We start from the raw sequence: 127,083 nt of genomic DNA on the forward strand, positions 1-127,083 counted from the left end.
TTTCTAAATTAATAGTAAGAAAACACTGCCAAAGTTTCATTATTTTTACTTACTATTCTTTGTTGAGAGCCATCAAAGTACTACATTTTTTAAGGTATGTACAAAAATAAGTTTGGTAGTTGACAATCAATCTCTCTTCCTGTTCAAACAAAACCCAAAGCAGAACTATTAGTTCATTTACCTTCAAGTGCCTTTTGCTTTTTTCTAATCTAAACTCGCACACATTGAATGTAGCAGTACCTCCACAATTCCCAGAAAGTTTCTAAGCACCTACATGTGGCATCCTGTCCAAGGTCAATTTGACTGTCAGAATATATTATCTCATCAAGCCGTTCAGCAAGTTGTGCACCTCATCACTATGGCTCCACAAATAGTTTTATTTGATCGATACAGTCCTAAATCACCTAAATCTGAGAGTAATAAAAAACAGTTTCAAAGATTCACACAGTAGTTTCATTAAGGTTTCTAGATTAAATATGATGGCCATGAAGGTGGTTTGGGAGAAAAAACAGTTGTCACTTCTGTTTGCCTTTCATTTCTTGCCCATGTTCCTTTTTGAACTGCAGGATAAGCTGTATAGCTGACCTATGGCTTTCTTACCATGAGTCTCAGAGGCTACAGGGAAACTGACCCTATTCTGGCTCTGTAGTGTTAAATTTAAGAGTATGTGTACTTGGACCAGAATCCAGTAGTCTGGAGAGACCAAAGGTGATAAATGAGGACTGTTCATGCCTAGGTTTACTGTACTGTATTGTATTGTCTCTCATAATCATTTTTTTGTGTGGTATTGACAGATTCAATATACAAATGAAAGATGACCAGACCACACATAAAAACAGACCCACAACCTGTAACAACCTGCTCAGGAACTCAACCAGCCCAGAAAGCCAGCCTGCTGTAAGTCAGACCTGTAGAAAGTCAGACTACTATCTCCACTGACAGTCTTGAAAGTCAGACAATGCTTCCCAGAACAGTCAACCCCAAAAGGCCAGGACTTCGATGTAGGAGATCAGCAGGACTTGTCCTCTAAGCACAGTCATGACCCTGCTGATAAAACAAGATGTAGCAAAGAAACGGACCCAAACCAACCAGGACTAGGAACTATAATACGTTTACATAAGACCCGCCAGTGCCTTGACAGTTTACAAATGATGCCATGGTAATGACCCACAAGTTGCCTTATATGGTTCTTGGAACTTGTCGCCCCTTTTCCAGAAAGTTTGTAAATAACATACAATTAAGAGTGGGTATAAATGTAGTTAGCCAGGAATTCACAAGTGCTAGTCTGGTCCACTGTACCTATAGGGTAGCCCTTCTCTGTCTATGGAGCAGCCATTGAGGTGTACACTGTTTCTCTAATAAATTTGCTTTCTTTCCCTGTTGGCTCACTCTTGAATTCCTTCCTGAGAAAAGCCAAGAACCTTCCCAGGCTAAGCCTCAATTTGGGGCTACACCGGCATCAGCCTAGTGACCATGAAGGGATGAAGGAACAAACACAAACAAGACAAATGAGACAAAGGGACTCAGTACAGGTGAGAGCTGTAAGTCTATAGGGCTTTAATGCTATAGAGCTGTGCAGCAGTAGCCAAAGGGTCTTTTCAGAGCCATTATCTTTCTTGGTGACTAACAGGCTGAGGGAACCTGAGGGAAATCTTCACCCATAACCCAAATTAAAACTGATAGGCACCAACTGGCTTCCACGGATGGCTGAGTCGCTCTTTTGTTCCCTGTTGATATCGACCTTTCTGGGTGAATGAGGAAGTGGAAACAGGACCTCTGCCTTGATAATTTGTTGTCCCCTGTCATTTAGGTGGCCCAGAAGGGAGCATGACTAGCATGCTTTTTTTGTGTGTGTGTGTGCTCTTTCTCTCAGATCTTTTTTTTTTTTGCATCTCTAACAGCCAGCCATTTTACTTTTACACCAATTTCAATGTGGTATTTGTGGTCTTTGCTTTGGCTATGGGGGCAATTGTTTGTTTTGAGACGTTCTCCCATTGTACTGATTGTGGAACACCAGTTATGTGACCCCAGTTATGTTAGGTCTTGGGCCTTTGTGGTTCACTGTTGGCCAACCCTTGCATGCCCCAGGGTTTTGGCATTTGGGGAAAGGACCCTCGTTGGCCATTGCTCCTGGTTTTTTGGGAGTAGGCACACTTTTAGCATTGTTCTCCTTTGTCATACTGCCCATTTCAGTCAACACTTTCTTTGCTTTTTGTGGAATTCAGACTATGAGAATTCCATTACCCTCTCCTTCTATATCTTCCTTGTTAAAACACCTCTTTCGTTATATTCCACTTACTGGTAGAAGCAGTCACCACTCCACTGCCCAGTCGTATCTTAAATTCACTTTTGTCATGTCTTGCTAACTGTATTTATGCCCCCTTTGCAAGAATTGGTGGCAATTCCCCTACTGACCTTTCTTGAGGAAAAGGGAGGTGGGAATCTGAAAGGGAAAATAAGTGACCTCTCGCTAGACTTAGAAAAACTTCTGCATCTAGTACAGATCCTTGCTAAACATGGGGACGACGCCAAGCATCCCAAGGGACTCGCTGCTAGGATGCCTTTTAGGCAATTGGAACAAATTCCAATTAGACAGCACAAAGTGAAAGAAACTCTTTCTATTGCAACACCATTTGGGTTCAATACAAATTGGGAGATCAATAAATTTGACCTAAAATGATACTATTTTATAACTGGACTCATTCTGTAAAAAGGAAGGAAAGTAGGGAGAGGTTCTTTATGTACCAGCTTTTATGGCCCCTTACCAGGATCCTGACTTAAGGGACAACTGTAGGATTTGTGTGGCTCATCTCACTTCCAGTCACAAAGAAGCCACACTGGATATCCCAGATAATCTCCTCCCAGTGACTCCTCTCGGAAGGCCCATGCCTCCTCCCCAATGCTGAGCCTCCTCAGTTCCCCAATTCTGAGGTGGCTCCTATCCAATGTTACCAAATACCTCTCTTCCTTATCCAACTAAGCCCAGCCTGTAACCACTGTTGCCCAAGGAAGTAAGTCCAGGCAATACCACCAAGAGTAGGTCCCCATATCAGTCCCTAAAACCAAGCCTGTGTCCATTTCGAGAGGTGGAGATGTGGGGACAACAAGTATATGTGCCTTTCTCTAAGTCTGATTTGGCTTTATGCAAAGAGAAATTTGGTGAGTTTTCAGAGAATCCAGGGAAGTTTGTAGAAGAGTTTATTAAGTTGACCATGTCTTTTGACTTAACTTGACGTGAGTTGCAAATATTATTGTCCACCTGCAGTACTGTAGAGGAGAAACAAAGGGTTCTGCGTACTATCTGTGAATATGTAGATGGAGTGGCTGCTTATAACTAAGGCCATGCCATTTACTGTGTGAGGGGAGATCCAGTTCCAGATCTGGACCCTCAGTGGTATTACCAGAGGGGTTCCCAAGACCTCAAATGCTAAATCACATGGTAACATGTTTAATTGAAGGTATAAAAAAGTATGTGGTTAAGCCAATCAATCATGACAAGGTTAGATAAGTAATCCAGGGGAAGGACAAAAATCCCACTCTGTTTTAGCGCTGTTTGATTGAGGCCCTCAGGAAGTATACAAATGCAGACCCAGACTCCCGAGAAGGGCACAGTCTCCTGGGTATGTATTTTATTATCCAACTTGCTCCTGACATTAGGAGGAAGCTGCAAAAGGCAAAAATGGGACCTCAAACCCCTATGAGCCAACTCTTAAAGATGGTCTTTGGAGTTTACAATAGAGACAGGGCCAAAGAGGCAGAGAAAACCAAAAGAAATAGCCAAAAAGCACAATTGTCCGTGGCTGCCTCAAGCCCCTTGCCACCTGAAGGTTACCTATCCTGAGTAAGTGTAATGAGATCAGCATCTGGAATGCCCAGATGAGAGCCCTCAACTTGCCGGCCCTTGGGCCAGAATCAGCGTGCCTTCTGTAATCAAGAGGAACACTGGAAAAGAGACTACCCCGGGCTCCAAAGGGAGCCTGGGCCACCCAAACCCATAATGGCTGAGATAACGGAGGCCGACAGGGCCCGAGGTTCCCCTCAGCTCCCACAGGATACCTTACCATCTCCACAGAGGAGCCTTGGGTAACCGGTAACCCTTGATGTGGCAGGTAAGAATACTGAGTTCTTATTGGATACCGAAGCAGCCTTCTCAGCTCTAACCCATTTCTCAGTGACACTGTCTTATGCTCATGTACCATAGTGAAAATTGATGGCCAGCCAAAAGTTAAGAGATTCACATACCTCTTTGGTTGCACCATGGGGGACCTTGCATTTCCCCACAGGAAAAAGAGCCTGAGTTCAGAAATAAAAAGACATCCCGGCACTCCAGTCCCCTCAGTTCTTTCTTATGCCTGAGTGCCCTATTTCTTTACTGTGAAGAGATTCACTTTCCCAATTATAGGCCAACTTCAGTTTGGAAAGCCTCATAAAAATGTAACAGGCTGGAAACGGGCACTAGTTCTAGCTCTAAGTGCTTGACTTAATAGAGATAAAGAAAAGACCTCCCTTCCTTTGCAAATTACTTCTCAAGTAGACCCCTCTGTTTGGGACATAGAGCTATTAATATGGTATTAGCTCTGGTAGAACTATTAATATGCCCCCAGTCAAGATTACTTTAAAACCCAATGTTGATTATCCACAAAAAACAATATCCTTTGAGACCCGAAGCACAACAGGGTATACAGTCCTTCATAGCAAAGTTTCTGAAGTATGGACAATTACAACCCTGTAATTCCCCATGTAACACCCCATTCTGCCTGTAAATAAACCAAATGGGGAATACAGATTTGTTTAGGAACTGAGGGCAGTTAATGAGGCTATAGTCCCACTCCATCCACTAGTTCCTAATACTTACACAATATGGGCCCAAATCCCTGAAGGTGCTGATTGATTCACAGTATTAGACTTAAAGGATGCTTTCTTTTGTATGCCTTTACACTCAGACTCCTAGTGTATTTTTGCTTTTGAATGGACTGATCCAGATGCTCATGCTACATCTCGGTTTACCTGGACTATCTTTCTCTAAGATTTTAGAGACAGTCCCCTTCTCTTTGGAAATGCATTGGCAAAAGAATTAAGGAAACTACAGTTATAACGGATCCCTCCTACAATATGTGGATGACCTATTAATTTCCAGCACTACTAGAGAAAACTCTGATTAAAATACCCTTCAAGTCCTTAATTTCTTGGGAAAATAAGAGTATCAGGTAGCCCCCAAACAAAGCCCAAATTTCTTTCCAAAGGGTCAGATACTTAGGGTATGGGTTTCCTCCTAGGACAAGGACCCTAGCTCAGGAATAAAAAGACATCCTGGCACTCCAGCCCCCTCAGTCTAAGAAAGAATTAAAAACCTTCTTGGGAATGGCTGGATTCTGCCAGGTTTATATTCCTGGTTTTGAGCTCGTAGTAAAAAACTGCTCTATGACGCTCTGAAAGAAATGACCATGAGTTTTGAAATTGGGATGGAACCTGCCAACAGGCATTTCTAAACTTAAAAAAACTAAGAATAGCCCCTGCTTTGGGACTCCCAAACTTAGAGAAAAAAACTTTCACTTTCTATATGGCTGAAAAACAAGGGACAGCTTTTGGTGTTCTAACACAAAGCTCAGGAGTGATCCTGGACTAGTGGCTTACTTCCCTAATCAGCTAGACCAGGTGGTGGCTGGGTGGCCAGGATGCTGGTGAGCTGTGGCCACCACCACTCTATTGGTAGAAGAAGCCAGTAAGTTTACATTGGGACAATTAGATGTCATGAACCCCATCAAGTACAGCGGGCCTTAGAGGCAAAAGGACATCAATGGCTAACAGGGGGCCAGTTACTTAAATATCAGGCCCTCTGCTTGACACCCCAGATGTTACCCTTAATGTATGTCAAGTTTTAAACCCTGCTACCCTGTTGCCAGACCTCACGTCTCAAGAAACAGATCCCCAACTCATTCACTCCTGTGTAGGAACTGTAGCACAGACCTACTCTAGCAGGCTTGACCTCACAGATGAACCCCTGCCTAACCCCCACATTGCATGGTTTACAGATGAGAGTAGCTTTATTCACGAAGGAATGAGAAACTCAGGATGTGCTGTAGTCAGCCAACAAGAAGTTGCTGAGGCCAAAGCTTACCCTCCCTAGACTTCTGCTCAAAAAGTGGAATTAATCTAATTTAGGAGTCTCTGGCTGAGAAAAGACTTAAGAGTCAGTATATTTACTGATTCTAAATATGGGTTCCTGGTATTTCATGCTCACACTGTCATATGGAAAGAAAGAGATAACCAACAGCTAAGCAGTCCCCCATTAAACATCATTCTGAGATCTCGGAACTTTTAGGTGCTGTCCAGATCCCAAAACTAATGGCAGTTATTCATTGCAGAAGACACCAAAGGGAGACACCTCTATTGTTAAGGGAAATGTCCTGGCAGACAGAGCAGCCAAGGCCACCGCTAAAGGAAGATTGGTGCTACTGGCCACTGTACTAATACCTGATACTCCACCCATGTCAGTGGTATCATATGATACACCCGAGGGAATTAAATGGGCAGAACAGCTAGGCTTATAAGAGCATTCCTCTGGGTGGTTGCTATAAGGCAACAAAGTCTCCCTGAGGCTGAGCAACAGAAAATAATTAAGCTTTTCCACAACTCCTCACATTTGGGATGGGATTCTCTATTTAAATTGGTTTCCCAAATATTCCTGGGGAAGGGACTATTCCAGGCTGCAAAAAGGATCACCAGGACCTGTGAACTCTGTGCTCATAACAGCCCAAAAAGCCACCCCATGCCCCAACCCCTGCTCAAATCCTATGTTAACACCAGGGAATATAACCTAGGGAAGACTTGCAAACGGATTTCACCCAGATGCCATTTGCTAGCACTTGTAGACATTCACCAGATAGATAGAAACGTTCCCTACAAGGGCAGAAAAAGCACTGGAAGTGTGCAATTCCTTACTTCAGTCATTCCAAGGTTTGGATTACCAAAAAGTTTGCAAAGTGATAACAAACCTACATTCACAGCAAGGGTGACCCAGCCTTAGGCTTCCTCAGCGTTAGGCATTATATTACCTATCATCTTCACTCCTCGTGGAGGCCTCAATCCTCAGATAAAGTAGAAAAAGCCAACCCTGTTTCAAAAAATGACATTAACAAAGCTCCATCAGGAGACTTTGGAGACTTGGGTTTCTCTCCTATCTATAGTTCTCTTGCACATAAGAATGGTTCCAAAGGGCACATTAAAACTTAGCTCATTTGAAATGATGCATGGGAGGCCCTTTTTAACTTCAGACCTCGTATTTGATGAGAAGACACATAGAATACTCACCCATATTATCAACTTAGGTCAGGTTCAAAAGGCCCTTCAAGATTATGGAAATAAACTATTGTTTTTTTCCACAAAGGAAAAGAATAGCAATCCTGTTCCACCAGAAGACTTAGTCTTACTAAAAACTTGGGAAGAAGGATCCCCTGAGGATCAATTACCACTGAAATGGAAGGGCCCCACTGTGGTGAAACTTAAGGCAGTCACTAGCTGGGTACACCTGTCCAGGACTAAACCTGTTTCTTATGAGTCTCTGGAGACACAAGAGGAGGACACCATGACCTATACTTATGAACCCCTAGAAGACTTAAAGCTGTTGTTTTACAAACACGTAGATAAATAGCACGGCAAGGAGGAGTATGTGCAGTAATAAACCACACCTCCTTGGGACTCAGCCCAGGAGGGTTCTCGGTTTCACTGAGGAAAGAATTCCAGAGTGAGCTGATAGTGAAAGAAGGCAAATTTATTAGAGCAACAGTCAGTGTACTCTAGCTGGTTTTGGCCAGTTTCTTTGCTGCATCCTGTTTTAATCAGCAGGGTGATGACCGGTGCTCAGAAAACAAGCTGATCTGCTAATTCCCGCACCGCATCTCCCAGTAATGGTATACCCTCTGTTCGAAGCCAGCAACACCAAAGCGTCAACGCACCAAAAGATTTACCAACAGGCTACCTAGTTACATAATTTTAATAACTTTAATAACCCCACCACTCAAAACATCTGGGACTCTGTCAAAGGATACTTACCAAGTGTGATGTGGATTTTTTTTTTTTAATCATTCCTAGGCCTTTTACTAGCTATCTTATTACTAATCTTTGGCCCTGGTTTATTTAACCTCTTTGTAAAGTTTGTGTCTTCTAGATTACAACAATTCCATGTGAGTGTGATGTTGGCACAAGGCTTCCAACCCATCCCATCTTCTAACTGAAAAAATAAGGAATCCTGCCTCTGGGTCCCTCAATTCAGGCATCTAGAGATTCTTCGGATTTTTTTTTGAAATGGAGTCTCGCTCTATTGCCCAGGCGATACCAGGAGTGCAATGGTACAATGTTACCACTGCAACCTCCGCCTCAGGAGATTGTCCTGCCTCAGCCTCCTGAGTAGCTGGGACGGGCACATGCCACCATGCCTCAGCTAATTTTTTATTTCTGTAGTAGAGACAGGGAGCCTCACCATGTTGGCCTGGCTGGTCTCGAACTCCTGGAATTAAGTGATCTGCCCGCCTTGGCCTCCCAAAGTGCTGGGATTACAGGCATGAGCCACTGCACTCAGCCTCTAAAGATTTTTTCACTTTTCCAATGCTAGGCCGGGCCTACACTCGTAAAATTAGCAGGAAGCAGTCTTAGAAGATGTACTCCACCCTTCAACAACCCCTAAAGATTAAGGAGGAGTATATCATCTCTGAGGGGGAAATGAGGTGGGAGATTAGCAGATCAGCTTGTTTTCTGAGCACCGGTCATCACCCTGCTGATTAAAACAGGATGCAGCAAAGAAACTGGCCAAAACCAGCTGGAGTACACTCACTGTTGCTCTAATAAATTTGTATCCTTTTCCTTCTCTCTCTCTCTCTCTCTTCATCATCAGCTCACTCTGAATTCTTCCTCATGAAACCGTGAACCCTCCTGGGCTGAGTCCCAATTTGGGGGTTCACCTGCATCAACTTGATTAACTGAGTTTCCCTAAATTTTGTCCCCAGCATGCCTACAGCTTTCCCATACCCAGAATTATAATGTGTTTGCATAAGACACTCCCACTAGCACCATGACAGTTTATAAATGAGGTCGTGGCAATGACCCAGAAGTTACCTTATATGGTTCTGGGAACTCCTCACCTCTTTTCCAGACAGTTTGTGAATAACCCATCCCTTTTCAGCATATAATTAAGAGTGAGTATAACTAGCCACTAATCCATGAGCGCTACTCTGAGCCACTTTGCCTATAGGGTAGCCCTGCTCTGTCTATGGAGTAGTCATTTTCCTGTTCACTGTGGCTCTAATACATTTGCTTTATTTCACTGTCAGCTTACTTTTCAAATCCTTGCTGAGTGAAACCAAGAACCCTCCTGGGCTGAGCCCCAATTTTGGGGTTTGCCATCATCAACTTGATAATTAGCTGACAGTTTCGTAATTTTTGTCCCCAGTGTGTCTACAGCTTCCTCATGCCAAAACCCTCCAATCCAAGCATGCTTGAAGTCTTCCGTTTTTTGCAGTCCTATGCCTGCCTTTGAGTTCTCTGCCAAAATGCAACTGATAGTGGCTGACTCCTTTGCTATAGCAAGCTTGTTCTAAATAACTTTTGCTTGTTCTCGTTTGGTCTTCAGTTACTTCCATGGTATAAAGCTAAGTTTAATGGGTGCTCCTGGCTCCTATGAGGTGGTCCCTAGCACATACTCAGACTAGCCTACTTAGAGAACTAATCCAGGGTTGGGTGTAAGTATAGATGTAAAGAGAAAGACCGTTTAGTCCCCAGAACGACTGATTATGGCTTTTACTCAGATTTATCACCTGTAACTATGCACCCTGCAGTGAGGATTTTAGAAGAATAAACTTCCATCTGTCCTGAACGATGTTGTTGATCTTTATAATGTACATCACAACTGTGTTGATTTCCTTTTATATCCTTTAGATAAATAAAACCTGTTTGATCTACCCAAGGTGTATATGTCCACTGTTTCCACCATTTTGAGCTTACAACTGACATTGGTCAATACTATGGTGATACACTTTTCACTTTTCAGTTCAGGTAGGTAGGGATTATATATTTTGGGGATGAATATAGAGATTTTGTCTTCTGTCCATGGGTAGAATTTATAAGTAGATGGCTGCTTATGGTAGTATTTCTTAACCTGGGGCCAGGTATCATTTAGGGGAGAAAGGGCATTCTAGGCAGAGACCGCAGCATTAGAAAAGGCAAGGAGGCAGGAAGGCACAGAGCAAGGTGATGCCTCTCACAGTCCTCTGAAACATGCCATATGGCTCACATCTAATTTCAAACGCAAGCTTTCGTCTTCTACAGGCAGAGGCATTAACGGAAGAAAAGACTCTGAAACAATCAGCTGTGCCTTAAGGGGAGCCTTCTTAAGACCACTTATTTCTAGGTTCTCTTGCACTAAGGAGGGCAAGAGACATCATAGGCTTAGCTTAGCCCCAAGACATCACCTTCTGGATGTTGTTCTCCTTCATTTGCACTGCACAAGGACCACAGTCACATTTGACTCTTAAGTGGGACTTTGACACAGTCAAGATGTTCATTTTCAAAAATATGAGACCTAAATAAAGAAATATTTTCAGAGGGAACATTAGCTAAAACAACTATTTGCTAACTATGAATGTCTACTTCTCTCTCTCTCCGCATTGACAATTTCCTATTTGATATTAATCACAGTTGCTAATATTCATCCCATCATCCATAATAGAGCTCCCAATTCCAATTCCATAAATTTGCATATATCATTCAATAACACAATTTCCTTTTCTTCTCAAGATTTTTTCATCTTATCTTTGTATCATGTAGAAAATAGAAAATAGGGAAGGAAGGAAAGAAGGTAAGAAGGAAGGAAGGTCACAAAGAATACTAACATCACTGTTAATATTTGTATTAATAATCTTTTTATTGTTATGTAATGACAATATATACACCGTTTTGTAACTTTTTTGCTCAACAATATATTTTGCTCAACAATAAGTTAACATTTTCCATGTCATTAAATATTCCGAATATAATACTTCATGACAGGAGAACATTTCATTGTTTGAGTAGTCCAAAAATATCCCCTATTGTTAGATATCTATTATTTCCTATTCTTCATTATTATAACAAATGTTCCATTAACATCCTTCTAACTAAATATTTTCATGCATGCATAATTATCTCTATATGAAAATAGGTAGCAACTGAATTTATGGATCAAAAACTAAGCACATCTTTATGGCTTTTGATCTCTATACCACATAGCCTTCCAGAAAGGCTGAAAGAATTTATACTCTCTCCAGTAGTACCTGAGTATACTAATTTTCCCAAATTCTCTTTGTTGTGAGATATATATATATATATATATATATATTTTTTTTTTTTTTTTTTTTTTTTTTTTTTTTAAATTAAAGACAGGGCCTCACTATGTTGCCTAGGCTGGTCTCGAATTCCTGGGCTCAAGTGATCCTTCCACCTCAGCCTCCCAAAGTGCTGGAATTACAAGCATGAGCCACCCGTGTCCGGCTGTTATGAACATTATATTTAAGAAGGTCTTTTTCCCCCTTCTTTGGCCTTTCTTCCCTTTCTACTTCTTGCCAACTATGAACACAATAATATGCCACAGTTGTACTAAAAGAAATGTTTGTTTGTCTTATAAACATTTCATCAAAAGCTCCCAAGGACTAGTGATACACAGAATCCGGAGGATGTGACTTCTCCAGGATAGATCAGGGGCTTTGTAGGGAAAAGCAGAGTAATAAAAAAGATCTGAATGCGGACAATGAGGAAAAATAAAAATTGGCCCTTGGTTATTCATCTGAGAAAGACTCTCTGTAGAGCAATAGGTGACTCGGTTGGAGAAGTCAGTCGATGTTTGCACCATCTTCTGGATATTATATTCAGTGTAAACTTTATCCCTGAACTCCAGACTTACGTATGTAACTACCTATTTTCAGGTTTTCACTTGTTTAGATATTTATCTCATCACCACATTACCGACATAGAGTGCATTAGAGAAACCTATTCATTCTACCTCTAAAATAATCTGGTCCACTTTTCTCCAAATTACTCTCATCTCCCATCTGGCTATTGACTCTAAATTGTTCTTGCTTCTACAATCATTCTCCTCACAGCAGCCAAAGGGTGATAGTCACCTCGTCATCTCCCAACTTAAAATAATCCAACAGCTTCCTATAACTCTTGCGATAAAACCACAACTCCTTATGAGGCTTATAAGCCATTACACATGAAGGGGATCCTGCCCACTTTTCCAACACCATTTAGCAGTACTCTTTCCCTCTGTCACTCTACACCAACCATACTGGCATCATTTCTGCTCCTATAGCATGTTGAGTTCTTTTTCACATTAGAACTTTTGTTTCTGCTGTTTCACCTCCTTGACCAGTCTTCTCCTCACTCTTTTTGTGGGTAGCTCTTCTCATTTATCATGTCCCATCCCAGAAAATACCTCCCTGACTACCCAATTTAAAGCTGCCCCCACCCACCAACCCATTTACTTTCCATCACACAATGCTATTTTTTTTTCCTTTATTAGAAAACTGAAACTACCTTTTTATTTATTTGCATGCTTGGTTACTGTCTTCGTCTCTAAAATGTAATCTCTGTGAGTCCAGCGACTTACTTTTCACTGACCCATTGTATCTCCAACACCTAGTAGAATGCCTGGCACATTGCTGATGCTCAAAGAATGTTTGATAAATAGGTAAACAGAAGGTATATACCACATTTTCATTCTGGTAATAGGTTTTCTTACATGCACATACAACTGTTATGGGTGTAATCAGGGGGGTACTTAATTTTAAGCAATTTTTTATTTGTTGGTAAAAGGGAGTATGTCATTCTTTGAATATCCAAAAATCTATTTAATCATTGTCCCTTATTATTAGAAATTTATATTTCACCATTTTCACTATTATAAGCAATATTACATATGTAAATTTGAAGCTAATATATAATTATTAAAATTACTAAAGTGGCTTTGTTAGATTAAAATTTTTTTATATATTTCATTAAATTTCCCTCCAGAAATATTAAAATAATTTCTTTTCCATCAGCAGTGAACAAAGTTCTCATATCTGAAACTTCAGATTGCATTCAGCTAAAAGGAACAGAAAACTCTAATAGAAACCAGTTAATAAGGGAAAAAAACATCGCATTTGACAAAGGACCAATGGAACAGTTTTCAGAACTGCTTGATTCCATGGCTTGATGGTGTCATTTTTCTTTTTGTACTTTGCCCTGAAGCTGACTCCCCTCAGATTTACAGGACAGCTGAACAGCTCTGGGCTGTACATCCCAGGAAGGCCATAACCAGACGTAAAAATGGATCGTCTTTTCTGGTGTTTCCTTCCTAGGATGAAGAAATCTTTTCCAGAAGCTTGACAGCAGACTTCCCTCAGGTCTCATTGGCTGGAAATGGGTGACATTCCCTCTCCTAAACCAACCACTGACAAGGGGCCTGGGACTAACAGGAATTCATTCTATCTAGGCCTAAACCAATCTGGATTTTACCGTAGAGCAGAGTCGCATGGGTATTCCACCAGTAAGGAAGAAGTTAGGGTGAGGTGGATCTGCAGTAGACAAAAAAATTGAGTCTTAACATTAAAAAAAAAAAAAGAAGAAGAAGAAAAAGAAAAAAAAAAAAAAAAAGCAAAAAACCTTGACAATTTGGTGAAGAACTACTACTTAAAATTACACTTTTTTTTTTTTTTTTTCACAGAGTTGTCCAGGCTGGAGTGCCATGGTGCGATCTCCGCTCGTTGCAACTTCCACCTCTTGGATTCAAGCCATCCTCCTGCCTCAGCCTCCCAACTAGCTGAGATTACAGGCGTGCGCCACCACGCCTGGCTAGTTTTTCTATTTTTAGTAGAGACAGGGTTTCACCATATTGGCCAGGCTGGTCTCGAATTCCTGACCTCAGGTGATCCGCCCACCTTGCAGTCCCAAAGTGCTGGGATTACAGGCGTGAGCCACCATGCGTGGCCTTAAAATTGCACTTTTTTGGCTAATAGTTTGCATTAACATTCTCTTATACATTCTGCTAACTTTCTATCCTCTTTTGTTTTGTTTTGTTTTGAGACGGAGTCTTGCTCTGTCGCCCAGGCTGGAGTGCAGTGGTGCAATCTCGGCTCAGTGCAATCTCCGCCTCCCGAGTTCAAGCGATTCTCCTGCCTCAGCCTTCCGTGTAGCTGGGATTACAGACATGTACAACCACCCCCAGCTAATTTTTGTACTTTTAGTAGAGATGAGGTTTTACCATGTTGGCCAGGCTGGTCTCAAATTCCTGACCTCAAGCGATCCGCCCACCTCGGCCTCCCAAAGTGCTGGGATTACAGGCGTGTGCCACCTCACCTGGCCACTTTCTGTCCTTTTTTAATTCCTTTGGGAGAGCTCAACTCTTCTTGGTGGCAGTAAAAAAGCAAAGAAAAATAATAGAAAAATAATCCAAGTAGCAGGCTGATATCATTACTAAAAACTCCAGCTAGTTTATAAGAGCCATTATTTTGAGCAAATTCCGTCTACATTTCCAAGTCCACAACTTTCCTCCTAAGCACACTGACCACTAGTAGAACAGGTGCAGCAATATGAATTCAAAAAACATTTATTATTTGTATTAACCATATCTTTATCAGCAGGAGAATCAAGAGGACTGCAGCTCCCAAGAAGCTCCTGAAGTTTCCACAACAACTCAAGAGCATTCTCTTGTGATTTCATATTGTAATCTATGTCCCAGGCCTCTTACAACCTCCTCCCCACGCTTCCCTTAAGGTAGAAAAAGATATGACACATGGCTCTGGCTCCAATTACACTTGTTTGCTTAGGTATTTTCTATTCTAATATCATTAACTTGATAAATCATTGATGTCACTGAGAATGGATATAAATAGATTAATCTAATTGTACCATTAGCTTCATTAATGTGAACTGCACTAACCACTGCAATCTCTCCTTGTCTTTATCTGTTTTCTTCCAATATTTCTATTTCAGTTACTAATTAAACATACTTTAATTATAATAACTAGATAATACATTTCCCTCCTCTAAAGAAGATTTCCTTTTTGAACAATAATACTTGACTATTTATTGCATTCTTTACCATTTGCTTATTGGTATGTGGGCTATTTATATATTAGAATTTTCTATTATATGTTATATGGGTTACTAGATCTTTTTCACATTATTTTTCTGTCTTTCAGACTTGATTAGAAATATCTATCCATCCATCTATGGACAGATGTAATTATTTTTCTATGTATGTATCTTCTATTAATCTACATAGTTTTATTAATCTAAGATTTTTTATTAATTAGAAAATATATACCTTCTACATATTCTCTCTATATCTCTATTAGTAGAAGATACATAGATTAATGGAAGATATATATCTTCTATTAATAGCTGTAGAGATATAGATGATATACCTTCTATTAATCTTTTTTCTTAAGATTTTCTGCCTTGGGGTGACATGTTTAAGGTTTCTCATTCAGAGATTAGGTATGTATATCCACTCATTCTTTTCAAGGATCTTAAGCCTTTTAGTTTTACCATAAATGTCAGCTTTATTTATGTATTTATATATTTAGCTAATGAAAACTTTTCAAATACCAACAAAAAAATTATTGAGGCAATACATTAAAGCTGACATGAGAAATGAGGGCTTTCAGGCAGGCCTTTGTCCTATTGATGGCATTCTTTTCTTTCACATTTATTTACTCTACCTGGATGACATCATCATCACTCATAGCTACTACATTCACACTGATGACCACCAAATCCAAATTTCCAGTCCAACATGTAAAGGAATTCCCCCAGTCATGAGAAGTAGAAGAGAGTCAAAGAGTCAGGGGAAATGAATTGAGACCCTGGGACAAAATAACTGAAGGGAAAAGATGAATGTTCTGAATGTTGGGCTTGCACTGCCATTCAGCTTCATTTCATTAATCTTCTGTTTGCTCTGACCAAGGTCAAAGTGAATCCAGCTTTAAACTCCTGCTGCAAGAAACAAGAATGCTATCTGGAACCACAAAATTAAAACCTGCAGGAAGGACTGAGAAAAGGAAATACTCGTGGCTTCTTCTCGAAATATGCACTGATGGGAAATCAGCAATCAGGATTTTTGTAATGATTAAAGAATATACATCTACTTACCTGTCTTAACTGAAAAAGAGGGAAAATGTGTTCAAGAGTCATTTCCCTCTGAGTATGTCTTATATATCTACTTTTTTCACAAAGAGATTGCTATGTTTGCCACTATTTAAAGAAAAATTATATTCTATTAGAAAATTTAAACCAGTAAATTAAAAAAAGAGAGACAGAAATGAGTTGGGCTCAATTTCCAGAGATAAACCAATGAAATTTTAAAAAGCTTCTCGCACAGTACTCTGAGAGTTTTCTTAGAAGTTGATTTAAAAGTGAGAGAATTCAGGATACAGGTGTTTTGGGTTGTTTTGTTTTTAATAAATTACTGATCAGTTTAGGATCTTCTATGTGTTCCATGTGTCAGGGGAAACTGACAATTTAAAGTGAGGAAAATAGACACCTTAAAAAAGTTAAAAAGGGTCAGAACTGACATTGGAAATCATGTTTTCAATTTATAATTTTGGTATTCCTTCTACTCCTTTTACCATAAATTTCTCATTTTCTCAGATTTTATAATAAGGCCAAATGATAAGCTGGTTACAAACAGTTGCAATGGCTTGGTAATATTAGAGCATTAAGAAGATAAGGTCGAGGCGACAAGAAAATCGTAGCAGGAACAAGTTGTCATCATAACCATCCATCTGTTTAAGCAGGGTGGCTTTGAGCCAGAGAGAGAGAGAAGAGAACTGTAAAAAGCTAATGTGTGACACCCAAAATTCTAGAAACAGCTTTTCTGGATTTAAAAAAAAAAAAAAATTACTTCTAACCACTCTCTTAAAGGAAGGCATGCAGTGGGTTGTGGAGCTCAAGGGAAGAACATGGGCTCTGTTATGGTGCAAGTCCCAGGTCTGCCACTTACTGTGGACTTTGGGCTAAGCCACTTCTCTAAGCCTTGCTTTTCTCATCTAGACAACGGAGAAAAAGAAAGTAGCTACCTCACAGAGTTTCTCAGAATTAAATTCAAAAATATATTCAATAGTATATGTAAAGCATTTAGCAGAGTGCTGGGCACAAGGTAAGCAGAATAATGATCTCTTGCTGTGGTTTTTGTCACAATAAGGAGCACAGATAGCTCTAAGACATTTCTTCATGGTGGCTTTAGTTACAGACACTAATAGCCCACTTCTTTCCAATTCTTTGCTCTTAAATCAAAGAGTAAACCCTGATGTTTTCTCCATGATGATAACAGAATTTGAGGACAGAAGGAAGTCTGATTTAATTTGGTGTGTAATCTTGAGTCAGCAACTTGATCTCTTTGAATTTGATTCCTTATCTGTGAATCGAGGATACTAATAAGATCACATGAAGTTGTTTTGAGGGCTAAATAAAGTAGATGGGTAAGAGATGGTTCTTTTGGCATTAAAGCCTCTGTAGACTCAAAAAGTCCATACAATATGGGTTATAATTACTCGTCACTCCACATGCATGTGTAAAAGTGGCATTACTATTAGCAAAGCCTCATTGTCTTCCCACTATTTTTCAAGGTTTATTTTCCTCATAGCCATTTCTCTTTTCGATTCTGGACTCCTTTATTTGGACCAAAGCAGATAACAGGTGAATAGCCTTTATCTGTTCACTGGACATAATAGCCCAGGATTTTGATATGCCATGATGATTCCTGTTCTATGTGCTAACCAGACAATTTCAGCTACTAAGAAGCAGAACCAGTTCACAATCTGTGAACTCTCCAAGGGTATAATATCAATTTCTCATTTTTCTTTGCAACCCTAGCACAGAGTCTAACACTAAGAATTAACTCTAAAAAAAGTAGGTTAGGTTGGGCTATGAGAGCCTTCTGTGTCATGAGCAAGAATCCAGATATGTCTTCAGGGGGTGATAACGAGTAAGTCAAAGCTTTTAAGCAGACGATTAACACAATCATGTTTGTGTATTAGAAAAATCACTCTGAAAGTTGTGTAGAAGTTAGGAGGAAGTTTGGTCTGCAGGTATGACCTGCATAATGAACATAATCAAGGAAAGGGAAAATAGTCTAAGAACTCTGCCTAATTAGGAAGGCAAGTATTTAAAATATTTTTTAAAATATTTTCATCAATATCTTTAACATTTGATTTAGTTATGTTTAATAATATAATTAATACCTAATAGTTACTGAAAATTAGAAAATACAGAGAGGGGAAAAATTAATTATCCATATCCTACCTCTCAGAGATAAACTATGTTTTGGAATACAACTATCTGCAGATTTTTTCCTGGATGTGTGTTGTATGTATGCGGAGAGAGAAGAGGAGAGAGAGGGAGGATCAGATATGAAAACAAATAAAAACATTTTAAAAATCAGGAAAAGGAGGATCCACAGATAGAGGTAGACATATGAGGAAGAATTCTTACAGGAGGTTAACACATACAATCCACAGTTGGTAAGCTGAGAACGCCCAGAAGAACTAAAAGTAGACACTACGGGCAGTGGGCCTAGGAGTGGGAATAAGAGTGACAGACTTTACTTTAAAAAAAATAGCTTGAGATATAATTCACATGCCATACAATTTACCCTTTTAAAGTGTATAAATGAATGACTTTTAGTATAGTCACAAAGTTGTGCATCCATCACCATAACGAATTTTAAAGTTTTTCATCACCCCCAAAAGAAACCCCACCCAATTTAGCCACCACCCTCCAACTACTCTCATCTCCCACTCAACATTAGGCAACTTCTAATTACTTTCTGTCTAAATAGAGTTATATATTCAGGATATTTCATATAAATAGACAGCATAATATGTGGTCTTTTGCAACTGGCTTGTCCCATTTAGCAAAATGTTTTCAATGTCCATACATGTAGTACTATAAGACTTTACTTTAAATTTAAACCTTTCTGTACTAGTTTACTTGATTTTGTTTACTATTGGCATTTCTTGCTTTTATAATCTAAAAATGGAAAAAATATATTTTATGCATATTGTTAAATACCAATATGATAATTGCTTTCTGCAATCTGTAGTTTTCCCTTCAAACCATGTGACAAATGAGAGCGATTAAGATCTAGTAAGCCAGGTATTGTGCTAAGTACTTCCATGCATCGTTTTAGTTAATACGCACAAAAAAACTTTGAAATATTATACTTATTTTATAGAAAACTGAGGCATTTTATAGATGAGGTCACAGAGTTAGTGAGTTGTAGATCCTAGATTTTGAAACCAATGAGTCCACCTCTAGAGCCTGCATTTTTCAGAACAGTAAATATAGAAGCTTTGACTTTTTTTTTTTTTTTTTTTTTGAGACAGAGTCTTGCTCTGTTTCCCAGGCTAGAGTGCAGTGGCACGATCTCAGCTCACTGCAACCTCTGCCTCCCCGGGTTTGAGCGATTCTCCTGCCTCAGCCTCCCAAGTAGCTGGGACTACAGGTGCCCGCCACCATGCCTGGTTAATTTTTTGTGTTTTTAGTAGAAATGGGGTTTCACTGTGTTAGGCAGGGTGGTCTTGATCTCCTGACCTCGTGATCCGCCCAGCTCGACTTCCCAAAGTGCTGGGATTACAGGCGTGAGCCACCGTGCCCGGTCACCTTGACATTTTTTAAAAGTATTAGAAGTTAGAAATGTAGACCTCAATCACATAAAATAACTGTAGTTATACAGAGCACTTTGTCTTTGAATAAAACATGATGTTTTTCACATAGTATAAATAATTTTAAAGATCAAAGCCAACAAGAGAAAAACATTATCAGTGATTTCTATAGACTGTGAGAGGACTTTACAGGCTGTTTTTAGCTTTCCCATAGTATATTTAAGATATCTTTTGAGCGGGGCAGAGCAAGATGGCCAAATAGGAACAGCTCCAGTCTCCAACTCCCAGCGCGAGCGACACAGAAGACCGGTGATTTCTGCATTTTCAACTGAGGTACCGGGTTCAACTCACTGGGGAGTGCCGGACGATCGGTGCTGGTCAGCTGCTGCAGCCCGACCAGCGAGAGCTGAAGCAGGGCGAGGCATTGCCTCACCTGGGAAGCGCAAGGGGGAAGGGAATCCCTTTTCCTAGCCAGGGGAACTGAGACACACAACACCTGGAAAATCGGGTAACTCCCACCCCAATACTGCGCTTTAAGCAAACAGGCACACCAGGAGATCATATCCCACACCTGGCCGGGAGGGTCCCACACCCCCCCCCTCATTGCTAGCACAGCAGTCTGTGATCTACCCCCAAGGCAGCAGCGAGGCTGGGGGAGGGGCGCCCGCCATTGCTGAGGCTTAAATAGGTAAACAAAGCTGCTGGGAAGCTGGAACTGGGTGGAGCTCACAGCAGCTCAAGGAAACCTGCCTGTCTCTGTAGACTCCACCTCTGGGGTCAAGGCACAGTAAACAATAACAAACCCAGCAGAAACCTCTGCAGACGCAAACGACTCTGTCTGACAGCTTTGAAGAGAGCAGTGGATCTCCCAACACGGAGGTTGAGATCTGAGAAGGGACAGACTCCCTGTTCAAGTGGGTCCCTGACCCCTGAGTAGCCTAACTGGGAGACATCCCCCACTAGGGGCAGTCTGACACCCCATACCTCACAGGGTGGAGTACACCCCTGAGAGGAAGCTTCCAAAGCAAGAATCAGACAGGTACACTCGCTGTTCAGAAATATTCTATCTTCTGCAGCCTCTGCTGCTGATACCCAGGCAAACAGGGTCTGGAGTGGACCTCAAGCAATCTCCAACAGACCTACAGCTGAGGGTCCTGACTGTTAGAAGGAAAACTATCAAACAGGAAGGACACCTTCACCAAAACCCCATCAGTACATCACCATCATCAAAGACCAGAGGCAGATAAAACCACAAAGATGGGGAAAAAGCAGGGCAGAAAAGCTGGAAATTCAAAAAATAAGAGCGCATCTCCCCCGGCAAAGGAGTGCAGCTCATCACCAGCAACGGATCAAAGCTGGACGGAGAATGACTTTGATGAGATGAGAGAAGAAGGCTTCAGTCCATCAAATTTCTCAGAGCTAAAGGAGGAATTACGTACCCAGCGCAAAGAAACTAAAAATCTTGAAAAAAAAGTGGAAGAATTGATGGCTAGAGTAATTAATGCAGAGAAGGTCCTAAACGAAATGAAAGAGATGAAAACCATGACACGAGAAATACGTGACAAATGCACAAGCTTCAGTAACCGACTCGATCAACTGGAAGAAAGAGTATCAGCGATTGAGGATCAAATGAATGAAATGAAGCAAGAAGAGAAACCAAAAGAAAAAAGAAGAAAAAGAAATGAACAAAGCCTGCAAGAAGTATGGGATTATGTAAAAAGACCAAATCTACGTCTGATTGGGGTACCTGAAAGTGAGGGGGAAAATGGAACCAAGTTGGAAAACACTCTTCAGGATATCATCCAGGAGAACTTCCCCAACCTAGTAGGGCAGGCCAACATTCAAATCCAGGAAATACAGAGAACGCCACAAAGATACTCCTCAAGAAGAGCAACTCCAAGACACATAATTGCCAGATTCACCAAAGTTGAAATGAAGGAAAAAATCTTAAGGGCAGCGAGAGAGAAAGGTCGGGTTACCCACAAAGGGAAGCCCATCAGACTCACAGCAGATCTCTCGGCAGAAACTCTCCAAGCCAGAAGAGAGTGGGGGCCAATATTCAACATTCTTAAAGAAAAGAATTTTAAACCCAGAATTTCATATCCAGCCAAACTAAGTTTCATAAGTGAAGGAGAAATAAAATCCTTTACAGATAAGCAAATGCTTAGAGATTTTGTCACCACTAGGCCTGCCTTACAAGAGACCCTGAAGGAAGCACTCAACATGGAAAGGAACAACCGGTACCAGCCATTGCAAAAACATGCCAAAATGTAAAGACCATCGAGGCTAGGAAGAAACTGCATCAACTAATGAGCAAAATAACCAGTTAATATCATAATGGCAGGATCAAGTTCACACATAACAATCTTAACCTTAAATGTAAATGGACTAAATGCTCCAATGAAAAGACACAGACTGGCAAACTGGATAAAGAGTCAAGACCCATCAGTCTGCTGTATTCAGGAGACCCATCTCACATGCAGAGACATACATAGGCTCAAAATAAAGGGGTGGAGGAAGATTTACCAAGCAAATGGAGAACAAAAAAAAGCAGGGGTTGCAATCCTAGTCTCTGATAAAACAGACTTTAAACCATCAAAGATCAAAAGAGACAAAGAAGGCCATTACATAATGGTAAAGGGATCAATTCAACAGGAAGAGCTAACTATCCTAAATATATATGCACCCAATACAAGAGCACCCAGATTCATAAAGCAAGTCCTTAGAGACTTACAAAGAGACTTAGACTCCCATACAATAATAATGGGAGACTTCAACACTCCACTGTCAACATTAGACAGATCAACGAGACAGAAAGTTAACAAGGATATCCAGGAATTGAACTCATCTCTGCAGCAAGCAGACCTAATAGACATCTATAGAACTCTCCACCCCAAATCAATAGAATATACATTCTTCTCAGCACCACATCGTACTTACTCCAAAATTGACCACGTAATTGGAAGTAAAGCACTCCTCAGCAAATGTACAAGAACAGAAATTATAACAAACTGTCTTTCAGACCACAGTGCAATCAAACTAGAACTCACAACTAAGAAACTCAATCAAAACCGCTCAACTACATGGAAACTGAACAACCTGCTCCTGAATGACTACTGGGTACATAACGAAATGAAGGCAGAAATAAAGATGGTCTTTGAAACCAATGAGAACAAAGATACAACATACCAGAATCTCTGGGACACATTTAAAGCAGTGTGTAGAGGGAAATTTATAGCACTAAATGCCCACAAGAGAAAGCAGGAAAGATCTAAAATTGACACTCTAACATCGCAATTAAAAGAACTAGAGGAGCAAGAGCAAACACATTCGAAAGCTAGCAGAAGGCAAGAAATAACTATGATCAGAGCAGAACTGAAGGAGATAGAGACACAAAAAACCCTCCAAAAAATCAATGAATCCAGGAGTTGGTTTTTTGAAAAGATCAACAAAATTGACAGACCACTAGCAAGACTAATAAAGAAGAAAAGAGAGAAGAATCAAATCGACGCAATTAAAAATGATAAAGGGGATATCACCACCGACCCCACAGAAATACAAACTACCATCAGAGAATACTATAAACACCTCTATGCAAATAAACTGGAAAATCTAGAAGAAATGGATAATTTCCTGGACAATTACACTCTTCCAAGACTAAACCAGGAAGAAGTTGAATCCCTGAATAGACCAATAGCAGGCTCTGAAATTGAGGCAATAATTAATAGCCTACCAACCAAAAAAAGTCCAGGACCAGATGGATTCACAGCTGAATTCTACCAGAGGTACAAGGAGGAGTTGGTACCATTCCTTCTGAAACTATTCCAATCAATAGAAAAAGAGGGAATCCTCCCTAACTCATTTTATGAGGCCAACATCATCCTGATACCAAAGCCTGGCAGAGACACAACAAAAAAAGAGAATTTTAGACCAATATCCCTGATGAACATCGATGCAAAGATCCTCAATAAAATACTGGCAAACCGGATTCAGCAACACATCAAAAAGCTTATCCACCATGATCAAGTGGGCTTCATCCCTGGGATGCAAGGCTGGTTCAACATTCGCAAATCAATAAACATAATCCAGCATATAAACAGAACCAAAGACAAGCACCACATGATTATCTCAATAGATGCAGAAAAGGCTTTTGACAAAATTCAACAGCCTTTCATGCTAAAAACGCTCAATAAATTCAGTATTGATGGAATGTACCTCAAAATAATAAGAGCTATTTATGACAAACCCACAGCCAATATCATACTGAATGGGCAAAAACTGGAAAAATTACCTTTGAAAACTGGCACAAGACAGGGATGCCCTCTCTCACCACTCCTATTCAACATAGTGTTGGAAGTTCTGGCTAGGGCAATTAGGCAAGAGAAAGAAATCAGGGGTATTCAGTTAGGAAAAGAAGAAGTCAAATTGTCCCTGTTTGCAGATGACATGATTGTATATTTAGAAAACCCCATTGTCTCAGCCCAAAATCTCCTTAAGCTGATAAGCAACTTCAGCAAAGTCTCAGGATACAAAATTAATGTGCAAAAATCACAAGCATTCTTATACACCAGTAACAGACAAACAGAGAGCCAAATCAGGAATGAACTTCCATTCACAATTGCTTCAAAGAGAATAAAATACCTAGGAATCCAACTTACAAGGGATGTAAAGGACCTCTTCAAGGAGAACTACAAACCACTGCTCACTGAAATAAAAGAGGACACAAACAAATGGAAGAACATACCATGCTCATGGATAGGAAGAATCAATATCGTGAAAATGGCCATACTGACCAAGGTAATTTATAGATTCAATGCCATCCCCATCAAGCTACCAATGAGTTTCTTCACAGAATTGGAAAAAACTACTTTAAAGTTCATATGGAACCAAAAGAGAGCCCGCATCTCCAAGACAATCCTAAGTCAAAAGAACAAAGCTGGAGGCATCACACTACCTGACTTCAAACTATACTACAAGGCTACAGTAACCAAAACAGCATGGTACTGGTACCAAAACAGAGATATAGACCAATGGAACAGAACAGAGTCCTCAGAAATAATACCACACATCTACAGCCATCTGATCTTTGACAAACCTGAGAGAAACAAGAAATGGGGAAAGGATTCCCTATTTAATAAGTGGTGCTGGGAAAATTGGCTAGCCATAAGTAGAAAGCTGAAACTGGATCCTTTCCTTACTCCTTATACGAAAATTAATTCAAGATGGATTAGAGACTTAAATGTTAGACCTAATACCATAAAAACCCTAGAGGAAAACCTAGGTAGTACCATTCAGGACATAGGCATGGGCAAAGACTTCATGTCTAAAACACCAAAAGCAATGGCAACAACAGCCAAAATTGACAAATGGGATCTCATTAAACTAAAGAGCTTCTGCACAGCAAAAGAAACTACCATCAGAGTGAACAGGCAACCTACAGAATGGGAGAAAATTTTTGCAATCTACTCATCTGACAAAGGGCTAATATCCAGAAGCTACAAAGAACTCAAACAAATTTACAAGAAAAAAACAAACAACCCCATCAAAGAGTGGGCAAAGGATATGAACAGACATTTCTCAAAAGAAGACATTCATACAGCCAAGAGACACATGAAAAAATGCTCATCATCACTGGCCATCAGAGAAATGCAAATCAAAACCACAATGAGATACCATCTCACACCAGTTAGAATGGCAATCATTAAAAAGTCAGGAAACAACAGGTGCTGGAGAGGATGTGGAGAAATAGGAACACTTTTACACTGTTGGTGGGATTGTAAACTAGTTCAACCATTATGGAAAACAGTATGGCGATTCCTCAAGGATCTAGAACTAGATGTACCATATGACCCAGCCATCCCATTACTGGGTATATACCCAAAGGATTATAAATTATGCTGCTATAAAGACACATGCACACGTATGTTTATTGCAGCACTATTCACAATAGCAAAGACTTGGAATCAACCCAAATGTCCATCAGTGACAGATTGGATTAAGAAAATGTGGCACATATACACCATGGAATACTATGCAGCCATAAAAAAGGATGAGTTTGTGTCCTTTGTAGGGACATGGATGCAGCTGGAAACCATCATTCTTAGCAAACTATCACAAGAACAGAAAACCAAACACCGCATGTTCTCACTCATAGGTGGGAACTGAACAATGAGATCACTTGGACTCGGGAAGGGGAACATCACACACCGGGGCCTATCATGGGGAGGGGGGAGGGGGGAGGGATTGCATTGGGAGTTATACCTGACGTAAATGACGAGTTGATGGGTGCAGCACACCAACATGGCACAAGTATACATATGTAACAAACCCGCACGTTATGCACATGTACCCTACAACTTAAAGTATAATAATAAATTTTTTAAAAAAAAGATATCTTTTGAATGTAATGGCTGAGTTACATGTAACCAGGCTTTTCAGAGATATTCTATTACATAAAGCAAGATACCCCTGAATATATACAGTTGCTCTTTTGCGAAGTACAACACTAGAAAATTATGCTATCTTTGCCTAGTTACAGAGAGAAAGTTTTTCATCACCCCCAAAAGAAACCCCACCCAATTTAGCCACCACCCTCCAACTACTCTCATCTACATCTACATCTACATCTCATCGATGTACATCTACATCTACATCTACCTCCAACTACATCTCATTGATCCATAACCATCGTATTTCTTATCCTCTTAGAATGAAGGGATATTCATAGATATTAAAAACACTCCCAAGGCAACAATTTTGAAGCAAAAATATAAATCAAAATATTTAGCAATTCTGTGTTTGTGTTTGTTATTAATCCATATTGTTCTGTTAAGGCTTCCCTTTTGGTAGGACTATTATAGACTGAAGAATGAGCTGCTGCTCATGCATGACTCCATATGGCAAAAAGAACCATGTTCAACGAATAAAATTAAGCCATCTGTGGTGGTGTTCATTTTCTTCTTTTAAACTGGTACTTTTAATGGTAAGTCATTAAGATATATAAATATATTTCCCCTTTATTAGATGTCCTCTTCATTTTAAAAAACTGTATTTAACTGGCAAAACTTGCACAGTCATTTGTATTTTTTATTTTTGATGAATTTTCACGACCATACAGCTGCTTCTCCTTCAAAAGCAAAATGCCGTAATAGTAAAACTACCAATTCTATACCTATTTCTTTCCGTAGAAAAGGTGAAAATGTCATTACAGGCTTTTACATGGTTTTTCTTCCAACTTGTTTCTGTTACATTCTAGAAATGAACAACAAAAGATAGAATTATTAATACCTGGTTCATTACCAAAATGATGAAGTTGTCACTGCCGAGCAATGCTCAAGGGACATAATGCATGCAAGGCTATGTTTTTAAATAAAGGTTCTCAGAACTGACACAAAGTAGGTATGCAATAAAAATGCAAGTTGAATGAATAAATAGAGGAGCAAATGAATTAGAATCATGGTTCCTAAATCCAGCTTTCAGTTTTCCCTTATTCTTGAGAAAATATATTTCCTGGACATTGCAAGATGTTGGAATTGTATGTTTATCTGTGGGACAATTATAAAAGGCATAACATACATTGAGAAAGAAACAGAAGGAAAGTTTGATATAATAATGGTTGAGAATTTTCAAAATTGATGTTGGCACAAAACCATAGATCCGGGAAGCTCAAAGAACAACAAGCAGGATGAATTCCAAAAAAGTCTATACTTAGATATTTCTTATTCAAACTGTAGAAAATTAAAGACAGAGATAAAATCTTGAAAGAAGTCAGTGGGGGTGGGGTAACATGTTACCTATAGAGGAGCAAGAATAAGAATTACATCAGATTTCTCTGTTCAGAAATCATGCAAGCAAGAATAGAATGGAATACAATATTTAAATTGTTCACACACACACACAAAAACCCACCAACCTAGATTTTGTATCCAGTGAAATTATCCTCCAAAAGTGGAGGAAAAATAGAGACTTTTTAGACAAATAGAATTTGAAGGAATTTGTCGTGTTAATAGAAACTCTTCAAAGAGCAGTAAAATAATATAAGTCAGAAACTTGGATCTACACAAAGGAGAAGGCTTAGAGAAGGAATAAAATAAAAGTAAAATAAAATCTTTTATTTTTCTTATTCTTAACCTAAAAGCTAAGTTTGTTCAAAATAGTAATAATAGCAACATTGCATTCAGTGATTATCACTTATATATAAGTAAAATAAAAAACAGCAATGTTATAAGGGATGGGGGACAAATTGGGAATATACTGTTATGAGGTACTTGCACCATACTTTTTTATCTTTTTCTTTTTTTTTTTTTTTTTTTTTTTTGAGATGGCATTTCACTCTTGTCACCCAGGCTGAAGTGCAATAGCACAGTCTCAGCTCACTGAAACCTCTGCCTCCCAGGTTGAAGCAATTCTCCTGCCTCAGCCTCCCAAGCAGCTGGGATTACAGGTGCGCACCCCCATGCCCAGCTAATTTTGTATTTTTAGTAGAAATGGGATTTCACTGTGTTAGTCAGGCTGGTCTCAAGCTCCTGACCTCAAATGATTCACCTGCCTCAGCCTCCCAAAGTGCTGGGATTACAGGTGTGAGCTACCACACCTGGCCACTTGAACCATTCTTTAAGCAGTAGACTTTGAATAGCTGTAAATAGATATTTTACACTCTAGGACAACCATTAAAATTTTTTAAAGAAGTATAATTGATATGTGGTATATTCTCAATGGTATCCCCCAAAATTCATAAGTTGAGTTTTGCACCTAACCCTCAGTACCTGAGAATTTGGCTGAATTGGCAGATAGGGCATTTAAAAGGACAATTACGTTAAATTGAGAGCATTAGGGTGACTGCCAATCTCATATGACTGGCGTCCTTAGAAGAAATTTGGGCACACGAACAGATACTGGGATGTGTGCACACTGAGGAGAAACCATGTGGGGATGCAGCAAGATGGCAGCCATCTGCAAACAAGGAGAAAGGCCTCAGAAGAAACCAACCCTGCCAATGCCTTGACTTTGGACTTCTAGCCTCCAGGTGCGTGAGAAAATAGATTTCACTTGTTTTTAAACCACCCAGTCTATGGTATTTTGTTATGATAGCCTTAGCAAACTAATACTAAAGAGGGGAGAGAAAATGGAATCATATAAAATGTTTCATTAAAACCACAGAAAGCAGAAAAAGAGAGAAAGACAAAAAATAATACTAAAAGCAAAGAACAAGGGTAACAAATAGAAAACAGTAACAAATATGGTAGATAAAAATCCACCTACATCAATCACAGTAAACATTAGTGCTCTACTTTTAAGCTTCAGTGGTCTAAATACAGAAATTAAAAGACAGTAGTCTCTGTCTTTTACTCGGTAATCCACTCTGTCAGAGTGGATTAAAAAAAAAAACAAAACACCCAACTATGTGTTTACATAATTATGTTGGATTCTAACATGAGAAAATGTATGCAAATGAACTGAAACAATGGAAAAAGGTGCATAATTACTAATAGAGTAATGAAAAAACCCTTAGGTGGAAGAAAACTTACAAGATTATATATTCCATAAAAACTGTGCTTAGTGCCTAGTATGGTGGCTGGAACACAGTTAGTGCTCAACAAATACTTGTTGAATAAATATATGAATTTAAAAATTCAAAATAGTCAGCAACCTAATATGATTATCCAGCCACCACCACCACCATGAAATCAGTCATCTACTAGAAAAAATCAGTTATTCTTCAAAATAGCTCATTAAGTATTTCTGTGCCCTCGCCTTGTGTGTTCTTCGGAGCTTAGTGTTTGCATAGCCTGCGATGTAAGGAATGTTTAGAAACAAAAAGAAATTTAAAAAATAGGACACAGAACAAACACTTTCAACTGTAATCTCCCTTCCCATCCTTTCTCCATGTTGAGGTGTGAAAGAGGGAAGGTCAATAGCATCAGACAGACTTTTCTCCTATAGGAGTGATCTTAAAATATGTCCATATATACACACACACACACGCAAATGATGCCTCAAAGTACTTCATGGAGCTTGTTAGTTCCCTTATTTTTCTTGTAACACAGTCCATCTAAATGCTGGTAAGAAAGGGAAGAATCTAGGAATTAAAAATAAAACCAGTTTTCCCTATCTAGGCAATTCATAGGTTTCCAATGTTGTATCTACCAGCAAATATCTAGAATAATGTACACTATTTTTAAAACCTTCTCCTCTATTAGTTCTTTAAAGTTTGAAATATCCTAGGCTGGAAAATTACTTATGCTAAAGGTTTAGGTTCTTGTCTGTTTTAAAGACAGTACAGTAGTTTCCCCTTATCCACGGGGAATACATTCCAAGACCCCCAGTGAATGCCGGAAACTACAGAAAGGACCAAACCCTATATGTCAATGTTTATTCCTAGATATACATACCTATGACAAAGTTTAATTTATAAACTAGGCACAGTAAGAGATTAATAATAATAATAAAATAGAACAATTATAACAATATACTGTAATAAAAGTTATGTTCTCTCTCTCTCTCTCAAAATATTGCAATATCTTTGACTACAGTTGACCACAAGTAACTGAAACCTCAGAAAGTGGAAGAGCAGATTAGAGGGGGCTGCTATAGGAATGAATTGAGAGCTTGCTTGTAAAACTCTGTGCTTGCATTTAGAAGGACAAATCTAGATTTTTGAAAAGGCATTTTAGTCCTAAAAGCTACATGTGGCTGCTCATATTAACAACTCTGTTTTTGTTTTGTTGTTTTTTTGAGACGGAGTCTCACTCTGTCAACCAGGCTGGAGTGCAGTGGCACGATCTCGGCTCACCGCAACCTCTGACTTCCAGATTTAAGTGATTCTCCTGCCTCAGCCTCCCGAGTAGCTGGGATTACAGGTGCACGCCACTACGCCTGGCTACTTTTTGTATTTTTAGTAGAAACAGTTTTCACCATGTTGGCCAGATTGGTCTCAAACTCCTGACCTAAGGTGATCCACCCGCTTCATCCTCCCAAAGTGCTGGGATTACAGGCATCAATTAACTACTTTTATAATAAAAACAAAGGAATTGAATTGCATGACATTAAGTACTAGTTCAGGTTTATAATTTAAAATGAAAGAGTCTTAGTTTACATAGTCAAAAAAGTGTCAGAGCAGTTTGTATTTATCCAAATATGATTTCTGAAATAAGTCTGAAATATATTTTGTTTAAACAAGTTATGTCTCCTTTATTAGAATAGTACTAATTTAGAGCTTTTAATCTTTCAATCAGTGGATAAGCAAAAGTTTCCATTTGCTCTATTTCAAAAGAAATTATTGCTATGCAAATTAGATTTACATCTTAATAAAACTGTAGGTGGATAAGGTTAGTCTGCTTTAAAAACAAGTTTTGGGGATCAGGGTCTAGGTTTTGGTCATCTTTGTCACCCCCATGGACTGCCATGCCTACAGCAGATACCCAACAAATATTGTTCAATTGAAATACATCATCAAATAGATTATTTATGTGAAGATAGATGATGTTAACCGTAAATGAACCTCAACTTTTTATTGCATCAAGCTAAAAATGCTTATTTAATAGTTCCAGCTACCAAATATAGAGTACATGAAAGACATAATATCATATTGAAATTACTTCTACAATTTAGGTTTATCGCTAGTCAGACTGACTCTCCTTAATGAAATAATTTTTCTGTAAGTTTTAAAGAAGGGTGTCAAATTAATATTTAAAATAATTTTACTCATTCTTTTTGAAAAAAAGTTTGTGAAATAACACTTTTCTTGTTGAAAAAGAAGAGAGCTGTCAGCTCTGTTAGAGCCAGTAAGAAGGAAAAATCTTTTCTTGGTATTGGTATTGATGTTTCTACTGAGTTGTCACTGCCTTACAGACTTACCCAAGGATTGTAATAATAAAAAAAAGGATTATAAGAAAACTACATTACTTGGTTATATTATTGGTATATGGTCTGGTGGCTCAAATATATGTCAGTCATTAATGACAACCAAAAACCTATGGCTCAAGTATATGTCAGTCATTAATGACAACCAAAAACCTAACTCACTCTGACACAGATACAAATGGATATGGACTTTTGGGGGCTGTGAGTACAATGTGGTTGGAACTACTCTCGGTCAAAATTAAATCTCATTAAAAATGTGAGAAAAATTATTAAACCATTTTAACTGAATTTTAAATATTTCATTTAAACTTTCTTGAAAAGAACATATTCATTAGTAGAAGATTAAATTTGCTCAAGTAACACATAAAGTCATTTTAACTAGAGTTTATGAAATACAGGAATTTTAAAGCAAATAATTATCATGGGACTGTATGATTTTGTAGCATTCATTAAGACTATTTCTTGTGCATGAAAAAGTTCTGTAAGCTAGCTTTCCACCTTACATTAAAAATGTAAGATACATCTGTCTCTTATATTTTTGATTAAGATACATCTGTAGCTTATATGTTTAGTTCAATATACATTTCTTTGCTAAGCAGCAGTAAAAAAAATTGAAGCAAGATTTTTTTGAAGTCATGCTATATTCAATATTCATGATTCCTATTCATTATAACTGAACTGTAGAAACTGAATGTTTTTTCAGAATCTTTTCCCCAAAAGTATTCTATACTCCCATGAGAGGTTTTCTGTCTGCTCTTTTTCTCTTTCATTAGAGAACAATGTTGACACAATTTTCATGATGCCATTTTCACCAGTTCACCATATGACAAGCTAAGCTTCACTACATACATTCTTTGTAGCATGGAGAAACCACACAGGCAGAATGCAATTTATCATGGTGAAAATATAGCCTGTTATAAAATTAAAAAATATAATGCTCAGTGAGTCTTTGTAAGTCTATCATACAGGAAATTTTATATGTATTAGCTTCCAATAAAATAAGAAAAGTTGGATAAATTAATGAGACAAAATGTAATTTAAAAATCTGAGGAACATTGAATGTATTGATGGTAATTTTGTCACTCAGTCTAAAATGGAATAAGGGAATAAGAACTTCAGAATTCTATATTACAGTTTTCTTTATAGTAATTCACTATATCATTAATAAAATATTTCACTGTAGTTTAAGCATATAAGTAAATTAACATTCCTCATTATAATACCTCACCAATAGCTGATAAACAGTTACTTAAGCTAAGAACTCTATAGTTCCTAAATCATTGCTTATATTTATTAAATTATTCAGTAAAGAAACACCTCTAGGCCGGGCGCGGTGGCTCAAGCCTGTAATCCCAGCACTCTGGGAGGCCGAGACGGGCGGATCACGAGGTCAGGAGATCGAGACCATCCTGGCTAACACGGTGAAACCCCGTCTCTACTAAAAAATACAAAAAACTAGCCGGGCGAGGTGGCGGGCGCCTGTAGTCCCAGCTACTCCGGAGGCTGAGGCAGGAGACTGGCGTGAACCCGGGAGGCGGAGCTTGCAGTGAGCTGAGATCCCGCCACTGCACTACAGCCTGGGAGACAGAGCAAGACTCTGTCTCAAAAAAAAAAAAAAGAAACACCTCTATTATTTTATGGCCCAAGATTTTTTCAGAATCTCATATGTTGCTAAGAATGAAACATCTTTTCTGCAAATAAAATACACTGTTATAATGCATACACAAAAATCAACTTGTGTTTAATTAGGAATTAGTGAATGACGTGAAACAAATAAAAAACACCTCAGACAGGTTATTGTATAAATTCTGGATAGAAATCTCTGCTGTCTTAATGTGGTATATGGTAAGGTTTCTTAAATGCCTCACTTTTTTAAGCTAAAAATCCATCAACTAGTGATTTGCGGCTTTGTGACAAATTTCCTTTTCATGTGTACTTCAAATGAACCATTGTACCCAATGACAATATGACTTCACAAACTTGGCAAACATAAGAGAATAAAGACCACAATTTTTAAAAAACCTAAAACTAAAAATCAATCCTGTCTATAAAATATAGGACCCCTTAAAAACATGTAAGATGTTAATATTTTCTTTACATATAACACAAAATTACATTTCCCATCCCTACTTCCAGCACATTGTAGAGTATGAGAGGCTAAAATGGTAAAGGAAAAATATCCCAGAGAACTTAAGGTCCTAACACAAATTTTTTGTTAGAGGTTTATATCCAGTGTTATGGTTTGAATGTCACCTTCCAAAAGTATGTTTTGGAAATTTAATCCCCAAAGAAACAGTATTGAGAGGTAGGGCCTAAGGGAAGGTGTTTAGGTCATGAGGGTCTTACCCTCATGAATGGATTAATGTCAATTATAAAAGGGCTTGAGGTTGCAAGTTCAATCTCTTGATCTCTCTCACCCTCTTTTTGCCCTTCTACCATGAGATGACACAGCCATAAGGCCCTTGTCAGGTGCTGGCCCCTTGGTCTTGGACTTCCCAGCCTTCAGAACCATAAGCCAATAAATTTATTTTCATTTAAAATTACCCAGTTTGTGGTATTCTGTTTTACCAGCATAAACAGACTAAGACATCCAGGGAACCCAAACTGTGAACTTGGTTAACGGTGGTTTCAGACTGGTGGTGCACCAGGTACCTGGAAGAAGCAAAAGCAAATCCTTTCATTAAAAAGGCATTTTCATCCTGGGCTTTCAAGAATCCCCCAAAATATTTATTCAGGGATAATAAGCACAGAAGGCAGAAATACCATGAGCAATAAACAACCAAAACAAGAATTTAGGGAAATACATAAGCAAAGAATTTGGATATTGGAATTATTATATACAGCTTATAAAATAACTATGCTTAGTCTACTTGAACAAATAAAAAGATAACCCTGAAAGTATTTTCAAAAAACAGGGAGTTCTAAAACGAAACCTAGTATATTTGTAGAAAAACAAAAAAGAACTTGTATAATTTAAAAATAATAAAATTTAAAACTCTAAGTACATTAAGCATTGCAAAGGAGAAATTTAGTAAAACGAAAGACAGGACATATAAAATGATTCAAAATGCAGCAAAAAGAAACAAAAATATGGAATATGTGAAAAGAATGCTAAGAGACATGGAAAAAAGGTGAAAAATTCCAACATTCTTTTAATGTGAAGGAAAGGAAAAAGAGGAGGGTACAGAGACAATATTTTAAAATATATAGGCTGAGAGTTTTATAGAACTGATTAAATGCACAAGTTCTTTAGTTTAAAAAGCCTAGTGATTTCCAAGCAGGACAAATAAAAATAAAACCATAACTAGGAATATCATACTGATATTAAGTATTACCAAAGACAAAAGGGAAAATGTTAAAATCAGTCAGAAAAAAAGAAACCAAAAAAACTAGCAGATAACTTTCAAAGGAGTTATATGCTGATAACTGACTTCTCAGCAGAGAAAATATGAGTCAAAAAAACAGTGAGATATTCTTCAATATGCAAGGGGAAAAAGACAGCCAAATGAGAATTCTAAACTCAGTGAAAATACCTTTCAAGAATAAGGATGAAGCTAGGTGACATCAGTAAAAATGGCAGAGTAAAGACCTCCAAAAATTCTTTCTCTACGTAAAAGCAATGAGCAACAGTGCAAAAATTGACAGAAATTTCTGAATTTTTCAGAATTCTAGAAATTAACCAAATGCAAAACTATAGGAAATATTTACTCAAGAAAAACAACTGAAACTTGATAAGAACAGTGAGCTTTGTGTTGTTGTAACTTACCCTATTCTTATCCTTCCTTCTCAGCTATTCAGCACCTTGAAAATGAACGGCTCACAATCATGGTGAAAACCAGCAGCCGGTCAGGCACTGGAGAGGGAAGAATAGGGTTAAGCTTCCTTCAAAGCCCTATTTCCAGAGGGTTGTTGTTTTATCTGTTGGTGGTTCCCTGGAAGACCACATCCACAAATTCGTCTTTATTTAATCTGACTCAGAGCTCATTTAGTGTAAACAGCTGTATCCTTAGGGACTGCATTAGTCTGTCTTGCATTACTACAAATGAATACCTGAGACTGGGTAATTTATAAAGAAAAGAGGTTTTGCAGGCTGTACAAGCAAGGCACCAGCATGTCCTCAGCTTCTGGTGAGGCCTCAGGGATCTTACGATCATGGCGGAAGGCAAAGGGGGAGGCAGTGTGTCACACGGCAAGTGAGGGAAGAAGAGAGGGAGGAGGAGGTGCAAGAATCCTTTAAACAATCAGTTCTCACATGAACTACCAGAGTGAGAACTCATCATTACCATGGGGAGGTCACCAAGCCATTCAGGAGGGATCTATTCTCATGACCCAAACACCTCCCACTGGGCCACACCTCCAAGATCAGAAATTATATTTCATTATGAGATTTGAAGAGGACACACATTCAAACCATATATGTTGTTTGTCAAAAACAATTAAGGGCAATTGCCTAAAATTGTATACAATGGTTGGGGCTACAATAGGCTAGCCAAAAAGGTTAAAAGGAAAGTCTGGGGAATTAGATGTCCATAAGAGATTCTGAAAAGCTCCAACATTTTCTTGCAATCTAGAAGGAAGAGCATATATTTAGGACTGTGTGAATACTCAGGAAAATCCTGAGAAGTTTCAACCCCTCTCACTTCTGGCTAAAAGGGAGGCTCTTTACAAGGAGAACATAAAGTTTAACTTTTTGTTAACTGCCTGGATGACTGTTGAAAGCATGCCACCACAGATATATAAAATCTCTTAGAAAAGACCTGGAGTCTTACTGGTTGCAGGCATTTAAGAAAATCCCTATCCAATCATTACTTGATTACTAACTTAGCTAAGCAGAGATTTCACTTCACTGGCAACACATAACAAAGAACACAGACTTTACCATATCGATTTGGAAAAAATGCTAAATAAACAACTATCTACTACAATTAGCAGCAGCCAACAACAGATCCTGAGGAGGAGGAAGAATTTGATTTCCAGAGTTTTCATAGTACATTATTTTAAATGTCCAAGTTTTGACAAACAAATAATTACAATATATACAAAGAAATAAGAAAGTATGGCCATACACAGGGGAGAAACATAGTAATATACTATCCTTGAAGAAGACCAAATGTTGGACTTGCCAGACAAGTAATTTATTTATTTATTTATTTCAGAGTCACACACTGTCTCCCAGGATGGAGTGCAGTGGTGTACTCTTGGCTCACTACACTCTCTGCATCCCAGGTTCAATTGGTTCTCATACCTCAGCCTCCAGAGTAGCTGGGATTACAGATGTGAGCCACCACGCCTGGCTAATTTTTGTATTTTTAGTACAGATGGGGTTTCATCACATTGGCCAGGCTGGTCTCAAATTCCTGACCTCAGGTGATCCTGAGGTCTGCCTGCCTCTGCCTCCCAAAGTGCTGGAATTATAGGTATGAGCCACTGCACCTGGCCTGACAAATAATTTAAATTAGCTAATTGAGGCCAGACACAATGGCTTGTGCCTGTAATCCCAGTACTTTGGGAGGCTGAAGTAGAAGGATTACTTGAGGCCAGAAGTTTGAGACCAACTTGACTAATATAGTGATAGCCTATCTCCACAAAATCTAAAAAATTAGCCAGGCATAGTGGCACATGCGCCAGTCCCAGCTACTCAGGAGGCTGAAGCAGGAGGATCATTTTTGCCCAGAGCTTCAAGGCTGCAGTGAGCTATGATTGAGCCATCAGACTCCAGCCTGAGCAACAAAGCAAGACCTTGCCAAATAAATAAATAAACAAATAAATAAATAACTTAAGAAAATTATGAAAACAATGTCTCACCAAATAGAATTTTTTTTAATAGAAATTATAGAAAAGGAACAAAAATCTTTGGACTTGAAAAGTACAATAACAGAAATGAAAATTTCACTTGATGGGGTCAAGTAAAGACTTAAGCAGGTAGAAGAAAGCATCATGAACCACGAAGATAGATAAATTGAGATGATCAAATCCAATGGATGAAAAAATGATGAAGAAAATTAAATGAAACCTGAGACCTGTGGGACATCGCCAAACGTAACAACATAAGCAAAATGGCAATCTTTGAAGGAGAGAAGAGAAAGGTGTGGAAAGAATAGTTGAAGAAATAATGACTGGAAATTTCCAAAATTTGATGCAACTATTAATCAGCACATACAATAAGCTTAGTAAAATTCAAGAAGGATAAACTCAAAGAGAGCCACAACTAGAAACATTATAATCTAATTGGTGAAAGTCAATAACAAAGAGTAAATTTGAAGGCAGCAAAAAAGAAGCATCTCATCATGCACAAGGAATCCTTAAAGAAATTTACAGCCAATTTCTCATCACAAACATGCAAGTCAGAAGGCAGTGGGCAGACATATTCAAAATACTGAAAGAAAGACTATCAACCAAGAATCTCATTATCCAGCAAAATTATCCTTCAAAAATGAAGAAAATATTAGGAACTTTCCAGATAAACAAAACTGAGAGAATTTGTCAGAAGCCCACCTGCCATACAAAAAATACTAAAGGGAATCCTGTGGCAGAAAATGAAAGAACACTAGATAGCAGCACAATCCACATGAAAAAATAAAGAGCACCAGTCAAGGTAACTAAATAAATATAAAAGGCTACATGGATGTAGTTTTTGGTTTGTAACTATTTTTTATAAAATCTATCTAATTTTCAAAACAGCTCTATAAAGGAATGATTATAATTAGTGTTGTTGGACAGATAATGTATAAAGATGTAATTTGTATGATGATAACAACACAAAGGAGGGAGGAGGAGATGAGGATCTATAGGAGCAAAGTTTTCTTAATGTGATTGTAATTATGTTGTTACTATTTTAAATAGATTGTTATAAAATTAAATTTCAATTGTAATCCCTAGGACAATCACCAAGGATATAACTCAAAAAATAAATACAGTAAAAGAAATGTCAAGGTAATTTAAATGGTACGCTATAAATTATCTTGTAGACAATTGGATCATTTTTTAAGTCTTTTCTTTCAATCTCTGTCCTTTAATTGGAGAGTTTCTTCTATGTACATTTAATGTAATTACTGATAAGGAATGATTTATGTTTGCCACATTTTGCTATTCGTTTTCTATGCCTTATGTCTTTTTGTTCCTCTAGTCCCCCATTACTGCCTTTGTGTTAAATAGATATTTTATAGTGTACCATTTAAATTACCTTGTCATTTCTTTTTTTTTTTTTTTTTGAGACAGAGTCTTGCTCTGTCGCCCAGGCTGGGGTGCAGTGGCCGGATCTCAGCTCACTGCAAGCTCCGCCTCCCGGGTTTAGACCATTCTCCTGCCTCAGCCTCCCGAGTAGCTGGGACTACAGGCGCCCGCCACCTCGCCCGGCTAGTTTTTTGTATTTTTTTAGTAGAGACGGGGTTTCACCGTGTTAGCCAGGATGGTCTCGATCTCCTGACCTCGTGATCCGCCCGTCTCGGCCTCCCAAAGTGCTGGGATTACAGGCTTGAGCCACCGCGCCCGGCCACCTTGTCATTTCTTTTACTGTATTTATTTATTAAGATGGAGTCTCACTCTGTTGCCCAGGCTGGAGTGCAGTGGTGTGATCGCAGCTCACTGCAACCTCCACCTCCCAGGTTCATGTGATTCTCCTGCCTCAGCCTCCCGAGTATCTGGGATTACAGGCATGTGCCATCACGCCTGGCTAACTTTTTTTTTTTTTTTTTTTTGTATTTTTAGTAGAGACAGGATTTTGCCATGTTGGCCAGGCTGATCTCGAACTCCTAACCTCATGTGATCCACCCACCTTGGCCTCCAAAGTGCTGAGATTACAGGTGTGAGCCACCACACCCAGCCCTACTGTATTTATTGTTTGAGTTATATTCTTGATGGCTGTCCTAGGGATTACACACACTGCAGTTTGGCTTGCAGGAAGCCCCATCGTTAGGAGAAGGGGAGTGTACCATATCAAGGGACCACCCCATGGAACAAAAGAACCTGAACAGCAGCCCTTGGAGTCCAGATTTTTTCACTGAAATAGTCTACCCAAATGAGAAGAAATCAGAAAAGTAATTCTGGTAATATGACAAAACAAGGTTCTAAAACACCCTCAAAAGACTACAGTAGCTCCCCAGCAATGGATCCAATCCAAAAAGCTATCTCTGAATTATCAGATAAAGAATTCAGATGGTTGATTATTAAACTACTCAAGGAGATACCCAGGAAAGGTGAAAACCAACTTAAAGAAATTTTTTAAAAATACAAGACATGAATGAAAAATGCTCCAGATAAAGAGGTATCATAAAGGAAAAACAATCAAAACTTCAGGAAATGAAGAACACACTTAGAGAAATATAGTCAAACAAGTAGAAGAAAGAACTCTGGAGATCAAACACGGGGATTTTGAATTAAGCCAATCAGATGAAGGAAAAAAACGAAGTTTTAAAAGTGAACAAAGCCTCCAAGAAATCTGGGATTATGTTAAACAACCAAACCTAAGAATAATTGGCATTTCTGAGAAAGAAGAGAAATCTAAAAGTTTGGAAGACATATTTGAGGGAATAATCAAGGAAAACTTCCCTGGCCTTGCTAGAGATCTAGACATCCAAATACAATAAGCTCAAAGAACACCTGGGAAATTCATCTCAAAACGATCATCACCCAGGCACATAGTCATTAGGTTATCTAAAGTCAAGACAAAGGAAAGAATCTTAAAAGCAAAAGCATCAGGTAACCTATAAAGGAAAACCTATCAGATTAACAGCAGATTTTTCAGCAGAAACCCTACAAGTCAGAAGGGACTGGGGTCCTATCTTTAGTCTCCTCAAACAAAATAATTGCCAGCTAAGAACTAAGCTTCATAAATGAAGGAGAGATAAACTCTTTTTCAGACAAACAAATATTTAGAGAGAATTCACCACTACCAAGCCAGCACTATAAGAAATGCTAAAAGGAGTTCTAAATCTTGAAACAAAACTTCAAAAACCAAATAGAATCTCCTTAGAGCGTAAATCTCACAGGGCCTATAAAACAATAACACACACATACACACAAACAAGGTATTCAGGCAACAACTAGCACAGTGAATATAACAGTACCTCACATCTCAATACTAACATTGAATGTAAATGGCCTAAATGCTCCACTTAAAAGATACGGAATGGCAGAATGTACAAAAATCCACCAACCAACTATCTGCTGTCTGCAAGAGACTTACCTAACACATAAGGACTCACATAAACTTAAGGTAAAGGGGTGATAAAGGTAGTCCATGCAAATGGAAACCCAAAGCAAGCAGGAGTAGCTATTCTTATATTAGACAAAACATGCTTTAAAGCAACAACAGTTAAAAAACCCAAAGAGGGGCATTATATGATGATAAAAAGGATCGGTCCAATGGAAAATATCACAATCCTGAATATATATGTATCTAACACAGGAACTCCTACATTTATAAGATAATTATTGCTAGACATAAGAAATGAGATCGATGGCAACACAATAATAGTACAGGACTTCAATATTCCATTGACAGCACTGGACAGGTAATCAAGACAGAAAGTAAACAAAGAAACAATGTACTTAAACTGTACCCCAGAACAAATGGACTTAACAGATACTTGCAGAACATTCTACCCAACAACTGCAGAATATACATTCTATTCACCAGTGCATGGAACATTCTCCAAGATAGATCATCTGATAGGCCACAAAATAAGTCTAAATAAATTTAAGAAAATTGAAATTATATCAAGTACACTCTCAAACCACAGTGGAATAATATTCTATGCAAATGGAATAACACATCTGGACATAGAAGTGTTTGTTGCATATATATTAAGGATTATGATATATTCTGTTAGACTGATTGTTTTATCATTATGTAATGTCCCGCATTGTGTTTTTTAACTGTTGTTGCTTTAAAGTCTGTTTTGTCTAATATAAGAATAGCTACTCCTGCTTGGTTTAGGTTTCCATTTGCATGGAATATCATTTGGAGTTCCAAACTCCAAGAGGAACCCTCAAAACTATACAAATACATGGAAATTAAACAATCTGCTCCTGAATGATATTTGGATCAACAATAAAATCAAGACTTCTGAGACATGGGAAAAGCTGTGCTAAGGGAAAAGTTCATAGCATTAAATGCCTACATCAAAAAGTCTGAAAGAGCATAATTAGACAATCTAATGTAGAGAAACAAGAATGAACCAAACCCAAACTCAGCAGAAGAAAAGAAATAACAAAGATCAAAGCAGAATTAAAGAAAATTGAAACAAAAAAATACAAAAGATACAAAAGCTGGTTCTTTGAAAAGATAAACAAAATTGATAGACCATTCACAAGATTAACCAAGAAAATAGGACCAAATAAGCTCAATTAGAAACAAGACAGGAGACATTACAACCAATACCACAGAAATACAAAAGATCATTCAAGTCTACTATGAACTCCTTTATGTACACAAACTAGAAAATCTAGAGGAGATTAATAAATTCTTAAAAATATAAAACCCTCCTAGATTAAATCAGGAAGAAATAGAAACTCTGAACAAACAAATAATAAGTAGTGACATTAGAACAGTAATTTAAAAACTGCCAACAAAAAAAGTCCAGGACCAGATGGATTCACAGCTGAATTCTGTCAGTCAAAGAATAATTAGTACCAATCTTAAAGAAACTATTCCAAAAGATAGAGAAAGAAGGAATCTTCCCTAAATCATTCTATGAAGTCAGCATCACCCTAATACCAAAACTAGGAAAGGATATAAAAAAAGAAAACTACAGAGACCAGCCTGAACAACATGGAGAAACCCCGTCTCTACTAAAAATACAGAATTAGCCAGGCATGGTGGCGCATGCCTGTAATCCCAGCTACTCCGGACGCTGAGGCAGAGAATGGCTTGAACTCGGGAGGTGGAGGTTTCCATGAGCCCAGATCGCGTCATTGCATTCCAGTGTGGGCAAAAAGAGTGAAGCTCCATCTCAAAAAAAAAGAAAGAAAGAAAGAAAGGAAGAAAGGAAGAAAGGAAAGAAAAGAAAAGAAAAGAAAAGAAAAGAAAAGGAAAAAGAAAACTACAGACTAATATCCCTGATGAACATAGCTGCAAATATCCTCAACAAAATACTAGCTAACCAAATCCAACAGCATGTCAAAAAAATAATATACCATTTTCAAGTGGGTTTCATACCAGGGATACAAGGATGGTTTAACACACGAAAGTCAATAAATGTAATACATCACATAAACAGAATTAAACACAAAAATCATATGATCATCTTAATAGATTCAGAAAAAGCATTTGATATAATCTAGCATCCCTTTTTGATTAAAACCCTCAGCAAAGTTGGCATAGAAGGAACATATAAAAGCCATCTGTGAAAAACCCACAGCCAACATTATACTGAATGGGGAAAATTTGAAAGCATTCCCCTTGAGAAATGGAACAAGGATGCCCACTTTCACCACTTCTATTCAACACAGTACTGGAAGTCCTAGCCAGAGCAATCAGACAAGAGAAAGAAACAAAGAGCATCCAAATTGGTAAAGGGGAAGTCACACTGTTGCTGTTCACTGATGATATGATTGTATACCTAGAAAACCCTAAAGACTCGTCCAAAAAGTTTCTAGATCTAATAAATAAATTCAGTAAAGGTTCGGGATACAAAGTTGATATACATAAATCAGTAGCTATATGCCAACAATGACCAAGCTGAGAATCAAATCAAGAACTCAACTCCTTTTACAATAGTTGAAAAAAAATGCTTAGGAATACACCGAACCAAGGAGGTGCAAGATCTCTACAAGAAAAATTGCAAAACACTGCTGAAAGAAATCAGAGATGACACAAACAGTTGTAAACACATTCCATGCTCATGGATGGGATGGATGAATATTGTGAGAATCAACATTGTGAAAATAACCAACTGCCAAAAGCAATCTACAGATTCAATGTAATTCCCATCAGAATACCATCATTCTTCACAGAACTAGAAAAAGCAATCCTAAAATTCATATGAAACCAAAAAAGAATCTGCATAGCCAAGGCAAGACTAAGCCAAAGGAACAAATCTGGAGGCATCACATTACCCAACTTCAAACTATACTACAAGCCTATGGTTACCAAAGCAGCATGGTACTGGTGAAAACAAGGCATGTAGACCGATGGAACAGAACAGATAACTCAGAAATAAAGCCAAATACAGCCAACAGTAAAGAAAAACATAAAGTGGGAAAAGGATACCCTATTCAACAAATAGTGCTGGAATAATTGGCAAGCCACATGCAGAGAATGAAGCTGGATCCTCATCTCTTATCTTATACAAAAATCCACTCAAGATATATCAGAAAGTTAAATCTAAGACCTGAAAGCATAAAAATTCTGGAAGATAATATCAGGAAAATTATTCTAGACATTGGTTTGGAGAAGGAGTTCATGACCAAGAATCCAAAAGCAAATGCAACAAAAACAAAGATAAATAAATGGGACCTAATTAACCTAAAAAGCTTCTGCACAGCAAAATAATAATATTAATGATAATAATAATAAGCACAGTAAACAGACAACCCACAGAGTGGGAGAAAATCTTTGCAAACTATGCATTCAATAAAAGACTAATTCTAGAATCTACAAGGAACACAAACAAAACAGCAAGAAAAAAAAATCCCATCAAAAAAGTAGGCAAAGGACATGAATAGACAACTCTCAAAGGAAGTTAGACAAATGGCTAACAAACATGAAAAAATGCTCAACACACTAATTATCGGGGAAATACAAGTCAAAAACACAGTGAGATACTACCTTACTCCTGCAAGAATGCCCATCATTAAAAAATTTAAAAAAAAACAGATATTGCGTGAATGTGGTAAAAAGGGAACACTTCCACACTGCTGGTGGGAATATAAATTGTACAACCACTATCAAAAACAGTATGGAGATTCCCTAAGTAACCAAAAGTAGAACTATCACTTGATCCAGCAATCCTACTACTGGGTATCTACCCAGAGGAAAATAAGTCATTATATGAAAAAGACTCTTGCACATGCATGTTTACGGCAGTACAATTAACAATTGCAAAAATATGGAACCAGCCTAAATGCCCATCAACCAATGAGTAAATAAAGAAAATACCACATATATTTATATATATGTATTATATATATCTGTGTGTATATATGTGTGTATGTATAAAGAAAATACCACATATATTTATATATATGTATTATATATATACACACACACACACCATGGAATACTACTCAACCATAAAAAGGAATGAAATAATGACATTTGCAGCAAACTGGATGGAGTTGGAGGCCACTATTCTAAGTGAAGTAATTCAGGAATGGAAAATTAAACATTGTGTGTTCTCACTTATAAGTGGGAGCTAAGCTATGAGGATGCAAAGGCATAAGAATGATACAATGAACTTTGGGGTCTTGGGGGAAAGGGTTGAAGAGGGGTGATGGATAAAAGACAACACATTGGGTACAGTGTACACTGCTCCAGTGATGGGTGCACCAAAATCTCAGAAATCACCACTAAAGAACCTTTCCATGCAACCACCTGTCCCCCCAAAACTATTGAAATAAAAATTTTTGAAATGAAAAGTAGCCAAAAAGAAGAAACTAGAAAAAGTAGTGGAAACTAAATCCAAAGTAAATGAAAGGAAGGGAATAGTAAAGATTGAACAGAAATAAATGAAATAGCAGCAAAATAGAGAGCCTGTTATTCATTCTGCATTGCTAGGGCTGCATTCATGCTATTACAGTAGATGTGAGTAATTGGAACAGAGCATATGACTCACAAAGTCTAAAATATGTCCTATCTAGCCCTTTAATAAAAGGTTTGGAAGAATTCTGGTTTCTGCTCCAACATGTAAAAGCTTCAAAGTCTTCACTCTCATCCTTACAATAAGACAAAAGGTGAAACTGAAAATAAATTACTTTTCTGAGACCTGTTAAAAAATTAAGGTCACAGAACAAACTGCCACCCAGAAATCTAGAGAGAAGAAAATACAGTTGATATCAGCTTGCCTGGAGCAGAAGACATTGAATCCATAAACTGGTACGAACATTTAGTGGTAATCTTGACCAGCTGCTGGAGTCTGAGTGTGGACTTGCTCTAAACTGAGAAAATCCTTGGGGACCCAGTCTTAGGGGTCTCCCATACTTTTATGTATTTTACTTCCAGGAACCACACCAGGCTTTCATGGAGACGACCCCAGAACAACACCCTCACATTTTAGTCAAGGGGAGGGGCATGTTGAAATATACCCAAAGCAATCTTCATAATAAGAACCAATGCTCCAAGTGAAATGATGCTACCAGGACTTTTGACAAAAGAAAGGGCAATTACCCAATCCCAGCCTCCTTAGCTTCCTTATCTCACCAAACAGGAGAAATGTAAAAGGCTAAGAAGCACTACTGAAGGTCAAAGTCCAAGGACTCAGGCCCACTAAATGACTTAGAGTTAATCATAAAATTATAGATTCCTCTCCCACAGGACCTTACCACCACACCTGCAAGGCTCCAGTTTATACCAATAGATTTCAACTAAAAAAGTGACAGGACACAGATTCCATCTAAGAAGTTCTTAGGAAAACCTAAAGATAACAAGGAAGAAAAATACAAGTACACCTGAGGAAACTGAATCCACTGGCACTTACGGTTTCAGCAAACATTAAACACAGCCCAGCTCCTGGCCATATGACCATTATAACTTTACTATTATCCCACACATTATACCCAGTTTTTAGCAAAAGATTACAAGGCAAGCTAAAGGGCAAGGAAAAGCAGTCTGAAGAGACAAAGCAAGAACCTCCATCGAAACCACGTCCTGTGGGAGGGGGTGTGGAGGAGAAGAATAATGAAAACATTCTGGCTGGGTGCAGAGGCTTAAGCCTGTAATTCCAGCACTTTGGGAGGCCGAGGCGGGTGGATCACATGTCAGGAGTTTGAGACCAGCCTGGCCAACATGGCGAAACCCCGTCTCTACTAAAAATACAAAAATTAGCCAGGCGTGTTTTTAGGTGCCTGTAGTCCCAGCTACTCGGGAGGCTGAGGCAAGGAGAATTGCTGGAACCCGGGAGGCAGAGGCTGCAGTGAGCCAAAATCAAGCTGCTACACCCTAGCCTGGGTGACAGACGGTGACTCTGTCTCAAAAAAAAGAAAAGAAAATATTCTGGAACGAGTGGTAATGGTTGTATAACCTTGTTAATACACTAAAAACCACTAAATTATATGTTTCAAAGGGTGAATTTTCTGTTTTATGACTATCTTAATTTAAAAAATAATTTTAAAAAGACTTACATAATTACTTATAACTTTTTCCAAAATGAAGGTTTTCCTATATTCTCCATGCTCACACAATTGGTGAAAAATAACATCAAATTATAGAAAAAAATATATCTATGGTAATTGTGAAAACTGATAAATTTTAAGAATTATGATTTTTTTTTTTTTTTTTTTTTTTTGAGACGAGTCTCACTCTGTCTCCCAGGCTGGAGTGCAGTGGCACAATCTCGGCTCACTGCAAGCTCCACCTCCCGAGTGCACGCCATTCTCCTGCCTCAGCCTCCCGAGTAGCTGGGACTACAGGAGCCCGCCACCTTGCCCGGCTAGTTTTTTGTATTTTTTAGTAGAGATGGGGTTTCACCATGTTAGCCAGGATGGTCTCGATCTCCTGACCTCGTGATCCGCCTGTCTCGGCCTCCCAAAGTGCTGGGATTACAGACTTGAGCCACCGCACCCGGCCGAATTATGATTCTTATTACATTCTTCGCTACTCATAACATGAACAATAAAAAAGTAATACATTGTCTCATTTTTTTCATTCAATACATATATACTTAATATCTGCCTCATATAAGGAACTGTACCATGTTGTTGGGTTACAAAAATGAATTTGACAACCGCTTCAACTTAGAAACAGATATTAGAGATTTACAAAAATAACTGTAAAAAAAGGTCATATATAAAAAGTGCCAAACAAAGGCTATACAAAGTATAGTGAAATCCAAGATTATAGGAGAGCATTTCTTTTTTCTTTTTTTTAAATTATTATACTTTAAGTTATGGTATACATGTGCAGAATGTGCAGGTTTGTTACATAGGTATGCATGTGCCATGGTGGTTTGCTGCACCCATGAACCCATCATCTGCATTAGGTATTTCTCCTAATGCTATCCTTCCCCTTGCAGTCCACCCCACGACAGGCCCCGGTGTGTGATGTTCCCCGCCCTGTGCCCATATGTTCTCATTGTTCAACTCTCACTTATGAGTGAGAACATGAGGTGTTTGGTTTTCTGTTCCTGTGTTAGTTTGCTTAGAATGGTGGCTTCCAGCTTCATCCATGTCCCTGCAAAGGACATGAACTCTTTCTTTTTATGGCTGCATAGTATTCCATGGTGTGTATGTGCCATATTTTCTTTATCCATGGTGTATATGTGCTACATTTTCTTCATCCAATCTATCGTTGATGGGCATTTGGGTTGGTTCCAAGTCTTTGCTATTGTGAATAGTGCTGAAATAAACATATGTGTGCATGTGTCTTTATAGTAGAATGATTTATAAACCTTTGGGTACATACCCAGTAATGGGATTGCTGGGTCTATTTCTGATTGTAGATCCTTGAGGAATCACCACACTGTCTTCCATAACGGTTGAACTAATTTACACTCCCACCAACTGTGCAAAAGCGTTCCTATTTCTAGGAGAGCATTTCAAACTGAGGTGATTAATGAAGGCTTCATGGGAAAGGTGGCAGTGGAATTGGGTCTTTCTTTGTTCAGCTGACTCAGCACTACATTTGCAGTGCTTACTGTATTCAGGAACTGTACCAGGTGCCAGGGAAACAACAATAAAGATGAAATGGATTATCTCATTTTGTTATGTGATAAAACCCAGAAGTGTAGAAGCATATATATGTGTGTGTGTGTGCATTTATATATTTTTGTGTAACTAAAACAATGTGTAAGTGAATAAGAGCACTCTTGAAGAATGAGTGGATTTCAACAAAGAAGCATAAATGCTTCCAGTGGCTCCAACTCTTTAGAATTATTATTATTATTATTATTATTATTATTATTATTATTATTTTGAGACAGTCTTGCTCCAGGCTGGAGCACAGTGGTGTGATCTTGGCTCACTGCAACCTCTGCCTCCTGAGTTCAAGTGATTCTCCTGCCTGAGCCTCCCAAGTAGCTGGGATTACAGACACGCGCCACCACACCCAGCTAACTTTTGTATTTTTAGTAGAGATGTGGTTTCACCATGTTGGTCAGGCTAGTCTTGAACTCCTGGCCTCATGATCAGCCCACCTCGGCACTGCCAAAATATGGCCTCAAGGTTCCTCATGATTAGGCCTCTAAATTCCAAGTGACTTCCCCTACTATTTCTTTATTACATTTATACATGTAGGTTATTCTACCCTTCCCTATTGTTTCCCATCCTTTCCTTTCATCCATCCATCTATTTAAGTACTCAGAGCCCACTATATTGCAATGCAATGTACACAGTGGTACATAAAATAAACAGGACAAATACAGTTCCAGCCCTTGTGAAGTTTACATTCTGTAGATGGATAAACATATGGAACTAATTAGACAACTGTTTAATTGCATGTGATATATGCAGGAGTCTATGAGAGTATAATGAGGGCTTTTACTCACTTCTTACTTTGAGGGATTCAAGTTTATGTGCAGGAATTAGCCGGCAGTACCCTAGCTACCTTGCTAGACACATGCACCACAGTGAATGGAAGATAAACCCTTAAAACATTCAAGGGCCTGCCACCTTAGTGAAGTTTCTAGGAGTCCATTAGCTGGGGCATGGCACAACATTTCTACCAAGGTGAAGGGCAAGTTGCTTCATCTTGCACACTCTACCACTGAGAAGGAGACACACGGCCACTTTGGATTCAGATTGTGACATATACCCTAGTTGAATGTTCTACTTTGAGTCACTTACTGAGTAACCCATAGATTTGAATGGATTCCAGAGCAACAGAAGCTTCTGTTGCAGCTCTAAGCTTCTATGCAAGCTGATCTTGGGCCATATGACTCAGCAGACTGAATGGTGCTGAAAGAGCACATTGAAACGTTCTAACAGTAGCAAATAAAAAATACCATGGCAATACCCCCTGGGTTTTGGGGGAAAAGCCAACTCTTTTCTGTTGATAAGCATTATACTTTTGAGAAACAGTTCTGGGGTTGCTATGGGGCCCCCAGGACTGAATATCTGACTAAGAAACACTAACTAGTCATGTGACATGAACTGTCCATAGAGAGCTACGGCGTTACCTGACTCAGGACCACAATGCTGTAACGAGATATACAAGATTATGCTCAAGCAGTTCCCAAAGACACAAGTTGCATAAGTAAGTGACCCAGACACCCTCAGTATCAGTGGGTTCTGCATTCCTGGATTCAACGAAATGATGATCAAAAATATTCAGAAAAAAATAAAAACATAATACAGATTAAAAGAATCAATATAGTATCACAACCATTTACATAGCATTTACATCTTATTAGGTATTTTAAGTAGTCTAGAGATGATTTAAAGTATAGGCTGGGTGCAGTGGCTCACATCTATAATGCTAGCACTTTGGGAGGCCGAGGTGGGTGGATCATCTGAGGTCAGGAGTTTGAGACCAGCCTGGCCAACATGGTGAAATCCCGTCTCTACTAAAAATACAAAAAATTAGCCAGATGTGGTGGCACATGCCTGTAATCCCACCTACTCTGGAGGCTGAGGCAGGAGAATCGCTTGGACCTGGGAGGTAGAGGTTGTAGTGAGCTGATATCGCACCGTTGCACTCCAGCCTGGGTAACAAGGGCGAAACTACATCTCAATAAATAAATAAATAAATAAAAACAAAGTATATAGGAAGATGTGCATAGGACATATGCAAACATTGTGCCATTTTATATAAGGGACATGAGTATATACAGATTTTGGTATCCACAGGGATCCTGGAACTAATCCTCCACAGATACAGAGGAATAACTGTACTTACCCCTATTGCATTGATATCTCTCCCTCAATTTACATGTATGGCCGCATGGAGAATTCTCTATGACATGTGACTGAGGAAGAGAAAATTTGGGCCTCGTTTGGTTTCCAAACAGCTCTCCACAATACGTTGGTACTACCCAAAAGTGGATGGCTTTAGCATGACAGTCTCATTCAGAAATAGTCTTTAATAATTGAGAAGCGAGATTCTCCAAGTAGGCAGAACTTCACACTGTATATCTAGCAGTCCACTTACACTAAAAGAAGGCATGGCAGAGGAGTAGATCAACATTGATTCATGGACAGTGTCTAACAGTTTGCTTAGATAGTCAGGGACTCTGGTATATTTATGTGACCGTTAATACCGCGTGTCAATTTGATTGGATTGAAGGATACAAAGTATTGATCCCCTGGGTGTGTTGGTGAGGGTGTTGCCAAAGGAGATTAATATTTGAGTCTGTGGGCTAGGGAAGGCAGACCCACCCTTAATCTGGTGGACACAACCTAGTCAGCTGCCAGCGAATATAAAGCAGGCAGAAAAAACCTCAAAGGACAAGATGGGCCTAGCCTCCCAGCCTACATCTCTCTCCTGTGCTGGATGCTTCCTGACCTCAAACATTGAACTCCAAGTTCTTCAGTTTTGGGACTTGTACTGGCTCCCTTGCTCCTCAGCTTGCAGATAGCCTATTGTGGGAGCTTGCAATCATGTAAGTTAATACTTAATAAACTCTTGTCTCTCTCTCAGTATATATATATATATAAATAGGATGTATTATATCCTATAGGATATATATCTCCTATTAGTTCTGTCCCTCTAAGAGAATCCTGACTAATACAATGTATCAACGAATTATACAGGAATTAGCAAAATTTTGTAATTGATGATAAAGAAGTTTGGGGAAGAGGTATGAGGAGAGACCTTTCTGGATAGGCATAGATTCTGGTGTTATTTATGTTCCATATGACTGCTCAAAAAAGGCCATCCATTGCAGAAAATGTTCAATAATCAGTACAAAATGTTCTATGGCTAATACTCAGCCTCTTTCCCTAGCCACGACAATGTTTGCTTTATGGGCTCATGATAATAGTGGCCATAGAGATTATACTATGCACAATAATTCAGGTTTTATTCCCCTTCCAACCCCCATGCAAGGCTGATCTTGTTAGAGTCATTGCTAGGTGCCCAAGCTTTCAACAGAAGGGACCAAAAGGAACCAACAAGCTACCTGATGGCAGGTTGCTTACGATGGATTCTTCTATCATCGGGACAGCAGTTTGATGTTTTCCTGCCCCAGTTTCTTCTTCATTACTATCCACAGATATACTGAATGCCTTGTTTACTATCATGATACCTGATATGGTTTGGATATATGTGTCCTTTAAATCTCATATTGAAATGTCATTTCCTACCCCATTAATATATACATGTAACTACTATGTACTCACAAAAAATAAAAATGAAAAGAGTTTTTTCAAAAAAGAAATGTTGTCTTCAGTGTTGGCGGTAGAGCCTGGTGGGAGTTGTTTGGATTGTGGGAGGCAGATCCCTCATGAATGGTTTGGTGCTATCCCCTTCATTAGGGAACTCTAGCTCTGAGTTCACATGAGATCTGGTTGTTTAAAAGCGTGTGGAACCTCCCCCTTTTCTCTCTTACTCCTGCTCTCACCATGTGAGACACCTGCTCCCTTTTTGCTTTCTCCATGATTTTAAGCTCCTTGGGGCCTCCCCAGACACCAAGCAGATGCCAACATCATGCTTCCTGTAAAGCCTGTGGAATCACAAGTGAATTAAACCTCTTTCCTTTATAAATTACCCAGCCTCAGGTATTCCTTTTCAGCAACGCAAGAATAGCCTAATACAGTACCCCATTTAACACATGATAGGTTTTCTTTTCAAGACAGGCAAAGCACCATCTTCTATCCCATATTCTCTTCTGCAACATGACCTTCACACTATCCCATGGGACTTCCTCCATTCCCTTGATTCTGGGGAAGTACTGTGACCACTTTGACCATTTTAATATTGCAAAACTGATGCTATGCCCTTAACCAACCTAAGCTCTCATTTCCTGCCTTTTGGAAGCTAGCTGCTGTGTATCATTTCCTGAGCTCACTCCGCTCTGAAAAGCCCTGGAGCACGAGATGCCAGTTGAAAAGAGAGAACAAGAAGCACCATGGCACCAGACATGTGAGTAAAGAAACAATCAGACATCTAGGCCAGTCAAGGCTTTTGATGACTTCAGCCCCAGCCATTATCTTTCTATAACCACATAACACTAACAACTGCCCAGTTGGTCCCAGTCAATCCACAGAACTGCCAGAAATAATAATGTTGTTTTAAGTCACTAAGCTTGAAGTTTGTTACACAACAGTACATAACTAGCACACCTAATTTTTGACCATTGAATTCATTTTAAAACAAAAGGAGCATAGGAATAGGGTTCATACCCATGGGATTCACTGACCATTACATACCCCACCATTCTAAAGCAGTTTACTTAATTAGGCAGTAGAATGACCTATTGAAGTCTCAAATACAGTGCTAGATTGGACAGCACAATGCGGGTTGTGGTGCTGTCTTACAAGATCGATATGCAATCTGAAGCACCATCCAGTGCCTTATGTCATATTTTCCATAACCAGAATACATATATCCAGGGACCAAGGGCAAGTGGCTTCTCTTACCTTTACCCCTAATGAATCTCACAGTTTTTTTTCATTCACCAAAGCAAAATAAGTGAACTGTACTGAATTGTCTGTTGGCAACTTGGGATTGTCACCCAGGCATTATCATTACCTCTTTCTAAATTCTCCTTCATAGTGTAGCAGAGTTTGCTAGTAAGAACACAAGATTTGGAAAGCAGAAAGAAGAGACCATTATTCTTCAGAGACAGTTTCAAGGAGAAGCATGTACAGAGAACCAACATGAGGTTTGACACACTTCTGGGTGAGTTTCTTGAGAAACACTTGAGTAGGTGCTATAAAAAGGGCTGGTAGGAGCTTCCTAGAGGTTCTTGAGACTTGCAGTAACTTCTGGACAAGGTATAGCCGCCTGTTTTATTGCTGAAGACTGAGATATTTGACGACAGGTCCCCTGACTTTCTACCTCACCCTTCTAACAGGTATGTAAGCCTCGAATGACTTATATTAAACCTCTTTTACTTAGAATACAGAGTGTGACTTGTTTTCCTGACAGGACCTTAACTGATATACTTCATAACACTTAAGTTTTTATTCTACAAATATATTTAACATTCAGCCCAAAAAACTGTTCGTGTAGTACAATAAAGAACACAGAGTATACAGAATGGAAAAAAATTGTAACTAGGCAGTCACGTTCATTGTTGTCATTTGGGTAACCACCATCCTGAATCTGAAATTACTTTACAAACGTTGTAAGGTTGGTAAAAGTTATTAATTTGGCCTTCTTTCAATTCCTCAGACATGCTCAGTTAGCTCTTCTGTTCTTAGGCCTTTACCCTAATGTTTCACCACTGGTGAGTTCTTTCCCTGCTTTTCACAGGGCTGGTTTCTTCTCATCTTTCAGGTTTCAGCTTAAACATCACCACCCAGAGCAGGCTTCTCTGACCACAGCCCCCAAAGCTATGTCCTTACCCTGACACTTTTATCATCTATCACGGTACCCTGCTTTCTCCTTTTGTGCCATTTATTACAATTTTTCATTATATATTTGTCTGTTTACTTGAATATTGTCTATCTCTTCTATCAGACTGTAAGTCCCACAGAAGGCATGAACCATGTCTGTTTCTCTCACCATTGAATACTCAGCAGCTAGCACAATGTCTAACACACAGTATCACTCATTAAAATTTATGGAATAAATCAAATTGTTTGGCGTCTTGTCTTCTCAGGGATAGTGTTTAGCCTGTTCCTCCTATAAACCCAAGAGATTATCTTTTGTACTGCCCTTTTTGCACATGGATGACTCAGAGGACTTATCATAGAAATTAAAGTGCTTACAGTCAGAAGACATCATTTGGAGTCTTATTCTTTGACATTCCTTCTTAAAATTCAGACTATCAGTCTCTATAAATATTATACTGCAAGTTAAGAGCATAAGTCAAATAACAAAAAAAGCTCATCATTTCCTATGGGTAATTTTGACCTGGTGTTAATATTTTGCAGACATAGCTTAAAACATAGAAACAGAAAGAAACTGAAATGTAAGGTACATTAGAAAATTCCTGAATGGAAAAATTAACTTTAGAAGGGAGATAAAAGGAGATATAGCCTTGTCTTGCTTTTAGATAGTTACTGAAGAGGCTTCAGACTGCACCTCTACTGTGGCCAAAATGAAGTTCCTACTCTTTTTCTAAATTTCCAGTTATGTTGGAACCTGTCTATGGCTTTCACCTCTGTCACAGTTACATTGAAAAATATACAGGAAAAAAACTTAAGGATGTACTCATATTTGTATACTTTAAAAATTTAGTCATCCATTAAAAGGCATTATTACTAAGAAAATTCTTACGACAGTCTGACATCTTCAGTACTGTACATGAGAAACTAATCGCATCATTGAGATACCCATCTCCTTAGCTGTTTCTATATGCAGATCCTGGAATGGCGCTTTCTCTCTAGACATTTTCTCCTGTTCTTTTCTAAAGATTACATAATGAGTCTCCTGGGCCTCTGTGGTAGGAAGGAAGAACAGGGCAAAGGAAAAGGATGATATTTTGGAACTATCAAATAAAATAAAACATCACTTAGCAACAAAAACCATTTATGTAACTGATATCCTCATCCCTGTATCTTCATGGGTTCTAACATCAGCATAAACTGGTCATTTAAAGTCATCTTCATTATTATCATCTTGATAACATTACGTACTTTGTCAGCATAGAAAAAGTTCATGCTTTAACTAGATTAATTATAATTGCAGTACAAAAATTCTCTTTAAAAGTGTTAAACAAGTTTCCTATTGAAATTATCTAGCTTAGCCTTAGTTTACTATTATGTTGTAATACAGATTTACTAGTAATGACACTTTCTTTATTCATAGAAATGAATAATAACTTGAACAGTGCTTCTCAGTTTAAAGATGCTATCACATGTATTTTCTCATTTTTATCCCAACAACTGGAATAATAAAGAGCTAGAAATATCAACTAATTATAACAATAGATGCACCACCATGCATGAGTGGTTTTGTATATTTTTCAATAGTTCTTGAATATATAGTAAGTCATACTTGGGGAAATAAACCAACACACCAAAGTGAAGAGTATACAAATGTCCTAAATTTAATGTACATATCTTTTAAAGTATATTTATTAAATTCTATTACTTTTCTTGAAATAATCTTTAAGAATTTTTTTTTTTTTTTTTGAGACGGAGTCTCACTCTGTCGCCCAGGCTGGAGTGCAGTGGTGCGATCTCAGCTCACTGCAAGCTCCGCCTCCCGGGTTCACGCCATTCTCCTGCCTCAGTCTCCCAAGTAGCTGGGACTACAGGCGTCTGCCATCACGCCCGGCTAATTTTTTGTATTTTTAGTACAGCAGGGTTTCACCGTGTTGGCCAGGATGGTCTTGATCTTCTGACCTCGTGATCTGCCTGCCTCGGCCTCCCAAAGTGCTGGGATTACAGGCGTGAGCCACCATGCCTGGCCTAACAAAATTTTTAAAGATGATCATCATTTCTGTTGATTTTTCTTATGAATTCATAAAATACATCAATACTGTGGCTTCTTGGTTAATATTTTGTTACCCTTCTCCTATTTCTTTGCTAGTAAGTTCTTAAATTTTAGATTTTAAGATAGTGGATAGGGCTGAGGTCTGGCAAAATTTAAGATATAGGTAACCACAATGACAATATAATAAGCCATTCAAAATTGGGCATTACTTTTTTTGAGATGAGGTCTCGCTTTGTTGCTCTGGCTGATCTTCACACCCCTGGATTCAAGCAATCCTCTCAGCCTCCAGAGTAGCTAGGACTACAGAAGTGTGCCTCTGCACTTGGCTACTTAATTTTTGTAACGGAGGAAATAAGGCTGTTCTTTCTGTAATAATAGCTAGCATATGGTAGAACATATTTAGTACTATTTGAATTCTATTTTGTAAGATGTTATCAGAAAATGGGATTCAAATAAAAATAAATGGAGTGATAAACAACATGTCAGTAATGTAAGCAGAATAATACAAAGCAAAGATGGAAACGGATGACAAGACATCTTAATTTCTTCACAAAAGTCATTAAAACTACTTCACTGTCCTCCTTCCCTCCAGGGCCCTCGAGACATACATTAGGTTTTTCATTGTAAAAGTTTGGGATATCCAGAAAAGTATAAACAATATATATTTATTGGTCTTAATTATCTCAATTCTATCATACGGAGCTAATCATTGTTAACATTTTAGTTTGTAGCCCCCCCATCTATTTTATATATATGTACAATTATATCTATATTATGTACAAATTATACTGTATATGTGAAATTAGGATTATATTGTATTATATTTGTATTTGGTACTTGTTTTGGTCATTACATATCCACATTTTCCTCTATCATCAATTAGTCTTCTAAAATAACAAACGTGTGGTTTTTGGGAGTGGGTAGGAAGACTGTCAAAATATATTCACAACCATGTAAATGATAATAATAGATATGATCACTTAAAAAAATCAATATATCTGTAAGAAAATTAGTATGCACATGAGATAGTTGGCTAATTAACAAATACATCAGCTCCTTATTAATATATACTTTAAAAAACTTTTCTTAGGCCAAGTGCAGTAGCTCAAGCCTGTAATCCCAGCACTTTGGGAGGCCAAGGTGGGTGGTCAGGAGTTGAGGTCAGGAATTCGAGACCAGCCTGGCCAACATGGTGAAACCCAGTCTCTACTAAGAACAATTAGCCAGGTGTGGTGGCGTGTGTGTATAATCCCAACTACTCAGGAGGCTGGCACAGGGGAATTGCTTGAACCTGCACCACTGCACTGCAGCCTGCATAACAGAGTGAGACTCCATCTCAAAAAAAAAAAAAAAAAAAAAAAATCTTAAATTACAAGTGTTACTTTGCTCTTTACATTGCATAGTCAAATTGTCCTATGAAAATACCTCTAACACTTTGGTATATATTCTTCTATTTATAATGTGATTTTCAATTATCTAAATAGCATCTTACCATATAAATTCATAATTTAATCAATCCCCTTTCATTGGGCATTTATTTACTGTATTTTATTATCAATAAATGAACATAAATCTTGTTCTTCGACAAAATCACGCTAAATTTATTATACCCTATTCTTGTATACATATATATATCATTATTGAGGATTCATGAATTTCAAATCTTAACTTCTTTGGACTTCAGTTTCCTTATCTGTAAAATTAGAGAGTTGGTTCAGAGTTGTAATTATGCTCCCTTTCTTTTAAAAAAAAATACTATAAAGAGTTTTCATGTGGAGAGGGCATACACAGAATCATACAGAGGAATTCTGTTTCTGAAATACCTGTTTTACATCAAAATTTGGGGACAAACTTTGCTTTTTTCCCTGTTAAATAAAGTCTTTGGGGGAAAATCATTATTTCTGAGTGTGCTGCTTTGATCTCTGCCTCCAGAAATTGGGATTTATTTCCCACTGCCATTAGGATGCAAGATCCTGATTAAGAAAACTTACTAAGTTTAAGAATTTTAATTTAAGAACTGGTCTTACATTCTTAAACAGGGTATTTAAAGTTGCCTTTTGCCTTGGAATCTAAACACACACATTCCACTCTTTTCACTGTTTCACTCCAGAACTTGTTATTGGTTAAAGTTTGTTTGGTTTTACTAACTCTTTTCTTTTTCTTTTCTTTTTTTTTTTTTCTTTGAGATGGAATTTTGCTTTTGTTGCCCAGGCTGGAGTGCAGGGTGCAATCTTGGCTTGCTGCAACTTCCATCTCCCGCGGTTCAAGCGATTCTCCTGCCTCAGCCTCCCAAGTAGCTGGAGCTACAGGCATGCACCACCACGCCCGGCTAATTTTGTATTTTTAGTAGAGATGGGGTTTCACCGTGCTGGCCAGGCTGGTCTCGAACTCCTGACAGGTGATCCACCCACCTCGGCCTCCCAAAGTGCTGGGATTACAGGCATGAGACACCGTGCCTGGCCGATTTTACTAATTCTTAAATCTGTCCCACCTCACTGGCTACAATTTTGTGAAACTTCTATCTCCTTTTTTTTTTTCTTTTTTTTTAAGAGGGAGTCTTGCTCTGTTGCCAGGCTGGAGTGCAGTGGCGCGATCACCACTTACTGCAACCTCCTCCTTCCGGGTTCAAGCGCTTCTCCTGCCTCAGCCTCCCAAGTAGCTGGGATTACAAGCATGTGCCACCATGCCCAGCTAATTTTGTATTTTTAGCAGAGACGGGGTTTCACTGTCTTGGCCAGGATGATCTGGATCTCCTGATCTCGTGATCCTCCCGCCTCTGCCTCCCAAAGTGCTGGGATTACAGGTGTGAGCCACTGCGCCTGATCCTATCTCACTTCTTTTGCAACTAGAAGGCCAAGTCCAGCCTTTATAAACATACCCACAGGAAATACTGACCACTGAGTATAGTAAATTTATATTTTTCGTTTATATTTCTCATTCACTTTACATGCAATGGATAGTTTTTAGTTTTACAATCAGAAAAACGACCACAAATGCTCCGCATATGTTCACATTAAACACACCATGAACTTGTTCTTTTTTTTGTTTTTTTTTTTAAGTTTTTTAAGATACAGATTTCTTTTTTTTTCTCTTGGTTTTTTTAAGACGGAGTCTCCCTCTGTCCCCCAGACTAGAGTGCAGTGGCGCGATCTTGGCTCACTGCAAGCTCCGCCTCCCGGGTTCATGCCATTCTCCTGCCTCAGCCTCCCGAGTAGCTGGGACTACAGGCGCCCGCCACGCCTGGCTAATTTTTTTTTTTTTTTGTATTTTTAGTAGAGACGGGGTTTCACCGTGTTAACCAGGATGGTCTCGATCTCCTGACCTCGTGATCCGCCCGCCATGGCCTCCCAAAGTGCTGGGATTACAGGCGTGAGCCACCGCACCCGGCCAAAGATGCAGATTTCACGGGTGGAAGAATAAAACTGAACTAAAGGCAGCCAGATTTTTCTACCACAGAGGAGCAAAAGAAAACCGGATACACACAAATTTTAGTTATGGCATTTCAAAATCCTAAATAAACTAGAAAGCTCGTTTTTCCTACAAAAATTTATTTTTGCTGTTATGAGCAAACCCTGTCAGAGTCTTGATACTTTTTTTTAAATTCCAAAATTGACGCAAAGGCTACCAAATGTAGTAGAAAATGAAATCGAAAAATTTAAAAACGATTTCATTTCTACTTCCTACATCCAGATGGCAAATAACTTTTCCTTCACTTTCCTTTGTCTTCCTTTAATAAATTTAAGAATTTTAATTAATGTTTTTAAAAAGGGCTGCTTTCAGGTTCAGAGACCAAAATTGGCACAGTTAGAAAGGAGGTCACCAATGCGGTCAAATAGGGACTCGCTCCGCCGCAACGCCTCTGGACCTCTTCATCTCTCTGGCTGGGAAAATAAAGCGGACAAGCTCTGAAAAACGCCCAGGACTAGACTAACTGTTAAGAGGCCCTGCACCCTCAGTTGAACATTCCTTCAAGAGTGCCCGGGGACCTGGCCAGGGGTGTTCAGGCAGGTGTCTGACTCTCGTGGAGTGTGTCTTGAGGTTCCCTTTCTCCTCGGTCCCGAGTGGCCTAAAAATTAAAATAAGAAAATCGGCGGCCTGAGAGAACTTTGCAAACACACGTGCAGCATCTTCTCTGACGCTTAGAAAGTCCGTTACTCGCGCGGAGGCGAACCCCTCCACTCACTGGGAGGCCACCAGCCCTACTTAACGCCACGCCCAGGCCGCCGACAGGCTGACCCGGAAGTGCTCGGCGGCGGCTGCGGCGACGGGGGCGCGGCCTAGCCGGTGCACCCGCGCGCGCGCTCTCCGCGGAACTCCTGCTGGCGGCCCGGCTCACGCGGAGGCGCGCCCGAACAGTCGCGGCCGCCGCCAACATGGCCGAGACCAGCGAGGAAGTGGCGGTGCTGGTGCAGCGGGTAGTGAAGGACATCACTAACGCCTTCAGGAGGAACCCGCACATGTGAGTCGCGCGCCTCCGCCACCTCCGAGGGTCGTCGGGAGCGGGCGGGGGCGGGGCCGAGCGTCCACCCGACCTCGGGCGGCGGGCTGACCACGGGTCCTGGCCCACGCGCCCTTCTAGGGAGGAGGCAGAGCCGTGTCGGGCGCCGCTGGCCGGGCTTTCCGCTACCGGGACGCGCTGGCGGACGAGTCCCTAGAAGTGACCTCGAAAAATGGAAACGGAACGACTTTCTCTCTCGCTTCCCACCTTTTCATAGGAGTTCACGAAACTCCAAAGACTTCCCCCGTAGGTCCACATCCTTCCTCTGTTTAAGGTACACGGGCGCACGCAACAATGTGGGTCTGTGCATACCTTGTAAACAGAACTCTTGAGATTCATCCCGGTCATTGGCAAGAGGGGGTAACCGATCGTCTTAGTCTTAATGAGCCCTAAACCCCTCAGTTTACTAACTAAAGGTGGTTTGAGGCTGCTTTTGACTTTCGCCTTACTTGCCACAAAATTGTAAATTGACTCCGATAAAACATTGTGTTTTGAAGGTGAACGGAGCATTCTCAAGGGAAGCTTCTGTGGGCGCGGTGTGGAGTCTGGGATAATGCAAATGAAACCTCGATACTTTTTAGCATAAGCGGATTCATAGTTACAAGGAGCATGTTAACTCATTTTTATCCCAGCACTGCTGCCCTCTTTAACGGGACACTGCAGAACTGACACATGTATCTCTTCCGTTTTACTTGAAGTACTCTTGGAAGATACCACTAGAGTCTACTTTTTGTAACACTTTGCTTTTGTGTAACAAGTGAAAAGACTATTAGAGAGAGAGATCTCCATTATACAAAGGTGTAGGGAAGAAGCAACAGTGTACCTCCTTTCCCATACCTCTTCCTCCTCAAAGAAAAGAAACATGGCATTCAGTTCTGCATTATGTTCACTTTAGTTGTTTTTGGAGTTTATTTTTACTTTTATTCTTTAGACTGGAACTCAATTTTTTTTTTTTTTTAAGTATTCTAACAGGTTCAGCTTTTCTGCCTAAAAAAGTTGCCAAACTTTTATCTTACCAAAGTGTTCTTTTCCTCCAAGGAGATGATTGTAAAAGAGTTAAGAAGCTCTCGGATGTTTGCTCCCTTGTGGCACAGAATTGGAGACGTGCAACTGTGCCACATTAAAAACAAAACACTGCTGGCCTCAAAACACACCTGCCACCTCTGACAGCATCCACTTCCCTCCCCCTTATGACTGCTGCCTTTTTCAAAATGAGAGTGTTTGGAATGATTTCCTGGCAGTATCCATAGTGGTTGCTGAGCCTTCTAAAGAATGCTTTGATGCCTTGCTGTATATCAGTCTTTCGATTTCTTTTTGAGAATGGGAGCCTTAGTGCAAGTAAGAGACAACCTCAAAAAAAAAAAAAAAAGTTGGACAAATGAAGAGTGTATTTTCTCATCACTGGTATTATTTTTCTAGAAGAAATTGCAGCAGAGATTAGAAGTCTAATAAAAAATATCGTAATCATCTTATGTTCTCTTCTTTGAGGTAGACTAAAAGAGCATCATTATATTTGAAGAAACCAAGATTGAATGTTCATTGGCTTGGCAGTTTAACAGTGCAGTTTGGAACACGTCCCAGTTCTTGTGGATCACATTTACGGAAGCTCTTAAAGGACTTTAATGCCCCTCCCTAATCCTTTTTCTACTGTGAAACCTCATCAATATATTCTCAATGTATAATTTATTAGTAATAAGGGTTTGGCTCATTCGAGATTTAAAACTTTGAGATAAGTTGGATATTCGGAATAATGAAATGATTTGTAATATGGATCTTAAACATTTGAATAGCTTACCTCACTGTTTAATACTAGTCATCAGCTATATTTGAGTACATATTCCCCACAGTAAAACTATTTTCAATAATATTACTATGCATCTTTTTAAGTGCTTTATAATTTGGGCTTTTGAAAATTGCCTGCACTTTCTTCCCTTAATTTAGCCCATTTACTCCCAAAATAAAGAGGCTATGTTTCTTTTCTTTTTTTTAAAAAAGCATTGTTTATCTGTGACGTTTGTATCTAACTTTACTGTATCTAATTACACTTTCAGTATTATAAAAGTTTCCTTCTCCAAACTTAAGGTCGGTTGTAATTTTATTAGCCAACATCTACTTCATTAAATACACTGTTTGTTTATGTAGAAATATTTAGCCAGAAGGAGTTGAGGATGCAGTGGTGAGATGTGGGTTTTGTTACTGTATGATGTGAATAGGTACCTTCTCAGCCTCAGTGTCCTCTTGATCTTGTGAGGCTGATGAGAACACAGGAAAATCACCTCACACAGTGGTACTTAGTTGCCACTCAATAAATATTAGACCTTCCCTGAATCTCTGTTCCTCACCAAAAATATATTGGCCAAATAATTGGTGAATATGAAGCACTTTATAAACTGGATAATACTATATAAATGCTGTTTTTATGGTTGACTCTTAGATAATTATATCGGATTCTCTAAAACGGTAAACCTGACCTAGGGATAGTCTTTAACTTAGTGTATGGACCCTGTGCTAGTGTAGAAGACAACAGTTTACAATGTAAATAGTCATGTTAAAATTATCTTATTCAGCAAGTTACTGTTTTTTCTATTAAACATTGAACTCTCCCTGTTTATGAGGTGTTGTGGGTACCATCTTTACTTTGTGAAACAAGTTTAAAATACAGTTCTTGAACCCAAGGCACTAACAGAAATTTATGTAATGGTGGAAATTTTCTATGTCTGTGCTGTTCCCTATGGTAGCCACTAGCCATGGTAGCTATTGAGCAATTGAAATGTCCCTAATATGGACAGGAACCAAATTTTAAATTTTATGTAATTTAAATTGATTTGTACGTAGTGGCTCCATGTGCCCAGTGACTACTGTGATGTGTAGTGCAGGTGTAGATGAGAGCTAAGACCAACTGCATGAATAGTAAATTAACACTCCAAAGTAGTTTATAATAAAAGCTGGATAGCAGCATGGTGAGCAAGTGCTATGGGAGTCTAATAGAAGTGGAGAGGAGGCTGGTTATGTCTGGGATAGGGCTCTTAGTGGAAATGGGTTTTAAGCCGAATATTAAAGTCTGGGTAGGATTTGTAGTCTCAGCGGGAGCCAGAGACCTCCATAGGGAACAGTGAATTGACTTAAAGAAGCAAACTGTGACTGAGAAGGTACAGTAGGGCCAGATTATGGAAATCCTTGACACTCATTTAATTTCTTTCATTCCATTTATACATTCTGCAAAAGATTACCTCTGTTTGACAGGCACAATGCTGGTCTCTGGGTATACAGGGTTCAAAGCTGGGTGGCTTAATGAACAAACCAGACATGGTCCCTGTCCTAATGGGATGTTAAGCAGTCAACATACAGATTATGAAAACAGTCAGAAAAAGTAAGAAAGGTACTTAGATTAACAACATGGAGGCCTAATTTAGAGTATGAGGTCAAGATAGTTCTTTCTGAGGCAATAGCATTTAAACTGAATGAGACATGAGGGGTGAAGAAAAGCTGGCTCATGGATGCACACTTCTAAGGCAATGGGTAGGCACCAGTGAACATTATTTAGTAAAGAATAATGAAAGGCAGTTTTAGATTGTCTGCAAGGTGAACTGAAGAATAGAAAGCCCGAGTCTACTGGGCTTCTTGTATCTGATTTTTATTTATTTAAATAATAGTGTAGTATAGTGTAAAAATTTGAGTTTAGAGTTTGACAGTCTAAGCTGTCAAACTGGATTTGAATCTTTGCTTGTCATTTATTAACTGAGTAGACAGACAAGACTCTTCATCTGTAAAATGGGATCAGAATTCCTACTTTATGAGATTATTGTGCAGAATAAAATAGTATATGTAAAACCTAACCGTGCATGGCAAATAACAAACAATAAACAGTAGTAATTTGTGTAGCTTTTTCTAAATAAGGTCAGTAATATAATTTCAGTGAAACATTAAGTTGATAATCTTTGGAATTAATGAGAAAGCCTATAAGGTTTCTGAAGTATCTAAATCACCAGGAGAATTTTAATTATCAATATGCAAGGGTCAGTTCATTTAGATGTTTTACTAGCTTTCCTTTTTGGTAATGCTGGAAAGAATTCCATTTCTTTTGGGGGGTGGGAGCAGAACAAAACCCAAATAACTACTGTTTAGATTTAAAATGTTTTTACCATTTCCTGAATCCTTGGACTGTTTTCTGTTTGGTTGCTCTACATTACAGGATTCAGTTTTAGTATTTGGGTACCATCCATCTCTCTCAGAAGGTAAGCTGGTTGATACAACTTTTGTAGATAAGTGGCTGTATTCTAGTTGGTGGTGTTTCTGAGAAGTATAGATAGGACAAGCTATCTAAACATGAGGAACAAAGTCAGTATCAGTGTTACATGAACTGTGAACATCATCTGGAAGCCAGTGAATGGATCCCCATTGTGATGTGAGGCACTCAGAGAGATGTATCATAGTGTGATCTTAAGTAAATGTGCTGGTTTATTCCACATTGCTCTGCCTTTGGAGCAGCCTGTGATGAAGGTAACCTAAAAAGTGAGTACCATTAGAACTTGATTGCCGTCCCAAACCATTATATCTTTAAAAATCCTACGATCTTCTTAGTTATGCAGGTAATTGAATACCTTGTTAAATACTAGGAATATAAATGGCCAGAAACCTCACAATGTAAAAGAGTGAAATTTATTGGTAGTGAAAGAGTGCAAACATTGCTCTCATAAGACTATTTTGTAAAGAAATAACTGGAGATATGTTTGATATTTATCGCACATTCATTGCAACCATTAAAAATATCAAAATTGATTATGTGGGAAAATATTTAATGCGGATTGCTCAGTTTTTTCCCTAAAGGATTATAGAATATGTTCAATATGATCCCAGTTTTTGAAAATACTTAGGAAAAAAGGATGTATACCCAGCTGGGCACAGTGACTCACACCTGTAATCCTGACACTTTGGGAAGCTGAGGTGGGAGGATCACTTGAGGCCAGGAGTTTGAGACCAGCCTGGTTAACATAGTGGGACTACATATCTCTCTCTCTCTCTCTCTCTCTCTCTCTCCATATATATGTATATATATATAAACTTCTTGAGCCCAGGAGTTGGAGGCTGCAGTGAGTGAGGATTGCACCACGTCACTCCAGCCTGGATGACAGAGCAAGATCCTGTCTCAAAAAAAAAAAAAAAGATATATACCCAAACATGTTAATAGCTAAAGAGGGATTGCAAGTGACTTTTAGTTTTTGTTTTTGTTTTTGTTTTTCCTGAGTTTTCCCAGTGTTTCTTGAGTATAGAATTAGAACTTAAATTTACAGAAAAATAGAAGGAATTGTTCTAAATCCTGTTTTGCTCTTCGTTCTAGTTTCGTGGGTTTAGGCTAAGAATTAGGAGGCCCCGATTCTTAACTTAGCCACTAGCAATATGACCTTAGGTAATCCTCATAAACCTCACTGGACCTCAGTTTCCTCATCAGATTAAATGACGGAGGAACGCAGTCCCTTCCAACTTTAAAATGATTCTGGAAGGAATCCTATTCGAAATTGGCTAGAAAAAAGTGGACTGTGACTTATGGGATGAGACACAGAAGTCTGAAGTCAAACACACTATTATTTGGAAGCTTACTGACCTATCTGTCTTTATAAAGTACATGTAATGTGTTTTAGGAAGCAACATAACACTGTATCTTAGGGTCACATAATTTGACAAAGGCTTAAATTCTTTGCCTCGGCTTTCCATTATCTATTAACCAACACACTCTACTGGTGGACTAAAGGCTCTTAAATGGATTAATGGTACTGTATTTCATCTTTGCCTAGCACTTTGTAGTTTGCTACTTTCTTCACGTGACATTATTTGGTTTCCATAACAGGCAGGGAACATACTATTCCTGTATATCAGATGAGGGTACTGATGGCAAGTGACTTGCCAAATTCTCATTGCTTGTCAGTAGATAGAATGGAAACTAACTAGAACTCTGGACTTCCAATCAAGTACATTTGTCTTTACACCCTACTACCTCTTTTCATGTGTTTTCCCCTTAGTGTTCTACATTATCTGTTAAGACTGTTTTTATTCTCCTTACATGAAAATAGCTGCTAGGTTTCTCAGTCATAAAATTTGAAAGCTGGGTGAAATCTAGCCCATTTCCCTTACTGGAGATATAATACAATTCCAGCATTTTACAGATGAGGAAACTGAAGTCTATAGAAGCCAAAATGACATGATATTGATATGTATGTATATGTGTGTATGTGTATATATACCTATTTCCATCCAGGACTTGGACACATGCTGTTTTCAGTATACTTTATTAGGAGAAAATCAGAGATAATGTTTTTTTAGAGGGTCAAGAAGTGAAAACTATTAATTTGAATATTATCACTAAAGTACAAGAATAATCAGCTTTTCAGGAAGCAGTTATTGGGTACCTGCTATATCCAAGCCATTCTTATTTTATAAAGTATTTCTTGAAAGAACAGCCAGTCAAAGCAGTGTGTTTTTTAATTGTGCCAGATGGCTCTTTTCTGTAGTTTAGATACCAAATTATTACTTGGGCATTTTAATCCTAGTTTAATTAGTGAGCAAGATAGGTTTTTATATTGTGAATTTAAGTTAAAAAAAAATCCCCCCCAAAAACAAACCATACCTGGAAACAGGATTCTTTTATTCTTGTTACTATAACATTTATATTGTTGAATCTTGCAGTTCTTTGAAGTGTTGTAAGTAGACTGTTATATCTCAGAGAACAGAATTTCCTGAAATAATCACATTGAGTTTATTTACTTATTTACTTATTTATTTTTACTTTATTTTTAAATATTCTTCATGTAGTAAAAAACAAACATCAGAAAATACCAGAGATTCAGTCATATATTAGTCAAATATAGCCAGATATGGCTAGGGGTCATAGTAATGAATTAGATAGATTTCAGGATACCACCAAATAGAGATGCAAAAATATATTTTGAAATACTGGGCATTGACCTCAGGTACTCTTTCAGCTTTGTCCATATTCTTCCTATAGGACTTTGTTTATATTATTGGAGTGGTAAAGTGGTAACATTTTATTATGGATATTAACACAGCTCCCCAGCAAGACTTTAGCTCTTTGAAGTCTGAGACCACTTTGCTTTATTCTTTTTGAATTTTAAAACCTAACAAAGTACCCAGTACATTGTAGTTAATCAGAAAACTTATGATAGTATTGATATAGTATATCAAAACACTTTTGAGTCAACTGAGCCAATTGTAAGGATAAAAACCCATAGATCGCACAGCCTTCTTGAGAGTTAAATTAGCTTGAAAGAATTGTTAGTGTCTTGCAACCCCTAAGATACCCTTTTTATTGATAAATCCCTGTGTCACTAATGAAGTGATCAGTAGAAAGTAGATTACCCCTAAGCTATCCAGTTTAGTTTCCAGGAGGGGTTTGATTTTAAATCCACAGCCTCCTACCAATTTGTGATAGTGGCCAAACAAAAAGACAGGGTGTTTCTCCTACTTTGTAGTTGAACCAGTTTCCCTCTTTTTAGGTCTATCAAACCACTGTGGTTTTGGTAAGGGGATGCCAGGGACATAATACATAATATCACACACAAATTCCGAAAACCAGTTCATTATTCTGCTTTTTAAAGACATGTTTAAAATATCTATATAGACACTGTAAAAACATTTATTTCAACTACTCTTATTGTTAAAAAGTTTCTTGTTATTCATTAATTAAACAGAGGACATTCTGATTGAGAAAGGATCCTTTGTGTAGGCAAGAATTATAACTTCCTTTAGAGTTGAAAGGCATGTGAGTGTGTTTTGCACACATTTTTTATGTTTGCTGGTTCATTTACTAAGTAAGTCAAATGCCCCACATGTTGTTTATTAAATCTCTGCCTTTAATGCAGATTTTCAGCTTAAGTTGAGGTGGATTGAGGGATATAGATGCTACCACAGATGAAAATGATTGAATTCTGAAATGTATTTTGTGTTTTAACATTTGGGTGATTTTTTAATTCAGGAAAGTATAAAGAAGAAAAAATGGCCCAAAATCTCACTGATAAAATAACTTTTTTTGATTCTTTGTTTCTGGTCCATATGCATTTATTAGCAAGCAAGCATAAACACATTTGTTAACATTAAAAAAATAGAAATACATACAAGTTATTAGATAATTGAAACTGTATAAAAATAAAATCCTTCCTTAACACCTTTCTCTCTCCAAAAATGTCTTGTTATCCTTCCAAGAAAATTTTTAATGCATTTATATATCTTCTAAAGAAATTATACAAAAGAATTTGTGCTGTACACTGTGTTCAGCATTTTGCTTTTTTGTTTTTCTTTTAATATATCTTGGCAACTTTTTTAATATCAGCATATGCAGATCTACCTTATTGTTTTTTAATAGCTTGATTATGTGGATGGGCCATATTTATTTTACTAGTCTTGTATTGATAAACATTTAGATTGTTTCTAGTTTTGTTGCAACATTGCAGTGAACATCTGATTCATATATTTTGGTATGGGATAATTTCTGAGCAGTTGAATTGCTGGATCAAAGGTATGTTCATTCAAAATTTTGAAAGACTTTTTTTTTTAAGTTACCATCCAAAGGCAAGACCAGTTTTCACTCCTGTCTACAGAGAGTACAGCATACTCGTTTTCCCATACCCTTGCCACTATTAACATCTACCAATCCCAGTAAGTGAGCTAAATAATATTTTTAAGGAAGGGGGAAATATGTGGGGTTTTTAAAATACTCTGAAATTAGAAAAATGTTGAAAAGGTTAGTATTCTTATTTTTAATTCTTTTTTATGTTTTACATATTAAGAGATGAAATTGGCCTGATCCCATGTCCTGAAGCTAGGTATAACCGGAGTCCCATAGTCCTGGTTGAAAACAAACTGGGTGTGGAGAGCTGGTGTGTCAAGTTCCTTTTACCATATGTCCACAACAAGCTCCTTTTGTACAGAACAAGAAAGCAATGGCTGAACAGAGACGGTAAGTATGAATCATATTTTCTTCTTTTAGTTTTTAAAAGCGACACGGAATACACTAGGAAGAGCCCTTGTCTGATCAATGCCAATCCAGGTTGGCATTCCTGGATTCTAGTTCTGGCTCTTCTGTTCACTGTCTCGGTGGGTGCTAACCTTTCTGTCAAGTGAGTAGTTTGGACTCACCTGTACAAATTTTACAACCACAGTGATTATATGGAAGCCCTCAAGCAGAATTTCAGGGCACCTCCTGTAACAACAGCAGTTCAGATTTTATCTGTTTATTTATTGGGGTCATTTGTAAGATTTAATTTGAAGGAAAATAATCTGAATGTCACTGAAGAAGACTCTAGTCCCTATAGGCTCAGTCTCTGGTTTCTAAACCTTTAGTATTTTATAGGCAGCAAAACTCATTTCCATAGCAGTCCAAGTGAGATAATGTAGGCATGATGGTGGTAGTGATATTGTGAACCAGCCCAGTGATTTATGGATGCACCATTCCGCTGCAAATTCCAACTGAGCTCTGGCCCTTTGTGTACTGTTCTTGTGCTGAAATGAGCAAAACAAAACTATCCAGCATTTGCTTCTTCCATTTCTCTCAGACAGTTTTTTTTTTTTACTGCATCAGACAATCCCTAATCATTCCATCTGGTCTCTTTTCTTGGTGTTCTGCCATATTAAGCCTCCGTGTGTACAAATTCTGTTTATCGTTGTATGCCCACCTCAGGTCTCACTTTTTGGGAGAAGACTCATTCAACACCACATCCTTTACTGTTTTTGTAAAGCTTCTTCCCCTTCCCTCGTACGACAGTACCTTCAAAAGCGCTCAGTATGCCTGGAGGCTGATTTTGAATAAGAACTTTGTTTCCTTGAGAATTTTAGTTGCCAGTTTGGTAGCCATTACCAAGGGTCTACTTATACCAGATGGTGTCCTGAGTACTGTGGGGGATAAAAAGATGAATAAATACATGGTCGCTTTATTCAAGAAGCTTACAGTTGAGTGACAAACAATCTCTTTGGGGGTGAGAGATGTAGAGAAGAGTGTTGCCTATTGTATGACATACTGATTTCCTTGAATTTCTCTCACACTATCTGTAACATACTGTCATTAATTGGTTAATAACACTTTTCCCTTTTTAGACCATAGAAAACGACTCTGAAGGTTTAATGAGCAGTGGTTTCTATTTTCTGTGTGACTGTTTCACTCAATCCTTTGTTATATATTTTCTTATTAGAAGGCCGTGCCTAAGTTTAGTCATAGCCCAAATTTATGGCATAAACTTTTAAGGCATGGGTTTAGGGATAAACTTAAAGGTAAGCAAGTTTATCTGTTGTTAGACCCTCTTTAATTCTGCATTCCATCACCGTGCTGTAGTTTTCAATGACACTGAGGTAAAAAGTAACACCATATGGTGCCATCAAGTTATTTTTTGTCAAACAAAGCCGTATTGTTTATTTTCTGGTGCACAGAAATGTGTAATCGAACCAATGTATAACTAACTTTAGTTGGGGGATAGAATGATTATCTTATAGAAAAGAAACTGAATTTTAAAAAGTGAGAGGCTCTAGTTGCCCATTTTTGTATGCTATCTCAACCTACCCTCTTTCTGTGGTCTTCCAAGTCCTCTTCATTTCTCTTGTTTTTGTCTTTCTGGATGCTGTATTGCAGGCTTTGCTGTGTCTTCTTACCACGTAGTTTTAATAGGCTCAAGAGGAACCTTGCAGAAGATCAAATGGTTAAGCTCACTCACACAAATAGCTGGCATCTAAACTTTGAATTCAGATGCAACTGTGCATGTGTACGAAAGCAGCTTTTGATTTGATCCTAGCCTGTGTCCTCATGGAAGCAGTTTTTGATTTCACTATTTTGAGGGGGGTGGATAGTATGGTATCACATACTACTCAGGTTATATATTGTATTATCAGTAAATATAAGGAAGTGAATTTTGGGTTTGACAGAAAAATATATCTGAAAATGCTGAAAATAAAAGAGTATTCTGCCAAACTTAAGAACTGAAGCAATTAGAGCACAGAGGTGAATGTTGCTAAGAAAAACATGTCAAAAATGTTAGGAAAAACCAATTATTTCATTAAAATGCTACACCTTTAAAACTGTTATGGAGAATATACATATAAGAAGGCCCAAGTGAAGAAAGCTGACAATTTCAGTAACAGTTTCTGAATGTCTGTCTGTGTGATCAATCATGCCAGAATCCTAGGCATCTACCTAAAAATGTATTCTGTAAATGAAGGTGACCTTTACTCCTCGGATAGACTTTTTTCTTCCTAACCAAACTGAATTCTTGTTTTCATTAACCTGCTGAATTCCTTAGATGTTTAGGAATTATCCCTGTTTAGTTAGTTAGAGATTGACTTTTGTTTGTTTGTTTTTTAAGTCTGCGATAGTAATACCCACATTCAGTTTGGGAGAGGACTGATTCTGTAATTCTGATGTTTGAGAAATCCATAACAGAAATAAGAAGCAGGAGGGAAGACCACCGCATTGGAGTTCTTTCTGGACAGAGCTCTCTGGTGCAACTCTTCAGATGTGCCTCCTGTCATCTTTTCTTGCTCCTCTCTCTTTTCCACAGCCCTCACTTAGTCTGTATCTGAGCTCTCTCTTTAAAAGCTATCTTTTGCGCTCCATTTCTTTGGCTGACCAGGCCTTCGTTATTTCTCATCCAGACAAATTTTATTACCTCATAACCGGTCTACCCAATTTCCAGGCTCTTTTGTGACCCATGTCCATCATGCCAGTAGCCAGTCATTTCAGACACGCTTGAACAGCGTTTCTTAAAAACAGTTTGACCGACGCTTTTCTGGAATACATTATATGCTCATCTTATTTCATGATACACACAGGATCAATGTAGAGTTGAAACTCCTTAGCATGGTATTCAAGGCCCTTCACAGTCTGTCCCCAGTCTTTCCTCCAGTTTATATTCAGCATCAGAGGTTGCAGATTCTCAGCACGTAGGCTGAAGCTAATCTAGATACATTTTGGTGTGGCTTGTATAATGTCTTAAAAATTACTTTTTATTAGTTGGATAAATCTGATTTCTGTCTTCATTTGAAAAATCATAAGGCTTGGTTGAGTATACGACTTTCTACCTGGCAACAATTGGCTGCGACATATAGCCTCTACTCTTCTTAACTGGGCACGTCTGTTCCAGTTTATCACAGCCTTTTCAAGCTCTTGAGACACTGTGGCAGAGTGTTAGTTGACACTTCTTGTCAAATTTCCTTTGGTGCTTTTTTGACATTCATTTGAACCCTAGAAGCATTTATGTTAGCAGCTATTTGATACATATGTTCATTGCAGCCACAAGCAACATTCTTCCATTCTTTGACTCTGTGTGTACTACTGCCTTACTTCCATGCCTTTGCTGAGGCCAGGCTCATGTCTTAATGTTGGCATTATCAGTGTGGTTGCCAGCACATGCACGTGCATGCACATGCACACACTTAACACTGTGAAGCCTTTTTGACTGCGTCAGGAAGCAAAAATTATTCTCTGCTCTCTTATGGGAGCCCTTTATTCAGATGGCTTGCATAATAGTATCACTTGTCACACTGTATTTTAGCTGATTATTTAAACAACCTTTTTCCTGGCTGGAATGTGAGTTTATAGGAAAAGGGATTGTGGATCATTTTTGTTTACTCAGAACCTTTACGTGTTCAACAGATATTTGTCAAATGAGTAATAAGAGTTTGTAAGCAAGAGGTTTTAGCTTAATCTAGCTATTGATTCCGTGACTGTGTGCTATAATAAACAAGGCCTCTCTGGTGTTTACCATATAGCTTTACCTCAAGCTTCACTTCTTGTGGTAACCTGAATGTATTTTGGAGGAAAAGAATTACTGATTCAAGTTGGCCTTGAATTTATTTCTAGATGCACGAAAATCTTTCTCTGTTAGAGACAGTTGTCAAATCCAGTGACCATTACCAGGTGACTACTGGCCTTGGGCCATTTCTAGAATGCAGTGCAGCAAGAAAAGCATATTGATTTTTCTCCAACTTCTGTAGCATCCTTTTATCTTCTCCCTGTTATAGCTGAAATTTAGCTACTTTTCTATGTATAATGTGCCCCGATTCTTTTTCTCCCTGTGACATGACTATGGGTTAGGCATATAGTGTAGTGTGTGTAACAAAGAAACATTTGCTGGTATATGTTCTAGTGTTTGGAGAGAGACCTGTTTAATTTCAAGAGACTTTCGAGATTTCAATAGCTCATATCTTTTTGGTGAAACTGCAGAGGAAATGGTATATTGTTGATGAAATTGAGAGAGTGAAATAGTTACAACCGTTGATTATACATGTTCTTTTTCAGGTCTTTGTTTCAGTCCTGACCTGCAGAAGGCAAAGTAATTGCCTGTAGCGTGGTAGAGTGAAAGAGCATCTGCTTTGCAGGACAGCAGACCTGGATTTAAATTGAACTCGTCAGCACACTGAAGTCACTTAACAATGACTTAGCAAATTACTTAACCTCTTTCTTCCTATTTGCACACCAAAAGAAGGAAATACTAATCAAGACCTCAGAAGGTTGTTGTGAGGATCTCATTCTTTAATTATGTCTGATACTTCTAATCTAGTTACTTCTCCTAGTCCTTTCTCATTTCTGTCATTGCACTTTACCCCTATCTTTTATATCAGACTAGAATCTTTACTGAAGGAAGTCTTGTCTGAACCTAAGTCCTGAATGAGGAAGTTTTAGCAGTTTGTGAAAGAGGAGAAGAGAACGGCTTGTGGTTGTATATGTTACTAGGTAACACTGATGGTGGTCAAGGCTGTTGATGTTTTAAATTCCAAGACTCTTAAAAGTCAAAAAGTATCCCTCTGCTCAGCAGTCACTGCTTATCCAGCTTAGGAGGTTCTTTTGCTCCCTCTGGAGGCATCCAGTCCCAATATCATTTGTGGAACTGGACTAGGAAATACAGGCTTTGTAACAGGAATTACCATTCAGTCCTTACTGTATGTCAGAGACTGTACTAACACTTCAAGGGTTTAGTCATCTAATATCCCCATGATAGCTCCATCTTACATATGAGAAGGACAGTAAGGCCTAGAGAGATTAAGTGATTTGCCCAAGAATTCCCAGTAAGTAATGGAGCTGGGCTGTGTCTGAACCCGGTAGCTGCTGCTGTTCTATTAGGGAGGGACCTGCCGGTAGAGGAAATGTTACTTTGATAAGTCTTCCTGTATCTTCACATAACCATAAAATGAAAAGCGGGGACTTAAGTACTTGCTGTGTCAGTTTTTGCCTTGTGCTCCTGTACAGAAGTCTCTCATGGAGGATGAACTTCTTGTCTTATGATGGAGGGAGGAGGGGAATTGTGTTAGAAGTACAAACAAACAGCAACTACCATTGGTCAGACATATTTTCTTTAATGTAAAAAGGGAGATTCCAAGGGACTATGCCAATTTACCTAGGTAGAATAATCACTTTTTAGAAAATTGTAGATGTCAAAAGAAATTCCAGAGGCTTTCCCATCATTTACAAACCTTTCCATGTAACTACTTGACTATGAAGGGTTTTTTTGTTATTGCTGCCTATTTTACAAGTTTGGAAATTTAGACAGTTTTACTAAGGGAACAACCTCCTCATTATTCCAGACTTCCTTACTTATTTTGAAAATACTCATTTCTTGGTCAGTTAGTGATGGCGTTTAAGTGAACAATATTTATTGAATACTCACTATGTGTCAAAAAGCTGTGGAGAAGTGGAATGAATTTCATTGCTCTCAACACCATGAGGTTGATGTTACCATCCTTGTTTCACTGAGGTTCCAAGAGGTTAGGTTATGTAGATAGTAAATGGAGAAGCTGGGATTCAAACCCAGGTAGTATGGCTTTAAGGAAGGCTTATCCTCTTACCACTCCTTTGTGCTGTGGTCAGACATGGAGCTGCTTTTGACCAGGGACTGTGCTTACTCATCTTCAGCCAGCTCAATACCTGGCTTATTGTAGATGCTTACAAAATTTGTTGAGTGAATGAATAATTTGAAGATGTATTAGAGAGGACCTGCCTGCAAAAAATTTATGGTCCAATTAAGAGGACAATATTTATGTAAGTAACAAAAGTAAGATACACACAAAACAGAGATGAGGCCAGGCGCAGTGGCTCACACCTGTAATGCCAGCACTTTGGGAGACTGACGCAGGCAGATCACCTGAGCTCAGGAGTTCAAGACCACCCTGGGCAACATGGTGAAACCCCGTCTTTACTAAAATACAAAAAATTATCTGGGCCAGGCGCGGTGGCTCAAGCCTGTAATCCCAGCACTTTGGGAGGCCGAGACGGGCGGATCACGAGGTCGGGAGATCGAGACCATCCTGGCTAACACGGTGAAACCCCGTCTCTACTAAAAAAAAAAAAAAATTATCTGGACGTGGTAGCACGCGCCTGTAGTCCCAGCTACTGGGGAGGCTGAGGCATGAGAATCGCTTGAGCGTGGGAGGCAGAGGTTGCAGTGAGCCGAGATTGTCCCACTGCACTCCAACTTGTGCTACAAAGTGAGCCTCCATCTCTAAGGAAAAAAAAAAAAAAAAAAGAGATGAAAGATTTTTTCCAACTAGGTAGGTTAGGAAAGGCTTTAAACATTTTTTTTGTTAAATATTAGGAGATGGGAAGACATGAGGCTGAAAGAATAGCAAGCAGGTAAATCTGAATTCTGTTCAGAGAAAAGAAGGTAGGCGGGTAGGAGGTGTGTTCATAGGATAGTGGGGTTTGACTCAGGTGGAATGTAACCTGTGAGGGAAAGTAATGGAAGGCCAAGCTGATCAGGAGATTGAGACCAGGTTTCAGAAGGCTTCATTTCCTGGTACATTTTACCACTACCTTGTGTTGTAGTCATGCTCTGGTATCCATAATCTCTTGGAGAGCAAACTATGTGTGAAGTTCCATGCATTTTTATCTTTGCTCATACTTTTTCCAGTATGGTAAGGTGGTGCCGTGACCACTTTATTTATTTAGTCTTCCATGTATAATTCCACTAAGAATTAATTGCAGCTTTTTTGGTGGGCCCCAAAATGTGGTTTATGTTTCTATTTCATAATTATTTTGCCTTATATAATTATTTGTTTATATAGTCTCTCCAACTTGAGGGTAACCTAGAGGCAAAATTAGGTTTTATTTATCATTACATTCAAGCACTCAGTCCTAAGGGCCTACTTTAATCTTTGTCCATAGTCAATACTTGGAATATTTATGGATTTAAACTGAATAGTGACATAGAATATTGTATTTCTTTTTCTTGATAAACATTTAGTGCCAAAAACTACTAAAAGTAAAAAAATGAAGAGGTTAATTATTCTTCATAGGCATAACGTGTTGTAATGTATGTAATGACTTAGAGGTCAAAATAAATGTGTGCTGATCCTACTGTTTGTTGCTAGTTGGAATTGAATATTTCAGTATGCTCACTAAGAATGAAATCATGGGCCCCAAGTAAATGTTAATCTCCTATTAAGATAGAATAAAATAATTGATTTTATTGTTAACTAGAGTATTTTAAAATGACTATTGGATGTGTTTATGTGTATTTGCTCTTAGATATTAAAAAGTTTATATTTTACTTAAACACTGAAAATGTCCCAATTATTATGGGCAGACATTTTGTTTGCAGCATAATTGACTTGTTGGAAACAATTTTGATGTTGACTTTGCCACATGCTAATTGGGTGACTACAGGCAAATTGCTTAAATTGCAGAATTTCAGTTTCCCTATCTGTAAAGTGGGATAAGAATATTTTGGATTGTGATTATGAGGATTTAGTGAAATAATATAAAATGAAGTGCTTACTACGATGCCTCATACACAGTAATGCTAAGTAAATGGTAATAATTATTTTTATTATTTTATTACATGGCATTTAATAAGAGCTTGATAGGGTTGCCTTAATTTAGTACTGTGCCCCTAGATAGATAACCTTAATCCTAGAATTCTTTTCAGTTTTAGTAAGACAAAGACAATATGTCTAAACTTTGCTAATTTTGTTCTTTCAAATACAGGCTTATGGTGCTTATTTGAATATATAGGAATTCTGTCAAACCATGGTAAATAAATAGCTAATGAATGTGAATAGCCAGTTCATAAGATGAACTATATGTAATAAACAATGAAAATGTTCCTGTTAGCAAATGTAAATTAAAATAAATGAATTTGTAATTTTTTATCTGTCACATTCTTTTTTAAAAATATATATAGGTCAGTTATAGGGACATAAGTACACTCATGTTCCTTTTGGCAGTATAAATAGATACAGTCCATTTTAAAGACAATCTGGAAATGCTTAGTAGGAGTCATACTGAATTTTATGTTGTTTTGACATAGTAGTTCTGCTTCAGGAAATATATCCCAAGAAAATAGCCTACAAGACAAAAAGTTTGTTTAAAAATGTTTATAGTAGTATTATTTATAACATTAGAAACAAACAGGAAACAGCCTAAAGAGTAAGGTAATTGATAGTACATAGGACTAAGGGATTGTTACGCAACTGTTAAAAATACATACTGTAGTAATAAAGGAGGATACATATGAAATAATAGTGAAATATATAGAACAAAGTTGTACATTTGTCGTTGCTATACCTATGTAAAAATACGTGCAAGAAAGGATAATTTTTGCAGGAGATTGTAAATGAATTATGTTAAGTGGGTTGGATTCTGAGTGATTTTTTTTTTCCTTTTGAAAATTCACGCACACCGTCAATACTTGAGATATTTGTGAAGTTAAATGAATAGTGGCATAGAAATTTTGTTTCTTTCCTTGGTAAATATTAAATTAGTACCAAAAAGCACCAAAAAAAGGAAGAGGTTAATTAGATTATTCCTTATAGGCATATTGTAAAATTGTTTGTGTCAGCTTTTAAGAGAGTTACACTTACCAAAAGTAGGAGAGGGTCTTGAGGGTAATCTTCATATCCCTGACAGCTTAGAAGAGTGTATTTATTATTAAAGTTAGTATGACATGAGATATGTATTAGTATAAAGTGATAGAGAGAAAGAGAACCTTAAAGAATAAGAAGCCAAGCTTTCAAAGGTAGGACTATTTGTTTTTAATATGACTTCTCTTTATTTTAGAATTGATAGATGTCACATGTACCCTGCTGCTTCTAAACCCGGACTTTACCACTGCATGGAACGTGAGGTATGTCATTTTCATTAGTGATATGATAAAGTTTGTCCAAATTTCTGAAGACATATTAGCCCCATAAGTTGTTAGCTTTTGAAAACGAAATATAAACCATCTTACACTTATTTCTTCTACCTATTCTTTATATCTGTGACAATTCTAAATATGCATTTTGCCCCTTTTTGCGTAGTGATGTCTTCATAAACTTTTTTGCCTGAAATATAAATTGTCATGTTGAGTTACAGTATACTGTTTGATACATGCTTTTATTTTTCCTTCATTTTTTGGGGTGGGCGAGTAATGGGCAATCGGCATAACTGGTTGGCTTGTGAGGCATATAACATTATATCACTGGTATTTGAGAAGCACTGCAGTGTAGTGGAAAGTGTATGGGATGAGAAAGAAGGGAGTCATGCTTGACTCTGGCTTTTTCCCTGAGTAGCTGAAAGGATAGAATTGCCATTTACTGAAATGGCAATGTCTGGAAGAGAAGCAGATTTAGGTAGGGGGTGCTTGTTATAGGTCAAGAGTTCAGATTGGGACATGTTAGATTTGTGTCCAAGTAGTTGTATATTAATTTAAAGTTCAGGAAAAAGGTCTGGGCCAGATGTAAACTTGGCAGTTACTAACATATAGATGGTTTTAAAGCCATGAAACTGTTTTAAGATCACTAAAAGAGTGGGCATAGCTAGAGACAAGAACCAGTTCAAAGACTGAGCCCTGAGACATTCTAGTTTTCTAGGGTTGCACAATCCAGGACAGTAGCCACAAAGCCATATGTGGCTATTGAGCCCTTGAAATGTGATTAGTCTCAACTGAGATGTGCCACAAGTGATAAACTGCACATCATGTTTTGAAGACTAGCAAAAAATGGAAATATCTCATTAATAATTTTTATATTGATTACTTGTTGAAATTATAATATTTTGGATATATTGAATTAAATATATTTATACTTGTGTTTAATATAGCTGTTAGAACATTTTAAATCATATATGACTCGCATTTGTGACTCACATTATATTTCTATTGGACAGCACCGTTCTAGCATTTGCAAGATGAGGAAGAATCAGCAAAGGAGACTTTTAGGAAGGTACCATGAACTTAAAATTCAGAGCTTTTTTAAGGGTAGGGACCATGTCTTTTTTTTCCCCCCCCTTTATTTCCTTAGCATCTAACTCTAGTGCCTGTACATAATAGATATGCAGTTTGCAAATTGGGCACAGAAATCAAATTCAGTGAAAAAGAAATCAGAGTAATAGGGAAGTAGGAATGCCATTTTTATTCATGTTCTTATATTCCTCACCTATAGAGAGGAATTCAAAACTCCTTCAACAAAAAAATTCTCACTAGCATAGCATATATGCATAGATAGGTACATACACACACACACACCTGTATACATATGTGTATACACACATGTTATTCATTGTATATCCTATAAACCAGTTGAGCATAGGAGGAAAAAACCTGGTCTTAAGATTCATGGAACTTAGTCCTGTTTCATCAGTTAACTAGCAGCTGACTTTGAGTATAACTTTTGATTCTCAAGAGTTTTGTTTTTTTATCTGTGAAATAAAAGATTTGAATTAGGTGAATTTTTTTATGATTCTATTAAACTTAAAAAAAAATATGTGTGGTTTGTTCTTATGAAGGGAAGTTGCTCCATAAATCTAACTTGAGGGGTGTTTATGATGGTTCATCCTGAAAATTACTCTAGTTAGGTGATTAGTAAGGTTTTGTGCTAGATGAGTAGAAAGGGAATCTTGATTTTTTAAAACTTCTTTGTGGATATTTCTAGTAAATTTTAATATGTATTAGTAAGATTGATTGACATATAAAGACATCGAATCATAGGTACATTTTGAGCAACAAACTGCTAACTTCATAGTAAACTTCTCTAACCCTGTACGGTCTCTATTGCATATCAAATACATAGAACTTTATTTTTAATTGTTAGTGGATCTCTTCTATATTAATCCTGGAAGGCATTGAGTGATTTTTGACTGCATTTTTCAAACTGCTAAAGGATAATGCAATAGACGTCTAGTTCAATTTGTGGATATTGCAATCTTAGGGGAAGGAAATAGAGGCAAAAATAAGTTTCTGAACTAACCTCCTGTGATTACAGTGAGTGATACACATGATTTAAAATTTTAGCTGGTTATTTTTTTTTTAAAGAAAGAAGACTGCTACTTTTTTTTTTGCTTTGAAAATTGGTGATTTACCTGATGAAAGAGGTTGACTTAGTAATAATGTCCTATTTTCTTCATCAGTCTCTGTACTTAGAGTAAGCAAAACACCTTTGAGCAACTAGAATAGTTGATGCCAAACTCCAGTGATTCATGTTCTGTACTCATAGCCTATTGGTTTAAATTGGTAACTTTATTTAATGCAGATTTGATGTTTGGTTCTGACATTTTGAGCTAAGAAACCTGAGCAAGTTACTGAACTTCTCCAGGGTTCAGTTTCCTCGTCTGTAAAATTGAGGCATTTGGCCAGGCATGGTGGCTCACACCTGTAATCCCAGCACTTTGGGAGGCTGAGGCGGGCAGATCACGAGGTCAGGAGATCAAGACAATCCTGGCCAACATGGGGAAACCCCATCTCTATTAAAATACAAAAAATTAGCCATGTGTGGCGGCGCTCATGTGTAGTCCCAGCCACTTGGGAGGCTGAGGAAGGGGAATTGCTTGAACCCAGGAGGCAGAAGTTGCAGTGAGCCGAGATCGTGCCACTGCACTCCAGCCTGGCAACAGAGCAAGACTCCGTCTCAAAAAAAAAAAAAAAAAAATTGAGGTATTAGGGAAAATTTTTTTATAGATAAAAAACGATTATGTGATTGCTATTAACTTTACCAGCTATCATATTTGTCTATTGTCTCCTATTTATATATTCATTCATTTCAGTGGGCTGATGGATAGCCATTTGATACTCTGGGGTATAATCCAATACTATGTTATTTATTTTGTTGCTGAAATCATTCCAGCTGTGGCCACAGGAAGCTCTTTCGGTTGCTCCCCATGTCCCTTTTTCATATTCCACCATATATTTTTGAGCACTTCCTTACTTTCTGGCTCTATAAGATGCTCCAGGCTCATCTTGTGTACTTCCTGTCCTGGTCCTAGAATCAGCCATTTCTAACATCATTAAAGAATGGTATTAGAAACCAAAATGTGGCTGCTAGAATTAAATTGTTTTTGAAAAACTTGTTTCATCAATATCCAACACCTACAAATGTTCAGTACTACCCCTAGCAATGTTTATCACATTGATATAAAAATTTTGCTTGATGCCATCAGGTGATCTTTTTCAGTGTCCATATATTAACATTGATTGAGGTTGTTTCAAGCTAAGATGTCTTCCCAAAAATGCTGCTTAATTCAAAATATATTACCAGAGTGCCCATATTTTTTTTCTTTTTCTTTTTTTTAAATTCTGTACCTCAGTGGTTGCCCAAGGGAGTGCCCATAAGTTAAGAAACTTTGTCAAAACTCAGTTATAGGGTAAGTGCCTCTTTTTTGAAGAAAATTTTGATTATCTCCCTTTATATATGGATATATATGGGAATAAAGGTAGGCAGTTATAAATAATAAGAGGTCTTAAATTTAGCAAATGGAAATTAAGCCTAATACAATCAATTCATTATAGTAGTTGTTTTTTAAACTTTAATGGGCATCTTTTTTTTTTTGAGATGGAGTGGCACTCTATCGCCAGGCTGGAGTGCAGTGTCACGATCTCGGCTCACTGCAACCTCTTCCTCCTGGGTTTGAGTGATTCTCCTGCCTCAGCCTCCCAAGTAGTTGGGACTATAGGTGCGCGCCACCATGCCCAGCTACTTTTTTTATTTTTAGTAGAGACAAGGTTTCACCATGTTGGCCAGAATGGCCTCAATCTCTTGACCTCGTGATCCACCCGCCTCAGCCTCCCAAAGTGCTGGGATTACAGGCGTGAGCCACCATGCCCAGTCAATGGGCATCATCTAAAGAGCTTGTTTTAAAACGTGTATTGCTGTGCCCACCTGAGTTTCTGACTCAGTGGGGTCTGGGCTGAGGCCTGAGTTCTGCATTTCACGTAAGTTCCAGATGATGCTGATGTTGCAGTCAGGGTTCACTTTGAGAAACATTGCTCTCAAAAGTGATTAAAATTACATAGAGCAATATTTTCCTCCTTTTACTTTATAGATATCCTGACTTACTGTATGAACAAAATGTTACTGATTTCAGAAGGAAAAGAATCCAAGACTGCAAAAGCAATTGGCTGTTCCAAGAAAAAAAATGTATTTTATATATATATATTTTATATACATAATGACAAATTGGTTTCCTGAACATTGAAGGAAAATAGTTGTTTTCTTTATGAAATAAAACTTTATAAATAGTATGTCACTGTTGGAAAGAAAATGTATTGTGGTATTTAGAAATTAAATCCATCTAAGTAGATATGGTGTAAGAGCTGGATTCTGGTTTTCTCTGGCTTAAACTTCTCTAAAATAAACGAATTATCAGCCCTACCACAGGAAGGACATTTTAAGATTAATAAATAATAACAAATGATCTGATTTTATTATAAAATTGTAGATACATTGAGAATTCAGTGAGAGTGTAATGTCAGCACTTATCAAAAACTTACCTGAGAAATTAAACGTAAATTGTATTTACCTGAGAAACAGGTATGGAAACCTCTTGTATGACATTCTTTATACAGTTGGTCCTCTGTATCCGTAGGTTCTGCATCCATGGATTCAACCAACTGCAGATAGAAAATATTTGGGAAAACTATTGCTTTCTGTAGTGAACATATTCAGACTTTGTTTTTCTGTCATTAGTCCCTGAACAATATAAGAACTATTTATATAGCATTTACATTGTGTTAGGTATTATAAATAACCTAGAGATGATATGAAGTATATGGGAGGATGTATGTAGGTTATATAGCAACACATTTTATATCAAGGACTTGAGCATTCGCAGATTTTGGTATCCGTGGGAGGTCCTGGAACTAAGCCCCAACAAGATACCAAGGGACAACTGATTGCATTGAAGCTTTGGTTGGGCTTGAACAGTTTTAAAAACAACCAAAACATTACATTGCTTTTACTTCTGCTTATATTAATATTTTTAAAAGGAATGGCCTAGTATATCAAGGGCCATGTAAGTATTTTACCTTGTTATTAGCTCTTTTGGAAACTTACCCAAAGTAAGAATACAAAAGAAAGAAGTCATAAGCACAAAGCTTTTCCCCCCCACCCCCCCCGATTTGTTTTAAAATAACAAAAAGTTTGAAGCAACCTGAATGTCTAACAATAAGGGAAAAGCATAGCTACTGAATGAAAACTATTTGATCATCTAAAATGTTCATTACAAAAATTATATAGAATCATGGGAAAATTCTTAAGATATAATGAGAGCAGGATATACAATTATATGTTAAAAAGTATGTGTGATAGGGAAAATTCAAAAATAAAAAATGGTAATTTGGTTAGAATAGTGATTCCCCAACCATATTGTGTTTGTTGTATGTGTGGTTTTGTAATGAAATAGATGATGTCAAGTCCTATTTAGGAAACTAGACCAATTCTTGATTGGTATTGGATTGGCCCTGTAGATACGACTATCAGGTCTCATAACTTTCGGAAATGAGATAGGCCAGAAAAACCCCTTTGCCCTCACACAAATAGCTAACATTTCACCTGTTGATTTAAGACCTTCTCTTTCTGCTTATTAATTTGTTATATTGGGATTATGAGAATACATTCTTGATTACTGCATGTCACATTTATGAGTGTTTTGTATCCCAGAGTGGCTTGGGCTTTTTTTCTTTCTTTTTTTGTTTTAAAATTCTTAGACATTCACTTCACAATGAGGCTATATTAAAAGCCATGTAGAACCTTTGGCTATAAGAAAAAAGTAATGTTTAATTTTTTTTTTTTTTTTTTTTTTTTTTTTTTACAAAAAAGAAATTTTTTATTTTTTTTTTTTTTTTTTTTTTTTTTTTTTTTACAGGAAAGAGCTAATCCTCTCTGGCACTTTAAATCCAATTAAGGATTTACATCTGGGAAAACTCGCCTTAACTAAGTTTCCAAAGAGTCCAGAAACTTGGATTCACAGGTGTGGTTAACTTAAAACATAGTACTCTTACTTAGGATTCAGAATGGCTGGAGAAAGAAACATGACATGTGAGAGGCAAGGTTACATATTGGTTCCAGAGCATGAATTCTGAAGTCAGGTTACCTAAGTTTAAATCTAGGCGCTATATAACTTGCTACCTAAGTGTTCATGGGAAATTACTTAACTCACCAAGCCTCAGTTTTCTCGTGTGTAAAATGAGAATAATAGTTACACCTGTCTCATATAGTTAACAGTCAAGTTTACATGAGTTAATGCATGTAACACTCCCACAGTGCCTGGCACATATTAAATAATAAATATTAGCTATTATTAACTCTTTGAAGCAGTTGTGGAGATTGCATTTATAGATGCTCAACTGTAATGAGCAACTTGGATTTTAAAAGCATTTGGTTATTTTCCTGGTAAAGATGGTGGTGGTGATGGTTGTGGTTATTAAAATTAACTTACAGAGAAAGCTAAGGGCAACTGAGGTGAATGCTGTGTACGCTGCGCTAAAGTTGCTAAAAACCATACATGCAAAGAACATTTTTAGGTTAAAAGCCTGGGACAGATAACCAGAATGCAATTTAGGTCTCTCAAAATCCTGGCCACCTGGAAGCATCTTCCTGATGAATCCTGTGTAACTACTCTTATTTGATCAAAGTGGGATGGTGTGGGCTTGCTGGTCAGGACCAATAAAGAAGTTACTCTGAAATTCTCAGTTTATTAAGCCACTCTAATTTTTCTTAAATCCTGGGCATTTTTAGGATCTTATGTCAGTGCAAGGTGTCTTAGTGGTAATCATGCCTTTAGTTAACATTGCAGGTCAGCTTCTTCCAAACCACATAGTCAGTTGTATTTTCTTCATAACTAGAAATTGAGGTAATATACCACAGAAAGGTGTATGACTGTGTGTATGGGGGTTTGGAAAGGGATGGTGGCAGGGGAAAGGAACTGTCAAATATGCATCCATCAGTTTATTGGCTTGTCTAATTTTTTTATCAAGCAATATTTTGTTAAATAAGAAATTCCATTATTTTAAAATGACAAAATGAGTTTTCTTACTCAGTTTCCTGTACCTTTGGGTTTGAAATCTTTAGTCTAAAAAATGCTTTTGTATCAGTAAATTATTGGTACAAACGAAACCCATTAAGTAGCTTGAAACACTATTTAGTGTTTTTTATGTAAATACATGCTAATGCAAATCTTAAATAGACAAAGGGAGAATTTGTAGTTAAGGATATTTTGACACCTCCTTAATGGTTTAATGAATTATATTTGTTACTTTCCAGATTTTATGCTATAAATACAGAATTTTGCTGAATGAAAGCTATCAGAATGCAACTTCTTGTTTGCAAACAAATGCACATAGGGTGAGGCATGCATATATAATTAAAGATGTGAATCATGACTCCTTGTAGTATTTATCAGCCATTAATTTATAACCTCTTACCACCACCACCACACACACACACCAATTGCCTTTACCTGTCCTGGCCAAATGGAGTTTTGGGATTGTCATTTTAGAAGTAATGACATTCTCTGTATTACAGATTTTAAAGTTTTTTTTTATTTTCCTGTTTATCCATTTTCCACCCTTCATCCATACTGCTAAATTTAATATCATCGTAAACAAAACAACCCCTCCCCATCTCCAAAAATCTGGACTTATAAACAGGTATTATTTTGCATTGTCTCTGAATGGAAATTAATTAGGGACAATGAAAACTGGTTCTTTTTCTCTCTGGTTTATGTTCTTTCTGTGTTCTCTTTCCCACATGCTACCTTAACAGGCGATGGGTGCTACAACAGCTAATTCAGGAAACCTCCTTGCCTTCCTTTATGACCAAAGGAAACTTGGGAACAATTCCCACAGAAAGGGCACAGCGACTCATACAAGAAGAGATGGAGGTCTGTGGTGAAGCAGCAGGGAGATACCCAAGCAACTATAATGCTTGGTCCCATCGCATCTGGGTTTTACAGCACTTGGCCAAGCTAGATGTCAAGGTAGGGATATTATTGTCTCCTGGGCAGACTGCCTGTCTGCCCTTAAAATCTTCTGGTAGTAGTTCATCCTCAGAAGAGCTTTGAAGGAGTAGAGAAACTGATGGTCTGGCAACTTGAGAGAATCGTGACAGCTGCTACCTCTGGAGAAACCCTGTAATTAAATGAAAATCTTGCATTCCCCACCAGTGCTGTTTTTGGCAGTCTTAAGGCTAGTGCAGTGGTAAAGCAAAGGCAGGTTTAACCAATTGAGGAAGATTGAGCATAACTCAATTTATCCTGAAACAGGAAGGGATTATTAAGCCTGATAGAACTGGAATTGCTATTTCTTGGTAGTGTTTGGTTATGTGACAATATACTAAGTCAGCTGGCTGTGTTTTCACACTTTCGTCCTCTGAAAAGAGGGAGAGGAGGGCAGGGAATAGACGATCTCACCCAGCTGTTTTTAAAATTGGCTGAGCCTGTAAATTACCTGGGGATTCCTAAGTCCCACTCCAAGCCTACTAAGACAGAATGAGGGTCGATCTAGAGATCAGTATTTTCCACTGACTCAGGGTTATTTGAATGCAGAGCCAGTTTGCAAACTCTCACAGCCTAATCCTTTCAGTTTAGAAATGAGGAGATGGAGATTTCCAGAGAATTTTAATGGCTTAGACTTAGCTACAGTTGTACCACTTATTATTCATCAGAATGAGAGCCAGGTGTCCCTTTTGCTCCTTCTTAATATACTACAGTGTCTCAGGTTTTTCTTTTCTGATGGTGTCACAGTGCCATGAGAATCTAGGGTGCTCATCTAAAAAGCTTCTCAGGCTTGAGACAGTTAAAAGAGGTCAAGTTGAAGATCGAAGTGCCCCAGCTGGTGCTTTCAGATAAGTGGGGAAGTGTTACATAATTTTAACTTACCACCCTCTTCTTCCTACATCCCTCTTCCCAGGCTCCCATTTCCCTCTTTGTTTCCTGGCGAGGACAAATAGGAGACTTTTTATTTCCAGAGGATTTTAAGCCAATAATTCTGGAAGAGAAGCCTTCCACTTCCAGTTTATGTGGCTTTGAGTTTCAGGAGGGGTGGCCGCCTAATGGAATAGAAAGAGCAAAGGCTTCAAATCACATCAACCTAGGTTCAGATTTTGGCCCCACTAGCTATATGTGGAAAGCAAGGTTTTATTGTTTTCATTTATAAGATAGGGACTCTACTGTCTGCCTCAGTGTATTGTTGTGAGAGTTAATTGAGTTAATGGATGTAAATTACTGGGCATCTAATAGAGGTTCACTCAATTTTAGTTCCTTTCTCTGTTCCTCTAGAGATAGAAAATTGGCTGCCAGTTTGCTTGATCAACTCAGTGCAGTTTATTCATGAAAAAGTATAAAACCCATCATACCCACCAACTGTCCTGTATACTGGGTATGGCAGTAAGACAAAAGTGTTTGCTCTCAACAAATTGAAAATCTAGTGGAGAAAGTAGACCAGCAATTACAAAGCATCAGAATACAATGGGAGCACAGAAAAATGGTTCTTCATCTAGGATGGGCTTGTTGGAAATAGCTGCCGGGGGAAGGAAGATATATTGAGTCGGGAGGCGTGATTACAAGTTGTTTGGTGGGTAGTCAGGGATATGGAGTGCTTGGTGGTCATCTCAGATCTATGACTTGATGGTGTGTGGGAAGAGGAAAGAGATATGAGGAGGCTTGGAGATAAAAAGGAAGGCACAGTCCAGGTTGACTGAGAAGTCTTTGGAAATTTTTCTGCCGTGATGTGAACCTTTTCAAGTGGCATTTCCATAAAATCAGGAACAAGGGGCCAAAGTGAAATTCTTGGTTACTTGAGACTATCTGGTGGTAAGGATAACTCATTAATGGTGAGCTCAGTTGCCAGGGTCCACTCTTGGGCTCAGATGTCATCACTCTTCCTTGACCCGCCCTTGGAGGAGGACTTACCATTCTTCCATTCCCCACTTGCCACTGCAACATCTCTTGCTCTTGTTATCAGTAAGGAGTCCTAAATTTACCAAATCCCCTTTCTGTTGTAATAAGCCATTGGGCCCACCTAGAACATTTACTGCTATGCTTTGTCTATTACAGGAGGTAATCACAAAAATACCAGTAGTCTAGATCAGCTTAAAAATATATATGAAATGAGCCGGCATTTTTTAACTTAAAAAATTGAAAATGACTTTTTAAAGTGCTGGCCTCGAGTATTAGTAAAAGTATGAAAATAAGCATTATTCAAATTGTTATAATCTTACTGAAGGGCAACATGGCAGCACTTATCACACTTTTTAAAATAGGGTGTTATTTTTTGAGTTCTGCTTCCAGGAATTCATCATAAAGAAATAATGGAAAATGAAGTATGGTGGAATGATTAGAGGCTTCACTCAGTGGTCATGCAGACCTGCTTTGCATTCTGGCTTTACCACCAATTTGCTGTGCAGCCTTGAGGAAGTTGCTTAGCCTCTTACACCTTCAGTTTTCTCATCCGGAAAAAGAGGGTGACGATAATTCCCATCTCACTGAGTGATGCAAATTGAATGGGAGAATTCATATAAAGTGGCTATCAAAGTGCCTTAACTAAGTGTTCAATAAACACTGGCTATTAAATATAGAAGTTTATGTATAAAAGTAGCATTTATAGTAGTGAAAAACTAGAAAATCTGTAGCCCTTCAGTAATGAGGGAGTTGTTACATTACAGTCCATCACATTGGAATATTTTGTTATGACTAAAAATTATATTTTAGAAGATGATTTAAAGGAAAATATTCACAATAGATTATATTAGGGTAGGCCTAATATTATTATTTATTTATTTATTTTTAAGACAGGGTCTTGCTCTGTCGCCCAGGCTGGAGTGCAGTGGCACAGTCTCAGCTCACTGCAGCCTCCACCTCCCAGGTTCAAGAGCTTCTCCTGCCTCAGCCTCCCAAGCAGTTGGGATTACAGGCACCCACCACCATGCCCGGCTAATTTTTTTATTTTTAGCAGAGATGGGGTTTCGCTATGTGGGTCAGGCTGGTCTTGAACTCCTAACCTCAAGCAATCCACCTGCCTCTGCCTCCCAAAGTGCTGGGATTACAGGCATGAGCCACCGCACCCAGTAGCCTAATACAATTTTTAATGTATTTGTTAGCATTGAATGAGACTGCAAATACTTTAAAGTGTTTGGAACAGTGCTTGGCACAGTGCTTGGCACATGGTAAATGCTCAACAGATATTTATACATACACACAACAATGTTATAGATTTTTTTCTTGTATTTTTTATAAAAACATTTTCTAGTCAGAAAAAAGTTAAAGAATAAAGATTGATTAAAAGTAGTATGGGGTGGAATTATGACACTAATTTTCTATTTTATGTTCTCTCTGATGTCTGTATGCTTAAATAGACATTTAAGTAAATTTTAAAATATTTATATTTGAGGGTAGTGTGGCAGGAAAGACTCACAGACAGGCAGTTTATTACTACTGGCAAATTACAAGTTAATATAGGGCTTCACATAAAAAAAGCACATATACTTATTTCTCCAAAAAAACATACCCACGTCACCAATAAGGACAGGAAAAGATATTCAACATCTTTACTATTAGGGAAATGCAAATCAAAACCACAGGGAGTGAGATACCACTTCACACCAAAATACGGACAATAATAAATGTTGGTTAGGATGTGGAGAAACTGAAACCCTTCTTTGTGGCTGGTAAGAATGTAAAATGGTATAGCCACTGTGGAAAGCAGTTTGGCATTTCCTCAAATAATTAAACATAGAATTACTATATATTAATAAAACTACAGTTAATATATATCATATTCTTGGAGAAAAACATGCATTACCATATATGACACTGTAATTCTACTCCTAGGTATATACCGAAGAGAAGTGAAAACACATTCCATACCAAATCTTGTATGAGAACATTAATAGCCACATTATTTATAATAGCCAAAAAGTAACACCTCACCTGAGGAATGGAAAATGTGGAATATCCATGCAATGGAATGTTGGCCATAAAAAAGGAAGGAACTATTAATACATGCTGTAATGTGGATGAACCTTGAAAACATGCTGATTGAAAGCAGTCAGATTCAAGGCCACATATTGTATGATTTCATTTATATAACATGTTCAGAATAGGCAAAACAGATTAGTGGGTACCAGAGGCTGGGGAGGAGGGAATGGGGTATAACTTCTAATAGGAACAGGGTTTTGTGGGGTGGTGAAAACGTTTGAAATTAGATAACAGCAATGATTGCACAATTCTGTGAATATATTAAAAAACACTGATTTTTTTTTTACTTCAGAAATGATTCTAAAGTACATTAGAGAGAATAAAGCTTAAAGAATACCTGAGAAATTGTTAGGAAAAACGATAAGGAACACTCTACCATTAGATACTTAAATGTTTAATAAGACAGAATAATTAAAATTGTGATGCTATTTCAAAAATAGACTCAGTAATGGAACAGAATATAAAGTCCAGAAACAAATTCCAATACATAATATGTACATATTCATTAATGATGAACATGGCATTTCACATAATTAGAGAAAGGTTTCCTTATTCAATTTGTGATGCTGGTAAAATTGATTGACTTTTTAGAAAATAGAAAGTTAGGTTTTTTTTTTTTTAATCTAAAATACCAAATTGAACTTTAAACGGAATAAAAACCTATATGAAGAAAAAGGAGACTCACATTATGCTAAGTGAAATAAGCCAAGCGCAGAAGGATGAATATTGCATGGTGTCACTCATAGGTGGACTCTAAACAAGTTGAACTCATGGAAGTAGAGAGTAGAATGGTGATTGCAGGAGTAGGGTTATGGTAGGGAATAGGGAGTTGCTGGTTAAAGGGTACAAAGTTTCAGTTAGGATGAATAAGTTCTGGAGGTCTAATGGTAGAACATGGTTAATTAGTGTTAATAATGTATACCTAAAGATTTCTAAGAGCGTTATCTTAAATGTTCTTATCACAAAAAATAAAATAACCTATGTGAGGTGATGGATATGTTAATTCACTTGATTTTGGTAATCATTTCACAGTGTATACATAAAAACAATATGCCGTACATCATATATATGTATGTATGTGTGTGTGTATATATATGTATGTATATGTGTGTATATATGTGTGACATACATACACACATATATACACACATATACATATATATACACACACACACACACAATTTTAATTTGTCATTTACACTTCAATAGACCTGAGGGAGAAAAGAAAAAAAAGAATTTTACTTGACTCCAAATCTTTAAAAAAAAAGAAAAGAATTTTAAAAATCAGTTGCAGTAATACACTGAAATAATATTTACAACACATATGACAAATAGAGACTTAGTATCTTTAATATGTAAAGACCTCTTACAAACTCATAAGAAAAATAATGACTATCACAAATAGTAAATTAGACAATTCATAAAAGTAGGGAATTAGGCAAAATAGGCAGTTCATAAATGAAGAAACAAAGGAAAAGTAATCACACAAGAAAAGATATTTAGCCTTAATGATAATTAAGGAAATGTAAATTAAAATGAAACGTGATTCTTATTAAATTAGTGAAGATTAAAGTATTGATGATGAATTTAGGAAATAAGCATTAACATGTACTTCCAATAGGAGTATAAATTATATGGCCTTTCTGCAGGGCACTTTGACAGTATGTGCTAAGAACCTTATAAAGTTTTTTTCTTTGTTCCAGCAAGTATATTTCTAGAAATTTCTCCTAAATAATTAGATATGTACATAGATGTATATATGAGTGTTACTTATACAAGAGTAGAAACAAACAGGGGAATGGTTAAATTCTGATAATCCTGAGGGTGAAATATTTTACGAGTTAAAAATTATAAAATAATATTTAATGCCATAGGAATATATTTATAATTGAAGTGGAATAAAATTAGTACAAAAGAATATCCCAGATTTTTGTTAAAAATAAACTCTGTGCATGTGCATACATAGAAAAAAACCTGAAAGATTTGTTTTATGCCAGAATGTTACAAGTAGTGATCTCTGGCCAACAAAATAATGGATTTTTGTTTGCTTTTTTATGTTTTTCCGTATTATTGGAATTTTCTATATTGATCATTTTGTATCACTTTTATAATCAGAAGAAAGCCCAAATGTTATTTTTAAAAGTTTACAGGACCTACAGCATATGTATTTTTAGTAGTCTTTCATTTTTAACACGTTATCCCTCTTTTTCATAGCCCTGCATCTGCAGTTTTCTTGTAGTTTATTTACTCACTTACTCATGTTTTCATACGGAAATAGGAAAAGGAAGATATTTAAGGTATATCACATAAAGGTCATTTATCCCATCAGTACCGTACATTAAAGCCATATCTTTATATAGTATCTTTAGATCACTTAAAAGTTAATTGGATCACTTAAAAGTAATTGCTGTCTTTTTAAAAAAAATCATTCCCTATATCTTTATATCTTTTTATTCTAACAAGAAAATGCCCTGAAATTCCAGTTAAAGTTTCTTCTTTCATTTAATATGCATCTTTATATCTTAGGGAAAAGAATATAGTGGATTTTCTCTTTACAAGCCTAATAATTTTTTTAAGAAAGTGATTTTGTTGAAAATATATGTATATTTTTTTCCTTTTTGAGATGGAGTCTCGTTTTGTCACCCAGGCTGGAGTACAGTCGAGCAATCTTGGCTCACTGCAACCTCTGCCTCCCAGGTTCGAGTTATTCTCCTGCCTCAGCCTCCCAAGTAACAGGGACTACAGGCATGCACCACTGCGCCCTGATAAGTTTTGTATTTTTAGTAGAGACAGGGTTTCACCATGTTGGCCAGGCTGGTCTCCAACTCCTGACCTCAGGTGATCCGCCAGCCTCCCAGAGTGCTGGGATTACAGGCATGAGCCACCGCACCCAGCCAGAACATCTTTTATTTATGTGCCATTTTTGCCTCAAAATTAAATAATAAACTGCAATTTTATACATAGAAATATCCAGTTAGAAATAATCTAAATGTTTTTCATATTATGTAAGTTCACTTTAAATAAGTAGAGTACTCTTTTCAATCCATACTAAGAAGCCATGCCAAAATAAAAAAGCTGCTGTATTATAGCCAGAATGTTCTACAGGTTTATTTTTCAAAAATGTAATAAACGTAAGATTAGTTTTTATTTCAGGTAGGAGTTTATCTGGTGCTATTTTTTGCTCGCCTTTTAAAATCAAATAAAGATACTGTTTTCCATTTCTCAGAGACTTGCCAGCTCTAACCTCTGTAATAAATTTAGGTGGCTGTGAATAAACTCATTGGAACTTAAAGGAGATGTTTAAAACATATCACTGATACAACTTGACTGTCTTGGCTGGAAGTAATCTTACTCCTTTATACTATTCGCCTTATTTATTAAATTGTTCATTCATTCATTTCATAAAATATTTATGTATCCACTCTGATGTCAGTAGGTATAGGAGGATTGAAGTATCAAATAGGAATGAATAAATATCTTAAAGCCCTCACTCACTGAGTTTAATGGGAATGAAGAGATGCACTGAAATTCTTTAATAAATGTGATGCAATACATAAGTACTGTGGGGGTTCAGGAAAAGGAAAGATTCCCGGGGAAGAAAAATGGTGTAAGAAATGGAAAAAAGATCATGGTACAGGAGAAGGCATTTGTCTGGGACCTTTGACAGACAGGTAAAGGTGGCATTCAGCATTATGCTGTCTATATTGTTAACTGTTCACAAATGTGTATCTTTTTTTCTTAGCTGGTCTGAAAATCCTCTGATGGAACGTGGTAGGCACTTGATATACCTTTCACTGATTTATGTTTGCTACCTGTCCAAGACACTCTCAAATAAATTATTTTTGCATAAGTGCTGCTTTTTAAAAAAGCATTTCATTTGAAATTCTTCAGTTTGCAAGATATTGGTATCACAAAGATTTAAACAATTTACTGCTGAATTTTATTTCATTTCTTTTAAAACCCATTTATTATTGTTAAATAAGTTTGAGACAAATGAAGTCACGAGCTCTTGAAACATTCTTATTATTAGTGCATCATGTTTTTCTACTAATCCCTTATAATTAAGTAGTGAACAAGACAAACATGGTCTCTGCCCTCATGGCACTTATACTGAAGAACAAATAATTTCACTGAGCCTATTGTTGAAGACAGAATAAGTTAGATATTATACACATTTATTAAATGTAAAATAAAGTTTATATGAAAGTAATCTGAGTTTATATTTTTCCTTTTACGTCAGCATTACTTGTAAATGAATACCCTAATGCTCATCATTATTTTAGAATTTGTCTTTCCTTCTCTGTGTGTATCAGTCAGAATGTGAGTAGTCAAGGTCTAAGGGAAGGATGACAAATGAGTTCTTAAATTCTTTAATCTTAAAAAAAAAAATCTATCACTTTTATATGGGGAAGAGAAAATTTGCATGTATTAAGCTTCCACTAAGTGAGAGCACTGTGCTGGACATTGTGTACAAAATATTGGTAAGAATGGTCTTGTCAAAAAAGGAACAAATCAAAGAGAAATCAGAGGCAATAATGGAGAAAGAAGAACCTTTCAGAACTCTTCTTCTTACTTCCCTTTTTTCTTCTTACAAGATTCTTCTTGATGAACTGTCTTCTACTAAACATTGGGCATCTATGCACGTTTCAGACCACAGTGGATTTCACTACCGCCAGTTTTTGCTAAAGTCTTTGATTAGCCAAACTGTGACAGACAGTTCTGTGATGGAGCAAAATCCTTTGAGAAGTGAGCCAGCGCTAGTTCTTCCAAAAGATGAAGAAGCAGCAGTTTCAACAGAGGAACCAAGGATTAATCTTCACCATCTTCTAGAAGAAGAAGTTGAATTCAGCACTGATCTTATTGATTCCTACCCAGGACATGAAACCCTTTGGTGTCATAGGTAAGAAAAGGGAAAATCTATTTTCTACACAAAACTATGCGTGTCCTCATGAGAGCTGCAGAAGGTGTTAGTTACACCTGATTCCTGCCTGCTTGGGTAAACATGGTCATCTGATTGTTGAGCTTTGCCTGAGTGAATACAAGAGGTTTTGTGTTACCATCTCATCATCATCATCATCATTAATAAGAGATTGCTCATGTAGATCTCTGCCTGCAGCTTAGGATGGTGATATTCAGCCTTGACTGTGCAGTAGAATAACCTGTGTTAGTTCCAAAATAAAACAGAATCAAAAGTTTTTGGACTCTTTCCTTGGAGATACTAATACTTAGCATATCTAGGATGAATTGCTGCCATCTCTCTCTCTCTCTCTTTTTTTTTTTTTTTTTTGAGACAGAGTTTCGCTCTTCTTGCCCAGGCTGGAGTGCAATAGCACAATCTCGGCTCACTGCAATCTCTGCCTCCCAGGTTCAAGAGATTCTCCTGCCTCAGCCTCCTGAGTAGCCGGGATTATAGGCGCTCACCACCACACCTGGCTAGTTTTGTATTTTTAGTAGAGATGGAGTTTCACCATGTTGGCCAGGCTGGTCTTGAACTTCTGACCTCAGGTGATCCACCTGCCTCAGCCTCCCAAAGTGCTGGGATTACAGGCATGAGCCACCATGTCTGGCCTTTTTTTTTTTTTTTTTTTTTTTTGAGAAAAAACTCAACACATAATATTGATGCACAGTCAGGATTGAGATTTGATTAGACCCCGGAATAAGGTATGCTTTATCATTTTTCCAACCCTGATGGTCTGCAAATTAACTTACCTGAAGTATAATCTCTTAACACTTTTTGTTTAAAGTGTAAGAGAATTTATCTTTGAGAGAGGGGAAAGTCTGGTAGCAAAGAGTGAAAAAGGGTTAGCAACCTATCCACTTCAGTTGTTAGTACATTTGACAGTATGTTGGAATGAAGTCACGTATGTGACCCCTTCCCAGCTTCATTTCTTTTGGATCTTCCTTTATTTGGAGGCGTCTTCATCTTCATAAATACAGATTCTACTTTAGGCCATAGCATTGTATTTGTAAATGAAAGACTTGCCCGCACTAGGCAGGAAGGAGGTAGGCATTCTTTAAAATTGCCTATTTCTAAAGTTATTGAGATTTTCTTTCTTTCTCCAGTCTAGTCTGTCTTGTAGGTTATTTGAGGAGACCTGGTCAGCTGCTTTTCCTTACTAAATATATTCAGAACAAAAGATTATCTCCCCTCTTTGGCACCTTCATTAGTAGAGAATGCTCTTTTTCTCTTAAAACCAAGTCACTTATTTCATGTTTTCAAGAGAGAAGATAGATCTTTTAAGCTACTGGCATACCTCAGAGATATCACAGGTTCAGGTCCAGACCACTGCAATAAAGTGAATAAAGCAATAAAGTAAGCCACACAATTTTTTTGTTTCCCAGTGCATATAAAAGTTACTTTTACATTACACTGTAGTCTAAGAAGTGTGCAACAGCAGTATGTCTAAAAAAAAAACTATGTATCTTAATTAAAATACTAGATTGCTAAAAAATGCTCAGGATCATCCAACCCTTCGGCAAGTTGCAGTATTTTCCTGGTGAAAGGTATTGCCTCAGTGTTGGTGGCTGCTGATTGATCAGAGTGGTGGTTGCTGAAGGTTGGGGTGGCTGTGGCAATTTCCTAAAATAAGATCGCAATGAAGTTTGACTCTTCTTTCATGAAAGATTTCTCTGTAGTATGTGATGCTGTTTGACAGCATTTTGCCCACAGTAGAACTTCTTTCAAAATTGGAGTCCTCTTAAACCTTGCTGCTGCTTTATCAAATAAGTTTGTGTCATATTCTAAATCCTTTGTTGTCATTTCAACAATGTTCATTTCACAGCATCTTCACCAGGAGTAGATTCTATTTCAACAAAATACTTTTTATTTTGGTTCATCCGTAGAAAGCAACTCCTCATCCATCCAAGTTTTATCATGAGATTGTAAGCAATTCAGTCACATCTTCAGGCCCCACTTCCAATTCTAGTTCTCTTGTAATTTCTACCACATTTGCAGTGACTTACTACACTGAAGTCTTGAACTCCTCAAAGTCATCCATGAGGGTTGGAATCACCTTCTCTCAGAGTTTTGTTCATGTTGATATTTTGACTTTCTCCCATGAATCACAAACGTTCTTAATTGGTATCTAAAATGGTGAACCATTTTCAGAAGGTTTTCAATTTACTTTGCCCAGATCCATTAGAGGAATCACTATCTGTGGCAGCTATAGCCTTATGAAATGTATTTCTTAACAAGACTTGAAAGTTGAGTTTTTCCTTGATCCATGGGCTACAGAATGAATGCTGTGTTAGCAGTCATGAAAGCAACATGAATCTTTTTGTACATCTCAATCAGAGCTCTCACATGACTAGGTGCATAGTTAGTGTGCAGTAATATTTTGGAAGGAATCCTTTTTTTCTGAGCAGCAGTTCTCAACAGTGGGCTCATAATATTCAGTTAACCATTCTTTAAATGGACATGCTGTCAACATATGTCTTTTCATCCAGGCTTCGTTATTCAGTTGATAGAACACAGGCAGAGTAGGCTTAGCATAATTCTTAAGGGCCCTAAGATTATTGGAATGGTAAATGAGCCCTGGCTTCAACTTAAAGTCACCAGCTACATTAGCCCTTACCAAGAGTCAGACTGTCCTTTGAAACTTGGCATGGATTTCTCTCTAGCTATGAAAGTCCTAGACGGCATCTTTCAATAGAAGGGTATTTCATCTACATTGAAAATCTCTTGTCAGTATAGCTGCCCTCATCAGGGATCTTAGCTAGGTCTTCTGGATACCTTGCTGCAGCTTCTACATCAGCATTTGCTACTTCACTTTGTACTTTTATGTTATAGAGATGGCTTCTTTCCTTAAACCTCATGATCCAATCTCTGCTAACTCCAAACTCTTTTTCTCCAACTTCCTCACCTCTCTCAGTCTTAGAATTAAAGAGCATTAGAGCCTTAGTCTGGATTAGGTTTTGCCTTAAGGGAATGTTGTGGCTGATCTGCTCTTCTATCCAGAACACTAAAACGTTCTCCATATCAGCAGTAAGACTGTGTTTTGCTTATCATTTGTGTGTTCACTGGGGTACCACTTTTAATTTCCTTCAAAAACTTTCCTTTGCATTGACAACTTGGCTAACTGGTATGAGAGGCCTACCTTTCAGCCTGTCTCAGCTTTGGACATGCCTTCCTCATTTAGCTTAATCATTTCTAGCTTTAGATTTAAAGTGAGAGATCTGTGACTCTTCCTTTCACTTGAACACTTAGAGTTCATTGTAGGGTTACTGATTGGCCTAATTTCAATATTGTTGTATCTCAGGGAACAGGGAGGCCTAGGGTGAGGGAGAGACATGGGGGATGAGCTGGTTGGTGGAGCAGTCAGAACACACACATTTATTGGTTCAGTTTACCATCTTATATGGGTGTGTTTGTGACACCCCAAAATAGTTATAGTAGTAACATCAAAGATCGCTGATCACAGATCACATAACAGATATAATAATCTTGAAAAAGTTTGAAATATTAGGAATGTTACCAAAATGTGACACAGACAAAAAGTGACCACATTTAGTTGGAAAAATTGTGCTGATAAGACTTGCTTGACACAAGATTGCCAAACCTTCGGTTTGTAAAAAATACAATATCTGGCCTGTAATCTCAGCACTTTGGGAGGCCCAGGAGGGTGGAGCACAAGGTCAGGAGATCTAGACCATCCTGGTTAACACAGTGAAACCCCGTCTGTAGTAAAAATACAAAAAATTAGCTGGGCATGGTGGTGTGCGCCTATAGTCCCAGCTACTCGGGAGGCTGAGGCAGGAGAATGGTGTGAACCCGGGAGGCGAAGCTTGCAGTGAGTCAAGATTGTGCCACACTGCCCTCCAGCCTGGGTGACAGAGCGAGACTGTCTCAAAACAAACAAAAAAACCCCAAAAAAACAATAGAGCAAAGCATAATATAAACTAGTTGTGCCATAGGCCAGTTTTCTACTGCTGACTCATTGTCATTAGGCAGCTTATCTGGCTTTTAAGTTTTACCCCTTGTAAAACTGGTACATTATATGCTCCCTGTCTGCTTCAGAATATGCAAGGAAAATGAATAGAATTCTCTTTTAAGGGCTTAGAGTTGCCAATGTGAATGATGAGATATAACAACCTAGAGCTTATACAGTTCATTGTACATAGATGTGCCCCCAGTGAATTGAAATTTTTGGAGATTAGGCACGGGAATCTTCATTTTTAACAAACAATTCTAGGTGGTTCTAAGGGCAGGAGAATTGCTCTTCTCAAAGGGAGAACAGGAACTGTATCTTTTAACATGTTTTGCTCAGAGCTCAGCACATCCCCAGTGCATGTGGATGTTTAAAACTGTAGTTGGTGATGGATTTAGGGTAAAGTTCAGTTGACTTTTAGGGAATAAGACCCCCTACAACAGACACGTTATTTTTATTAAAGTATTTGATAGAGGCCACAGATTCAGCCTCTAAAGGAACTGTTCAATCCCCTTATTTCTGAATCACTTTTCTTCCAGGATATCAATGAGGTTCGTTTTTGGTTTTGTTTTATATTTATAATTTGTAGCAGAAATAAGACTATCACATATTTCTAATTTTATGTTATAGTTACCATAGAGTACCATCTCCAAGTCATTGTCATCTCAGTAAATGCTTATGAAAAACCTTAGGACCGTATTCTTTCTCACAAACCTGTAAGCTGGGGTTATAAGACTTTCTTTGTCCAAATATCCTGGAACATCATTGCTACTGTTTTTCCTCCTTCCCCTGTATAACTTGGTTATGAAGTGGACAGTGAACTGAATACTGTATGTTTTGAAATTGCAAACTTTTTTTTCCGGAATGTGAAAAAAATGTGATTTTCTTTATTCTCTTCCTTCCCCTCTCTATCGCAGGCGGCATATTTTCTACCTTCAGCATCACTTAAATGGTAGGTTTCCTCACAGCATGACCCAGTTGTCACCTGCAGACAGCCCTGGGGGGACTTTGAGTGACTTGCACCTTATCCCAGCAGGCTCCCAACTGTCTCAGGCAATGGAAGTGGATGGACTGAATGACTCTAGCAAGCAAGGCTATTCCCAGGAAACCAAACGCCTGAAGCGGACACCAGCTCCAGACTCTCTAGGCCTAGAAATGGAGCACAGGTTCATTGATCAAATATTGTCCACCTGTCGGAACGTGGAGCAAGCCAGGTTTGCCAGTGCATACAGGAAATGGCTGGTTACTTTGAGTCAATGAAAGAGGTGAATTAGTCCTACAAGGTTCCCCTTTTAGTGCAATATTGCTTTCTTTTATTATTTACATAGTTGCATGAACTGTTTACTATTATTGGCTAACCATATGTTCTTCATCTTTAGGTTGAAAGTCCATAGTAAATCTTTCATTTTATTTATTTTGTTAATAACTGGCATTCCTGTGGGGATAAAATAGTTGTATAGTTCCTTCGTGCTAAACAACGTGTCTTAAATTTTCTGTTGAACTTCTCACCCTTTGTATTTCTGTAAGTGGGGTTTCTCATTTGGTTTTCCTGATTGGTTCACATACACACCTCTACCCACCTCAGTCCAATTGCTGCATAGGCAAATTATTTTAAAAATTAAAAATTTAAGGCCTAGGCAGGAGGATCGCCTGAGCCCAGGACTTTGAGACCAACCTGGGCAACATAGCAAGACCACATCTCTACAAAAAGTAAAAAAAAAAAAAAAAAATAGCTAGGCATAGTGCTATGCACCTGTGTTCCTAACTACGCAGGAAGCTGAGGCAGAAGGATTGCTTGAGCCCCAGGTGTTTGTGGCTATAGTGAGCCATGATTGCACCACTGTACTCAGCCTGGGCAACAGAGTTGAGACCCTGTCTCTAAAACAAGTTGAAAATAAACATTTATGTTGCAGTTCAACTTAAGAATGTTGGTATGAATGCTGAAATGTTGGTATGAATGCTGAATAACTTGATGTAATTGTTTTAAGAATCAAATGGCTAGATGGGTGAATGTGTAAAAATATAAACTAGTTCTCTTTCTCTAGCCTGTTCTACCCAATTACCAAAGTCAGAAGTATTGGAATTTATATGAAAAAAATGCTTCCAATGTAATCCATTTTTTAAATGGTTATTTAAAAAAAAAAAACTAAGAGTTTATGTAATTGCAGTAAAGGAAAATTATTTTTATTGCTAGTTTTGATAGATTATTTTTACCTCAAATTTGGTATATGCCAAAACATGTCAGTCCTTATACAGTTGATTTTTTTTTTCTTTCTGAAAACCTGGAATGCTGTTTTTAGCTATTACTACTTTTTAATTTCAAATTTACTTATAACAAATGGGAGAAATATATAAAGAAATACATCCATAAAAATCTTCCTTTTTAAAAATCTAAATTATTGAGGATACACTATGGAGACTACAAAATTATCATGAAGTGACTATTAAAGTTTAACTGGCAAATGCCAGGGGAAGGAATAGTATGTGCAAAACAAAACACTTTTATACTGAACTTAATCAGGGATGAGGTACCAAAGTATCCACATTATAGCTGTATCTTATGTTTTCAATAACAAGGGCTGAGTTTTTCAGGTAGGTGGGGTGAGGGTGGGGAATGGGCCATGTAATGTCTGCTTTCTTATATTTGCCCTTTTGTAAATGGTCTGTGTTTCTTCTTTTCATATACTTTCTGTTTTGCCAATCCATTACATATTTTTTGTCACTTTCATGTGTCATTTTTGTATATCTTTCCTTTCTTACTTCAGGGGTGTGTCTTTAAGATTTCTACCCCCTATTTGCAATGAATTTCATACCTTATCTAAAATACATTCATATACCAGAAATATCAACAAGAGTGGCCCTTCTAAAAGTTTCCCTAATGATGGAAGCTGTCTGTTGTCCTATCTCTGTGCAGAATGTGAGTAATAGTGGCAGAAATAAGTGTGACAACCATGCTTTGCCTGTTGTGCTTTTTACTGGCTAGGTGATTTGCAAAGTGGGGATAAAGATGTAGGGAAAGTAAACCTCTCTGTCTCACTGTTATAGAAAGCCTGGACTTGAGTTAGGTACATCACCTTAAAGAAGCAGAAATATGTCCTTTTGTTGGGCATCCTGGTTTTGTTGAGTGGCAGACTGTTTAAGTGAGTGAGACTTAAGAATGCCAGAAACGTTGTCTAGCCTGGCCCCAGTAGACAGAATTTGTTCTTCTCTCAAGTCAAAAATTACCTTTTTGTAGCTTTTATATTATTTAGATGAAAAAATGCCATTAAGAACATAATTCTATGGCCCTTTGTGTACAAAACATATTTTGAATCAAATACCTCAAGGTCCACCTAGACCTCTATGGATAAAATCATAAGTTTATGATTTTTAGCTCCTGTGAGGGTTTGGGGGCAAACTGCACAGAAAAGACATGGGTGGTTCAACCCATTCCACTAAAATATGTTGCCAGATTCTGGCCGAACTCAGTATTACCTTTTTTCCTAAAAATCATTTTTCACATTTTGAGTAATAGGGCTTATTATGCTTTGATGTGAAAAAATATCAGGAAATGAGTGACAATACCCTATGAAACACTAGCTAAATTTTTATAGTGCTCCATGCCTTTGTGTACCTTCCACTGATGATCTTGCCCATCTTTGGTGTTAACTATTTTCATATCTTCTAAGGCTCTTAACCCACTCTTTTGAAGCCGTGCAGTCCTTTAATATGTCTTGGTTTCTTCCTAAAAGTTTTAAGTAGAGAGCAAAAATACAAATATCCAAAGGATACTGTTAGTATGTAACTTTTGTGTGCTGCTTTATTTCTAGAGTTTGCATTTTTTAATTGTTCATTCACAGAAAATCCTAATATTACCCTATATGGTTGTTTTTTTTCCTAAGTGGTTAATATTTAAACCCGCTAGCTGTAGCATGATAATGTCTTTGACTGAGCTCATGTAGTAGAAAGGATGTGTCTATTTTCTGGGACTTGTTAGTCTTTACTTATTTTTCTATAACTAATTGTTAAAAGGAAAAGATGGCTTATTGACATGTATTTCATTAAACTTTCACTGAAAGAACAGTGGGTCATCGTACCATACTGTGGATTAAGAATACTACTGACAAGCAAAAAGCATTAAGCTCTGTAACTGTCTCCACCACCACCTTCACCCCACTTTTAGTGTACCTTAGTGTACTTTAGTGTACCTGTTTTGGCAATACGGTGTTTTTCAGATTCTACTTGTGCCCTGCACATTGTGAGGACTCATTAAATATTTATTAAATTAATGAATGACTAACAGAAGAAGAGAAAGATTGTTTGGGAGTGATAAGAATGAGTGATGATTGAGAAATTCATGGATTAGTGCAATGGATTGTGAATGATGCTTTCTAGTTTCGTAATACGTGGGAAGTGCTATTGCCTATAGAATAAGTTGATTTAGACTTTTTTTTCTTCATTTCATTACCTTGTTTAAACTTGTTAAATCCCAGCCAAGAAATGCAGCTCTGTAATTGTCAATTAACTGTACTATAACATATACTAAAAATTGTAGAGCTGAAGAACCCACTTGCATTAAGAACACCACTTTCTGTTCATTTGCGGTATTAGAGGACAGGTCCTGCACACAGAGGCAGAACTGCTTTTGGTCATCTGAAGAAATTCTTTGATTTCAGTGACTTACTGATCTGTACCTGTGCACGTATCATCATTTTATGCTTCTCCTTGTTTCCCCACAACTTGAACTGTGACTCTTTCAGGTATTTCTTAAATCGGTGTGAGTCACTTTGTAAGCTTAGGGATTTGATACATATTAATGTCCCCTTTGTCTTCTCTAGGTTTTAGCATTTTATTACGTCTTAAGAAACTCTGGGCCCAGACTTTCAGTCATATTTCTTATTCCTATGGTACAGTTCTCACTTAAAGGCTTAATTATTAGTAGGGTTAAATACATACAGGTTATCTCTAAAAGTACTTAAGTTTTCAAATAAGGGCTTATGTGATACAAGATATGGAAACAAAAGTTTTTGGATTTTTATGCAGTAGTTTGCAGGAAAGCAAATACATAGTAGATCATATGCCACTTAGGTATGTTCAGGTCATGCCAATTTATTCTTGTTAGGCCACACACACATGTATGTGCGTGTAAAAAGAATTTTTAATATTGAAGCAAACAAATTACCAGTTTAATAATTTTCTGTTATATAGCACACGATGGCAGATACCACCTACTGTATAACTATCTAATAATCCCTACCCTAGTTCCCCTGAGTTATAGAAGATGCTAAAGATTTAGTTGTAAAGTTGAAGTAACATGATTTTTTTTTTCTAAAAAGCTGTTTTAAGCTAACTATTATTTTGCTATTGGAAAATTATATTTTAAAACTTAAAGATATTTAAAGTGTGCTAGAAAATTTGAACCTGATAACAACTGAACCTTTTGTCTTGAATAAATTTCTCAAATAGAACTGTGCAAACCCTAGCACTTTATGTGTTGCTGCCTCCCCACACCTAGGTATGCTCTGTAATAAGCTCCCAGTTAATGGAGAGATGTGTAGAGGCACTGGGAAGTTAATGAAGAAGAAAAATCAACCCCAAGAATTCCTTATTGTCACATGGTGTCTTTTAAAAAATAACTATAGGACTGTGTTAATTTGAGTGCCTTTCTTACTTTTTTGGGAGCAAGATTATATTTAATGTTTAAGAAAACAGGATGGAAGTTTTATCAAACAGTTGATTGTGGCCCATTGTTTTATTTATTCCCATCGCTAGGCATGGCCCCATAGGGTATTTTATCCTTCAGTGAGAGACTGATATAAGCAGGCAGGATGCTTTGATTATTCCATTAGTTATCATTTTAAGGACCCTACCAATATTTAGTTCTTTCTTTCTGGCAACTAATGTTTTGGGGGTTGGAGGCATCCCATTTAGAGGATGGTGTGTGCACAAATAGATTAGTCTGAAACCTGTGTCCAACGGGAAACAGTGGCACTCTGCCCTAAAATAAAGGCCAGAACGTTGTCCTAAATGAATCCTTTGCCTTACTTTAGGACCTTCCTTCCCTCTCAAATTCAGGCATAATGTAATATAGTTGAAAGGGTGAAAACAGTACTTGCTTTCTTTCAGATACTGGAGGAAAAGAAGTAAATGCGTAAATGAAATTTTAAATGTATCATTTTATCTGTTTGTATCTGGAGAAGGAAGGGATAGGAATTCCATATTTCAAGATAGCAACTATAATTTCATAGAAATATATAGCTAAAGATTCCAAAGTGCTTTTACAGAGAACTGTTGAATAATATATTCCTAAAGGGCAGCAATATGCCATGTTCATGGTGAAGACAGAAAACCAGTGTATCAGTTGTGGATCTTAGGTGGGAGAGGAAACCTCAGGCTCCCAACTTTGACTTCTCTACTCTCACCAGGCCATGTTAACACTGTAAAACCAAACTCTTTGCTAAGAACAATACAGGGCAGTAGTTTAGTCTGCTGATGAAACTTTGTGCTTCCAAGAATATTAGCTATATATAATTTGTGCTTTCTGGACCATAGAATGGTCCAGAAGGCTAACCCTGACATTACCTTTATTAGTCTGTTGTTATTCCTCAGGGTGTAGAAGATTTAGTAAATTTAGGACAAATTTTATATTCAGTGACAAAAAGCAAAGGCAAAAATATGCTAAATATATTATTAGCTCTTAAATTTTAGTATAGATCATATTTTTTATAAACTATTACCAGTACAGTAGCTAGTAGATATTCTGTGACTGCCTCGTTCATCTTGCTGCTTTGGTCCCTATGGCTCTAGTATGAACATTCTTGTGTCTTCTGTGGAAATGATTTCTGTATTACAGTTCCATCTTTGGTAGAGGTGGGAATAATTGTATTTTGTTTTCGTTGACATCATTCTCAACTTTTAGAAATACTGTTGAGGAAAATGATTACTGTTGGTTTTCAAATTGACAACTATTTTGCTTCCAAAGACTTCAATTTCCCTCTGTTTTATGTGTAGACTTCATATATGTTCAACACATTGCATACTGCTTTGCACATTGTAGGAATTCAACAAGTCAGAGTTTATAAAAGCTAGAAAGATAAAACTAGCTTAGCTGTCTTATCATCATTGTCCATATTCTTAGCTTTGGGAAAAATATACCATTTTGCATAAAATACATAATCAGTTTCAAATGCACAAGGCAAAGATATACAGTTGCACAACATTGCAAGTGAAATTTACAAAGGATTTTTATTTTTGTGTATGCTCCTATTTAAAGTGCTCCTATTTAAAGCAGTTTTCTTTATTAGAGCAACATCTTCCAGCAAAGTTAGAAACCTAACATAAGTGCTCATTTGCCCAAATTAACGAGATAGTTACGTAAACTTTTCATATTAAGTCTTTAGTCATTTACAAACAATAACATTCTGGCTTTTCTTCCATACCTTTAAGGAATCAGCCTTAATTTTATGTATGGCAGTCACTTTCCTCAAGGTACTATGCAGCACACTTTAGATTGCTTATTTATCTTTATAAGGTGATACATAATAAATTTAGGTTTATTTGTCACATAATCTCATATGTTCAGATGTTGATTCAAAGAGCATTCTATTAGAAAAGTTTGTAAATTATCCTCCCTTACAAATACTATTTCATCTTGCATTTGGAGCAGGTATTTTTTTCTTATTAGTTGAAGACTGGGTACAGTTATAGTAGATGCTCAATAAATGCTTAGTCAGTGATTGATCTAACATCAAACTAACAGCTTTCAGAAAGGAGACTGTTGACATCTTTTCACCAAGGAGTATATTTGTAGAGTAATATATGTGTGGAATTTTAAAATTATATCATTTGACATGATTTATGAGGCTTATTTAGGCTGGAGTTAGTAACATGTAATAAAAATATTATTTATACACAACATAGTTGAAAGATAGGAGATGTGAAAGTTTAAGTAGTATTTTCTTATGCAAGGCATATTAATAAATGTAATTAAATGTCTTAAGCAGTTCGCTGAACTCTAGAGAGAACTACTGTAGTCTTCTGCAATCAGTCTCTGTATTGGTATATCCAGTACTATCGGGGTTTAGGTTCTTTTTATTTTTCCTTAAATCTTACTTGTTTCTAGCGTCTTAAGAGTGGTACTGGTAAAATGTGAAGTTACAATAAACTTCTGCTTGTTTTCTCCGAACATCTTTGGCATGAGGGAGAACTTTTTATGAATGATACAGTAGTTTCAGCATCTGTTAATTTGTGGTTTTCAAAGCATTTTTGACCAAGTTTACCTAATGTAAAAAGATTAAACAGTTTTATAAAACACAAATAAACATTCCTACTTGAACTGTGAGGAACAGAGTGTATAGTACAAATGTAATTAGGCATTGCCTCCTGGCGAGGTTCTTGATGCATGACTATGATGCTGGCTGCTGACTGAGGTGAGCACTGTGAGTATTGTATTTTGGCATATGTTGTTTTTAGGAAAATAATGGAATGCATTCTTAGATTAACATTGTTTTTGAGTTAGAAAAAATAAAAGACAAGGTATTATAAGTATGCCAAATATTTTTACACTACAAAAGATTTAAAAAGGAGAGGGAGAAAAAATATCAAAGGCCAGTTATGATTTTTTTAATAGCGTCTAATTTTTTTTTTTTACTCAAATTTTTTGGACACTAGTCAATTGCATAATTTAACATGGAGGAGCTTTCATTTAAAAGAAGTTCTCAGCTACTATATTCTGCCATTAGAATTCACCATGCCTGTTAATTTTACATTGCTTGAAAATTTAAGTTAGCTGCCATCAATATTGTTTTAAGATTTTCTTATAGTTTATGTTTAAATGGAAAAGTTACGTATATAATCTGTGGTGCAGGGTCAGGCCTTGGCCATTAAAGGTAAGTTTGGCTAACTTACTTTACTGAAGAGACTAATGGTCTTCCCTCTGTTGCACTGCTATGTTTCTTGATCTATTTTTCCCCAGTATAAACAGTCTACATTGAAGTCCTTTAGCTCTCTCCATATACTAATTGACATTTGTTAAGGATTCAATATTTTGTGAATTCTTTTTTCACTTAAAATGCATATCTTGCAGAGAGATAAGAGTGAATTTTGCAAGAATTTATATGCAGAGTGTGCTTATGGGTTTCTGGGAGTTTGAGTTAGTACCCCAGAGTGCTTAAAGTATGATGCTAAATTCTAAGGCTAATATAATGACTATAGATTATCTATATCCACACTGTTCAATAGAAATATAATGTGAACCACAACATAATTTTTAATTTTCTAGTAGCCATACTAAAAAAGAAGCAAAATTAATTTTAATAACATTTTATTTAACCCAGTATATTAAAAATATCATTTCAACATGTAATCAATATAAAAGATTATTAATGAAACACCTTATCTTCTTTTTCTTCCGTACTGAGTCTTAGATTTGAGTGTATTTTGTACTCGCAGCACATCTCAATTCTGACTGGCCGCATTTTAAGTGCTCAATAGTCACATATGGCTAAGGGCTACTATACCGGACAGTACAGATTCATAGAGTACAAAGTATGACTTTATTTTAACTTTGGAGATGGTGAGGTAGGCATGTATTTATGGTACTTTACAAATTCAAAATAGTTAGAAAAGCATCTAATAGAATTATCCGCTTGTTTTCCTTCATCTTCATTTTAATATGCTCTAGAAGTAGGATCAACCTGTTCCAATTTGCCAAGCATTATTTAAGGAGGAATAATTCCATACCATGTAAAATACTGTGATATGCTGATTATAATACATTATTAACAAATTTTCAAGTTGCGTTCACTAAATTCTGTCCTGTTTCTTCAAAATAATATAGCTTAAATTGCATGTTAATTGTATATCTTACCTATTTTGTTTTTATATTATTCTTACAATATAATCATGTATATTAACAAACAGCCCTGGGATTCTAATCTTCCTCTGCAGCTGTCTTCCAGGACTTACTGGCACTTATTACATTGTGGTAAGTGTCAGAAAAGTAGAATAAAATATTCTTTTTCCATTAGATTTGTTCTTATGTGACCATGTACCAAGCCAGATATAAATTATTGTATTTCTGTAGAATATGGAAAATAGTGTTTGTCTTACCTTTGCTAAATGTTTGCAATTTCTAAGTAAACCTTTCATCTCCTAAAATGAGTGTTAAGTGTGATTTTGTTTTTACTTTTGGTGCTTTAAACTTGAATCTAGTCTACCAAGCTTTCCGTTTTATTTGCTTTGATGGTGGTAGGGAGGTGGAGGTGTGAACTGTTGTGTAAATGAAACCAATAACTTTATGACCTACATTTGTAGAAAGAATAAAAATGCCACTATGTCTAGAACATAAAAGAAATGTCAAAAACAAATTAGAGAAATTGCCACAGTTGTTTTTAAATTGCATTAACAGTGACTAATTGCCTTGTGAAAGTTATTATGACTAGATGTGCTTTTTCCCACCTATTTCAAATGAACCTGTAGAGCACACAGAATTACTTGGTTATTTTAGTGTTACATTGTGTGTTTTCTCAATCCTGAGTCTCACTTCTGTATGTTATAAGCCAGATATAGCAGCGTTACTTACACAATATAATACGTAGATAGACTCCAAAAGGTGTTTGATAAAGCGGATGCTTTTTTTTAACTCAAATTTTAAATATTTCAGAAGTGTTTTATGGGAAAGACCTATATTACTTTATCCCTTGACTATTTAGGATTATATTTTATATAATGCATTACTATTACGTATATTTTGGGTAGGAAACAGGATATCAAATTTATTTTGCATGATGGCAAAGTACTACAATTGTTTAAAATTGCAGTACTGGCCAGGCGCAATGGCCCACACCTGTAATCCCAGCACTCTGGGAGGCCCAGGCGGGTGGATCACTGAGCTTAGGAGTTCAAGACCAGCCTGGCCAACATGGCAAAACCTCGTCTCTACCAAAAATACAAACATTAGCCAGGCATGGTGGCGCACATCTGTAATCCCAGCTACTCAGGAGGCTGAGGCGGGAGAATGGCTTGAACCCAGGAGGCAGAGGTTGCAATGAACTGAGATCATTCCACTGCACTCCAGCCTGGGTGAAAGAATGAGACTCTGTCTCCAAAAAAAATAAAACATTTAAAAAAAAAAAAAAAAAAAAAAAAGCAGTAGTGTTTTTGCACTGATAAGCTAGGAAAGAAAACTAGCTTAATTTGAATTAATAAGCAAATTATATAAGAAGTGTGACAAAAATCCGTATTAGTAAAGTGCTTCCCTGGGAAATTGATTTGGTTAGTAACATGCTTTTTGAAATGAAAGATGAACAATAACAGATCCAAGATGATACACTAGCCAATTAAATTTATTAAATATGATAACCCTTTTGTCATTGGTCTACATTTAGCAGATAGCACAATTCTCATGTTGGAAACTCAAAGTTTTGCTTTTGGTACTCTATTACTTAAAAAAAGAAAAGGTATTTTTTATGAGATATTTAAATAGCATAGCTTTTGTCCCTGTTGGGCATCAGCTTTAAGTTACAGTGTGCCTTTTCTTTAAGAGAAACACAGTAGTATCATTATATGTGTACAGTGTCACAGAAGTAGAATTTGAAGGGTTGCTTGCCTCTCCACCTTAGCTTTAAAAAAAGGAAGCAATAATTTACATCTTGTTTTTGATTTCACAGATTCTTAGAGTAATCCTGGCTGTCGGGGTTCTGAGTGCTTTACCTCTTCTTAATGATGTGAGCAACAGACAGAATGGTATTTCTGAATTTACACTTTTAGTACTGGAAAAGTCTGATGATATACGAATATCTCGTATTAGATTTCTCATATACCTCTCACAATAACTATAGCAGCATGATCAGCGAAAGGTCTGTGTAGGGAAGCTAACTAGGCTGAATTGACCCTCTGTCATACTTTATATTCTCATATTTTTTAAAATTGCTAGTGACCTCACTAGATACATTGTTGAGAAAATACTGAAAGGTAGTGACCACGTGGGATGGGTGTAACACCAGTCACCCCTATTTGTTTTATTTTCAAGTAAGTTGTGTAGTATTACCATCTACTGACATCCCTTGGAGCAAAAATTATCACGTTGTCTCTTGTTTATAACTAAGTGAGGACACATCCAGTTGGTGGCATTGATATAAGTCTTAATTTCAGTTATTCCACGTGAATAAAAAAATCATCTTGTGTAGCATTTATTATAGTAGAAAATCACCAAGAACTACAATGTGCAACAATCGATTGAGTAAATTAGTGTTTTCCTGTAGAGGTATACTATGCACTCATAAAAACAGAACTTATAATTACAAGGAAAAAACCTCATAGTAAGTTAAGTTTTTAAAAGTAGGTTACAAAGCAGTATGTAAATAAGATTCTAACTTTATTACTTTTTTAATTTAAATCTCATTTCTAATCATAGCAGGACCAACCTTCATACTGAACACAACTAAAAATGTTGGAAAATATATTAAAATCTTATTCAAAGCAGATAAATTAAAAAACATCATACCAAGACTGTGGAATGCCAGCAGAAAAAAAAAATCAAAAAGAGCTAAAGACAAAAGATTAAACTGATAACTCACTTCTCGACAGCAACATTGGATCAGAACACACTGGTAATCTAGAATTATAAACAGAAGAAATTCTTTGGTGAATGAGAATAAAGTACACATATGCAATATATTTCCATTCATGTAAAGTTTAAAAATAATAAAATCATTAAAGAAAACAAAATTATTGCAAAGATTAGGACGGTGGTTGCATCTAGTTGGGGAGTGGAACCATGCCAGGGACAGGAACAAGATGAAGAACCTGTGGGACTCCGACAGGGTTCTGTTTCTTGGCTTGGCCTTGGGTACATGTTCACATATACGTATATACACACGTGTGTGTGTGTGTGTATATATATACACATATAAAGCATACTATGTCTTTTTCTAGTTATATTTGCAAAGAAGAAAAACATTGGAAAAATTAGGGTGCCATATTCATGACTAGACAACACATGAAACATTCTTCCAGCCAGGCGCAGTGACTCACACCTATAATCCCATCACTCGAAGGCCAAGGTGGGAGGATTGCTTGAGGCCAGGAGTTTGATACTATCCTGGGCCACATAGCAAGATATCCTGTCTCTACAAAAAATAAAAAAATTAGCCAGGTGTGGTGGTGTGTGCCTGTAGTCCCAGCTACTCGGGAGGCTGAGGCAGGAGAACGGTGTGAACCCAGTAGGTGGAGCTTGCAGTGAGACGAGATTGCGCCACTGCACTCCAGCCTGGGGGACAGAGCAAGACTCTGTCTCAAAAATAAAGTAAAAAAATATTTTAAAAAAGTACTGAAACAACAGGTTTTCCAAATGAAAAAGAGGCCCAACTTTTACATAATTTACAAAAATTAATTCAAAATGAATCATAGAATGAAACATAAGACTAAGAATCCATGAAACCACTAGAAAACAAAATATCTTTATGACCTTGAGGTAGGCAAGATTTAATTGGACAAGATACCAAAAGCACTAATAAGGACATGATTTAAAAAATTCAGATCTAGAAGGGTATGCCACACACGTGTAGGGCTGTGTGCATGCTCAGGAAGGCTGTAACTCTTAACTCCTTATTGACTTTAAGGCTATTCACAAACAGGAACTTAAGGCTAAGGCAGAGCTAGAAACTACCTAAATGAATGTGGAAGTCTTGCCCCAGCATGCACAATGAGCCCCTCAATAATAAATGGGAGATTTGTTACTTTAAGGAAATATCTGTCCCAATTACTAACTGACCACCATACTACTGAGAAAAGACTTTGGTGGCCACCTGTGACCAAAAAAAAAACGGACTTTTATGAAGTTAGTTCAGAAAAGTCACCAAACAACAGTAGCAATAAACCTGTGAATGGTGGATAATCTGATTTCCAGCATTGGCACATTATATTATTCAAAATGTTCAAATTTCAACAAAAATACTGCAAGACATGGAAAGAAACAAAGTATGGCCTATACCCAGGAATAAAAGCAAACAATAGAAATGGCCTCTATGAATGACCAGACATTAGATTTAGAAGATAAGGACTTTAAATCAGCTATTTTAAATATGTTCAAAGAAGTAAAGTAACTATATTCAAAGAACTGAAAGAAAATATAAAAACTATGACTCATATATATGTAATATATAATAGAGAATATCAAGAAAGATATTTTAAAAGGAAAGAAAGATTCCAAAAAGGTATACTAAATGCACTAAAGGGTCTCAATAGCAGATTTGACTAGGGAGAAGAATCAGCAAACTTGATGACAGGTTAATTGGCAATAAACAGACTAAGGAGCAGAAAGAAAAAAGCAAAGAAAAGTAAATAGCTTTAGGGATCTGTGGCACACCATCAAGCCAATCAGCATACACATTATGGGAGTCACAGTAGGAGAAAATAGTGAAAGTGTTAGAAAAAAATACTTGAAGATATAATTGCTTTAAACATCCTAAATTTGATGAAAAACGTCAATGTACAAATCCCAGAAACTCTGAGTAGAATATATTCAAGGGGACCCACATAGACACATTATACTCAAATTGTCAAAACCAAAGAAAAAGAAAATTTTGAAAACAGAAGTTACTTGTCATGTGTAGGGGATCCTCAATAATATTAATATCTGATTTCTCAATAGAAACTATGGAAACCAGAGGGCAGCAATAGACATGTTCTCACTGCTGAAAAGTAAAACTCAACCAGGATTCTGTATCTGGCAAAGTTGTCCTTCAAAAATGAAAGGGAAATTAATAAATTCCAAGATCAACTAAAACAGTTTTTCACTAGCAGACATTCCCTAAAAAGAAATACTAAAGGTTAATCCTTCAGACTGAAAGGGCACTAGACAGTTACTCAAATCCACGTGGAGACAGTATGATATATTTTTTATTTGTAACTCCTTTCATTTCCTATCCAATTCAAAAGACAACTGCATGTAGCAATAAATATAAATCCATGTTAATAGGCACACACTATATAAAAATGTAGGTTGTGACAAAAACACCATAACTGGGGTGGATAACAGAACTATAAAGGAGCAAAGTTTATATCTAGTATGAAAACTAAGCTGGTATTAATCCAGACCAGATTGTTATACATTAAGATGCTAATAGTTTTCCCTAGGGCAACCACTAAGAAAATAACTCAAAAATATATTATAAAAGAAGAAATGACAAAGGAATTAAAATTGTACACTAGAAAATATCTAACAAAAGAAGACACTTACAAAATAATTGAAGAACAAAAAAGACAGACATATAGAAAGCAATAACATGACAGACATAAAGCCTATCTTATCAGTGATTACAATAATATAAATAGATTAAACTAAGTAAAAGGCAGATATTGGAAGAATAGATTAAAAAAAAACTGGTCCAACTATATGCTGTTTTCCAGTTACATACTTTAGACTCACAGGTGCATATAGGTTGAAAGTAAAACAATGGAAGACGATATATCATGCAAACCCTAACCAAAAGAGCTAGCTGCGTGACTACACTAATACCAGACAAAATAGATTTCAAGACAACAATTTTTTTCTAGAGACAAAGGAGGATATTTTCTGATTATAAAGGATCAATGCATTAAGAAGATGGTAGTTATAAACATATACACCTAACAACCCCCAAATACATGAAGCAAAACCAATAGAAGTGAAGAGAAATACACAAGTCAACAGTACTCAACATTCAATAATAGAACAATGAGACAAGGTCAAGAAGGAAATAGAAGTCTTTAGCAACACAGTAAACCAACTAGACCTAAAAACATCTATAGAACACTTCACCCAATGACAGCAGAATATACATTCTTAAGGAAATATGAAACATTGTCCATTATAGACCATATGCTAAGCCATAAAATAAATCTTAATGAATGTAAAAGCACTCTAATAATATAAATACTGTTTTCTGACCACAGCAAATTAATTAGAAAACATGCCAGGAAGAAATCTGAGGAAATAACAAATATGTGGAAATCAAACAACACACTAATAAATAAGCAATAGAGCAAAGACAAAATCACAAGGCAAAATAAAAAATACTTTGTAGTGAATGAAAATAAAACATACCAAAACCAAACTTTATGGGATGTAGCAAAAGCAGTGCCCAAGGGGAAATTTTTAGTGTAAATACCAACATTTAAAAAGAAGGAAGACCTCAAGTCAATAGCCTAGACTTCCACACTACTAAACTAGAAGAAAAAAAAAAAGAGTAAATTAAACCCAAAGCAAGGAGGAAGAAGAAAATTATAAACATGACAGTGGAGATAAAATGGAGAAAAGAGAAACAATAGAGGAAAATTAATGAAACCAAAAGTTGTTTCTTTGAAAATTTCAACAAAATTGAAAACTCTTTTAACAAGACCAAGAAAAAAGACTCAAATTACTAATCTCAGGAATGAAAAAGGTGACATTACTACCAACTTTACAGAAATTAGAAGGATTATACAGAATATTGTAAACACATCAGATAACACATGAAATGGACAAATTCCTAAAAACGAACACAAACTGCTAAAACTGACTCAAGAAGAAATAGAAAATCTAAATAGACCTATAATAAATATGATTGAGTTTATCATCAAAACATTTCTCACAAAGAAAAATCAAACACCAGATAAATTTACTGGTGAATTCTACCAAATGTTTAAAGAAGAATTAACACCAATTCTTCACAAAACATTGCAAAAATAGAAGAGGGAACTCATTCTAAGAGGCCAGAACTATTCTGGTATCAAAACCAAACCAATATATATCAAAAAAAAAAAAAAAAAAATCAGACCAATACCCTTTATGAAGACAGAACAAAAATCCCCAACAAGATACACGCAAACTGAATTCAGGAGTACATTGAAAAACTATATGCTACGATATATGGGTTTATCCTAGGAATGCAAAGTTGGTTTAACATAAAAAAGTCTATCAGTACAGTAGCCCATATAAATATAATGAAGTGGGGAGGAATCTGATGATCATCTCTATAGCTACAGAAAAAGCACTTGACAAAATCCCAAACCCTTTCTTCATTAAAAGAAAGTTAACAAACTAGGAATAGAAGGCAACTTCCTCAAGCTGAGAAACAATGTCTGTAACAGCCTACAGCAGCTGGGCATGGTGGCTCACATCTGTCATCCTAGCATTTTGGGAGGCTAAGGTGGGCGGATCACCTGAGGTTAGAAGTTCAAGACCAGCCTGACCAACATGGTGAAACTCCATCAGTACTAAAAAAATACAAAAATTAGTCATCGTGGTGGAGCGCACCTGTAATCCCAGCTACTCAGGAGGCTGAGACCAGAGAATCACTTGAACCCAGGAGGTAGAGGTTGTAGTGAGCTGAGATTGCACCACAGCACTCCAGCCTGGGTAACAGAGTGAGACTTCATCTCAGAAAAAAAAAAAATAATAATAATAATAAAATAAGACCCCACAGCTAATATAATAGTGAAAGAACTGAAGTCTGTCCCTCTTAGATTAGGAATGAAACATGACATCTGCTCTTGCCACTTCTATTCAACATTGTACTAGAGTTTCTAGCCAGAGCCATAAGGCAAGAAAAAGAAATAAAATGCATTCAAATGGGAAAGAAAAAACTAAAACTATGTCTATTCTCAGATGTCATGATCTTCTATATAGAAAATTCTAATGAATGCACTAAAAAGTTGTTAGAACTAAACAATTTCAGCAAGGTTGCAGGATACAAATCCATTGTATTTTTATATACACTTGCAATGAACAATCAGAAAGTAAAATTAGCCTGGTTGCAGTGGCACATGCCTATAATCCCAGCACTCTGGGAGGCCAAGGTGGAGGAATGCTTGCAGCCAGGAGTTCAAGACCAGTCTGGGCAACATAGTGAGACCTCATCTCTATGAACAAATTATTTTTTCAATTAGCTGGGCATGGTGATGCACACCTGTAGTTCTAGCTACTTAAGAGGCTGTGATGGGAGGATCACTCGAGCCCAGGAGTTCAAGACAACAGTGAGGTATGACCAGACCACTGTACTCCAGCCTAGGTGACAGAGCAAGACCCCATCTCTAAAAAACAAACAAAAAATAAAATAAAAGTATAATGGCATCAAAAAGAATAAAAATTTAACAAGATAAGCATAAAACTACAAAGCAGTGCTGAAAGAAATTTAAGATGGAAAACCATTGTATGTTCATGGATCAGGAGACCTAACATCGTTGAGATGGCAGTTCTCCCCAAACTGATCTACAGATTCAGCACAATTTTTATCAGAATTTCAGTTGAGTCCTTTTTAGAAATTGACAAGTTGATTATAAAATTTATATATAATTGAATAGGACCAAGAATAGTAAAAAACAATCCTAATAAAAAATAGCAAAGTAGGAGGACCACTTCCTAATTTCAAAACCTACTATAAAGCTTTATTAAGACAGTCTGGTACTGGAATAAGGATGATCAATGGAATAGAATTTAGTGTCCAGAAATAAACCCACACATCTATGATTAACTGATTTTTCACCAAGGTAAAAAATCTTCATTCCTCATCATTCAATGAGGAAAAAAAATAGTCTTTTCAACAAATGATTCTGGAACACTGGATATCTAAATGCAAAAGAGTTAATATGAATCCTTAACTTCACATTAAATACAAAAAGTAATTCAAAAAGGATTAAAAACCTCAATGTAAGTGTTAAACCATAAAACTCAGAGGAAAACAGGTGTAAATCTTTAGGGCCTTTATTTTAGGCAAAAGTTTTCTAGTTATGACACCAAAAGCACAGTGCAAAAGAAAAAAATCAATAATTCGATTTGTTCAATATTAAAATATTTCATACCTAAAGGGACACTATCTAGAAAGTGGAAAGCGACCCCACAGAAGAAAATATTTGCAAATTATATATCCAATAAGGGACTAGTCTCCAAAATTTGTGAAGAAATTTTACAACTCAACAATTAAAAGCAAATGACCCAATGTAAAGACAGGCAAAGGATTTGAACAGACATTTCTCCACAGAAGATAAAAAAATGCCCAGTAAGCATATGAAAAGTTGTTCAACACCATTAGTCATTAAGGCAATGCAAATCAAAGCCACATGGAAATAACCACTTCACATCCACTAGGATAGCTATAAATCTTTTAAAACAGTATAATCTAGGTGTAGAATTATGGGAAGCTTTACTTTTCTATTTTATCATCCCTTTGATCTTTGTGTGTTTAAATAAACATATATTCAAGCAATTTTTAAAACAGTCCCATTTTTTAGTGTAGGGTGATAGCAAAGACAAACAGTTTATTACCACTAACAAAAGCTGGTATGTCACTTGAAAATCACATAGGATTATATCCCCACGTAAGTTCACAGTGGCCATTATGTATCCACCTTAGATATCAGAGAGAAAAATGAACATTATGGCTAGACAGGGGAATCATATTACAAGTTGAATATATAAAAAGAAAATAAATACACTTTGGGGTTTTATTGAGTTGTTTAGGTCTGTATCAAAGTACATAAAGGAGTGTAAATAAACATGTGTCAAAACTGAAGTAAAGGACCAGAAGGAAACATCTAAATTAAGGTATTGCCATCACTAACTCTTCTGTATCGGCCTTAGACTTGAGCAATGTTGCAATCTCACATGATGGCAGGAGCATGAAGTTAGAGTAAACTTGTAAAGCTGACTAGACATAAAACTGCTTGGTAAGTGATTTGTATTTTTACTCAGTTACATTGTCTTTTAAAATACTGGAATTCCAGGTCCAGACATCAGCAAGAAGGCAGAATAGGACTTTACAGTACTCATCCTGCCAGTAGAAAATCAATTTGAACAATAATCCATGCACAAAAAATACCTCCAGAAGAGCTAAGGGAATCAGGTGAAAGATTACAGCACTTGGATATAGAACTGAAGTAAGATGCATTCATGAGGATAAGGACAGTTTCACATTATCTGTGTCACTCCTCCCCCCATCCTCAGGCAGCCTAGTATAAAGAGACATACCCTCTGCTTGAGGGAAGGAAGGGAAAGAGAGCACTGGACTTTGCCTCAGACCCCAACACTAGCCTTCTTCGGTTAAACCCAGTGCCAGAGAGGTCCCCATAGCCCCAGACCCCAGGCTAGTACTTACAGACTGAGCTCCCAGGCCCACCCCAGCACCAGGCTGAATCTTGCAGCCCTGGGTTCCAGGCTGGCATGGTTGACTTAATCTCCAGGCCTGCCCCACCACCAGGCCAGCCTCACAGACTCAGGCTCCAGGCTTGCCTCTGGGCCAAGATGGCGCCTGTGGCTCTAGGCTCTAGGCGGCCCTCCACACAGAAAACATTCCAAATCTTGGGAAATATAAAAATATTCAAGTATAGAAAGTTCAAAGTTTATTTAATCTGTTTTCTGTTGCTCATAACAGTCTGAAACTAGGTAATTTGTAATAAGAAATTCATTTCTTACAATTCTGAGGCTGAGAAGTCCAAGGGTGAGGAAACACATCTGGTGAGAGTCTTCTTGCTAATGGGGACTCTCTAAAGTCTGAAGTTGATACAGGGCATCACATGGCAAGAGGACTGAATATGCTAACAAGCTAGCTCAGGTCTCTCTTCTTATAAAGCCACTAGTTTTCCTCCCATGATAACCAATTAACTCATTTATTCATTAATCCATGAATGAATTAATCCACCCATGAAGGGAGAACTCTAATAACCCAAACACCTTTTAAAGATCCCACCTCTCAGAATGGCCACATTTCACATTAAATTTCCACATGAGTTTTAGAGGGGACAAATATTAAAACTATAGCAGTCTTCAATCAGATTCAAACAGAATACATCAAGACATATTATTAATCAAATTGTCAAAAATCAATGACAAAAGAGAGGATCCTGAAAGCAATAATAAGAAATAAGTAAATCACATATCAATAAGGCTGGTAGTAAATTTCTCAGCATAACCTTTACAGGCTAGGATAGAGTGGAATGATGTATTTATAATGCTAAAGGAAAAAAAAAAAACTGCCAAATAAGATTAATTTACCCAGCAAAGCTGTCCTTCAGAAACGAAGAAGAGATAAATACTTTTTCAGACCAACCAAAGCTGTAACACCAGCCTGTCTTACAAGAAATGTCTTTCAGTTCTTCAAGCTGAAAGAAAAGGACACTAATTAGTAAAATGAAAACATATGAAAGTATGAAACTCACTGGTTCAGAGTAAGTAGGCTGTCAAAATCAGTATACTCTAGTACTGTACTGGTGGTGTTTACATTACTTATACCTTTAGTATGAAGGTTTACGGACAAAACTATTAATAGCTACAATAATTTGATAAGAGAAATGCAATATAAGGAGATATAAATTGTGACATATAAAACATAAACTTTGTCGAGGGTAGAGTAAAAGTGTTGAGTTTTTTTGACATGATCAAATTAAAAGTTCTTATCAGCTTAAAATAACCCAGAAATAAATCCACACTTGTATGGTAAATTGATTTTTGATAACGGATCCAAGAACACACAATGGGGAAAGACAGTCTCTTCAATAAATGGTGTTGGTGAACCAGATATTCACATGCAGAAAAGTGAAGTTAAGATGCTTATCTCCCATCACACAAAAATCAACTCAAAATGGATGAAAGTCTTAAACTGTACAGCTACTAGAAGAAAACATGGGGTAAAAGCTCCATGACATTGGTCTGAGCAATGAGTTTTTTTCATACGAAAAGACAGGCAACAAAAGTGAAAATAGACAAATTGGATTCTATCAAACTAAAAAGCTTCTGCACAGCAAAGTAAACAATCAACAGAGTGAAGAGACAACTTATGAAATGGGAATACTATAGTCTGAATGTTTGCATTCCTCCAAAATTCATGTTGAAACCTAACTCCCATGATGATGATATTCAGATGTGTGGCCTCACTGCTGCCACTACTGGCACTCAGCCAAGTTGCCTGGAGGGCCAAGGATCAGCCATCCCAGACTCACTGTTACCAGTGCTCACATGTACCAACCCAGGGCCCAAGGACTGGCATGCTTGGTCCACAACCACCAGTACTAGTGCCAGAGGACTGGACTACCTGGCATCCTTGTGCCCAGCAAAACCTCATCACAGCCTCCCTTAATAACCACAGTCTAATGCACTAAGGAACTCACAGACACCACTTATGCTTTATGCTTTTTATAGCTAAAGAAATAATACAGAGACTACACCATGCCAAAGCACACTACACTAACACTATATATATATATGTAAGGAAAATGTCTTTTCCTACAAAAGCTAATCTATAGAATTGAAAGACGTGATAGTTACACCAGATGTGCAGGTATCAATGTTAAGATACAAGAAACATGAAGAAACAAGAAAACATGATACATCCAAAGCAACACAATAATTCTCCAGCAACATATTCTGACAAAAAGAAATATATGAAATGCCTGAAAATAATTCATAATGATATTAAAGAATCTCAGTGAGATACAACAGAGCACAGGTAAACAATAAAAAGAAATTAGAAAAAATTCATGATCTCAAAAAAAAACTTAATGAAGAAAAACTTAAAAACTTAAAGTATCATAAAGAAGAACTAAACAGGAATCCTGGAACTGAAATGTTCAATGAATGAAATAAAGGATACAATCAAGATCTCCAACAATAGATTACATCAAGCAGAAAAATAATTTCAGAACTGGAAGACAGATCTTTTGAAATAACTCAAACAGAAAAGAAAAATACTAAGAATAATAACCAATAAAGCCTCTGTGACATATGGGTCACTATAAAGCCACTAAAATTTGAATGTGGGGTGTTCTAGTAGAATGAGAGATGGGCAAAGGCATAGAAAACCTATTAACAAAATATTAATTGAAACTTTCCCAAGTCTTGCAGGTGATATAAACATCCAGATGCAGGAACACAAAGATCCCTAAAAAGATTCAACTTAAGAACATCCTCTCCAAGGCACTGTATATTCAGAGTCAAAAGTCAAAAACAAAAAAAAAAAAATAGAGAATTCTGAAAAGTGCAAGATAAAAGTGTCATGTCACTTATAAAGGAATCCCCATGACACTAACAGTGGATTTCTCCACAGAAAACTTACAGGCCAGGAGAGAATAGGATGATATATTCAAAGTGCTAAAAGAAGAAACAAACTGCCAGCCAAGAAAGCAATATTCACGAAAACTATCCTTCAAAAATGAAGAAATAAAGTTTTTTTAAGATAAGCAAAAGCTGAGGGAATTCATCAACATTAGACTGGTCCTATAATAAATGTTTAAGGGAGTCCTACATCTAAAAGTGAAAAGAAAAAATCTACCATCATGAAAACACACAAAAGTATAAAACTCACTGGTAGAGCAGACACATAAGAAAGAGAAAGGACTCATGTTACAACTACAGAAAACCACCAAACAGCGATGATAATAAGAGAGAAAAAAAGGAACAAAGGATAAACCAACCAGAAAACAATTTTTAAAATGACAGGTATAAGTCCACATCTATCAAATAATAACCTTGAATATAAATGGATTAAATTCCTCATTTAAAAGATATGAACTGCCTGGATGGATAAAAAAGACCCAACTATATGCTGCCTATGAGAAACTCACATTCATCAGCAAAGAATCACATATAGACTGAAAGTGAAGGGATGGAAAAATATATTCCATGCAAATGGAAACTAAAAGTGAAGAGGAGTAGCTATACTTATAGTAGATGAAACAGACTTTAAATTAAAAACAGTAAAAAGAGACAAAGAAGGTCATTATATAATGATGAAGGGATCAACTAAGCAGGGACATATAGTAATTTTAAATATATGTACACCCGACACTAGAGCACCTACATATGAAAGTCAAATGTTGTATCTAAAGGGGGAGATAGACTTCAATACAATAATGGCTGGGGACATCAACATCCTAGTTTTAGCAATGGACAGATAATCTAGATAGAAAATCAACCAGGAAAAATTGGACTTAAATTGCACTTTAGAACAAATGAACCTAACAGATATTTACAGAACATATCCAAGAGTGGCAGACATGTACGCCTCATCAGCACATGTAAACTTCATCAGAATAGATCATATGTTAGGCCAAATAACAAGTCTCAAAAAAGTTTTTTTTTAATCAAAATCACATCAAGAACCTTCTCAGGCTACAGTGGAATAAAACTAGAAATCAGTAACAGGAACTCTGGAAACTATATAGATACATAAAAATTAAACAACATGCTTTAAATGACCACTGAGTCAATGAAGAAATTAAGGAAAAAAATTTCTTGAAAGTAATGAAAATTGAAACACTACATGCCAAAACCTATGGGATACAGCAAAAGCAGTGCTAAGATGGAAGTTTATAGCAATAAACACTTGCATCAAAGAAGTAGAAAGATTTCAAATAAACTACCTAACAATGCACCTCAAGAAACCAGTAAGATAAGGACAAACTTAAATCCAAAATTAGAGGAAGGAAAGAAATAAAGATCAGAGCAGAAATAAACAAAATAGAGGTTAAAAAATACAAAAGATCAACAAAACAAATAATTGGGTTTTTTAAAAGATTTAAAAAATCAACAAATCTCTAGCTATACTAAGAAAAAGAGAGCAAAGACTCAAATCAATAAAATCAGAGATGAGAAAGGAGACATTCCAACTGATACTACACAAAGACAAAGGATCGTGAGAGACTATTATAAACAACTATACGCTACCAGACTTGGAAACCCAGAGGAAATGGGTAAATTCCTGGACACATACAACCTACCAAGATTGAACAAGGAAGAAATAGAGAACCTCAACAGAACAATAATGAGTAACAATGACTAATCAGTAATAAAAATTCTCCCAAGAAAGAAATGCCTAAGACTGGATGACTTTACTGCTTAATTCTACAAAACTTATAAAGAAGAACTAACATGAATTTTTCTCACAGCATTATAAAAAATCCTGAATAGCAGGAAATTCTTCCTAACTCATTCTACAAAGCCAGCATTACTCTTATACCAAAACCATACAAGGACATAACAAAAAAGAAAACTATAGGCCACTATTACTGACGAACAGAGACACAAAAATCTTCAACCAAATACTAGCTAACCTAATCCAACAACATAGCAAAAAGATAATGCACCATGATCAAGTGAGATATATACCAGGGATACCAGAATGTTTCAACATATGCAAATCAATATATGTGATATATCACATCAAGAGAATGAAGGACAAAAACCATATGATCCTTTCAATAGATGCTGAAAATGCATTTTATAAAAGCCAACATCCTTTCACGCTAAAAACTCTAAAAATGTTAGGCATAGAAGAAACATACCTCAACATAATAAAGACTAAATACAACAAGCCCACAGAGGACATCAAACTGAATGTGGAAAAGCTGAAAGCCTTTCCTTTAAGAACTAGAACAAGTCAAGGATACACACTTTCACCTCTCTCATTTAACATATTACTGGAAATCTTAGCCAGAGAAATTCAGCAGGAGAAAGAAATAAAAGGCATCCTAATTTAAAAAGAGGACGTCAAATTATTCCTCTTTGCTGACAGTATAACCTTATATAGAAAAACCTAAAGTCTCCAGCAAAAAAATTTTTGAACTGATAAATGAATTCAGTAAAGTTGCAGGATACAAAAATCAGTAATGTTGTACACACCAATAATGAACTATCTGAAAAAGAAATCAAGAAAGCAATTGCAATTTACAATAGCTAGCTTCAAAGAACTAAAATACCTAAAAATCTGTTTACCCAAAGATGTAACAGATCTACACGAGCAAAATCACAAAACACTGATTAAAGAAATTAAGGAGGACACAAACAAATGAAAAGATACCCAATGCTCATGGATCGGAAGAATTAAAATTATTAAAATGACCAGAGCAATCTACAGATTCAATGCAATCTCTATCAAAATACCAATGACATCCCTCACAGAAATAGAAAAAATATATATAATATTTGTATGCAATCAAAAAAGAGCCAGAATAGCTAAAGCAATTCTGAAGTATCACACTACCTGATAGGAGGCATCACACTACCCAACTTCAAAATACACTACAAAGATATATATATATATAGTAACTAAAACAGCATGGTATTGGTATAAAAAGAGACATGTGGGACAATGAAGCAGAATAGAGAACTCAGATATAAATGTACATATTTATAGCCAACTGATTTTTGACAAAGGTTCCCAGAACACACATTGAGGAAAGAGCAACCTCTTTGATAAATTGTGCTGGGGAAATTGGATGGGGAATGAAACTAGACCCCTATCTCTCACCATATACAAAAACAACTCAAAGTGGATTAAAGAATTAAGCATAACACCCAAAACTATAAAACTACTAGAAGAAAACACAGGGTCAACACTTCAAGACATTAATCTAGGCAAAGTTTTATGATGAAGACTTCAAAAGCAAGGGCAATAATTAAAAGGAGACAAACTAGACAATGTTAAAAACTTCTGCACAGCAAAAAAAACCTTCAACAGCGTGAAGTGACAAGTTACAGAACGGGAGAAAATACTGTAAATGATTTGTTTAAGAAGGGACTAATATCCAGAATATAAGGAACTCAACTCAACAGCAAAAAGTCATATAATCCCATTAAAAAATGGGCAAAGGATCTGAATAAACATTTCTCCAAAGAAGATATACAAATGGCCAGGAGGTGATATGGTTTGAGTCTGTGTCCCTACCAAATTTCATGTCAAATTGTAATCCCCAGTGTTAGAGGTGGGGTCTAGTGGGAGGTGATTTGATCATGAGGGCAGAGTTCTCATGAGTGGGCTAGCATCATCCCCTCCATGCTGTTCTTGTGACAGTGAGTGAGTGAGTTCTCAGGAGATCTGGTTGTTTGAAAATGTGTGGCACTTCCTCCCTCCCTCTTCCTCCTGCTCTGGCCATGTAAGATGTGCCTGCTTCTCTTCGCCTTCTGCCATTATTGTAAGCTTCCTGAGGCCTCCGCAGAAGCCTACCAGATCCTGCCATACTTCCTGTACAGCCTTCGAAATCATGAGCCAATCAAACCTCTTTTCTTTATCAATGACCCAGTGTCAGGTGTTCCTTTATAAGCAGTGAGAGAACAGACAAATATAGCAGGTATATGAAGAAATGCTCAACATCACTAATCATCAGGTTAATGCAAATTAAAACCACAATGAGATATCTCACACCTGTTAGGAAGGCTATTTTCAAAATGAGGAATGAAAACAAACGTTGGTGAGGATGTGGAGAAAGGGGAATCTTTGCACATTGTTGGGGAGAGTGTAAATTAATACAACTATTATGGAAAACAGTATGGAACTTTCTCAGTAAAT

General features: G+C 37.2%; 1 protein-coding gene and 3 long non-coding RNA genes across 9 annotated transcripts; 3 read left to right on the top strand and 1 right to left on the bottom strand.

The window, feature by feature from the left end:
* Window positions 1-33,134: 33,134 nt before the first annotated feature.
* Window positions 33,135-60,953, bottom strand: LOC108582432. Its single transcript, XR_002517628.1, has 3 exons — window positions 60,881-60,953; window positions 35,305-35,391; window positions 33,135-34,190 (listed from the first exon to the last, which is right to left on the bottom strand). It is a non-coding gene; the product is annotated as an uncharacterized LOC108582432 (long non-coding RNA).
* PTAR1 (protein prenyltransferase alpha subunit repeat containing 1) lies at window positions 60,454-109,945 on the top strand. 6 transcript variants are annotated; one of them, XM_009188912.4, is made up of 8 exons: window positions 60,456-60,634; window positions 69,472-69,641; window positions 78,717-78,783; window positions 84,774-84,878; window positions 86,672-86,885; window positions 95,477-95,781; window positions 100,726-100,760; window positions 100,842-109,945. In XM_009188912.4, exons 1-8 carry the CDS (start codon window positions 60,549-60,551, stop codon window positions 101,066-101,068), a joined length of 1,209 nt encoding a protein of 402 aa, XP_009187176.1. In that variant the 5' UTR covers window positions 60,456-60,548; the 3' UTR covers window positions 101,069-109,945. The 6 variants fall into 6 exon arrangements, with proteins under 6 accessions (XP_009187178.1, XP_009187176.1, XP_003911838.1 ...); XM_003911789.5 differs by having other exon boundaries at window positions 100,845-109,945; XM_009188915.4 differs by adding an exon at window positions 79,806-79,861 and having other exon boundaries at window positions 60,460-60,634; window positions 100,726-109,945.
* On the top strand, window positions 60,643-63,282 carry LOC110741438. Its single transcript, XR_002517627.1, has 2 exons — window positions 60,643-60,947; window positions 62,166-63,282. It is a non-coding gene; the product is annotated as an uncharacterized LOC110741438 (long non-coding RNA).
* A 954-nt stretch (window positions 109,946-110,899) lies between the features above and the next one.
* LOC116270006 lies at window positions 110,900-112,425 on the top strand. Its single transcript, XR_004177846.1, has 2 exons — window positions 110,900-111,532; window positions 112,203-112,425. It is a non-coding gene; the product is annotated as an uncharacterized LOC116270006 (long non-coding RNA).
* Window positions 112,426-127,083: the final 14,658 nt, after the last annotated feature.

Source organism: Papio anubis, chromosome 13 (assembly GCF_008728515.1).
Source record: "Papio anubis isolate 15944 chromosome 13, Panubis1.0, whole genome shotgun sequence".
NCBI lineage: Eukaryota > Metazoa > Chordata > Mammalia > Primates > Cercopithecidae > Papio > Papio anubis.

Coding starts and splice junctions, on each gene's coding strand:
- PTAR1 (XM_009188910.4), top strand. CDS start 60,549: ATGGCCGAGACCAGCGAGGAAGTGGCGGTGCTGGTGCAGCGGGTAGTG. Junction 69,642..78,716: donor GCAATGGCTGAACAGAGACG/GTAAGTATGAAT, acceptor TCTTTATTTTAG/AATTGATAGATGTCACATGT. Junction 84,879..86,671: donor CCAGAAACTTGGATTCACAG/GTGTGGTTAACT, acceptor CTACCTTAACAG/GCGATGGGTGCTACAACAGC.